Source organism: Nelumbo lutea, chromosome 3 (genome assembly GCF_056320005.1).
Source record: "Nelumbo lutea isolate HS-2025 chromosome 3, American lotus-T2T, whole genome shotgun sequence".
NCBI lineage: Eukaryota > Viridiplantae > Streptophyta > Magnoliopsida > Proteales > Nelumbonaceae > Nelumbo > Nelumbo lutea.
In genome coordinates this window covers 19,718,956-19,863,134 of record NC_142686.1, presented here as the reverse complement: position 1 = coordinate 19,863,134, position 144,179 = coordinate 19,718,956, and the positions used below count along the sequence as shown (strand labels likewise).

At 40.0% G+C, this 144,179-nt stretch overlaps 3 protein-coding genes and 3 pseudogenes across 6 annotated transcripts; 1 reads left to right on the top strand and 5 right to left on the bottom strand.

Annotated features, from left to right (window-relative positions):
- Positions 1-7,713: 7,713 nt before the first annotated feature.
- LOC148863403 (flavonol 3-O-glucosyltransferase UGT89B1 pseudogene) lies at positions 7,714-9,823 on the bottom strand (annotated as a pseudogene). The gene has a single exon (XR_016110788.1). The product of XR_016110788.1 is annotated as a flavonol 3-O-glucosyltransferase UGT89B1 pseudogene (transcript).
- Positions 9,824-16,359: 6,536 nt separating this feature from the next.
- On the bottom strand, positions 16,360-35,277 carry LOC148863402 (GDSL esterase/lipase 7-like; annotated as a pseudogene).
- Positions 35,278-39,132: 3,855 nt separating this feature from the next.
- LOC148863401 (GDSL esterase/lipase 7-like) lies at positions 39,133-42,366 on the bottom strand. The gene is made up of 5 exons (XM_088975323.1): positions 41,995-42,366; positions 41,767-41,888; positions 41,418-41,666; positions 39,770-40,022; positions 39,133-39,650 (listed from the first exon to the last, which is right to left on the bottom strand). Exons 1-5 carry the CDS (start codon positions 42,236-42,238, stop codon positions 39,439-39,441), a joined length of 1,080 nt encoding a protein of 359 aa, XP_088831449.1. The 5' UTR covers positions 42,239-42,366; the 3' UTR covers positions 39,133-39,438.
- A 13,000-nt stretch (positions 42,367-55,366) lies between these two features.
- On the bottom strand, positions 55,367-59,038 carry LOC148863400 (putative pentatricopeptide repeat-containing protein At1g13630). Its single transcript, XM_088975372.1, has 3 exons — positions 57,535-59,038; positions 55,567-57,167; positions 55,367-55,412 (listed from the first exon to the last, which is right to left on the bottom strand). The coding sequence occupies exons 1-2, from the start codon at positions 57,548-57,550 to the stop codon at positions 56,629-56,631; spliced, it is 555 nt and encodes a 184-aa protein (XP_088831498.1). The 5' UTR covers positions 57,551-59,038; the 3' UTR covers positions 55,367-55,412; positions 55,567-56,628.
- A 6,835-nt stretch (positions 59,039-65,873) lies between these two features.
- On the top strand, positions 65,874-108,470 carry LOC148863399 (calcium/calmodulin-regulated receptor-like kinase 2). Its single transcript, XM_088976006.1, has 8 exons — positions 65,874-66,216; positions 85,500-85,921; positions 96,100-96,253; positions 98,294-98,420; positions 101,877-101,962; positions 102,071-102,142; positions 107,583-107,786; positions 107,861-108,470. The coding sequence occupies exons 2-8, from the start codon at positions 85,599-85,601 to the stop codon at positions 108,161-108,163; spliced, it is 1,269 nt and encodes a 422-aa protein (XP_088832132.1). The 5' UTR covers positions 65,874-66,216; positions 85,500-85,598; the 3' UTR covers positions 108,164-108,470.
- Positions 108,471-112,883: 4,413 nt separating this feature from the next.
- On the bottom strand, positions 112,884-116,868 carry LOC148863398 (phosphatidylinositol 4-kinase gamma 7 pseudogene; annotated as a pseudogene). Of its 2 annotated transcripts, none has more exons than XR_016109496.1 (2): positions 116,482-116,868; positions 112,884-115,480 (listed from the first exon to the last, which is right to left on the bottom strand). The product of XR_016109496.1 is annotated as a phosphatidylinositol 4-kinase gamma 7 pseudogene, transcript variant X1 (transcript). The 2 variants fall into 2 exon arrangements; XR_016109497.1 differs by lacking the exon at positions 116,482-116,868 and adding an exon at positions 116,276-116,458.
- Positions 116,869-144,179: the final 27,311 nt, after the last annotated feature.

Here is a 144,179-nt window from a genome sequence, read left to right as displayed (position 1 = left end):
TCAGAAAATGGTACTTCCAACCCACACATCAGCAGCAATCTGCAGCATCAATGCCAAATATATACTAAAGCTTCATCAGAGCTAATCATGGCAATATGGAATTGAAGTTTGGGTACTTTGATCATAGAAATGTGCTTCCCTTCACCAATGCTCTTTTGGCCTTTGAGGTTGTAGTAGTGTGGCTCTGAAACGTTGATAGTATAGGAAAAATTGAAGCGCTTTTGGATTTCAAACAACGAATTTACCATGTTAGTTTTGCCAAGTGACGCTAGTGCAACCTCTTATTTCTTTCTTCTAAGTTATCACATAAAAGAGTGTTCTAAATATGAATATTACACATCTAATAGATAGGCAAGAGTTATTTGTAGAGAGAGAGAGAGAGAGAGAGAGCGAGGAGAACAAAGGATCAAGGCATATGTTTAAAAATTGAAATATGGAACTAAGTTACTCCATTATCTTTTAGAGTTGGAAAAGTAATAATAATACATGGCTATTACTTTCAAGTCAATAAAAACGCAAATTGATTGATATGAACTCTCAAATTGTGCTTGTGCTTTACTGCTTTAGCCTATTTAGTCTGTAGAAGAGAAGAAACTATTTATGGTGGGCATGACCTCAGGTAGACGCGTATAGAAGAACTTGCGGAGTCCGTGTTCCACATATTTCTCTCCTTCCTCAGTGTTGTTGTAATCAAGTGTGAGTGAGTACGGATTCAACTAGTTAGTCGTTGGGTGAGACCATTGTTAGCAAGGAGATACGGCAGTTAGGCAATTAAAACTAAAATATGCAAACCTGGCAAGACAGCTGTACAAGATTTAAGATTGCAACTAACCTGTCTCTCAGTCACTTATAAATATTTAAAACTTTCTTGTATTTAATATATGGAAACAGAGAAGTACATTTGACAAGTCTGTTTTCTTCTATTGAGGAAGGAGAGAAAATGAGGAAGTACATTTGTTACCCGTGTTTACTCAACCCAGGAGAGTAAAGCAAATGCAAAGAGAAATAGGACAGTATGGACAAGGCAGAGGAAATGAGGATGTAGATTTGTTCTCTCGGCAAAGGAGTTCAAGAGGAAGCTTACAGACATTAATGGCATTTATAATGGCAGAGAGACGACATGCAAGTTTTTTCTTTTTGGGCTGAGACAAGCCAACAAGGAAGTGTTTGGGTTTTCCGGCTGGTCCGGTGAGGAAGAAACATATCTAGGTCTGAGTAAAGCCTGGCCAAGCCAATGAGAAGGAATAAGGCGAAGACCTGCCTTGATCTTGGCAGAAGCGGTGAAGCCAATGCTTTTGCCGCACGGGTGGTTAGTGACATTTTCCATTTGGGATAGTAATAAAAGGGTAAAATCAGTATTTTAAAAAGTTATGCATCAAATAACATTTTCTATCTAGGTCAATGACGAAAGTGAGGTTTTTGTCGAGTTTCTTAAAAGTTGAGAGAAGATATTTATTACAATGAAATTATTGTGGAGGTTATAATTGTCAGAAACCACAAGGGAAGCTTTTGTATTTTGCCCTAATTAATCTAATGTCAATGTAGGTGCCTCTCCAAAAGTTCGATTGCATTGATTGATTGGAGCAAGCAAAGATGAAGGAGATGCTACAACTCCTCCAATGTCTGAACCACAAACAGTAGCACTAGGGGTGATCATTTCAGCCCGGCTCGGAAATTCCGAGCTTGGGCCTGGGTTTTGTGTTCAGGCACGGCCCAGGCCCGGGCCCACATCGGGCCCGCAATTTTAGGTCCGGGCTTGGTCTTAATACTTCAAGCCCAGCCCGCATATATTTAAACTTGCACATTTTGTGTATAATGTATACATATGTATACATGTTATTTTATATATAAATATTATAACATGACATGTATAATTTATATTATATGTAATATTTTATATTATATAATGTATAAAATAAATTTATATGCATATTATGTCATTTAATATATAGATGTTTAATGTTTTATATATGAGAGACATTGGCTCAAAATCAGGCCCGACCCGGCCCGGACCCGTATAAACTAGGGCTAAGGCTTATGTTTCAGGCCTGGAACCCCGGGTCGAGCCAGGCCCGGGCTTAAGCTATAGCCCTTATCATAAGTGCAAAGCCTGGCCCAACCCATGATCACCCCTAAGTTGCATCGGAAATCGCACCGTTCACCCTAGTTGGCTAATCCACCCGACCTATCGTCCATCTTCAAGCCATTGTACCCAAACCCTAGGCCTACAATATCCATAATTCTGCCTTCTCGATAAGGAATACGAGCTAAACTTCCCACTTTTCCATGCTAGCCCTAGTAGTCATGGAAAATGGGAGGTACCACACTCCTAAAGCACCTATGAGCAAGACTGAGCTCCATGAATATGTCCAAACCTTGATAGAGGCTAGCCAGAGCAAGACCCATGCCTCTATTGCCCTCAAAAAGCCTTATTCCAGGAGAATCCTTCATAGACCTTACCTGATCTACCTGCCCCAGCAATGGCCCCTATACAATGGGCAAAAAAGGAGCCCTCAAGAGCATGTTTGAAGATTCTCTGGGTCCCTTCATCCTCGATTAGAACCTTAATGTCCAAGAACTCTCAGTCTCTGACTAGGCCAGCACACTCTTGATTTGTGAGTCTGATGCCAAATTCTAGACTCGTGGGAGGAGCTGGCCAAGAAACTTCTGCCCAAATGGCTCACACTAGTGTGACGTCTCATCATGACCAAATGGTTCATCATGTTCGACGAACACACCATGGAGAAAGACTTCGTGGAATAATATATCTGAGGGGTGCAACTTGCCTACCGAATCGGGATAGAGAACATTAAGCTAGCCAACTTTGACCAGCTATGGAGGTGTGCGGAAAGGACAACGAGAATTGTCGCAGCCCTAACCTCTCAACAACACAAACCTTCCCCGCAATAGCAGAAGTTGTGGTAGGAAGCATATGGAGTAGATAGAAGGCAACACACCTACCGCGAGCCCAAGAGGGGCACTTACACTAGACTTGGAGATTAGTGCATGCACGCGTGATAGATGATCCATCTTCACCCCCACCACCTCCTTTTGAATGCAATAAAAACAAGATGATCTTGATCATGAATCTTTGCTCAAAAAAGTGAAATTAGATGAGCAACCAAGTACCCTAGTCGTGTGATTCGAACAATCATCAATATTGGAGATAATCATCTTGGAGATTATCCTAACAGATACAGAACTCCTAACCAATCCAAAACCAGTATGGACTTTGAGAAAGATAAGGATAAGGAATATAACTTAGGATCAAGATGATCCATCTTGTACTCTATCTAGTTTTCTATTGTTATCTTGTACATGTCACTGTATGATCCAAACTCTTCATTGAAGCTCATAAATACCATTAACTTCAATGCTCCAACACACTAAAGTCAATTCCCCTCATATCTATTTTCTCTATTCTTCTTGTTGTTTCTTTAGTTTAAACTTGGTATCAGAGCCAAAGGATTTCTCTCAAGGAATCAATGGCAGCCGAACCAATGTGGATGCTGGTTTGAATATTTCAGGATCGACATCTTTGATTCCATCTCTTTAGAATGTGACGCACTATCTCCCCATCAAGCTAGGCAATGACAACTACCTGTTGTGGCGTATGTAGTTTCTTCCTATACTTTGACATCACCATCTGATGGATCTTGTTGAAGGGAAAAATCAATCTCCACTAGAGATGATACCTGATCCAACAAGCAAAGGGTGTATATTGAATCCAGAATATGTCAAATGGTATGATACTGATCAACTTGGTCTGAGGTGGTTAATCTCTTCTCTTACTGAGGGCGTCATGGCCCAAGTTGTAGAATTTTTTACTTCGGCAAAGATATGGTGCTCTCTTGCTATTTCTTATTCAACACATGCTAGATCTTGTATTCTACAACTTAGGAAGCAGTTGCATAGTTTAAAGAAGGGGTATCTATCTATTTCTGCTTACATTCAAAAAGCAAAATCCATAGTAGACAGTTTGTCTATTGTTGCTGAACTTGTTCATAAATCTGATTTGGTTTTGTATAATCTAGTTAGGTTAGGGAATGAATATGAGTCTATTGTGACTACTATAACCAACAAGTCAGATGAGCATACCCTAGGTGTGCATGATATTATTAGCTCTCTTCTGAACCATGAGAGTTGGGTCGAAGAGCAAGGACTCATCTTGTCCAACTTGGGTACTTCATCGGCTGCTAATGTAGCTGGAGTGAAACCGAAAAATAATACAAGTTTCCAAAATTAGCAAAAACAATATCAGAATATGTACGACTGCGGTAAAGGTCGAGGGAGAGGTCAACAACAAAATTTTCAAAACTTTAATCCACAACATAATCACAACCGGAATCAACTCTTTAATGGTGGACGAGGTAAGGCACCCCCGATTATCTATCAGGTCTGCAACAAACCAGGACATGGTGCACTCACCTGTAGGAAGGCGAAATATAATTTCACCAATAACAATGATCAAAATTATGAACCCACTGCCTACAATAGTCTTACTACGCCTTCCTACAACAATGGTAACTCTTCGTTTGATCCAACATGGTATCCGGATTATGGCGCAACACATCATATAACATTCGGTGTTGATAACATCCAAAATCGGTCAGAATATCTGGGTTCAAATCAGGTCAGATGGGTAGCGGCCAAGGTTTGGAAATAAAACACACTAGTTCTTCATCTCTTCTCTATAATCAACATGCTTTCACATTGAATGATATATGTCACATTCTTGCAATCTACAAAAATTTATTGTCCGTTAGCAAGTTTACAAAGCACAATGATATATTTTTTGAGTTTTACCATGACTGTTGTTTTGTCAAGGACTATACGAGAAAAATCTTGATTCAAGGAGTCAGAAGAGGAGGGTTGTATTGCTTCCCATCAACAACAACCATTTCACACAACTCGACAATTGCATTGTCTGCTCTTGTTGGCGAATGGACAAACCTTCAAGGTTGGCATTGGCGTCTTGGTCATGCAACACTTCATATCATCCAACAAGTCATTTCTCAGTATGGCCTACCATATACTGGTCAAAATTCTAGTTTGTTTGTTTGTAAATCTTGTCAAATGGGTAAGAGTCATCGATTCTCTTTGCCTTTGTCTTCGTCTAGGTCTCAGAGTCCATTGAAATTAATTTTTTCTGATGTGTGAGGTCCTTCCCCAATTAAGTCTAATAAAGGGTATTCTTATTATATGTTATTTCTTGATGATTATTCCAAATTCTCTTGGATATATCCCTTAGCACAAAAATCTGGTGTTTTTGAGGTCTTTTTAAAAGTCAAGCGACATGTTGAATTGTTTTTCAACAGCAAAATTTGTGTTTTTCAATCTGATTAGGGAGGGGGAGTATCACAAGCTCTCTTCTATCTTGATTCACAGGGTATCTCTCATTGGGTGTCCTGTCCACACACACATGAGCAAAATGGTACAATTGAGAGAAAGCATCGCCGCATAATTGAATCCACTCTCGCTCTACTGGCTACCTCCAAGCTCCCCTTCTCCTTCTAGGCTGATGCAGCTGAGACAGTCGTATACTTGATTAATCGACTTTCATCTCCCACTTTGCAAGGTTCATCTCCTTTTCAGATGTTGTTTCAGAAAAACCCTGACTATTCTATGCTATGGTGTTTCGGATGCGCTTGTTATCCTCTCCTACAACCATATAATGCCCACAAATTTCAGTACCGCTCTTTGCAGTGCATCTTTCTTGGCTATAGTCACTCTCATAAAGGGTACAGATGCCTTCACCCATCGACAGGTCGAGACTTCATTGCCCACCATGTGGTATTCGATGAAGGATTATTTCTTAGAATTCCTCCAGCTCCGTCGTCCACTAGTACAGATCAATCGGGATTCTATCTACATGTACCTTCACATATTCCGACATCTCCCCAACAGGTATCTCCTCCCTCAGTTTCGCCGCCAACCGCAGCACCATTACCTGAAAACACCACTTCCAGTTCAGTTGAGAACTCTTCTCCCATCCAAGCTCCTGTCCATAGGCAGCCCCACTTTCATACGATGGAGGACTTGTTGGTTCACACACCAACTGTACCACCACCCATCCGACAGCATTCCATGACTACACATTCTATGGATGGCACTCTACCTGCTCGATCTCATCTAACCACACAATATCTCATTCCAATCGCTTTACTCAACTCAATCTCTTTCGACACGGAGCCCCACTCCTATAAAGAAGCAACCAGATCTCCCCAATGGAGATCGGCTATGCAACTAGAGTTCGATGCTCTTTTGAGGAATCAAACATGGGATCTTGTGCCTTATCATCATTCCATGAACGTAGTTGGTACTAAATGGGTATATAAAATTAAGAGGAAATCAGATGGTTCTCTGGAGCGGTACAAGGCCAGTCCGGTAGTCAAACCCGTCACAGTTCATACCATTTTAGCTCTTGCTATTACTCATCGGTGATATGTTCGGTAACTAGACATCAACAATGCCTTTCTCCATGGTCTTATAGTAGAGGACATCTATGTTCGACAACCCAAGGGGTTCAAACACCCTGACTACCCAGATTATGTCTACAAGCTGAAGAAGGTCTTGTATGGGTTCAAGTAGGCCCCTCGTGCTTGGCACTCTCGTCTGACTTCCACTCTTCTTCAATTGGGTTTTCACAATTCTGTGGCTGATCATTCCTTATTTATTTACAAGAATACGTTTATTATTGTGTACACCTTGGTGTATGTCAATGATATCATTGTTACTGGCAATTCTCCGTCTACTATTTTTTCTCTACTTCAGCAGATTTTTGTAGTGTTTCCTGTCAAGGACCTTGGCACATTGCATTATTTTCTTGGGATCGAGGCGCAATGGACCTCTGATTGTCTTGATCTCTCGTAGAAATGGAACATTCTAGATTTGTTGCATCGTACCAAACTTGATAGAGCAAAACCCTGTAGCTCTCCAATGGTAGCATCTACTTGGCTAAGCAGGACATCTGGCACACCTCTCTTAAATCCATCTGAGTACCAGAGTATAGTTGGTGCACTGCAGTACACCCTCACTAGGTCGGATATCTCCTTTTCAGTTAACAAGGTCTGTCAGTTTTTTCAAACCCTGACTGATGAACATTGATTTACTGTCAAACACATCTTGTGTTATTTTAAGGGAACTCTAGATCATAGCCTGCATTTTGCTTCATCCTCTACTTCCCTTCTGCTGAATGCCTTCACGGATGTTGACTGGGCAAGCTGTCCAGATGATCGCCGGTTTACAGGTGGCTTTGCAATCTATTTGGGTCGCCACGTCATAAGTTGGAGCTCTAAGAAGCTACATACTGTGGCTCTCTCCAATACAGAATCTGAATTTTGGTAAGCTTATAAATACCATTAACTTCAGTGCTCCAATACACTGAAGTCGACTCCCCTCATATCTATTTTCTCTATTCTTCTTGTTGTTTCTTTAATTTAAACTATCAACCATAAAAAGGCCTTCGAACAGATAAAACAGGCCCTAAGAGAATTCCTACTATACATTGCATCAAACCATGAAGGCGTAGGTTGTCTCATCGCACAACACAACGAAGGAAGAATACCTCCGGCCTGACTCCTGAGTGAACAATGAAACTCACACAATTTTTATCTTTCATTCAATAAAATTTCTCATGGGTTGGGCCGGCCTGAGAATTTTTATTGAATATACCACAATACCAGTGTGGTATAATGGTTGCCACTTCTGAAATAACGATCAATCTGGTTCCCTTTCTAGATAGACGAAGACCATATATATGGTCATACAGCAAAAAACAGATAACGATCACTCATACACCATGTCATTCACCACCCAAGATAATTCCTAACTAATTTATTCCTTTTACCTCTCTGATATTAATACCAGAAGCACTAGCTGAGGCCTGTAGTCCTCCGCTGAAGTTGACGTAATTCCTCCATTAACCCATTCAACGCCCTTGAAGAACTCCCACCTTCCTTGACTGCAGCAAAAGCCTCGGAGCACAGCTCCCTAGCTCGGACTCTCTCGGGCCGGTTCACGCTCAATGAATCGGATATGATTTTAGCGAGTTGATCCGGGTCAGGGACGGCATCAATGCCCACCTCATGGACCACCCTCACTGCCGCACCCATGTCCTCAACCATCAACTTGGCATTCACGAACTGGTCAGCTTCTCTCGGCCAGGTTAGCAACAGCACCCCTGCCGTAATCCCTTCCATCACCGAGTTCCACCCGCAGTGGGTCAGGAACCCGCCCATGGCTCGATGGTTCAGTATTGGGACTTGTGAGGCCCATCCCCTTATAATCAAACCTCTCTCCGCCACCCGATCTTCGATCTCCTTAAGGATAACCTCGCGATCGTCTGCTTCCTGTCCCGACATCGTCATCTTAACGGTCCAAATAAATCTGACCCCACTTCGTTCTAACCCGGCTCCCAAAACCTCCAGCTGTCGTTTCGGCAGCAGCACCTGACTACCAAAACAAACGTAAAGCACGGACTCGTTCGGGCAACGGTCGAGCCATTCCAGCACATCAGCAAGTGGCACCGAACTGGGCCCACCTCGTTCGTCAGGTCCAGCACCAGCACCTTCCATCATAGCCAGAGGGCCCACACCCCAAACACGGTGGTGACCCATTGCCTTCTTCAGGTGATCTAGATGTACGCCCTCCAGCGCATCGAACGTGTTCAAAATGCAACCCCAGCTCGAGGAATTTGCGATCATGCCATCCTTGACGATCTGCCAGTCGGGATCCGATTCCCTGTAGAGACGGATTATAGAGGGAAGGTGGTTGTAAGGCAAGGAAGGGGAATGTGGGAGGATGGGGAAGGAGATGGGAGATGAGGAGGGATATATAGTTCCGAGTTTCGGGCAGAGAACGTCGAGAATAGAGGCTAAAAATGCGCCGGAGGAGTAGAAGGCAATCCGAGGTACACCCAGGCGACAAGCGAGGTGCTGGGTCCAACCGAGGAAGAAATCAGAGAGGATGGCTACGGGTGGGGAAGGGTGAGTGTTGAACCACTGGGTGATGGGATCGGAAAGTGCAGAAAGGGCGCTTATGATGTGAGTATTGCCGCGGTTTCCGATGTCCTTGACGTTCTCGACGCCGGGGGGAAGAGATGGGTGATGGGGGAAAGGGATGACGAGGGTTTGGATGGATGGGTGTTTGGAGAGAAGAGGATGTAGAAAGGGGAGGTTGTTGGCTGTGACGAGTATGGTGATGGTTAAGCTACGAATGGCCAACTGGTGGGTGAGATCCAAAAGCGGTAGCATGTGACCCTGCGCAGGAAAAGGAAATACTAGTATGTGTGCTCCACTCCCGGAGGGATTCGTCGACATCTTGTCGGTGAAGAGAGACAGAGGGGCGTAAGGAACAGAAAGAGGGAAAATAATTATTGTCCAGTTGTCCTGTAGGCTATAGGACTTGGGCATTGACTCGTAATAAATCAGAGCCTTTGATTTATGGGTGTGGCTTCAGCCGCTCCACGCCTCCACCTTGTCCTGTAGCCCTTGATTTATTGACATCTTGACGGGGCCACAGCAATAAATCGGGGGCTCAAATCAAAGGCCTTGATTTTTTTTAGCGCAAAGCAAATGGTGCTATAGGAGACCGGATCTGCTCTCAAATCTGGCGCCTTATAGGAACATCTTCCGCACGGTGGATGTGCATGTGAGGCGCCCATTTGTGAGGAACAGATCCCGTCTCGTGCTATGGTAGGCGCTAGATGTTAACAGCCTCACAAACTTATCGATTAGCTCCTAGCGGGTCATCTTATTCGACTTCGGCGGTTCGGCCACATATGTTGGAATTCGGATTTGATCCTCGTAGAACCGAATCGGGAATGTGTGCGAGAAGTTTCACGTGTAGAAAGAAACAATATGTGAAATGGAATCTTATAATTTTTTGGGATATATTATTTAAAATTCACTACGGTAAAGAGAGTTTTATTTATCTAGGTAAAATTGTATTTATGTTATAGAAAAAATTATAACATATAATGTGATAAATTTGTTCATTTTAACAATACCTTTTATAAATAAAAAAATAATTATATTATTTATCTAAAAGTAAAAAGAACATGAATCAAAATGTTACTTAGAAACCATTTACATGAGTAAGTGTACATATCCGAATAAATTATAAAATTGTAAATGAACAAGACCCAAAACCAACATAGAAATGATGTCCATGTAAGCATTTAGGTATTTTACATAACTAAACTATCCCTAAAATGGTTGGTCAACCTTATAAAATATTTTTATGACAAAATTACTTCAAGCCTACGCCCAACATTTCTACCAAAAAAAGAGACTTAGGCCCAACTTGAAGTTCAGGCCTAGGCCCAACTCTAAATTTTGTGGGCCTAGTGTGGACCTGGGTGCGGGTCAGCGGTAATTTTGTCACAAAAACATTTGATAAATTTGATTGGTCATTCAAAGGTATTTTGGTCATGTAAAATACTTATATGCTTACATGGACAAATTCTATTAATGGTCACTAATGGTGATTTAATGGAAATCTTAAGAAAATGTAAATTTTGGGCATCAAAACTCAATGATAGGGGACTCTTTGGATATTTTGAAAACATGGTAAATTTAGGAGAAACTTAAAAAAATTTATGATGAGTTTTAGATAATATCCCTACATTTTTTTTTTTATAAAGCACATATTATTACACTGTAGTGGCAATTACCCCCTAAACTTTTAAGGATTCCTATGTTAGCATTCCATTAATTTTCCATGTGATTGTTTAAACTATTCTAATTTTCCAAATTACCCTTTTTCAACGATTTTTTAGCATTTTTCAATTTTCATTTGTTATTGATTTACTTGATAAAATTATTTGCATGTTGTGTTTGTTGCAATTCCATGATTTTATATAAGTTTCTTGTTTCTTGTTGCAATTTCAATTTTATAGAAGTTTCTCGAATGGGTGTTTTGGTAAATTAACTTCTTTCATCACTAACTTAGAGGACGTTTGGGACCGGTGCATTTCACAACCGTTCTTTTTCATAAGTGGGTCCTAATTTACATGTGATTCATTTCATTTGTTTTTTTTTTTTTATAAGAAATACAAAAAAAAAGGATATAAACTGACTAGACATTTAAAGTGATTTTTGCTTAATATTATAATATATTTATAATGAGAACTATGTAAAACAACTCGTGTCGCCCTCCCTTGGGATAACTTGGGGGGTTGGCTCAACACGGCCCAAGCCCATGCGGGCCCGTATTGTGCCGTGGGCCAAGCTTTGGGCCAAATCAGGCCATGGACCGGGCCAAATCTATTTTTGCCTATTTAAAAATGAAAAAAATTAAAACTTTAATTTTATATGAATTTTGATGTATACAATTGCTTATATATACAATAATTAAATAAATTAGTATAATAAAATTGAAAACAATTGTTTATTTTATTAATATATTATATACTATATATTATTATATAATTATAATTTATATAATATAATATATTATATAAAAATATATAAATGATATGTATGAGTCGTGCCGGGCTAGGCCGCAGGCTAGGCCATGTTGGCACATGGGCTACGGGTGACACGGCCCAGACCATCGTGTCGGGCCACAGGTGGCATGGCCTGATTTACACCTCTATGTTTGACATCTCAAAAAGTGGTCAGCTTTTTCAAATTCCAATGCACCATGTCACTAATGTGATTCAAGAAACAAAAATTTAGCATTTCAAGAAACCCTTTCTTTCTCAAATCCCAGAGCTAATTATTACAAAACGTTTTCTTAAAAAACAAGACTACTAATTGTCGTTTTTTACCGATTATGTTTATTTAATGATGTGGCAGGCATGACACATCAACAAAAACGGAACAGTCATGAAACGCATTGATCCCAAGCAACCTCTTAACAGAGAGGGGTCTTTGTTAAAATCTGAAAGTTCAAGAGGGTCTTTGTTGCAAATGAAAGTTTAGGGAGGTAATTATTTCTACCCCTAAAGTACAAAGTAGGAAGTAATTTGTAATTTACCCTTTTTGGTAGAGTATAAAAGAGGCTCTCAAAAAGGCAGCCCAGCCCACCTCCCACATCCATAACTAGACCTGTTCATGGGTGGGGGAGCCCAATGGATCAGCCTAGCCCAGCCCATTCTTTGCCGGGCTTGGGCATGATTTTAGGCCTGTGGGCTTCGGCAAAGCCACATAATATGATAAAAATATATATTTTATATAATAAATTCTTTGTTCCCCTTCTCATTTCCCAACAATATATAGTGAGATCTTTTTGTGTTTTTGGGTTTTGAGGTTGTTTAACATAATTAAATTAGTGTTGTTAACTAAAAAATCTTCTTGCCTAAAAGCTTTATATGATGGTCAGATTTATAACCAAGATCTAGGACCGATGGTCAAGTCAAGCTCAGGTTCGCGCCAGATCATGTTCTATTAATATAGAGGCAAAACCTGACCTGAACTTAGGGGTGTTCACGGGTCGGTTCAGTTTGGTTCCAAACTGTTTATCCAACCAAACTGACCTGGTTAGGTTAGAGAGTTGGTCACCCAAAATCGACCAACCAGTGGTGAAAACTAGCCAACTCTGGTTGTATTGGTTTGGTCGGTCATTTTAAAATATTTAAATTTAAATTTAAACAATTGTAAGGGTATTATTAAAAACAGAAATTAAAAAAACTACAATATAAAATACTTTAAACTAGTAAATATGGGAATTTTCCCACTTTCTCATATTAAAAAATATAAATTTAAAACATAAAATATTAATATGTATCTATGATTGGGTTGGGTCAGTTTTGGTTAGTCTACAAATGGCCAAACTAAAACCAACACAACCTTTCAAGTTAGCATAAGAGCTGAACTGAAATCGACCAAAATAATTAGAAAACCAACCAACTTGGGTCGAATTGGGTGGTTTCATCAGTTTGATGAACAACCCTACCTGAACTTGACTTGACCTGGCCTATGAGCAAGTCTATCCATAAGCCCCCAAACTTGGTGTTAACAAAATTTAAGTCGGGATCTACTCCTCATAGAGCACTCCTCACACCGACCTCACAGCATGTACTAACTGCGCTTCAGGAACATCTTCCATACTTGTATTTATTATTCAGGGGGAGATATTCCCAATATATGGTGGGATGTGGCTATGAAGAGCAGATCCCAATTCATCCTGAATCACCGCTACAACTAGCAAATGATCCCACCAACTAAGCCACCATCAATCTCAGTTGGTGTAAAGGCAAGGTTTAGAGGCTTATAGCATCCTTGTATTTCCACAAGCCTTTCCTAAATTGATGCCTTCATGTGGTAAAATGGATCTTCCACACCAAGCCAAGTGCAAAGTTCAAAACAATGGTATCTAATATGGAGTATCTTACCCACACAAATATAGGTACACTTTGGAAATGTATGGATGGGTGAAAAGATATGAATACACTTAGATACATTATAAAAACTCCTATAAGTCCTACAAATATTTTATCACAATAAAATTAAGGTTGAGATAGTCACAAATTTTATATAAAATATATATTTTAATAATATATATGGAAAAAAAGATTACAATCAATATGCATGCGCGATACTTAGATATAAAATTGTATCATATAACTTTACTCATATTATTTAGAAGAATAACTTTTTCTTTGTCTTAAATCAATTCAATTTTGATTTAGTGCTATGATACTATGTGGAAACCGTTGTCTCCGTTTTTCTCTCCACGTCCCCCAAAACTTGAACCTTTAGAGCCTAGCCAAGCTTAACATTTTCTATATGAATGTGCCATTTGGCTTGCTAGTAAAGTCCCTTGCTGGTTTAGCTAGCCATGTTGGGTTTCTCTCCTCATCAATGGGACTTGTATTTCCTTGTTGGGCATGTAATGTTTTGGGCAGCACAATGTAATGCATGACTCTTTTTGTCTTGACTTTTTATTGGGGTTACCTTGAGAGGTATAGTAAGAAATCTTGTTAATTATCGATGGGTCTGGGAAAGATAGGGTATGTCCTCCCTTCCTCCACCCAAAGTAAATTTTGGGGTTAAAAAAGAATTTATATTAGTGGTCAATGGATCCCACAATTCATAATTTCTTTTAGCTTCTTTTACTAGCCTCTTTTTGTTGGAAGAACATTCTACACGCATGTTATTCCTCTTAGTATTAAAAGCAAAAGGAAAAAATAAAATAAGGCGTATTTTCTACAAGACATTACCTGTTGAAATCCACAATTCATCTAGTTCTCAATTTCATGTAATGAAATTTGATACACCCAATACCGACCACTAGTCAGAAACTGCCAAGTGGCAGCATGTCGGGGGCAAAAATGTTAATTGACCATGCTCACCTAGGGCAAACTGACTTGACTTGGCCAATATGACCTAGCACCGGCTCATAATATGCACAAACAACACGTGGTCAAGCTGATAAGAACATCAACACTAACACATTCCACGCAAGCCTATTGCCTACCATGTGCATACAACGTGCATGCAACGTGTCAATCAAGAGCACGACAAATAGACTGAGCTCCGACCACATGTGAGAGATGTGTTGGTTCTTGGATGATGCTCCTCTCTTATAAATAGATGAGCCCAACATTCATTTGAACATAACATAACACAACATTATGCTATTATGCATTAGACTTGTCAGACACCTAGGCACACGTGTCACATCTCATCTCTCCCAGAGATCTCTCCAACTCTCTCACCAAGCTCTCACCTCATCTCATTAAGCTCTCCAGCTCACCTTCTCTTCCCTTCACATTATTGACTTAACCATCGGAGTCCACTCCCTTGAGATATTTCATCGGGGCCCTTGATGCCTCTTTTGGTTGTAAGTCTCCCTTACCGACCAAGGTGCCGAACCGAGATGACACCCTACTTTAGCAACTTTCCATCTCAACCATCGTAGCCAATTTCAATGCCAACAAAATGGTGTCAGCTATGGGAACCTAAGCAGAAAGCCCATTTCATCACCTCAACTAGTAAACTCCCTTGCTAAGCCAAAGATGTGGTTAAAGTGACTTGGGGCAGTGGCCAAACCATGCTAACTCGGGGGGGGCGGGGGGCAATCAGAAACCACCAAGTGGCAACATGCAAGGGGCAAAGTTGTTGATTGACCAAGCTCACATACAGTAAACTGACCTGAATTGGCTGAACTGACCTAACCTAGAGGAGCTGACTTAATCTTGTCGAACTGACTGGCACCAGCTCATAACATGTGGCCAAGCTAATTAGAACATCAACACTAGCATATTCCATGTAGGCCTACTGCCTACCACGTGCATACAACATGCACGCAACATATCAACCAAGGGTGTGACTAGCGGACTGAGCTCCAATCACATTTGAGAGATGTGCCATTTCTTAGATGAAGCCCCCTCTCCTATAAATAGATGAACCCCTCATTCATTCGGACACAACATAACGTGGCATTACGCTACTATGCACAAGACACAACAGACACCTCAGCATATGTCTTACATCTCATCTCTCCCACGGAGCTCTTCAAGTCTCTCGTTGATCTCTCCAAATCATCTCACCAACCTCTCTAGCTCGCCTTCTCTTCCCTTGTCATTATTGACTTAATCGTCAGAATCCACACCCCTGGGTCATATCACCTCGAGGCTTCTGAGTTCTCTTCTAGTTGCAGGTGCCCCTTAGCATCCGAGGTGTCAAATGGAGGTGAGACTCTAAATTGAAATGACACCCTACTCAAGCAACTTCCAATCTCATCCGTTATGGCCAATTTCAATGTCAACACTTTTTATCTCTTGTAATCCACTTAGAGAATGTATTATGTTTTGACTATTTGGTTCCCCATCTTATTTAGTGGACTGTGGACCCTATTATTATTATACCTTCGGCATCCAAAACTGCTCAACTCGGGTTCTTTGGCTGCATATCGAGATGGTCTTCACATACCACTCTATAAGATCATCATGTGAAAAAACGTTGGTTCCACAGGTTTTGATCAGAAAGATCCAACAGTTAAAACCAAAATAGAAAGATAGATAGAAGAGAGAGAGAGGGGGGATCGTCCCTTATTGTTGCTTTCCAAACTTGCACGAGCTGCTGGATGGTTGGTGAGCAGACAGGAAAAGAATCATTAAAGCAATGGGTCCCGATGGTTGAATATATAGCTTCAGTGAGGTGAAAACCATCCCAGAAGGCATGTTTGCCCATGTCGAAGCACGAAACTGAACCTGGAATGCAGCTCAAAGTTCCACTGTTCCCCGCAATGCAGCATGGGTCTGTTGCATCTGTTAGCCCTGATGAAGAAAATCCACAGATGTAAGTAAAACCTTACATTCGTTGAGCAGTAGCTAGGTATATATCAGAGAATATATATATATACATATATAGAAGGGATTACTAATTCAAGGTACAATTAGTTATGATATCAATGCTCACCATATTTTGAAGGATTAGTGATCATATCATATCCAAGTTTCGAACCATGTCCCACTGCAAAGGTGGAGCCTTGGAGCGAAGTTGTCAGTTGTTTCAGCATTGCAGGAAGCCCATCGTTGAAAAGTGATACAAGCTGATTTAGTTCTTCAACACATGGTCCTTCGTGTTGTAGTGTCCTTGTAAATATTGGCATGCACCCAATCGTACCAATCTCAAACAGTAGAAACTTCCTGGCCCCCAATTTGTAAAGACTCTCCATTTATTTCTCAATAAATCAAAGGATAAATGTACCATGCATATTGCTGTTATTGCGGTCAAGTTTCCAATATTTAACATTCATAAATCAATTATATGATACTAATTTTAAGATAGCTGATAGAGGGTGATTTGGTCCGAATTTGTAGTCCATATATACGTGGGTGTGACTCTACTCAAACAGTGACTCAGCATGACAATATAACGGACGTGAACACAATTCGGAGGGAAAATCTCGCCGAATTCAGCACGGCAACTCGGCAGGAAAACTACTTACCGAAAGCCGCCTTGCCCGCACCTCCTCCCCGGGGTTAAGGCACTTCACGGGGTCCCAAGTTCGGGGCACCCTGACCCCTTTTGAGGCCCAAGCTCCTCCCAATGGACCTCGGACCACTCCCAAGCAAGAACGCACTGATTCTTCTCCAAACGCCTCGAGGCACAAAGACCTCGGGTCGACTAGCTCGGCATAACCGGCTACAGGCAGCCCATCACTTAAAGGACAGCCTAGTTTAGGGTAATTCGTAGGGGAACAATTCGGTATACCATAGGGGGGCTTTCTGCTCGACCGACGTACCCAACAAACCTGTGGACAGCAGGCATGTCCCCCTCGCCGCGCCTGCCACCTTTAGAAAGGCATCCCATACCTGACAGGCACGTACCTTGCACGACGGCTCCGCACGTGCCACCTCAGCCCTGCCTATAACGACTGTGGCAGACTGACAGTGGTGGTTATACCTGCCCTGTCAGAGGTCAGAGGGCCTAAAGCAACGGAATTCAATTATAAGGGGTTTATTCTCAAGGAACGAGGTATCTTTGAATCACCTACGTAACCTGCACACTTAGCCTTTGTTCTCCTTTCGCCTCTTGCATTCAATACTAACTTAAGCATCGGAGCGTTCCCGCCGGGAAACCCCCCGGGAGTTCTTCCTTTTTTCACTCGTCTCAGGTACCTCTCAGGAGCCACGCGAGCACCAGCTAGGAGTGACCGGATTGCACTACATCATTTGGCGTCGTCTATGGGAAATGCTTCAAAAAACCTTTCTCTCTAAACTTTTTGAGTTCTTTTCTTCCTCAAAACAAGCCAATGCTCATGGCTTCCTCCAGCAACGTCGGACGAAGCACGAAGATGAATAACTCTAGGGAACAACCCTAGCTTCCTACTATCTGCATCAGACAGTTCACCGTTCCCCTTTCAACGGATAGGATCCCTAGTTGGAATGCACCTCTTGCAGGGGCACCCGTCATTGCTCCTCTCCCTACCACAGTTGGAACAACCTTCATTGAACCTTCGATTGTGCCCCCAGCAGCCAGCCCGAATCAGCTAGAAGATTTGGTGCAGTGCATGCAGATCATGCAAGCTCAAATGCAGTAGTTTCAACAGTTTCAGATCTATCAACAGCACGTGCTACACCAGGTCTCCCAGTACCAGTATCAGCAACAATTCCCTCAGCTGCCCCAACCTCAGCATCAGCAGCCACAACTCCCCCCTCGGCACCCGGCCCCACAGCAAGCTAGGTCTCGCCACCAGGAAGAGCACCTTTCTCACCAAGGAGAGGCCCCCTAGAACCCTCCTAGAAGCCAGGCCTCCTCCTCGCCGTAGGCAGTTAGGTCGGGAGGACCCCAGCCTTGCCAGGAGCCCGTCTCTTCAGTCCTCAAAGCCTGATACCCCATTCCTAGAGAACCGGTTCGATATCCTGGCTACAAACTCCAAGTAGGATCCCTTTGTCCACAGTCAACACCAGCTGCCTGAGCTACTTCCGGCACACACCATCCCTGACAGCATGGAGGTGAGCAGCACCAACGCCGAGCCCGCCAAGAAGCAGAGACGCCGTTGCCGAGCTCGCCAATCTGCCACCCGCGATTTGCCTGAGCTCATGGGCAAAGAAGAGATAAGTTCAGGCAAAGCCAAGGCACCCCTTCTTTCAGTCCAGTCTCCCCTATCTCCCGAGCTCCTAGCAGTCCCAATGCCAAAAGACTTCAAGCTCCCTCCTCTTGACAATTATGACGGTTGTTTGACCCAAATGATCACGTAGATGCCTTTTAGTCACAGATGCACCTGACGCGAGCTAGTGAGTCGTGCATGTGCATGGCCTTCTCCATTAATTTTAGGGGAGCAGCCTGTACGTGGTACCGGAACTTGGCACCCGGGTCGATAAGAAGTTGGGCGCAGTTCGCACAAACCTTCACGTCCCACTTCGTTACTAGCAAGCGGTGTTCGTGAATTGAAGATAATCTCCTCAGCATAGTACAGAGAGAGGGAGAATCCATCCAAAGCTATATCAAGTGGTTTAACGATGCCTGTATGCAGATTCCGTGCCTAGACCCCGCCGTATGCCTTGCAACAGCAAAGAAGGGCGTGACGCACAAAGAGTTTAAATGGCACATGGTCGTCAACCAACCGGCGACCATAACCGAGTTCCTGAAGCTTGTAGACAAGTTCATAGCCACCGAATAGAAGATCAACCAAAAGGGCAAGGGCGCGCCCAAAAAAAGAAAAAGGGAAGGAGAGCTTTCCAGTCAAGGGGACAGCCGAAAGAAAAAGAACACAGCTCGGGGGGCAAAGCCGGGTCAGTTTTTCCAACCTCCTGTAGCAGACCGAGCTGATTACACCCCACTGAACGCGAAGCTGGCTGAAATCCTGATGGCGATCAAAGATGCCCCGTACATGAAGTGGCCACCCCATCTGAGAGGTAGTCCCAATGAAAGAAATAAGAATCTGTATTGCAGTTTTCACAAAGATCACGGTCACAGTACTGAGAGTTGTAAAAACCTCCGCAACGAGATAGAGGAGCTTATCCGTCGCTGATATCTAAGAAACTTTGTACAGAATAATAATAAAAGTAATAAAACAGGTCAGCAAGGGGAGCACGGTAAGGATGCCCCCGAGTCCAACACCAGGCCCACCGAGCAACCGCAGAGGCAGCCTCCGGAGGAGAGGCCAGATCGGGGAACCATCCACATGATAGTGGGAGGATCGATTGTTGTGGGTTGCACTTCAGTGGCAGCTCAGACGTCAGTTCGTGAGGCCACCCGGGAGGAGCAGAACCCCCCAAAGCGGCCGAGAATAGAAGAGCCAATTTTCTTCACAGAAGATGATGCGCGAGGAGTCCACTACCCCCACGATGACGCGCTTGTAATAAAGCTAAGAATCAACGACTTAGAGATCAAGCGCGTACTCGTCGACTCAGGTAGCTCAGCCAACATCCTCTTCAAAGTTGTGTTTGAATAGCTCCAATTGTAGACAGGCGACCTAAATCCCGCAGACACTCCTTTAGTAAGCTTCAACGGAGAAGAAGTTCGGCCCCTTGGGAAAATAACAGTACCTGTGGAAGTTGGCACGTGGCCTTGTGTGGTTAGATTCAAGCACGACTTCCTGGTGTTCGCGACCCCCTCCCCCTACAATGCCATAATAGATCGGCCAATCACCCATGTCCTACGGGCAGTGGTCTCCACTTACCATTTGGCTATGAAGTTTCCAACAAACTTCATTGTGGGGGTAACGCAGGGCGACCAGCTCGAATCTCGTAAGTGCTACGTCGCCGCCCTGAAGGGAAAAACCAAGGTAGCCGATGACCTCGAGCTGGAGCAGCCTATGGAGCAAGACGAAGAATGAGCTGTGCCAATAGAAGAAACAGTCACGGTTCCGACCTCAGCAGCGGACCCATCTTGAACGCTTCAGATGGGTGCTTCCATCCAGGAACCTCTACGATCAGAACTGGTCCATTAGATAGAAGAAACACAACCTAGCCCTGGAGCGGTGGAAAGCGGTCGACGAGGAGGTCGAAAAGCTCCTCGCAACGGACTTCATAAGAGAAGTCCACTACCTGAGCTGGGTAGCCAACCCCGCCCTAGTAAAGAAGACCAACGGCAAGTGGTGCATGTGCGTCGACTACACTGACCTGAACCGGGCTTGCCCAAAAGACTACTTCCCGCTCCCCAGAATCGACCGCTTGGTAGACGCGACCTCAGGGCATGAGTTGCTAAGTTTTTTGGACGCCTATTCGGGCTATAACCAAATCAAGATAGACCCGGCGGACGAAGAAAAGACTGTCTTCATCATGGAATTCGGCCTATACTGTTACAAGGTTATGCCCTTCGGGTTGAAAAACGTAGGGGCAACCTTCCAAAGGCTTGTAAATAAATTGTTTGCGCCATTAATCGGTAGAAAAGTAGAATGCTATGTAGACGACATGGTTGTCAAAACTCAACTCTCACAAGAATTAATACAAGATTTGCATTTTGTTTTTGAAATTCTGCGTAAGTTTAATATGAGACTGAACCCAAACAAGTGTGTGTTCGGTGTGACCTCGGGCAAGTTTCTAGGATACATCGTTAACCAGCGTGACATCGAGGCCAACCCGGATAAGATTAAGGCCATTTTAGATATGAGACCGCATCGAAAGTTGAAGGAGGTTCAGAGATTGAATGGCCGCATAGCTACCCTGAGCCGCTTCATGTCTAAATCGGTGGACCACTGTTTACCGTTCTTTAAGGTAATTAAGAGCAAAGGGTTCAAATGGACCCAAGATTGCCAGCTTGCGTTCGACGAACTCAAGAAATACCTCGCTAGTGTGCTGACCTTAACCCGGCCTGAGGAGGGCGATGTCTTAGAACTGTACCTCTTGGCAAGCAACGAAGTGGTCAGTTCAATACTAATAAAGGAAGTAGATCGGATCCAACGACCCATCTATTATGTTAGTAAAGTATTGCAGGGAGCAGAAACGAGATACTTGGAGATGGAAAAGCTAGCATACGCACTGATAATCACAGCTCGGAAGCTCCGCCCATACTTCCTAGCTCATACTGTTATCGTCCTCACTGAAAAACCTCTAAGGCAAGTATTGCTTAAGCTCGAGGTCTCTGGTCGGTTGACGAAGTGGGCCATTGAGCTCAGCGAATATGACCTCCAGTACAAGCCGCGAACTGCGATTAAGGCCCAAGCTTTAGCAAATTTTATAGCTGAATGTACATTCAACTCTGAAGTTCCGAGGCCGGTTGAGCACGAGGCTCCCAACTCAGATGAGCCTGAAGCTCCCAGGCCAATCGACTCCGAACCCCGTGAAGTAGCAGCCAGTGTGGCATCCCTCCTAGCTCGGCCAATCACGAGCTGGGATGAGGAGCCCTGGATCCTTCACGTAGATGGCTCCTCGAACCAATAGGGCAGCGGAGCTGGAATAGTTCTACACGGCCCAAGCGGCATGAAACTGGAATACGCGCTACGCTTCGAGTTCGCGACATCTAACAATGAAGCAGAGTATGAGGCGTTGATAGCTGGACTAGCCCTAGCCAGAGAAGTAAAAGCAAAGCACATTGTTATCTGCAATGACTCCCAGCTTGTGGTTAACCAGGTCACCGATGAGTATGAAGCTCGCGAGCCAACCATGATTGTCTATTTGACCAAGGTTAGAGAGGCCCTGCTCGACTTCCAGTCATACTTCATCAGACAGATCCCTAGGTCGGAGAACGTTGAGGTCGATGCCTTGTCCAAGTTAGCCAGCACTAGCGATATCACCATGAGAACCGTGTACATAGAGGACCTATCTCGGCCTAGCATTCTTAGGGGGGGCAAAGGAGGTCGCTTTCGTCGTTCAAGCAGAGCCGAGCTGGATCGAACAACTCGCGAGCTTCTTGCAAAACGGGACCTTCCCTGCATATCGCAATGCAGCTAGAAGGATGTAGCGCCAAGCAGCCAAATATGTCATGATAGATGAGCGGTTGTGTAGGAGATCCTACACGCTCCCCTATCTGCATTGCTTGCAGCTTGTCGAAGCCGAACTCGTACTCCGTGTCACTCATGTGGGGTTGTACGGTGGGCACTTGGGGGGCAGAGCTCTCGCCCAGAAAGCGCTTCAACAAGGGTATTATTGGCCAATAATGAAGGCAGATGCCATTGAACTCGTTAGAAAATGTGACAAATGCCAGAGACATGCCAATATTCACCACCAACCCGCTGCCGACCTCAAGTATCTCACCAGTCCGTGGCCCTTTGCACAATGGGAGATCGATCTACTCGGGCCATTCCCACCAGCAACGGGTGGAAGGAAGTTCTTAGTAGTGGCAATGGACTATTTCACCAAGTGGGTAGAAGCCGAACCCCTCATGACGATCACAGCCCGAAATGTCCAAAACTTCTTTTGGAAGAACATCGTGTGCCACTTCGGATTACCTCGGGTATTGATTTTCGACAACGACAAACAGTTCGAAGACATCAAATTCCAAGACTGGTGCCAAGACATGGGAATCTGACAAAACTTTACTTCAGTCGCACACCCTCAGGCAAACGGTCACGCAAAAGTAACAAACAGAGCCATCATCCACGGATTAAAGGCACGGTTGGACCAAGCTAAAGGATTATGGGCAAATGAACTACCCAGTGTTCTATGGGCATACCAGACCACGGAGAAGACCGCTACGGGAGAAACACCCTTCAATCTCACCTATGGCACCGAAGCAGTAATCCCTGCAGAGATCGAAGTGCCTACACTGCGACTAGAAGCATACAGTGATCAAACAAAAGAATATGAGTTGTGCACCAACCTCGATCTACTCGATGAAGTAAGGGACCTCGCGTACATCAGGACTACAGCCTACCAATAGAGAGTAACTCGGTACTATAATGCCAGGGTCAAGAGGCGGAACCTCCGCATCAGCGACCTGGTCCTTCGTAAAGTTATGGTACCCGAGCCCAGTGCTAACAAGCTCGGGTCCAAATGGGAAGGTCCTTACCGAGTGAAGCGAGTGCTCGGGTAAGGAACATACGAGCTCGAGACCCTCGAAAGGGAAACAAGTACCTCGGGTATGGAATATTGTCAACTTAAGATAATACTATCTGTAGCAACCGAGTAGGCCACGAGCCGCTCCCAAAGCCCAAGGATAAAAATGTCGAGCAAACATGACCTCGGCACAATAAGACACGATCGCCTTTGAGGCACGGGAAAACCTAAAAAATAAACTATAAGTCACCCCCAGAGCCTAAGGGCAAAGAATGCCAAGCTGACATGACCTCGGCACAACAAGACCCAGCTACCTCTATGGCATGGGCAAACTCCGAGAGTGGGCCACGATCCACTCCTCTAGCCTAAGGATTAGAATGCTGAGATAAACAAAAGACCTTAGCAGCATACAATATCTAGTTCTCATCGGCATAGGCTAAATGCTTGCAAAACCTAAGGCACAGACACTTTGGCCAGGAACCCTGTGACGAATAGCCCGTCCTGGAATGCGGCAAGTTAAACCCGTAAGAGACAACCAAATGCCAACTTAACCCGGGTGCAAACAGGTCAGGCATGTACCCTACTATGTCACTCACCTCGATGTACACCAGGCTACCCCTACTAAGTGTCGGAATACAGTTCGGGACCACGATGGTTGAGGAACCCACACCCGGGTAATCAGCCTAGTAGCCTAATAGTTCAGAGTAAGACAACCGCTATGGCAAGTAAAAAAAAAAAATTACGCAAGTATTTGGCAAAAAATGTTCTTCATTATATAGGCTCCATTACACTACATAAATACATTCAGTACATAGGAGAGGGAAATCGAGCTCGCAGGCCCAGAATACAAGGAGCGCCTGACTACTTGGGAGGCTCATCGGCCTTACTCGGGGTTTGATCGGAGGTTTCCTCAGAAGAATCAGTCAGATCGGTGGCGTCAGCCTCCCCATTGCCGCCGTCATCTTCAGAGTCTGGGTCATCCGCGGCCTGGCATGCCATGTCATCCGTGATGTTGAAATAAGTAAAAGCACTTATATCCAGATCGGGGTAGGTATGCCTTATCCACCATCGGCCAAGCTTGAACCCCCTGCGGTAGGCCTTTCACATTACGTTGTCGAACCTCGAGGACTTGACATAGTCGACGACGGACTGAACCTTGGTCTGTTCCAGAGCATCGTGAAAATTTCCGTCTTCTCCTCGACATCGGCCTTGAGAGACTCCACCTCGTGCTCTAGGGCCTCCTTGGTTCCCTTGAGGGCCTACATCTCGAGCTGCGAAGCCTTCTGGGCCATTTTGAGGCTTTCCACCTCGAGCTTTAGGGCTTCTTGACCAACTTGGAACCCATTCACCTCTGCCTTCAGCCTGTCTCGTTCCCGGGCCAGCTCCTCCCTCTCTAGTGCCAAGGTGTCATTTAAATCTTTTTGGGAGGCGGCAACACTCTCCAATTGATGGACCTTGTCCTGTGTTGCCTTCAGCTCGGCATGGGCCACGCGGGATGACTCCCCAGCAGCCAAAGCGTGCCTCAGGTGTTTATCAGATTGGAAAGTTAAGGCATGCACAACAGTGTTTGCCTAACAAAAGGAAACTAGTCAGCCAAAAAAAAAAAAGAAAAAAAATGAACTTACCACCATGATGTGGGTTGCCGCGCGACCTCTGAGCTGACCTGGGGAGAGTTCGGCCCAGCACATGACTTCTGCATTGATGACACCCCTCTTGCTTCGGTCGAGGATGACCTCGGGATCCAAGATGGACTCCTCCTCTTTGGTCCCCGAGCTAGACACCGCCGCGTCTGTAGTATGCTGAGCCGACCCCTCTATAGCCTCAGCGGCCGCCCTAGCTGGGCTCGGAGCCTCAGCGGTAACCCATGCTGGCTCGTTCTCCAACCCCCTCGCAGCCTCAGGCCTTAGGGGTGGAAAGTCATCCACTGGATCTATTACCGGAGGGGCACTGTTGAGTCCGGTCTCAGGGGCAAAAGCCCGGGAATGATCGGGTTCAGGGGAGGGAGCCCTTGGTGACTCCACACGAGCCCTTTTGGCGACCTTCTTCGCGGTCTGCTTCTTCCTCCTCTTCATTTGGTTAAGGAGCCGGGTGGTTGTGATTCTCTGTTTTTCGTCCATTGGGGCCTAAAACAAAGTTGGCATCAGTAAATCCAAAAACGACAAGTAGATAAAAACAAAGAGCCAAAAGACAGAAATAGACCTACTCGAGCTCAAACCGGCCTGAGCGAGCTTCTCTTCGGTGATGTATTCCCGTTGATCGAGCTCAGCCTGAGCCTACGAGTGGAAGGCCTCCCACGTCTGCTGGTTGAGGGCGATGCTGGTCGCCTAGGTAGCCACCCTTCAGCTGGTAAGGAAGGGCCATCTTGTGCTGGCCCAGACCACAAAGTAGTCCCGCTTCCAAGTTGGGACCTTGCTTGGGAACTTATGCAGTAACTTAAAACCTGGGTGAGGAGATAAGTAGTAGACATGCCCGTGTTCAGGGGGAGTACTAGATGCACTCTTTTTTATCAGCAGTATGGAACAGAGTATGTCCGCGTCCAAAGAGAACTGCTTTTCATGGCAAAGAGAAATGGTCCCCACTAAATTCCTTATGGAGTTGGGGTGGAGCTAATCCAGCGTGATATTGAAACTCCTTAACACCTCAGGGATAAGGGGGTGAAGAGGGAGACAAAGCTCGCCGACGAGCTGTTCCTTGAAAATCACGACCTCATCCGCACCGTGCTCCCAGGGGAAGTTATCGGTGGGAAGGTTGTAGTTGTACTCAGAATGAAGGATGAACTACTGGATGAAGTCTCGAAGCCTCTCCGGTGTCAGAGTAGAGGGACCGAACTAGTCCAGCACCCAACCTCGATGGGAGGTGGACGCAAACTTACTTGAAGTTGCTCGTGCTTCGCGGGCAGGTCCGGCCGGGGAAGGGTCACCATGACCCGAGGTACCTACCTCGGGCTCATCGATGAGACTGTCCACACTAGACGACATACCGAACTAAAAGAAAGCAACAAACTAGAAGGGAAAAGGAAGCTCGGGAGGACTCACCAAAGAAACGCAACCGAACTGGAAGAACAAAATGAACTGGAGGACCCGAGCTAAGAGACCCCTGGCGCGAGCTCAAACGCTAACGACGACAGCTTTGTGGTGAAGAAAATGGCCAAGGGACCCCCTATTTATAGCCGCAACCATGGGTTCTTCAAGGCGAAAACGATTTAGTGCGTTTTTTACGTCCGCGAAGTCCAAGTCGCGTGAAGTCCGCGCGTAATATGGACGCAACTCGAATCTCTTTTCGGTCAAGCTGGGCATTAGACCGGTACAGCTAGACGAAACGCACGACAACGCAGCTTAAACACCGATGCCAAATCCACCCGGCATGTCATGACCTCCCCACGCTGGGTCACCGCCGCCAACGCAAGGAGTGGGGGGCAATTGATGGAGGGTGATTTGACTTGACCTTGTAGTTCAGGTACACGTGGGCGTGACCCTACTCAAAAAGTGACTCAGCATGACAGCGCAACGGACGTGAGCACAACTTGGAGGGAAAATCCCACCGAGTTCAGCACGGCAACTCGACAGGCAAACTACTCTCCGAAAGCCGCCTTGCCCGCACCTCCTCCTCGGGGTTAAGGCACTTCAGGGGGTCCTGAGTTCGGGGCACCCTAACCCCTTTTGAGGCCCGAGCTCCTCCCAATGGACCTTGGGCCACTCCCAAGCAAGAACGCACCAATTCTTCTCCAGACGCTCCGAGGCACAAAGACCTCGGGTTAGCTAGCTCGGCATAACCAGCTACAGGCAGCCCATCACTTAAAGGACAGCCTAGTTCAGGGTAATTCGCAAGGGAACAGTTCGGTATACCATAGGGGGCTTCTTGCCCGACTGCCGTACCCGACAAACCTGTGGACAACAAGCATGTCCCTCTCGCCGCACCTGCCACCTTTAGAAAGGCGTCCCATACCTGATAGGCACGTACCTTGCATGACGGCCCTGCGCATGCCACCTCGGCCTTGCCTGTAACGGGTGTGGCAGACTGACAATGGCGGTTATACCTGCCCTATCAGAGGTCAGAGGGCCTGAAGCAATGGAATTTAGTTATAAGGGGTTTATTCTCAAGGAACGAGGTATCTTCGAATCACCTGTGTAACCTGCACTTTTAGCCTCCGTTCTCCTTTCGCTTCTTACACTCAATACTAACTTAAGCATCGGAACGTTCCCGCCGGAAAACCCCTCGGGAGTTCTTCCTCTTTCCTCTCATCTCAGGTACCTCTCAGGAGCCACGCGAGCGGATTGCGCTACATCAATACCCATTCGACTTATCTTTTCATTGCACAGTTTGCAGTGTAGTAAAACCCAAATTGAACCGTCCGGCCGGTTGGACCATGAATATTAGGAACCAGTGATCTATTTCTCAATCTGGTCATATTGTTCCATTGAAATTCCTATGAGAATGAACCATCCACATCTTGCAACAAAAAACCATCAAAACCAGATGGATGTGCCACAATCTGATAAAACTTGAACCATATCTCTTAACCAAACCTCTCAATTTGGTTTAGAACTGGCTTATTTTTAAACCCCGATTCTAATTAAGCAAAGAGTTTCTGGGTCTTTGGAAGCAGCATAAAAAAAATATGGAGAAATAAAGGTGCTTATTTGGTTGAGCTGGTAAAGCCAATATAAATTCCACGATAGGCCGTATAATATAATAATACAATTTCTCTAAAAAAGTGCATGGATCATGAAACACCACGTCAACCAGATGATACGTAGACCCCACACGTACAGGAACAGAGGAACTGATGTATGATATATCGTAATGTACTTCAGAGTAAAGTAGATTATAACTCCAACTCCTCTGCTACCTGCTAGAAGAGCCTAGAGGGGAATATGAGGCAAGATAGAACCGTCCCCACAAGTTGTTCCGCGTAATTAATCATGAGGCATCATTCCCCTTCCCACCCCCGAGTTTACTGTTGCTACGATAGTGTCTTGATAAAGGGTTAAAACCGAGAATCATGGCCTTAATAAGTTTTGCTAATTCAAGATCATACATCAAAGGCTTTGATGTTGTTATTTCAGACTCCAGAGCAGGGCTATCGTAGCAAAAGTGGCTAAACTCTTACATCCGCTCAGAATTCCCTTGTGACACTTGAAAAGAAAAATGGTCAAAATGATTTTTATGCTACGTAGTCTGGTTGTATTAGGATTACTACTCATACTCAGGTTTAGAGATCAAATTGAAGGTTATATATACAAAGAAAACAATGTGAATACTGGGCATGTGTTTGATTGCTGAGAAAATTGGACTGAAAAAGGATGGGATGAGAAAACTAAAATTTATTTTCTCAGTTATTTACAATGTGTTTGTTTGTTGAGAAAATTTTTGTAAGAAAATCCACTTTTTAGTGTTTGTTTTGTAAGAAAAATTTTTTGAGTTGATTGTCACCAGTAAGATTGGATCCAGAAATCCGAAGTTGCTAGAGATTTCAACTGTCCTGAGATAGCCAACAACCATTGAGGCACGAAATTGTCGTGAGGTAGAGATCGTCGGATTCGTCGTTGGCGTCAGTGTCGGGTATCCCCTGAAATGGTTTTTCAACGCCAATAGAGCCACCGAGTTCTCTGGATTGCTCAGCACGAGGATTGCAGTCTACTTCACTATGATCTTTGGCGTGTTCAACTGTTCCATGCTGGGATGGCGCATCTTCAGAATTCTTGGCGATGGTTGGCTGGGATTGGGGCTCAGAAGCGAGACAAAGCTTTCTCTCGTTTTGTTTGGAACAATCACTGTCTCCAACGCCTTCCTCTTGTTTGAAATCAGGGTTAGGGTTGGGATTTAAGCTAGTGGGGGCGGTGGTGCTGGAGATGCGTGACAAAGCTTTTTCCCGTTTGCGGAGGAGAATCCTGAAATCTTTGAGGGAAATGCGAGGGATTGGCATGAGCCATCGCCGAGGGACGTCGGGCACCCTGTGCAGGTTCCCTCTGTACAGTGAGATCGCCACCATCTCGTTACTCAAATATCGATTGATCAAAAACGACGATGATCGCCCTTCTGTTCCATTTCCTATCGCTTCCTTCTATTCGGAATTTGGACTCTCGAGTTCCGATCTCGGATTTCGCCCCTTTTCCTCCTCTTTTGATGTTTCTCGGCCGCCTGAAGGCGAAGGGCACCACCTTAGTGAGGGAATGCCTTTTTTCTTCGTCCGATTGGAATCTATTTTACACCGCATCCCACCTTGTATTAGATTGCTCAGCTTGCATTTTCTTAACGTTTTCTTTTCTCACCGGGGTCGCATTGTTCTGATGCGGCCCCAACTCACTTAATTTTGGGATCCCGTATCCCTCTTGTTTCTCATCCCAAAATACTGTTTACCAGTAAACAAACACAAAAAAGGAAGAATAATTCGGGAATATTCATTTTTCTCATTCCTTTCTCAAGAATCAAACAGACCCTAAGTGTCTACTTAGGAATGTGGACACTAAACAGTGAATGATGAATATTGCCTTGAGAAAATCTGCCTCCGAGTAGTTGAGCAAATGCTTGAGGAGTGTACGTTTTGCTGGTATTCAAAAGATTAGGTTCAAGGTAGTCGGAGATGTAGTCGTTGTTTCCAATACAGATAACAAAGATGGACTTGGAAAGGTGGTCTGAAAGCTCTACAGAGCTGCCCAAGTGTGGTTGCAGTTCCATCTCTAGTCTTTTGGAACAAGTCGATCTGATCATCTAGGTTGAGGCACTTACCCTGCACAAAACCCATTTGTCCAAACTGGAGAAAACAAAAGTAACTGAGGGAGAAGCCATTAATATCTAATGACTAGTAGTAGCTAGACATGATTCCTTACGAATAGGCTTCCAGTCTCCGGGAGAATGCCACATGATCCCAACGCATAATTCCGGCCAGTTATGGTATCAGACTTGAACAGGCTCAAGGATGGAGGAGAAAATGGTAGCCCAAGTTGTTCAGCTGTGGAAGAATATATAACAAGTAGCATTGAGATGAATACAACAGAAGAAAATATTCTGATAGTTTTGGGCTATTTTCAATGTTTTACGTTTGATACCATGACTCACCAATGTAATCTGCGATTGTTTTGCCACTTGTGAATCTCCCCGTGACCCCACCGGCGAAGTCTATCCCATATGGAAGATAATTGGCTTTGGCAATTGTTGGTAGAAGATTATCGTTGCCACTGTCAAGCAGAGAGTCTCCAAATACGTACAATGCTGGTGCCAGAATTCTTTCCAGCAGGAGTTGCAGCCTGTGAAGTAAATTAGTTGCAGGAAGTTTAGTTTTGGGGGGCTTTAATTAAAATATTTTCTGTTCACCCCACTGTAATACCTCTGATCTGGGACAAGTTGGGCGTTACAGGAACGAATCAACAATATTCTCTGATTCAAACAAAGAGAATTCAGTTTTCAGTGGTTATGAGTAATTAACTATTTTAGTTGGACGATTGAATGAACTCAACCAATAGAATTCGGTTTTCACTGCTATGGCTACCAAGACAACTGATTTGTCTTGTTGTTTACAAATTTTGTAATCAAAACACAATATCTGTATATAAATACTCACACGAACACATCAAATGACATGAGATATTCAGACTCCGAATTATTCTCCAATCATTTATGTTTCAAGTTCAGGCTACCGTTTTCTCTCTTTATCTCTCAAGGCATCTCCTTCCTTATTAATGGCGTCGTCAACGACACAAGGCTTGATTACACATGAATCATCTGCAACAGCAACGCAACCACGGCACCATCTTTGATTTAAATCAACGGTATAATCGATCTGATATCAATAAAGCTGACCAAGGATAACTATATCCTTTTGGACTGCTCAGTTCGTTCCAGCAGCCTTGCAAGAATAAGGTGATAACCAGATCGTCAACCTAGCTTATACTGCATGGATTGACCAAATCTCGCCCATGTAAAGAAAGGAAATTTCACCATTGCCAGTTCCTGTTTGGGCAAGTATTGAATTGGGCGATTTACCAAAAATCTTGTTTGATCCTACTAAGGAAAGAAACTCAAGTGAACGCCTTCAATTGCACAAGGACAAGAATACAGTAACCCAACATTAGATAGCCTCTGTTGTCGGTTGCCATTTTGCAAGATTTGTTGTTGAATATGGAGGTGTTGGCAATTCTTCTGGTAGGGTTTTGGGCTTTTCAAAGCTCGGAAAATCAAAATTTTTTGTTTCTCTTTTTGGCAACAAATAACAGGAAACCATAATAGACCTATATCCTAAAAGACTCAAAATGGTCTTTCTATTTAACAGCACTATCCTGTCATTCTATTTAACATCTCTATATATAGATGATGGTAGATTAGGATACTTATCAAGCGATCGTACATCTTTAAACATAAATATAGACTTGTCAAACAGCACCTATATCTTTCTTTTTTATGTATCTTACTAAATATAAATTATCAAACTTTATTATTTAATTTGTTGGCGCCAAACCAATTGGTGACAAGCTCTGTCTCAATTCTTGTGTCTCACAAACCTATAACTGCGGATTATCTCGTTCTAGAGTAGATTTTATTCACTATATTTGCTTGGTGGTGGTTTAGGACCTGATTATGGTGCTTTTTGTTGTCTCAGACTCTCAGTTGCTAATAAGTGCGCGTAAGGCCAGAGACCGTCACTTTCTCCCCATCGGGCAGGCAGGCACCAGCTCGGTACTTGCATTTGACATCCTGCATTGAGCAACGTCCATGGTTTATCCACCCGATCACCATTCACCGGTCCAACCAGCCAGATTCTCCATTCGGGTGCTAACAATTTCCAGAATCCATGATGAGTTGGATCAGAATGACCTTTTAACTCTACCACTAAGGGGACGACGTTCTATACCATGAATTATTTTTTCTTGTTGCCGGTTCTAAAAAGAAATTAAAACCATTTAGTTTGAAAATAGATCATTTCTTAAAACAAAAATACAAAAACATGTTCTTAATCGTGTGTATTTGTTTTTTCAAAACTGAAACTAAAAACATGTTCCTGAATTTGGTTTTAAAAACAAATTTTCATTTGATTATTTAACATCATATTCCATAAATTATATTATTTTCATATTAAAAATTTTATTTTTGCTTAAAAACTCATTGTTTTGTTGGTTTAAAAAATATGTATTGTTTTTTAAAACAAAACCAACCCGTTTTTTTCCTTTGAAAACAAAAACAGAGTTCAAGAACATTTTTTATTGATGTGGTGATTCAAAAAATAAATGAAAGCAAAAACATTCAAGTTGTAAAACACCCCCTAAGTATGTAATTGTATCATGGTTCACAACTCCAGCAACGCTCCTACACATACTCTGCCTTCACATCTCAGCTCGAAATTGGTCATCATCATCATTACTTATATAACTGTTACGACATACTTACAATCAATGGAACTCGGCTCTCCTACCCACAAGTTCTTCCACATCCCTACCCTGGGACATTACAGGCATGCATTGGACGAGTTCAGATCTGCACCCCACATTGTCCCACGGCACATCCCCATTGTGTGTTGGGAACATCTCCTGATGATGTCATCATCAAGACTGATACTATCATCGAGAGGTATTTCCAATGCACGGTAGGGATGTACTGTGGTACGTTGTGAGGCGTAGATGTGAACTTGCATTGGACATATCACTTTGTCATTCACGGGAAATGTCCCCAATATACATACGGTGGTATAGCATCTTGTGGATAGGAACGTGGGAAGATTTTGTGGGTAGAAGATCCGGAGTGACGTCCAGTGAACCTTTTTTATGCAATCATGTTGCAAGGTTGAGAAGGCTATAAAAATTGTATTAAAAAATGTTCATTTTGCTGGATTTAAAACCATTTAAGATCCATTTGATTCACAGCCGGATTCAAAATCAGAATGATTTTTTCTGATAGTCTATTTGATTTAGACAGAAATGAGATTTCATTCCTAAAGAAGAGGTAAGAAATGGCCATACCTCTTTTTTTTTTTTGGTGCCTATCAATATGGGCATACCTCTTTTTTTTATGCCTATCAATATTGAGATTTCAAAACATCAATATACTCGATATATACCCTCAACTGGGTTTTGGTGCCTATCAATATGGGCATACCTTTTTTTTTCTTTTTTTTTTATAGGTATTAAGAGGGATGCATTTTAATCCTCCAAATTTTTAAAACCCCAAAGGCTTTTTTTTTATTATTATCATTATCGTTGTATCCATGCATTTCCGAATCCACCAATATGTTATTACCAACAACGATATTAGTTGTTGGTTTTAAAATTCCTTCTATATATAAATCCTCCTCAGAATTCTGACTCAAAGGTCTAATAATTACCAACAATTCCATGTCTTCCTTTATGTACAGAGAGTCAGAAGTGATATTCTCCCTTCCTCGCCTATAGCAGATTTCGAAATCATAGCCCACCAATTTCCCATAAGTCTCTATTGGATAGAAGTGTCTAACTTCTGCTAGGAATCCGAGGCTTCATGGTCAGTTCTGATCTAGAGTAAGCAATGGGCTTTCCACCTTAGAAGAAGGCAGCCCCAATGCATGTACCACTTGCGTCTATCTCCACTACAAATGGCTATGAGAAATCCGGGAAGGCAAGCACTGGAGTTGTAGCTATGGCCTTCTTGAGTCATTTGAATGTCGTTTCTACTAATTCATTCCACTCCTTGTTGCATTTTTTCAATAATACATCTTTTGACCTTATATTAAAGGGTTTTATGAACTTCATATAATACCCTATTAGGCCCAGAAACCCATACAGCATGCATTAAATCTATTTCAGCTCAGTTTGGAAAGAATATATGTAGAGTGCAAAACCTTGTATTTTGTATATATTTGCACTGTACATATATGTATTTGTACTCTTGCCAAACTAAGCCTTCATGGCAAATTCACATTTACTCCTTTTTCACATACAATTGATGGAAGCTTAATATCTTTAGAAATGTTCTCAAATGATCCACATGCTCTTGAAGGTTGTTGCTATATACCAGTATATCGTCAAAGAACACCAATATATATTTACACGAATGTTCCTTGAATATATCATTCATTAGTGCTTAAAAAAGGGGGACCATTTGTCAGTCCAAACTGCATAACTAAGAATTCATAGTGACCCTCATGGGTCCTAAATGCCATTTTGTGTTCATCCCTTGCTTTAATCTAGATTTGATGATAACTGGACCTGAGGACCAACATAGGAAGAATGAAAGCTCCATGAAGTTCATCAAACAATAGGCATTAGAAATCTATCTCATACTATCTACATACATCATCCATCCCCCATCTTTCTTTTTCACTAATACTTTAATTTCCTTCTTTTGGTATTGTGGGTACCTATATGGTCTGACATTGATGGGTCTGCCTTCCTCTAGTAATGGAATTTCATGGTCATAATTTTGGATGGGGGCAGCGCAATGAGCTTCTCAGGCACTCCCTTAATTTCCTCCACAATGGCTTAAATTGCTGGGTCAGGTTGGTCTTGAACAATCTCAATACAACTTACTAGTTGGATCAAGTAAGCTTGATAGACTTTACCCAAAGGCTTCAAGGTCTTGGTTGGGTCTATTATTTTGGCCTCCTTGTCTCTCAATCCCCTGAAAGTACATTCACCCTTATGGTTTGAATATTTAAGGCATAGGGTGGAGAAGTCCCACACTATTCGACCCAAAGGCTTTAACCAATTAATCCCCAAAACCAAATCATAATCAAGAAAGGGTAGCAAATAGAAATCTGGGGTGATCGTGGTCCCTCAAATGGAAAGGGGAACCTTGGTACATTTACCAGTTCCCTACAACTTCTCTCCACTAACCACCATAACCTCAAAAGATGTGTTCTCAGTTGGGTATATTTGGGTCTTCTCGTCCACTCTTGGCTCCAAAAAATTATGAGTAGACTCATTGTCAATCAATATAACCAAGGGGTGGTTTAGAATTCTACCAACTAATCGCATAGCATAAGATGGTGTGGTACCCAAGAGCGCTTGTAGTGAGATCTTTAGTGTTGTTTCTTCTTCCTACTAATTATCTTTGTCCTCCAGTGGGAAACTAGCTAGATCTAATTCTTGTTCTAGTCCAACGATCCAAAAAAAAAAATTCTGGATCTTGCACTTATGTTGATGTTAACTTCTTCACTTCTAATAGTCGTGTTGATGGCTGGGTTGGCTGAACTGGTTTAACCTTATAAGTCTAGCCGAGTCAGCTACCTCTAGGCATTCCATTCATCTTCGTCTAATAATGCTAACCGAATGGCCCTGGTCACCATAGGAGGTTCCAACTTTCCTACCCTTGCACACAGCTCTGGATTAAGGCTAGCCACGAAATGCTCCTCTGACCACCCCTTCACCCAGATCGACGAGCATTGGAAAGTATCCAAATAGTTTGTACTGTTGTGGTTCAAACTAGCTTTGTCAGCCTTCCCGTATGGTTACCTCCTAAGGGCCTATTGAACCGACTATCCACTGCCTCTACGAATTGGTCCCATGTCAGTGTTGGCCAGTTATCCTTAAGCCAGTAGAACCATTTCATTGCCCTTCCTTCAAACTCCATACTCACCACCATCAACCTCTGCTTTGTCAACACTTCTTGAAGCTCAAAGTACTAATGGATCAATATTTATAAGTTCTAGAAAGCTCATGGTCAATTCAAAGAAATTGAATTGCCACCCATTTTTTTAAAGGAAATGGGCCCTCATTCTTAGATCCGAATTGATTTACTTGCTTTGATAGTGATTCTGTTCTTTGCCAAGAAGTGCACATAACCGAGAGATTTTAGATCCTAAGGATTGGGAGAGGGAAGGTGTTAGGCACCATTTTCTCCAAATTGCTATAGAAGTCCAATACGGAAGTTGGATAGGCTCTACATCTAACAAAACGCCAATAAAAGGGTTGCTTAGAGCTCCAAAAATCAGGCGAAAATGCTCCCAACCTTATCCATAATTGATTTGAGGTGATGTTATCGGGTCTTAGGTACTGATTTACCTAAGACCCTCGCCTCTCTTCTTCTTTTTGTCAACCTGGATGAAACCGGGGATGCAAGTTTCCCATGGTTTTTGGACCTCAAGCAACCTAGAACTAAGCTAAAAACAGAGATTTACGAATTCAAACTTAGAAAAAACGATGAAATGAGAGACTTACATCTCGTGTACAACCTTGACGGGAGTTTTCTAACAGTGGGAACAAGTTCAAAGAAGTGTGAATGATATATTGGGATGGATGGTGCACTTTTGGTTTCAAATTTTGCAGCTGAAAACAGATGAGTGGATTTGAAGTTTGATCTTCAAGGACTTTGGGATATCAGGTAAAATGGAAACATTACAGAGGTTGGAAAAATTGCCATCTTTCTCTTCTTCTCTTTTAGATCTCTCTCTTTCTATGTTTTCTCCTCCCCTCTAGTTTTCTCCCCTCTCTAAAGCTTGAGTTGGGTTTGTATTTATAGATGAAGGAAGAGGAAGAGGTTTGAAACTCGTTCAGCTATAGTGTTTGGGATTCGATAGAGATTTTTTTACATAAATAGTAAAATAGGTAAAGTTTTTTCAAAAAAAATTGTGTCCGATCAAGCCTTCCTCTTTGGTGAAAGGTTTTTTTCAATTTAGGGGTGGTTTTCATGGGTTTTGTGCGTCTAATGGGAGCTTGGGGTGTGTCTGTCATGGCAGTCTCGTATTTGGGGTTGGTTGTGCGTCTAATGTAAATTTAATGAACTTTTAAATATGATGTTGTCTTTTATCAATTTTAAGTGGGAGTATCTTTAGGTTTTTAGGCTTTTTGGGTCTATTAGGCTCAATTTCATTGGCCCAAGTGTTTGAACAAGTCAAGAATGGGTTTGACATCAGTCATTTCCCTTTTGAGGCTTCAAGTTGGGATAAATGAGGTGGCAATTCGATCTGGCACATCGAAATGACATCTTCCTAGTTTAATGGTCAAATAGGTGAATTAGGATGTGGAAATTGATGTGCCAGTTTTTTGAGTCTCTAAAAACAATGGTGAGATTTGATTGTCCAAATAGGATCGGGATGATGGAGATCTATGGCTGACAACTTCAGATCAATAGGCTTTGTTAAAATAGAGTCTTTATTTGATGAAGGATCAAAAATGGGAATTTTGGGATGAAATTTGGTGGGTAAGCATTGTTTAACGTTCTGAATCTTATGGAAGTGATGGATCTTTGATCAGAGGTTTGGTTTAGGTCAATGGTTTATCAGTTAACAAGATTGTCCGAAATGGAATCTCATTTTTTAACGGTTAAATGGAGAAGTTTAGTTATGAAATTTAACGTGCTGGGGTTTTTTGGGCCTCTAAACACAATGGTAAGGTATGACCAGTCAAATGAAATTGGGATGGTGGACGATAAGCTCTAATCGATGAGATTTGTTGAAATATGATCTAAGCTTGATGGTGTGTTAAATGCGGGAGTTTTAGAATGAAATTTAGCGGATAGGCACAGATTAATATGATGAGTCAAGTGGATGGTTCTAATTTAAAAGATGTTAATATAGGTTTTCTAAATCAAGACATCAGAATGGAATTTTAGGGCTTTCAAGGTTTATCATTGTAGACTTTAGTGGGATTCGCTAACTAATTGTGTCCTAATAATCTTGAGGCAATGGATGCATTGGATTTGGACCATGAGAAATGAATTTAGCATGATGACTAGTGAATGTGTGACTAATTTATAGTTTCCTAAGTCTGTAGGTCATATTCGATTGGACGTCGATGTTGATCTTGAGGTTTTCATTTGTCTTGTGAATTGTGTCAAAAGAGGGATTTTTGGTTTTGTAAAGTCTTAATTTGATCTAGTTGTGTTTCTAAGTTTTGGGGTCTAAGAGTAGAGTATAAAGAGGTATGGTGAAGGAATCGAGCAAAAATTGTGTGCTGACAACATCAGCCCAACTATCCATATTAGTTCCATCAAATTTTGGTAACTCCACCTTCAATCTGGATAGAGATTGTATCTAAACTCCAATTTCATGAGTTGAGTTCTCCCTCCTTTGCTGCAACCCTCCTACTCCTAGCCACTGCCAAGTTCCCTCCAACGTCAGCCTTGCCTCAAGTCTCCTTAGGATTTCATTCAGTCTCTTCTAGAGAAACTCATGACTTCTCCCCATGTTGCTAACCCAACGTTCCAGGTCCTCCATCTTTCCTCACCTAGATCACTAGGCTCTTATACCAATCCGGTACCTAACTCTTCCTAGTGATGAGAAGAGTGCTTCCTGCCCCTCCAAGCTATGGTGCTTGATAAAACCTCTCAAGAGAAACCTAGAAGGCTCAAGAGTTATTAGGGAAAATTGACAAAATATTTGTGTATTATTCTCATATGCAAGGCTTATATATAGGCTATCCTTGCCGTTACAACCACTGTGGGCTACTACCATGTCACTACTAGCAATCATTCGACATCACTCAATGATTGGATACCTCATAACTGTCATAAAGAAAATAAGAAAATAAAAAGGAAATAAAGGATGTGACATCCTCATGCAACGATCGCTTAGGCTCTAAGCAGAAGAGCTAGTGGGTTGGGCCTTCTGATTCATCAGCTAATGGGAGAACCCGTATTAGGGATGTTGGTGGTTTGGGGGAGGGCTAACCACTAACCCCAGTTGTATAGCCCAGTCACATAGCAAATCTATACTATTTATAAAATAGAGAATGCCCCTTTTTTCTAAAATTTTTATTGGACATTTTCTACCCCTTGTCTAAGCATATATTGGGCATAAAAGAGGGCATATATGTCATTAACTCTCACTCCAGAAACTAATCACTTATAACCATTCAGAAACTGTCCACTTATAACCATTCAAAAATTGCTCATGGATTATAAATAATTAAAGATACTGTCACATACAAATGCACGTACACATTACTAGTCAAACAAAAAAGAGAAGCATTCTCTGTACTTATGAACCATGGTTTTAAAAACCGATCAAAAACAGAATCACTTTGAGCACATGTTCCTGAGTCAAACGATTCTAATCCCGATCAGACAATTTTGGGTCCAAAACCAAACCCAGAACCATAACCGGTTCCCAGATCAATCGGTCCATTTCGATTTTCAAAACCATGCACGGTGTGATGGTTGGAGAACAGACAGAAGAATCCTCCTTTAATTGTTGCATTTCAAACTTGCACGACCTGCTGGATGGTTGGAGAACAGACAGAAGAATCATTAAAGCAACGGGTCCCGATGGTTGAATATATAATTTCAGTAAGGTGAAAAGCATCCCAGAAGGCATGTTTGCGCACGTCGAAGCACGAAACGAAACCTGGAATGCAGGGCCAAGTTCCATCGCTCCCCGCAATGCAGCATGGGTCTGTTACATCTGTCAGCCCTGATGAAGAAAATATAATCCACAATTAATGTAAAGTAAATCCTTAAATTTGTTGTAAATATAGGAGGCCTGGAAGGGATTATTCAGGGTGGAATTAGTTCTGATCAATGCTAGCTCACCATATCTTGAAGGATTTGAGATCATTTCATATCCAAGCTTCGAACTTTGTCCCACTGTAAAGGTGGAGCCTTGAAGCGAAGTTGTCAATTGTTTCAGCATTGCAGGAAGCCCATCATTGAAAAGTGATACAAGCTGGTTTAGTTCTTCAACACATGGTCCTTCGTGTTGTTGTTTCCTTGCAAATGTTGGCATGCACCCAATCGTACCAATCTCAAACACTAAAATCTTTCTGGCCCCCAATTTGTAAAGCCTCTGTCCATTTATTTGTCAATAAATCAAAGGATAAGTGTACCATATGCTGTTATTGCCATTAAGATTCCAATATTTAACATTCATAAATCGATATGATCCTTTTATTTGTCAATAAATCAAAGGATAAGTGTATGTTATTGCCATTAAGATTCCAATATTTAACATTCATAAATCAATATGATCCTAAGATACCCATTTGAATTATCTTTTTGGCCCCGTTCGTTTTTCTGTAAGTTGCTTATTCCGATAAATGTAATTATCTGGATAAGTATTTTCAGAGAAACATTTATTCAGGTAAGTGTCTTTATCTATGTTCTTTTATTTCACAAGTAGATAAGGCAATGACTATTTTAGCCACAAAAATTCATTATTAAAAAGGATATTTTTGTCTCATTTAAGTATTGGCAACTTTCCCCCCAAAGTGTGAATGTTATTTAGTAAATAATACCCAAGAAAATAAACATTCCCTGATCCTCACATAAATATGAAAAAGGAACATGAGATTGTTGGTCAATAGGAACCAAAATCCCATTAATCAATTTTCTCCCCTCTTAAAATCCCAAAAAAGAATGCCCCCTTCATTGCACAGATTGCAGTGTAATAAGACCCAAAATTGAACCGGCTGGATGGTCAGACCATGAAAATCAGGAACCAGTGAACATTTCACGAGTTCGAATGGAAATAAATCCATGACCCATAGGGTTTCATTGTAAATCCACCAAATGAAAAGGAACGGGGCCTAAATTTATTGTTCTGATCCTACCAAGACGTAACTTCATCTAATATCAAGGTGGGTCATTAACAATTTAACATACATCAATTAAAGGCTTTGATCCATGTTATTTCAGCCAGGGATATCGTGACAAAAGTGGCTGCCGCTTAAAATACTTTCACCCCACCCTTAAAAAAGATTAATATCTGATTTTGATAGTTGTCAAAATATTTATAAGTGTTCATTTAATATGCTTACTTTGATGTGCCTATTAGATTCGGTGTTGATCGATACACCAGCGGTTAAAATAAAAAATGAATGCACATATTGTAGCTTAATTGTTTTAACATGCTGATATTGAGATGGTTAAAATGATTTAGGGAGAATGACCAATCAACCCAGATCAAAATTTTATAGCCCCAAAGTACAGGGAGACTGGCCGTGAATTGATGTTAAATTCACGGGCAGGATGTGGTTTATAGGGGGGAGAGGGCTAGTAGTAGGGGGTTGGAATTCAGAATTCTGCATGTATGTATCCGTACTTGTCCGAATGATTTATGCTACGTATTCTGGTTGTATTAGATAGGATTACTACTCAGGTAGATGGATGTATAAAGATATAAAGAAAACAATGTGCTTTAGAAAACTGGCCGGACATTGAAGAGTGAATGGTGAATATTTACCTCCATGCCTTGAGAAAATCTGCCTCCGAGTAGTTGAGCAAATGCTTGAGGAGTGTACGTTTTGCTGGTATTAAAAAGATTAGGTTCAAGGTAGTTGGAGATGTAGTCATTGTTTCCAATAGCGATAACAAAGATGGACTTGGAAAGGTAATCTGAAAGCTCCTTGGAACTGCCCAAGTGTGGTTGCAGCTCCATCTCTATAGTATTTTGGAACAAGTCGATCTGATCATCTAGGTTGAGGCACTTACCCTGCACAAAACCCATTAGTCCAAACTGGAGAAAATAAAAGTAACTGAGAAAGAAGCCATTAATATCTAATGAATAGCAGTAGACATGATCAATTCCTTACAAATTGGCTTCCAGTCTCCGGGAGAATGCCACATGATCCAGACGCATAATTCCGGCCAGTTATGATATCAGACTTGAACAGGCTCAAGGCTGGAGGAGCAAATGGTAGCCCAAGTTGTTCAGCTGTGGAAGAATATATAACAAGTAGCATTGAGACGAATACACAGCACCCAGAAACAAATTAGTTTTGGGTTAATTTCAATGTTTCACATTTGACACCATGACTCACCAATGTAATCTGCGACTGTTTTGCCATTGGTGAATCTCCCCGTGACCCCACTGGCGAAGTCTATCCCATATGGCAGGTAATTCGCTTTGGCAATCGTTGGTAGAAGATTATTGTTGCCACTGTCGAGAAGAGAGTCTCCGAACACGTACAACGCTGGTGCCAGAGGATTTTCTGCTTTAACTACCAACGCATGAAAGAAAATAGTGAAACAAATGAAAACGAGGGAATTAGGAGACCATCTCATTCTGCTCAAAATTCTTTCCAGAAGGAGTTGCAGCCTGTGAAGGAAATGAGTTGCAGGAAGTTTAGTTTTGGGGTGTTTTAAAAGATTTAATTTCTCTTCACACCCCACGCACTGTAATACATCTGATGACCTGGGACAAGCTGGGAGTTACAGGTATATATAAATCGATATGTTCAGATTAAGACAAAGAGAAGGTAGTTTTCACTGGTTATGGGTAATTAACTATGTAGTTGGACCATTAAATGAATTCAACCAATACAAGCTCCAACAGTTACAAGTCAAGTCAAGACTGATGCATAACCATGCAAAAAAAGTCATTAATTAATTAGATTGTTTTTGTCTTGTTTACAAATTCTGTAATCAACACAATCTGTATATAAATACTCGCACCGACAACACATCCAATGACATTCAGACTCTGAATTACTCTCCAATCATTTGTGGTATCAAGCTCGCTCAGGCTACCGTTTTTTCTCTCTTAATCTCTCAAGGCATCTCCGTATGCATCTCTTCATTAATGGCGTCGTCAACGACACAATGCCTGGCTACACCTGAATCATCTGCAGCAATGCAATCATCGAAACCATCTTTGATTCGAATCAACGGTTTATTTAATCTAATATCAATAAAGCTGAACAGAGATAATTATATCGATTCTTTTGAACTGCTCAGTTCGTTCCAGCAGCCTTGCAAGGCCTCAGATCTTTGGGTAGGTAGGTGGATCTTTTCCATGCCCATCTAAATTCTTTAATTGATCAGAAGCAGAGTAAGGTGATGATCAGATTGCCAACCCAGCTTGTACTGTCTCGCGCATGTACAAAAGAAATTTCACCATTGCCTGTTAGGCCAAGTACTGATTTGGACGATTAACCAAAGATAAAAGGCCGCGATTGGCAAGTCTTTCCATGTGTGTTTTGCATTATTAGAAGCTTGAAAGTCTGAATTATAGGCTTTTTCCCTTTGGCAATAGAAAGATCTATTGAGAAAAAGCTCTAACCCATAAAAGACGCTAACGACCCTAATTTGGGTATTTTTAGGAAGCTTCAAATGAACCTTTTACAATCTTTTAGCGCCTCCCATCTTCTTCGAACATGTGGCAAGATACACACTCTTGGGAGAAAACGGGTTATCTTTTTACAAAAAATCTATTTAAATGTGTAAGTAGGACCTACTAATGGTATGTGGGGCCCACCTTTAAAAATGTATGTAGGCTCACATTAAGTATTATATGGGGTAACTTTGAAAAATATATATAGGCCCCACATACATGTCCACACATGGACTCCACATGCATGTCCACTAATAGTATATGAGGCTCACCTTGTAAAATGTATATAAGCCCCATACATGACCCTACATACATATCCACCAATAGTATGTGGGGTCCACCTTGTAAAATGCATGTGGGCCCCATATACATGTCCACAGATAAACCCCACATGCATGTCCACCAATGGTATGTCGAGCCCACCTTATAAAATGTACATGAGCCCCACATACATATCCACACATGGACCCCACATGCATGTCCACCAATGGTATGTGGGGTCTATCTTAAAAAATGCATGTGAATCCCATGTGTTAAATGAAAGATTCATTGGCCCATTCACAAGACATTCTTATATATATAAATATATATATATATATAATACATATTTTTATCACATTACCAAACGGTCTTCTAATTTTTATAGTCTTTCATGAAATATATGAAAAATATTTCAACCAAAGAGTCTTTGGTCTTCTAAGATCCATTTGCAAAAGCTTATCCTGTCTTTTAACTATCATATCTTATAGCAGATCTTCTGGAAAAAACTTGTCAAACAAGCACAAAGATATTTAGGGGTGCTCATCCAAGGCTTATTGTTTAGGGACTTTTAGACTGCACTTCACCTCAGAATTCAGATTTGAACTAGACCTACAACAATTCAAATTTATGATCACCTCCACTTATAACACCCATACCTGCCTGTAAATTGGCATCAATTCCAAACTGACACCTAACCCCAATTGTATGATAGAACTAAAAATTCAGATATAGACTGAACGGTAAAACCCCTATTTTTTAAATGGAACCGATACTATTGATTTTTGGAATCAAAGGCCCACACCTTTCAGAGCCCATAAATTTATTACTAGCGTAAAACCTATCATTGGATCCACAGTCCACTAATCCAAATTCGTTTTAACCTTGCCACTAAGAGTATGAATGTGTAATGGTTCACAACTCCAGCAACGCTCATACATCCCTGCCTTTGATATCTCAGCTGCTCCAAATTGGTTATCATATTATTACTCTTATAACTGTTACGTCAGGGTTACATCAGCCCATTGGGACAGTTCGTGTTCACAATCTTGTTACTCTTGTAGCTCTGCATTCCCAATATAAAATTATAAGGGACTATATAAACGGGGTGAGGACCAAATCTGATTTCCATTAGACATGTCATTGGGACAGTTGGTATTCACAGTCTTCTAGCCCTGCATTCCTAATATAAAACTACAAGGTATTATACAAACGGTGTGAACATAGTCTTCTGAGGACTAAATCCGATTTCCATTAGACATGTCTCATAAAGGAGGAGATGTTCCTAATTTAAAGGCGGAGTAGTGTCCTGTGGATTAAAGGAAACATATAAAAACTTTTCCTAAAGTTTGTGGCAATCATAAAAATCTCCCCTATAATTTCATTATAACAAATACCTCCCTAAACTTTTAAAAAACTCGACAAAAACTTCCCTAGCTTCTGTCACTCACCAAGACAGAAAACGTTAACTAATGCATAACTTTTTGAATACTAATTTTTACCCTTTTGTTATTGGCCCAAATGGAAAACGTCACTAACGACTCATGCGGCAATAGCATTGACACCAGTGCTTCTGCCGAGATCAAGGCAAGTCTTTGCGTTATTCCTTCCCATTGGTCAGGCTAGACTCAGACCTAGATATGTGTCTTCCTCACCAGACCAGCCAGAAAACCCAACTGAGTCATCATCGGCTTGTCCAAGCCCAAAAAGAAAAAGTTCGCCTGTCGTCTCTCTGCCATTATAAATGTCATCAATGACTGCAAGCTTCCTCTTGAATTCCGTTGCCGAGAAAACAAACTCACATCCTTGTTTCCCCTGCCACGTCCATACTACCTTGTTTCTCTTTGCATTTGTTTTATTCTCCTAGGCTGAGTAAACACGGGAACTGATGTCTCACCCAACAAATAACTAGTTGAATCCATACCCACCCACACTTGATTATGGAAGGAGAGAAATATGTGGAACACGGACTCCACAAGTTCCTCTGTACACATCTGCTTGAGGTCATACCCACCATAAATAGTTTCTTCTCTTCTAAAGACTAAATAGATTAAAACAGTAAAGCACAAGCACAATTTGAGAGTTCATATCAACCAATTTGCACTTTTATTGGCTTAAAAGTAATGGCCATGTATTATAATTGTTTTTCCAACTCTAAAAGATAATGGAATAACTTAATTCAATATTTCAATTTTTAAATATATGCCATGATCCTTGTTCATCTCTTTCTCTACAAATAATTCTTGCCTATCTATTAGATGTGTAATAGCCACATTTAGAACTCTCTTTGATGTGATAACTGAGAAAGAAAGAAATGAGAGGTTGCACCAGCGTCACTTGGAAAAACTAACATGGTGATGACCCAAGAACCCATGCAGCTCTAAATTCGTTGTTTGAAATTCAAAAGCGCTTCAATTTTTAAAATTTTCCCATATTATCAGCATTCCAGAGCCACACTGCTGCAACCTCAAAGGCCAAAAGAGCATTGGTGAAGGGAAGCACATTTCTATGATCAAAGTACCCAAATTTCAATTCCATATTGCAACGAGTAGTTCTTATGAAGCTTTAGCTAAGGAAGACACTAAAACTGCAACTATGGCTTCAAAGTCTAAACAATATCATTTTTTCTTAGCCACTATCTCAGTTCCTATGAACACTAAAGTGAATTTTGAATGTTTATGCAACACTTAGGTAAGCAACTTCCTAGCGTCCAAACAGTTTATACAACTACATCAGAACCATTGTTTGGTAAGTGCCGGCCTCTTTGTTCCTGATACAAGTTTTAGATTTGAAGTCCAGAGTAAAGACAATGCTTTTGTTATAACTTTGCTCATAAAATCTCCTTTGCACAGAAAACTAGTCAAATTAGCCATTGGGTTTAGTATTGATTACAATGACTAACTGATCAATTCCCATTGACTTTATCAATTACCATTAGAGCCCTAATCGTCTTTTTGAAGTTCCAAAAAGAAAACAATACAAAGCAAAATTGTTGAGTAGCAGTTAGCCCTGAAGAAAGCACATGCTAACAGATTAAATGGAGATGATGCCAAATGGATTGAAGATTCTAAAATTCTAAAAGTGCAGATGTGTGGCATCAATGATAAAGGTATTCTGATATACCTTTTGAACAGCAAATGTTTGGGCTTAAGTGAGATAAAGAATTTGTTCAAATGAAAATGAACGAATTCAGCTGAGGATCCCCTCTTTCATTAGAATGAGAGTGGTTTGATGGCCATGGTTGTAGCTAGTTCGTGTTTATTTGTTAGGTCAAATATGATATTTTATGATATGATATTTTATGATTTCCTTAAATGATGCCTTAGGGATAATTTTTTTTAATGTATACATTTCCATCTAGGTCAATAACGGAAGGGGGGGTTTTGTTGAGTTTCACAAAAGGTCAAGGGAGCTATTTATTATAACGAAACTATAAGAAAGGCTTTTATGATCGTCAAATATTCAGGGGAGGTTTTTGTATTTTACCCTAAATAAAAATGTGAAAAGAATATATGGGGAGGAGATCATGAGTAACGTCAATGAGCCTTTTTTCATGCAATCATTTTTTTTTCTCAAAGATCAACTAGACTTCATTAAAGGGGAAGGTTAAGAAAACATTTGGATCCCTTTACATGGTTCCACAAAAAAATGAATTAAGTTTACAGAGCTGATATAACTATTTACAAAAGAGTTCATATGCCGAGTCCTCCTTGTTAATTCATGGGCTGGCAAAACAACATCCCTGCTTACATACAAGATCTTTATATTTTCAAAAGATGATAGAAATTCAAAAATATGATCATATAATGCTTGCTGGTCCCACGGTATGAAAAGATATAAAAGTTGTATTCAAAAATACTCAGATGTGTATTTGTGTCTATTAAATATTAATATGGGTGACACCTCTTTTTTTAGTTTATAGGTATTAGAAGGATGTTGTTAAAGCATTATTCTGGTTTTAGCCAGCAACAGCATAAGTAACGCCCGTTTCCATCGTGGTGTGTTTGTAAATAAGACAAAACGCAAACACAACTACAAACCAATAAAAACATTTTAATTTTTTTTTTTTGATTTTTCATAGGCTCTGGAAGGAGTAAAAATACAAATATATAAAATGCAAAACCTTGTATTTTATATGTATATATACTGTACATAATTGTACCTACATGACTCAATTTGGAAATACAAATACAAATATGTTAGATTCAATTTAGAAGTATAAATACAAATATATAAAGTGTAAAATTTTGTATAAAGTGTAAAATCTGAATTATAAAACCTTGTATTTTGTACGTATTTACATTATACATACTTTATATTCTTTTCAAACCGAGTCTAAGATATCTTTTATAATTAATTGTAGGTGGTGTGTTTGATAAATAGGACAAATTTATTAAAGTACCCTTACTATTTCCGAGAATCATTGTCGTTAAATCGGAGAGACACAAAAAGTTGTTATTGCCCTTACGTCAAGACGGAAGAAAGGGCGCCAAATAGCGACAAGGAACTAAATCAAGGCCGAGTTGATCTCTCGCTCGCTTGCTCGCTCTAGTTGTGAAACCCCTACTAATCTGATCGGTCTCCTCTCTCTCTCTCTCCCTCTCTCTGATACGTGCATGCATGCAGCAGCTGATGACCCGGTCAAAGTGGATAGCAGCAGAAGACCCAGTCATATTAGCTCTTAGTTGGGATAAGCCTTATCCATTCAGTTTTAATTCTGTTAGAATAGATAAGTCTTCAATTCTGTTCCTAGATAAGTGCATTCTGTTTTCTAGATAAGTGCATTAGATAAGTCTTCAATTTCTGTTCCTAGATAAGTGCATTCTATTTTTTTTTTTGTTGATAAACTCCTAAGATTAAGGGGCAGTAGTTCCTATTTCTACTCCCAGTTTGTAGCACCATAAGGCTATAAATATAGCCTGAATGAATGGAGTTGGCATTGGCTTTTCTACAAACAAACTCTCTCTCTCTCTCTTCTCCTTATTCTAGATCCTTCTCCCTCTTGTTAGATAACTTGAGCGTATCATTGGTATCAGAGCCGGTTCGACCATGGACACCCGTGGAAAGACTAACGCAGAGTTCCGCAATGAGGTCAATGAAACCTTAGCACGACATGAGTCGAGCTTCGACCAAATGAACACTGTCTTGCAAGCAGTGTTAACTGAACTCCAAGCCCTTCGAGCCTCACGAACCACTCCCAATACCACTCCCGACACCAACCCCTTCGCCCATGAAGAATCCTCACAGCCCCATACTTCCCGTTCAAGCTCCACCCATGACCACCCTCATCAACACGTCAAGCTGTCATTCCCAAAATTTAATGGGGATGATCCGAGCGGTTCGATTTACAAGGCGGAGCAGTATTTTGAATTTCAAAATATTGTTCCGGACCAACAGGTGCAGCTAGCTTCCTTCCATTTGGAAGGCATCGCCTTACAGTGGCACAGGTGGTTGACCAAGCATCGCGGACCGCTCACATGGGAAGAACTCTCCAAAGCGGTGTTACAACGGTTCGGCCCCACCGACTACGAGGACCCATCAGAGGCATTAACCCGCCTAAAGCAAACCACCACTGTGACGGCTTATCAAGAAGCCTTCGAGAGGCTCTCTCACCAAGTTGACGGCCTGCCCGAGAGCTTTCTCATTGGCTGTTTCATTGCAGGACTTCGTGATGACGTTCGTTTAGATGTGAAGATCAAGCAGCCTCGAACTTTGATAGAGGCGATTGGAGTGGCCCGGTTAATTGAGGAACGAAATCACTTACAACGGAGAGCTAGCCAACCGATTCGATCCCCATCAGCCATGACAACCCAGAAGGCGTCGCCCAACCCCATGGCCAGTGTACTTGGGCCTCCACCAAGCTCGCGCGCGAACCAGGTTTCCAGTGCTCCTTCCTCAACATTCTGGTGACTCACCAACCAGGAGGCGCGAGAACGTCGTGAGAAGGGGTTGTGTTACTACTGTGATGAGAAGTTCACCTCCGACCACCGTTGTGCACGTCCACAACTGTTCATTATTGAGGATCCGGAACCGGCGGACGCGGAGACTGTCGAATCAGAGGAGGAAAACCAAGAAGCCATCCCTGAAATCTCCTTCCACGCTATTGCAGGAGCTGAGCACCCGCAAACCATACGTGTTCTTGGGAAACTGAAAAACAAGAACGTGACCGTATTAATTGATGGCGGCAGCACCCACAACTTCATTGACCAAGCCATCGTCTCCAAGCTCGGGTTGCCAGTGAACCGACACAAGAAATTTCAAGTTATGGTGGCCAACCGTGAAAAGATCGAGTGTATGGGGCAGTGCCGATCTCTCACCCTCGCATTCAAGGACACCCCGTTACCGCTGACTATTATGTTCTTCCCGTCGCAGCATGCCAGTTGGTGTTGGGAGTACAATGACTAGAGACGCTTGGACCCGTCGAGATGGATTACAAACAACTAACCTTGACGTTCAAAAAGGAGGGACTCTCTTGCACCTTCCAAGGATTGGGACGAGCCAGCATCGAAGCCTTAACCAACAAGGAATGCAATGGGTTACAAGGTACGGGATTTTTTTTTCAAATAGTTCCTTCACATAGCAGCGGCCAACCAGGTTTTCTTCCACCCGAGATGGACCACCTTCTCACCGAATTTTCCCATGTGTTTGAGCCGCCCACAAGCCTGCCTCCTAAACGACCACATGACCACCGGATTGCACTGTTTCCCGACAAAGGACCGGTGAGTGTGAGGCCATATCGATACCCGTATTACCAGAAGACCGAAATAGAGAAGATGGTGAAGGAGCTTTTGCAGACAGGGCTGATAAGACCAAGCAATAGCCCATTCTCATCACCGGTTTTGCTAGTGAAGAAGGCTGATGGAGCTTGGCGGTTTTGCGTGGATTACCGAGCACTGAACGAAATCACTACTAAAAACAAATATCCCATTCCCGTGATTGATGAATTATTAGATGAGCTCTACGGCACCAAATTTTACTCCAAACTAGATCTACAGTCGGGATACCATCAGATTCGAGTGCAAGAAGAAGACGTTCCTAAAACGGCTTTCCGAACACATGAAGGGCATTACGAGTTCTTAGTGATGCCGTTCGGCTTGACGAATGCACCTGCAACTTTTCAAAGCCTCATGAACGACCTCTTCCGCCCATACCTCCGGAAATTTATTTTGGTCTTCTTCGACGACATTCTGGTTTATTCTAAATCATGGGAAGACCACCTATCTCATTTGAGAGTTGTTCTAACTGTATTATCCTCTAACAAATTATTTGCAAAAATGTCAAAATGTCAATTTGGGGTTTCGCAGGTCGAGTACTTGGGTCATGTGATTTCAGAACAAGGCGTGTCCGTTGATCCATCCAAAATACAAGTTGTTCTCGCATGGCCTACACCGACATCAGCAAAGGGGGTCCGTGGCTTCCTCGGGTTAGCAGGATATTACCGGAAGTTCATCCGCGACTTCGGAAGCATTGCAGCTCCCTTAACCCAACTATTGACCAAAGGGGGATTTCAATGGAACGAGGCAGCAGAGCTGGCCTTTCAGCAATTGAAGAAGGCACTCACTTCACCGCCAATCCTACATCTACCAGATTTCTCCCAACGGTTTGTAATTGAATGCGATGCAAGTGGAACCGGGATTGGCGCCATCCTCATCCAGCAAAACCGACCGGTGGCCTACTTCAGTGAAGCATTGAAAGGTTCAGCCTTGGCATTATCCACCTATGAGAAGGAGATGTTAGCTATTGTCAAAGCCGTTAAGAAATGGCACCCATATCTGCTTGGGAAACCATTCACAGTCCGCACCGACCAAAAAAGTCTTAAATATTTACTCGAGCAGAGGATAACCACACCGGCACAAACGCGGTGGCTGCCAAAGATACTGGGCTACGACTATGAGATCGAGTATAAAAAAGGGGCTGAGAACCAAGGTGCGGATTCCTTGTCACGTATGGCTGAATTTCAGTTTCTTTCCATCTCTATACCACACGCAGACTGGTGGCCGATGCTACAAGAAGAGGTCAAACAAGACACCTTTTTATGGGGAATTGATGAAAAAGCGACCCTCCCACAAGTTGCTTCAACGGGATGGGGTATGGTTCAAGGGGGACAAGATTTATTTGAGCCCCGCCTCCACCTTGATTTCAAAGGTGGTGGCGGACTGCCACTCATCCCCTGTAGGGGGACACTTTGGGTTTCATAAGACCCTCTCTCGCATCAAGCACAGCTTCCTTTGGCCCCACATGCGTCGGACGGTGAAGGAGTTCTTGCAACAATGTGACGTATGTCAGCGCTTCAAAACAGATTGCATGAGACCAACGGGATTGCTTCAGCCATTACCAATTCCTACTCAAATGTGGACAGACATCTCCATGGACTTCATCGAATGATTGCCTTCCTCCAATGGGTACACGGTTATCATGGTAATTGTGGATCGGTTGACAAAATATGCCCACTTCATTCCCTTAAAACACCCATTCACTGCCACCACAGTCGCGAAGGCATTTGTTGCCAACGTTGTCCGCCTACACGAAATACCAACATCCATTGTTAGCGACCGTGACAAGGTATTCATCAGCTCATTCTGGCAGACACTTTTTCAGATGCATGGGACGAAATTGTGTATGAGCTCCAGTTACCACCCCCAAACCGATGGGCAAACCGAAGTTGTTAACCGGACGTTGGAGCAATATCTACGGTGCTTTGCAGGTGACCAGCCGCGAAAATGGGTAGAGTGGGTTCCTTGGGCAGAATACAGCTACAACACCTCCACTCACTCTTCCACCAAAATGACACCCTTCGAAGCAGTCTACGGAATCCCACCCCGTAGTCTCCTGACCTATGTATCGGGTACAGCTCGAGTAGGGGCAGTTGACGAATACTTGCGTGACCGGGACATCATCCTACGCGAGCTACAACATAACCTCCAGGTAGCCCGGAACCGGATGAAATGTCAAGCGGACCAGCACCGACGAGAAGTCTCGTTCGTAGCAGGTGACTTCATGTATGTGAAGCTACAACCTTACCAGCAGACCTCGGTGGCGTTTCGGCATTCCATGAAGCTCGCCCCACGTTATTTTGGGCCGTACCCAATCATTGAGAAGATTGGTCCAGTAGCCTACCGCTTAGCCTTGCCCCCCGGCTCTCAAATCCACAATGTGTTTCATGTCAGTTTGTTGCGGAAGCACTTGGGACCCATCACCCCTACTTCCACTCAGCTTCCTCCAATCTCGGATACTTCGACCATCCTACTCCAACCGGAAGCAATCCTGGATCGCCGTATTATTTACAAGGGCAAATACCGCCCAAAATCCGAAGTCTTGGTCAAATGGATTGGGGCGCCAGCTGAGGATGCAACCTGGGAGAATGAATGGCGCTTCAGAAAAGCTTATCCCGACTTCCTTGCGGACAAGGGTCCTTCAGGGGGGGAAGAGAATGATACATGCATGCATGCAGCAGCCAACGACCCGGTCAAAGTGGATAGCAGCAGAAGACCCAGTCATGTTAGCTCTTAGTTGGGATAAGCCTTATCCATTCAGTTTTAATTCTGTTAGAATAGATAAGTCTTCAATTCTGTTCCTAGATAAGTGCATTCTTTTTCCTAGATAAGTGCATTAGATAAGTCTTCAATTTCTGTTCCTAAATAAGTGCATTCTGTTTCCTAGATAAGTGCATTCTGTTTTTTTTTTTTTTTTTTTTTGATAAGCTCCTAAGATTAAAGGGCAGTAGTTCCTATTTCTACTCCCAGTTTGTAGCACCATAAGGCTATAAATATAGCCTGAATGAATGGAGTTGGCATTGGCTTTTCTACAAACAAACTCTCTCTCTCTCTCTTCTCCTTATTCTAGATCCTTCTCCCTCTTGTTAGATAACTTGAGCGTATCGCTCTCCTACTCCTACCTGTGAAAACTCAACCAGTTTTACTTTGGGAACCACGGCCCAGTTTAATTTTGAAATCCTGCTGCTTCATCTTCATTGGCTAAAACCCCACCATGTTTAACTTTGGGAATCACAACTGAAATGATTAAAAATCTAAGTCTCGAACAAATCAGTTCCCCGCCCCTAAATCCTTCTACTTGGAGGACTCCTGGGTTGAATTATCCGTGAAAAATTGGGTCTCGTACTGGCAACAACAACTCGAAGCCATGGCCCCGACGAGAAGCTGCAATAAAGACCGACAGTCTGACTCAGGATCGTTTTCAGAGAATAAATTATTGACGAGCGTCATAGAATCAGGGCTGGTGCCAGCTCCACCAGTGGAAGAGCTCGACCGAGGAGCTTTTCCCCTTTGGCACGAACGGTTGTCATTGACAGCAGAGACCGGCAGAGAGAAAGAGCAGCAATGGCACGAGCACTGCGGAGCTCAACATCAACATATGGCCATTCTCCAGGAGCCATTCGATTGGAAATCGCGGCAATAGGCCAAAAATGGCAGCCAATGGGGCGGCTACCAGGAAGGTGAGTAGTTCCCCTTGTTCACGCAATAACTCGACGGGCGAGTCCAACTAACATTCTTGGCTCTCCGCCTCTTCCCGTCTCTTTTCCCTCTTTCTCCCTTGGGCTAGAGCTCACCTGAATCTCACTGCTCAAGCTCTCATCATCTCTACGTGTTATATTATTCACCAGTTCACCCACCTTTTATTCCTCACCATTGATAATTTTTGTTCTCTGTTCCCTAACGGAACTATTTACTTTGATAACAGTGATTTATAGTTGCAGGCAAGATTGTTTTGGCCACTGCAAGGAGGAACTCATTCAAGGATTTCCAGGTTTGGGTTGAAACCAATCTAAACCAAAATGAATTTAAACAGATTGGGCGGTCCAGACATTGAATTGGATCGGTCCAAATTGGTCCAAAATATTCATTGGATTGGATTGGACCTGGTCCATTTAGAATGGACTCACATTGGATTGGATCGGATTGGACCAAATCCAGTCCAATTGACACCCCTACTGGGGATCAAAAGACTAAAGAAAGTCAAGACTGCCTTGCAAGGAAAGTGGCTGTGGAGGTTCAGTAAGTAGCTGAAACAGTCTATGGATAAGGCTAATCATTGCCAAGTATGACTTTAGTAGCAGAGAATGGGAGAGAGAGAATATAAGATCTTCCCATGGCTGTTCAATCTGGAAGGCGATTAAAAAAATTCACCCACACTCCGTTAGGGGAATAAAGTATGAAATTGGTAATGGCCAAAGATGGCCCCCTTATGGACAGGTATCCTGATCTCTTTGAGATTGTTGTGGACAAGAGTGTAACAGTGCCAGACTATATGAATAGACAGAACGGGAGTTGTGTATGGAATCCCCAATTCCAGAGGAACCTAAACGACTGGGAGGTGAATTCTTTAATCAGTCTGTTACAGACTCTGTATATGTTAGGATTCATGGAGCACAGGAAGACAAGACTCTGTATATGTTAGGATTCATGGAGCACAGGAACACAACAGTGCCAGAACGGGGGGGCTTCCCATTTGGTTTCTTATTCTTAATCTTATGTTGTGTTTTGAAATCTTTTTTTGATAGATATTGTGCTTTGAAATCTTTCATCTATAAAAACAGAGCAAATAGCGTTAAAAAAGGATCATCTACCATATGATGAATAAAAGAATAAGAAAAGGAAAAGGAAAAGAACATAGCCATTTACCTGTAGTTGTTTCAGTCAGTCTGCTACGTCATCCATGAACAAGAACATATGTGTGTCGGTGTTTGGTTGGAATGCCAGTGGAGTGTGAGACACTGCAGTGGAGAAAAATCTAGGTTGGGGTAGGGTTTTTACACTTAAGTGAAAAATGAAAGGAAAAAAAAAAACAAGGAGGATGGTTAATGCCTGATGCTTTTATGTGACTAGCGCAATGCTACCAGCAGATTCAAATCTGCACTCAAGGATCCGGTACAAGTCAAGTGCCAGACGGAGAGTGAAGAGGATGTTAGTCAAAATTATGGTAGAAGACCTGGTCACTCACAATTTAATAGAAAATATGGCTTTTTGATAAAATAGAAGCAAATAGTGAGATTCATTTAGCTTACCAGGCTCTGTTTGGATGAGGCTTTGTCAAGTTAAGCCTGCAGTCAAAGGTGAAAATGCAGGGAAACTCCAGGGTAACTTAATTCCTAGTCCACCAAACTGCTATATAGGATCAAGCAATGGAAGACCATTACTTCTCTCTGTCTCTCAGAGTTAATCAATGACCAAACCACTTCTTTTCACCTTAGCTTGCAGTTCAGATGCTGAACTAAGATCACCTTCCAGGTGAAAAGCATTGAGCATCATCCAATGATCAGGAGAAATACCATCAAATAGCATGATGCAGAGAATTTTTTTTGCTTCATTTATCAAACTCCTTTTGCACAGTCTATTAATCACAGCACTATAATCTCTCAAATATATCTCAAAGCCCATCTCTGCCATTTGATTGAATAGAAAAGCTGTCTTATATGCATCACCCTTTGCACAATGTGTTCTTGCCTCTGATATCCAAAAATCATTATATTATACAAAATAATGTCTATATGCAAGTCTCTCTGAATTTGGATATGGAAATGTGTTCTTGCCTCTGATATCAATCCCTTCTGGCACAGGCCAGATAGAATAGCACCATGAGCAAAGGAGTTGGCAATCATGTTCTTCAATCTCATTTCTCAACACAACTGAATGGCCTTCCCTATGTCCCCTTTCTTGCAGAAACCATGGATTAAAATTGAATAAGTAATAACATCTGGCTCAAGTCCAGTAGCTTCCATTTCATAAAGAAGTTTTATGGCCTCATCAACCTGTCCTTTTTTACAAAGACAACTAAGAAGAACACTGTATGTAATGTTATTTAACTGGAGACCCCTTAAAACCATCTCTTCCCGCAACTTCAAGCCTTCCTCAACACTGCCTATCTGGCAGTGTCCACAGATCAGTATCGTGTATGTAACAATATCTGGGTTTAGCCCTTTGTGTAGCATCTTCTGAATGACCATCTGAGCCCCAGTCATTTCACCAAGTAAATGGAATCCATTAACAAGAATATTATAGGTTACTACATCAGGCTCAATACCACGTCTCTCCATGTCCTCAGAGAACTCCAAAGCTTCCTCCACTGATCATGCAACACATAGCCCATGAATAAGAATACTATAACTGTATGCATCAGGACTCACTCCATACTTTAGCATCATGCAAAGAAATGACTTGGCAAAATCTACAAAACCCAGTTTACAGAACCCTGACATGAGGGTATTCAGAGAGACAATATAAGATCTAGATTCCTTTTCCTTAGTCTCCCAAAATAACTTCATTGCATCTCGTAATCTCAAATGCTTGCATAAACCATCTATAAATATGGCATAGGTATATTCATTCTGAGGCACCTCACTGGCTTTGATTTTATGGTATATATCCCATATGATATCCATGTCCCATACGATATCTGTGTGCTTCAGGTTGTACATCAAACTGTTATAGGTTGATGTTGAAACTCTAAAGTTCAAGTTCTTCATCTTACCGAGAACAATGAGTGCATCGTTAATCATCTCACATCTTGAATAACCATCAGCCAACACATCCCATACCAGACTAGTGGATTCCCAGCCCCTGAAATTATTACTCAGAAGCTCACAGAGAGAAGGCGCCGAATCGCATCCTATATTAAATAATAGCAAACCAATACATGACTGATGAATATTCTACTGCAACTTTCTGATAAAAAAAAAAAAAAAAAATCTACTAAAGCTAGCAATCTGATTATATAGACTATATGGGTTTCACCAAAAATAAGATTCAACGTGAAAAAAGCAAGCAAACTACAACGATACGACAAAAAAAAAATATTCTACTGCAGCTTTCTGATCAAGAAAAAAATTCTACTACAGCTAGCAATTTGATCATAGAGACTATATGGGTTTCACCAATAATAAGATTCAACGTGAAAAAGCAAGCAAACTGCAACGATACGACAAAAAAAAAATTAATCATTTTTAACACTAAAAAAAAATAGCAAAAGAATATACCTTCTTCCTCCAGCATCCACCTTAAAAACCGACGCAACTCCTCCAAAGCTTTTTAAACCATTAAGAATTTATGGAACGAGGTCACTATCGTGGGATATGGATAAATAGATGGAATCGTCTCCAGGGCTTGAGGCGGAGAGATAGAGGGAATAGTCATCGCAACTCAGAACAACTAGGTGACACCTCGGATCCCTTTGACAATAACTTGTCTTTGTTAGGTTAATGGTGTCCCATCAGGCGGCCTGGCACAAGCGCGACCTAGCCCCTGGCACGAGTTGATAGCCTGGCCCTGGCACAAGCTAGTAGTCTGGCCTTGGCATTGACCTAGTGGCCTAACACAGGTGTCAACCTAACAACCTCGAGGAGCTCACCACCGTACCCCATATTTTACGGGATTGTGACTTGTAACAACTATATTATCTCATCTACTCCCCACTTTTGACGGAAGTGACAGTATTACCGTTTGATGACATTTTATCCATCTAACACGAAAGTAGGTCCCATCACAGTGGGAATCTAAAAACTGCTCCACCAAGCCCACTAAGACTCCAGAATATAAATACTTCACCCCCAGGGGCAGAAGGAGGCCAAAATGTTGAAAGAAGAGGTGGTAACTTAGCCATCGGAGTAATCTCGTCGGATAAACACCCCCGGGTTTTAAGACGACGGGTGGTAACTTAAACATCTGATTCCTTACAAGCCCCTAAAAAAGCTGACGAGATAGATAGCCAAAAAATTAATACATCACAAAAAAAAATTATAGAAACGGTTACATTAGGAGGGTTTTAAGACGACGAAATGAATGAAATGGGTAATATTTTGGCTTGTACGAAGGCAACGAAGCGACGACGTCCATTGACGGAGGAGATTAAGCATGGACGTGCTCTCCAAGAGTTTTTCTGTGTTCTGCGAAAGGCGGAAAGCCGTTAGTTTCCCGGCAATTTTGAAACGAGAAGAAAAGGAGTTCGGCTTCAAGGCACTCTCGATCTCGGTCAGAGCACCGCTTGTGCAGCGAGCGTGTCACGCGTCCTACAAACGTGTGCATGCTTGAAAAATGCGACCTCGACAAGCAGATGAGCAGCAACCTCGACCTCCCATCTCGACGAGTCCCTTACCTTAACTGCTTCATCGAACTGTCGTGCAACATCCTCCCTCTGCTTTAGAAATTCATTTTTAAGTCTCAAAGCCTCCGCCAATTCCCCTGAAATTCCTTCATTGGATCTCAAAAGTTCTTCCTTCTCACGCAACGCTTCCTCCCTTTGCCTCCCACTCTCGTCGCGCTTCTTGATTGCCTCATTCGCGAGCACCTTCAAGCAATTGAACGAGGTCTGAAGCTCGGATTTTGCACTCTCCACAGATTCTCTACCCTTTCGCTCGTGCTCAAGCTCCAAAAGGATCTCCCTAAATCTCTCCACGGATATGTCTTCTTGAGATGGGTCGTTGAGGACAATCGGAATCGCATCGTCCATTCGTCCCCTTCAACATCACTGAGAGCTGCGTCGGCGTCTGTGCTGGCCATTTCATTGAACAAATAAGTACTGGTGGCCGACCAGATCGAATTCAAATCTAGCCCCACAACGCCCCATAACACATCCCGACCGTGTACTGTGAACATCGGATCGGGGAGCAATCTTGTGAGGGCAGATATCCTCTTCCATCTCGCGAAATGAAATTCCCCAATTAAAAAAAATAACAGATATATTCTTCTTTTTTCTTATACTAGTGGGGTGCACGTGCGTTGCACTCGTATGTTTCATTTTCTAAAGAAAATCTCATATCAAACCGGTAAATTATGGTTTGAAAATTTTCTAAATCGAATTAAACCGTTTTGATATGAAAAACAAATCAAATCAAATCGTTTTATTACAGTTTCTAATAGGGTTTAGGGACTTTGGACCATTCTATATTCTTTTGGACTTAACCCAAATAGAAAGCCCAAATACCTCCCCTAAAAATTAAAACTTAAAAATTTTTAATTATTATTTATTATAAAATAAAGCATACATTATATATTTATGATTTTACATATTCCATTTAAATATATTATATATAATATTTATATATCATATGTTCATATTATATATATAATTTCAGTTTACAGTTTATGGTTTAGTTCAGTTTATAAAATTAAATAAACCAAACCAAACAGTAAACTTGATTTGGTTCGGTTCAGTTTTGCAATTTGAACCATATAATGAATACCCCTAACTAGTCAAAATAGCATATTTGAATTGAAGTGAATTGAGTTTCAAGTACCAAAAAAATAATACACAAAATAACCCGACAACGATAAAAAATGACTAAATTCACTATGAATTTATAATCCAACTTTAGCGTTATAATCATTATTTGAACATTAATCAATCAAAGGTACTAAGCTACCAAGTGAACATAACGAGAATGACTCATTGGCACCACCTAACAATTGAGCATGAAAAAATAACACAAATGGAAAATGTAAGTTCAAATATTTTCGATCATTCTCTGATTTAAACTCCTCTTCATTACAAAAAAAAAATATTCAAACTCCTCTTCTTGTTTTCTTGTTTGATCTATAAATTTAATAGCAATGTTCCTTCCATCCGAAAGCATTCCTTATAGACTAGCCCAAAACGACCATGTCAAACAGAAACAAGTCTTTACAAAGCTGTTTCAAAGTGAAGAGTCAACCCGCTATCTCAGTTGCAAGTTATAGGGTTGTATAATCACCTTTCTCTTCATATAAACTGCTATACACCTCAAACAAATTAACCAAAAAAAATAAGCATAAAAGAGAAACCAAAAGTGAGTGCAAGTTAAATCAAAATTTAGAATTTTAGGCAAAATAAAAAATAATAATAATAATAAACTAACTACTTTGTCGAGTGAACTCTTATTTTGGATTTTGAATTGATTATGTATCCAAATAAAACGAAATAGCATTCAAATCCTATAAAATACTATAATACTACACCCCTATTTAGGTTCAAATTTGGAGGATTTTTATAAATATGATCACATTTTTATTAAAAATGGGGAGATACATCCATTCAACCTATCAATTAAGTTTATCATTGAAGGAGAAATTTTGAACTTATCATGATGATTTAATTCCATTTAATATCATGAAAACAATCCAGAGTAATGTGAGAGTTGTTCAGCCTAAGGTTTTTAAAACCGACCTGGACAACAAATCGGTCAGGGGTCCGGTTCCTTGTCGAATGGTCTGACCATTCAAAACGAACGAAAGACCCATTCTAACAAAAAATTAAAATAATAATAATAAAAACTAGCTAAACCGTTGAACATTTCGATTGCACGGGTCAACAGTTTGCTGACCAAATCTATGGTTTTGGGGGAAATAAAGGTTCTGGGGTAAAACGAAACTGGTAACTTGACTGATTCCTGGTTTTTTCAGTCCGGTAACCATGGTTCAACCACATTGATATTTGATAAAAATTTAACCAACATTATGACTACCTTAATAGGGTAACCATTACGTGGAGAATTTGGATGTCCACGTATTCATCTTTTTAGGACACTTGTCTCTCTTGTATATAAGGGTAAAATAGAAACTTATGAATTTGCTAAATTGGTTGTCGACCCATTCAAATTTGTATTATTAATAGGGGTAGATTTGTAAATAAAAATCAGGGTGTTCTATCAAAAAAATTGATCATTTTCTTATTTTTAAAATCTTTAAATATTAGGGTATATGTTAGTTTGGCTATTTTGTATTATTAATAGGGGTAAATTTGGAAATGAAATTTTGGATGTTCAATGAAGAGCCATTGATCATCCTCATTTTTAATAATGAGAGATCTATGTCGAGTTCGTATTTTTTGAATTAGAAAGATGCAAAAAAACTATTGTGATGGGAATCCAAGAAAACGAAAGCAAAAAAGCGACAAGTTAAACACAGATTGCTGAAGCGACTAGACAAGAGAGCCAATTGAGTCTAAAATTCTAAGGGTCCATTTGGTTTGTAGAATAGGGTCTGGAATTGGAATTGGAATAGGCTCTAACTATTTGGTTGAGAGAAATCGGAATCCCATTTCCATTTCTACTGGAAAGGCATTCCCCCATTTGAGGGAATGGCCATTCTCTACCTCTCTCTTGGGAATGAAATCCCATTCCTACTGATTTTAATTTCAATTCTCATTCCTGTCTGAACCAAACTAACTATGGGAATTGATCATTCTGATTCCAATTCCAAAGGATTTTGAATCCGATTTCGACTATGAACCAAATGGACACTAAATTTTTAGTGTGTCGTAGCCCGTAGATGTAGAGGGAAAAGGTTGGAGTGGGAAGAGAGCACAACGGAGAAGAATAGCGAGCAATAGTCACCGCCAACTTCGCACATTTCAAGTATGCACATGTTTCTAGGACGCGTGGCACGCTTTTTATGCTGCGTGAATGATGCTCTGACTAAAAGTTCTTGGACTAAAGCCGAACTTGTCGGGGAGGGGCGGGGGAAGCAACCGAGCGAGTGAGCGAGGAAAGCCATAAACCACAGTTGCCTCTCTCGGAGGTTCGATCTTTGGCAAGTTTGCTTGGTTCGAACTCCAAACTCCGATTCATAGCTCATTATTTTAGGCTTCGTTTGTACATCACATCGGTTCAGTTTTGTATGCGTTTGAAAAGATATAATTATTATCAACATAAAACTATAATTCGGTACAGTTTTCGTGCATTTGGATGGAGTATAATTTTATATTAATCGATGTAAAACCTCATCAATTCTAAAGTTTTACATCGAAAATCGATGTTAAACAACGGCCATTTCTGGTCAATGTAAAATGTTATTAGTGTATTTTACACTGGTAACATTTTACATTGATTCCAAACGTAGCCAATAAACACAAAGTCATTTCACAGTTGTAAACTCATATTGTTGTTGTTCCATATGTGTACAAACTTGCATGGGAGGAAACATTAACTGCTTCAACTACCCATGTTCCATTTACGATGAATTTTGGTCAAACACTCGATTGATGCATTTAGTATGACTGTTTACATCGATTTTTCCATATAGTACAAGTTTGTATAAAAAAATGGATACATTGATGTGCTTTTTACAATATGAATAAGTCGAAAATACATCCCCCACCTCCTTTAAATGATTTGTTTATGTTTAGTAACCAAACGCCCACAAACTCGAATTCTACACTTGTATCTCAAATAAACACAGCCTTAATGTTTCCTTATTTTATTCGCCTCACATTTTTCTCTTAAACCCCAATTGATACACAAAAAAAAAAAAAGTTTCATTTCAATAACATGAATGTTTCTCATTATATTGGAATAAAAAAACCATTCACTCCTTTTCTCCAATAAGCCAGGGGAAATTATTCACTCCATCCTCCAATTAACTTGGAAAACCAAATGAAACCTTAAATTTGGGCATATCAAAAAGAAACTTCCACCATTTCACTTTAATATTAAATCCACCAAAAATTTGCGAAGGAGAAGACTTCAATATTATATTTAAAAAACTAATTAAATAATAATTTGTTAAAATAGATAAGGAAAAAATAGTTTAGAGATTTAGAAAAGAAAATTAAACAACTGAATGGCGTTACATTGTTTAGATATTTAAATTGAAGTGGGCTATTTATCATAAAGTGAAACTTCAGGGGAATATGTCGCAAAATGAAAATTTAGGAGGCAATTGTCACTAACCCCATAGTCCAAGGGATCAATGTAACTTATCTTTAATTCAACAATAGGTTCGTAAGGTTGCAAATGAATTGAATCAAATTCAATTTTATCCATATTTGATTCGATAAAGAATTTGAGATACCTGCATTCAAATTTGTGAGTGTGGTGGTAAGGTTATGCACAGGGATCTCATTGAAAGACGAGTGAAGGTTAAGGGTAAAAGATAGGCTTAAAGGTTATGAGTGGCAGAATGGTAGAATGATGGAATGATAGAATGATATTTTCATTATGAATTAGACCTCTATTTATAGGGAGAAATTCCGATGCCCCAAAGTGAAGGAGTTAAAAGTGTTTTATTACCATTATGAAAGGGAATCTTAGATTCGGTGTCAGTTGTCAAAGAACACTGCTAGGGTTTCTTCATGTATCTTATGAGATATCCTAAGGATGAGGTTTCCTTTCGTCTGAGGATTCTCATAATATATGTTTGCTACTTCCTTTTGTGGATCTCTTAGGATGACATGACACGTATGATGTTGATACTAATATCATGTGTATTTTCTAATCATACTGGGCATTTTGTCACGTGTGACGTCGATGAAGTATGCATTTCTTTGTTTGTCTCTAGCTTGCAATGTACTTGAGCTCATCGCATGTTTGTGATGGCTCTAAGTTCATTGCAGACTCACAGTGGCTCGTGCTCATCGCGCATATGCAATGAATCTAAATTCATCGCAGCCTCGCAATGGCTTTATGCTCATCGTAGGTATGCGATGGCTTAGAGATTGTCTTTGGTATTACGACTTTGGATTTGTTACAGGCCTGCGGTGGCCTTGAACAGACTCAGAGCTCATCGCATGTTTGTGCCGAGTCCTAAACTTGTCACAGGTACCTTTGTGGCATTGGTTTAGCACATCATGTGTTAATATAGTTGTGGTAATCAACATGTGCCTACACATTTATATGTTTGGATATTCAATTCAAATCCAAACTGATTTAAAACCAGTAAATATGTATGTAGTATAAAATATCCTATATTTTGACATTGCAATTTCGGTAATTTGTTTTTTTTCTTAAATCCCCCTACATTATTGTATATTTGAGGTTGATTGTTCCAAAGTGGAATTAGATGTAAAAGTTGGCCATTTGGCCTAAACTGTATTTTCCCTTTTGTGTTATTAAAAAAATGAAAGTTGGGATCCTTTTTTTTTTTGCAATATAAATTTCATTTGCATTGGTATAAATGTGTGAGAATACTAGTGGGCTGGGTGTAAATCTTGATTCATTTTTATTTTATATATGACTTTGTTTTATTTGTATTAAAAAAAGTAAAGCAATGTAGCCCCAATTTATATGAAAGAGAAATGAATCGGGAAGAAGGTTATTTAGTGAGAGTGGTCTATGTGCTTTATATGAGAGAAAAATAAAGTGTAATGAAGTGGTGCTAATTTTGCATAAAAAAGTTCAGATACAAAGTCTGCACTCTAATGGATGTCAAATTTGCATTGCAAACGAAGAAAGCCTTAAGAACACCAATAGAATCCTGCTATGTCTTCATTTATTATCTCCTTCACTTGAAAGTTAAAACTTTATGAGCGTGGCACCTAAAGAGAAGCCATGAACCATAATCATTAGCTTTTCATTTAAATGTAAGATGAATAGGAGTGCAACTTTTTTTTTTTTTAAATTCGAGCTACACTAATTGTTCTTTTATTTTTTTGGGGTAAGACACAAATTGTTCTCAAATCATATAAATTTCACTCCTCATATCAATACCCTATTTACTTGAAACGAGAAAAGGCACTCCGTACTGTGAATAGGAGTGCAAAATCAGGTGCCCATGGCTACTTTGAAGATTCTACAGACTAGGAGCAGACCGCCAGTCAAAGTTGTGGATTTCTTGTTGAGCTGAGAAATTGATTTTCCCGTGAAATTAGTTTCAGTAACTTCTTTGAACCCACGCAGTCAATACGGTTCAATCAACATCCCAAATGGGATGATTCAGGTTTCTTGTTTATACATTAAACGCCTTGCATGAATTTGGGCTTTTTTTTTTTTTTTTCTTTAGAGAAGATACATGTGTGGAAAGACCCAAAAAGATAAAAAATTATGAATTTTGGGAATATTCAAATAAAGCTTTATGATTTATATATATATGATATATAACCTTCTAAACAAGTTTTTAAAAGTTCAATAAAAAACTCTGAATTTTGACCATCTAGACAGTCTAAAAGAACTTTCTAAAAAAACTTACCAAACAACATTTTAATAAAACGCCACCTGGGCCATGATAATCTGTCCCAAGTCCAAGTCCAAGTCCAGATTTTAAAGCACTGGCGTAACTAGAGAATTTCTGAGCAGGTGCAGAACATAATAGCTACAAGTTTCGGCAGTAAAAGCCCATTAATTCAAATTAGCCCATATATAAATTCAAATTAGCCCATATTCACCTTATATATGGGCTGGTCTGGACCATTAATTCAAATTAGCCCAACCAGTCCCTATCGAGTTTCGATTTCGAAGATCAATTTAAGCAAGACGGCAAGACCAGAATACTGGTAAAGGCGGATATGTTTAGGTGGATGAGTGTCCATGCCTAATGTCTTGGTGTTAATCGTCTACCAGTTTCAACCATTAATATTTTAACTGACGGAGAATCTTGTGTTTTTACAGATCACATCAGCGCCCCCACAGCAGGCGCCCCACACACATCTTAACGTGCACAGGGAGCATCTTCCGTACTTACCATCGGAAGATGCTCTCTATACACAGTTGGGATGTCCTGTGGGTTGTTGGCGCGATTTGTGGGGCGCTGATAAGAACTCGTGTTTTTATATTCCCAAGTTTTCTTATTTGGACATGTTTTTTTTTCCCCGCTCTCTTTCGTTACTTTTGACTTCTCGTTTTTCTCAAGTCCACCACCCTTCTGTTAAGGGCCCTCTCTCTCCGGTCTTCCCAGACGAAGCAGAGCGCAGTCTTGAGATGAAATCAAGAACTGACCATCTAACTCGGATTTCTCATGTTTCATCAGCTCCCAAGGTAGGATGGCTTCATTTATCTTGATGGGTCTTTACTGGTTTTGCGGAATATTGCTGAAATGGCTCTTATTTTGGCGGTCAATTTCTCTTCTTTCATTCTTTTTTTTTGTTCTATTTTGTGTCTCCAGCTAGTTTCGCTTCCTGGGTCTTCGTATTTTTGAGTTTCAGGAGAACCCATTTAAAGTTACTGGCTAACATGTCGATCGAGGACCGGATTTGCAGTAGTAGATCATAAGGAATAAACTAGGGGATTCAGGGGTTAGCGGCTTGTCGAGAAATTTAATGAATTTGATTGAAGTATTCATGTAGTCTCTATCTCCATAGCAATGAAATACTTAAGATATGTTCTTTCATCAGATGAAGAACATTCAGGGTTTAGCGGCTTGTCGAGAAATTTAACGAATTTGATTGAAGTATTCATGTAGTCTCTATCTCCATAGCAATGAAATATTTAAGATATGTTCTTTCATCAGATGAAGAACATTAATTGAATTCAAATGTTGTCTTGATGCTTTCTTCATGATCTTAAGGCTTTTTTATTAACATCCCACTAACAAGTTAAGTTGGTCTCATTGGAATTCTGTTTCTAGAGAATGATTTGTCTGATCGGCTATTCTCTTTTTGTGAAGACTAATAAGATAAAACTAGACAATAATAAACTATTTATTGATTAAAAAAAGAAAAAATGATAAGTACTACTAATCCATTTGAGAATCAATAAAAGACATAAGGTGGACTAATTTGCAACCCATTCTATCATATTGGTTGGAGATAGGACAATATCCAGCCTATAGAATATACGTGGTACAATCTCTAGTAGATAAAACGAAACAGGCATGCCATATATGTACGTTTGATGAGAAAGCAACCATTCATTTATGTAAATCTTAATTTTGCCTTTTGATGTGCTACTAGGATTCCATTTACAAGTGTTTGGTCATGTCTTATGTGCTAATTGTGTGATTTTGATAGCTTTCCGTTTACCTATATAATATATATTTTATACCATGAAATACACTTTGGCCATAGCATTTACAACGTTGTCACACAAGTTGTGCAAGTAACTGTCATACATTCCAGGTTTCCAATATCTGTTTTTGTTTTGATAATATCTTGATTATTTTACTAGAACTTTTCTAGGCCAATTCATATCAACATACTTTCCATCTTTATCTTTATTATCATGTTTGTTATCTGGTTTTGATAGCAATGCCATGTTTATCACATTTTTTCCTTTCCTTTTAAAGTTGTATTTTTGGGTAATAAAAGAAAACTTTTATTAAAATTAAAAAGAGAGAATACAGAGGAAGGTGACCAGCAGTGAACACCTTACAACAAAAGAACAAAAAAACCCCTCTCTCCATAAGATTAATTAGAGACCTATTTGCTTCTCCTGATAATTTTCTTCAACCTTTTCACCTTCTTAGCAGGACCAATTACAAACAAGCCTCCTTTCAGTCTTTTAGACACTTTAGGCTTCTTATTCACAAGTGTCTTTTAACTATCATTAGTTCTTTCCAGTTCCAGCACTATGCTTCTCTCAAAAAACTAATCCTGTGCCAACTCTCCTCTACAACCTGCCCCATCTCCTTTAATCTGAACTAACTTTTTTGGTCAAGCTTTGATCTTGAGTTGACATCAATCTCTTTGGCACCCAAGCTAAGATCTCCTTTATCCCGCAAAGGCATCAGATGTCTTACTGATAAAAAAAAGGCATCAGATGTCTTTCTTCCAAATCTTTAAACATTTTCCTAGTAAAATCCTTCCCTCCAAGAATAAGTAACCCCAAGACTTTACTTACTTCTACTTCTGTTTCCACCACCTTTTCCAGATCGACTGTCACTTCAATTTCATGAGTCTTGTCCATTGTAACCTCATCTCCATGTGAAATGTCTTCTCTCTTTTCTCCCCTTAAATTTACTAATTCATCATTATCTTGTAATGGTCTTGTGTGATAATTCCTCTTCCTTTTGTACATTCTAGAATAAGCTAAACCTGTATCTTGCCTACTATCTTCAGTCCTTACTTCTCTATCATAGTATCATGCCCTTGAGAAACCACACCTTCATCTTCAGCCCCTTTATTAAAGTTTGTTAACTCTCCTTCATTTGTTTTGACTGCAATTCCCTCACCCTTACTCTTTTCTTTTGGAGACGTTTTTTCTTCTCCAACCACATCACAACAATTCTATGCTAGATCAGCAATATTTAATCCCTCCATGGTTTTGGATCAACAAGTTCCCAACTATCTCCTCCCCCTCTCTCTTTCCTCCTTACTCCCTTTCTTAGAACTCCAACAAAATTGACAGATTGGACATTTTTGGTTCTAGGGTCCAGAGAATTTACCATGTCCTTCACTCCGTTTTTTTTTTTTTTATTCTATTAATACGGACCTCTTTAATACCTTGACATTCCTTTCCTTTTCCACATCCTTTTGTTTATCTCCTTCTTCACACCCCTCATCCTTTGACATGATTTGACTCTCTTCGCTTAACTTCCCTTGATCAGATGGTCCGCCGATCCAACTTACAGGAGGAGGAGCACAATCAACTTTCTCATTCACTGAATAAAACCTTTTTTTTTTTTGATAAATATGAATAAAACCTTTCTCTGGCTGGCCTTCTTGTCTCGAACTTGAACTCTGCTCCCCAATTTGAGTGTTGCTTTCAGACCTGAAAACAGCTTGCTTCTTCACTAAAGATTGAGATGATGTCATACCAAATTTGACCATAATGACCACCACCTTCTCCCCTTGTCTTGCCTCGAAAACTATAGTACCATGGTGATCGGTCTTCCTCTTCCCAACTTCCTTTCCATCTCTGAAGACTTCCTCAACAGACTCCGGATCAGCATTCTTGCTTTTCTTTTCGTTGCCTCTTTCACCGTATATATGCCTTGTAACATGCCAAAGAAACTCCTCCTTAAAGGGAGCCCTAACATTTTTTTTTTGAAAGGTAAGGTAAGAATTTATTGAAATAAAGAGAAGGGTACAACAACTCCCCAAAAAAGAGGAGAAAACTCATTAAAGACTCCAGACAGACTGAGAGTGAAGCATCTGAAATACATTTTGATGCTTAAACTCAGGTCTAACTGACAACCAAGATGCAATCTTACAAACAGAAATCTGTATCAAGTCATCTATATTTTTTGATCTGTTACAGAAAATGTGACTTCCTCTCAGACCAAATGGTCACAATAATAGCCGTAGGTATAGTTCTCTAGATCAGCTTCCCTTTTCTCTTAAGGCCCTTCAATTTCCAGCAGTAGAGCAAGTCCTTGGTGGAACTAGGCATGACCCAGACAACCCCAGCAGCTTTAAGAAAATGAGCCCAAATCTTCGTAGCAAAGTGCCAGTGGAGAAAGAGGTGGTCACTTGTCTCTGGTGCTAATCCGCACATCCCACAATTCATATCAGGGATCTGCAGCCCTCTCCTATCCAGATTGACTCTTGAAAGACCTTTGTTAAGGGTCAAAACCCACACTAGAAAGTTTGCCTTGGAAGGGAAGATTGGGTTCCAACCTGTTTTCTTGGGAAGTCAGCCGCCCCAATCTGACTAAGTTTAGAGGCCATAGACTTAACAGAAAAATGCCATCCTTACTCCACTTCCAGATCCACTCATCCTCCAAATTGACTGAAATGCTTTGTCTTTGTAGAACTTGCATGAACTCCACAAACGGTTCCAGCTCCCAGTCAAAAAGATTTCTCCTAAATAGAGGACTCCAGGAGATAGAATTACCACTCAACTCATAGGAATCAGCAACTGAGATATCTTGGTCTGCAGCACACTGATAAAGCAGGGGAAAGGCTTCTGCAAGAGGGGTATCCATGCACCAAGGGTCCTTCCAGAACTTTAGTCTGTTCCCTCTACCAACTTTGAAACCTAAACTGAAAGAGAACACTGAGGCCCCGTTCGTTTTTTGGTAAGTTACTTACCCGGGTAAATGCAGTTACCTGGGTAAGTTTTTCTTGGGAAACACTTACCCGGGTAAGTGCATTTACCCACGTTCTTTTATTTCTTATGTAAATAAGGCAATGACCATTTTAGCCATAAAAATTCAATATTAAAAAGGGCATTTGTGTCCCATTCAATAAATGGGACCCTCCATCAATAAAGCAAAGAATGTTATTGGCAAACTGAAGCATATGAACCTTTTCCCCTCCCGGACAAATTTCAAAACCATCCCAAAAACCTTCAGAGGAAGCTAGCTTACTGAATTGAGTGAGCACTTCCATTTGACAAATGAAAAGTAAGGGAGAGAGAGGATCTCCTTGTCTAATTCCTCTAGAGCTCTCAAAGAAGCCCATCGTTTATCCATTAATGAGGACAGAAAATTTTGGAGAGGTAACACATACCTTTATCCAGTTCCTCCACTTCTAACCAAAATTCATCCTTTCCAAGACAAAATCCAAACATCTCCAGTTGACATGGTCATAAGCCTTCTCAATATCCAGTTTACATTTCAGACCAGGTTTTCCATCCCTCCTTCTAGAGTCAATCAAATTGTTTGCAATCAAGACACTGTCCAACATTTGTCTGCCAGGGATAACAGCACACTGATTCTCAGAAATTACACTTGATAGAACTTTTGTCATCCTCTCTGCCAACACCTTTGAAAGAATCTTGAATCTTGTAGAAGCTATTAAGGAGACTAATGGGCCTGAAGTCTTTTAAGTTTGTAGCTCCAGCAACCTTAGGAATGAGAGAAATAAAAGTATTATTTAGGCTTCTCTGTAGGGATGCCGATCTGTGAAAATTCTGAAACACATTCAGCAGGTCTTGCTTTATAAAATCTCAGCATTTCAAGTAGAACATATTAGTCAAACCATCTGGTCCAGGAGACTTCTCTGTCTCCAGACTTGAGATTGCTTCCTTAATCTCCTCCTCAGTGAAAGGTCTTTCTAAGAAGGAACTTTGCTCATCTGACAACCTCTTGAAAGGAGTATGCAAAGGAAGAGGTCTAAAAGTCCAAGGCTCTTTATAGACGTTTTTATAAAAAGCTGTAGCAATGGCCTTGATACCTGCATCTGTTTCATCTATTTTTCCTTCACATTCCAATTTGCTGATCTCCTTGAATCTAGATCAAACATTTGCCATTTTATGAAAAAAACTTGTGTTCCCGTCCCCTACCTTCAGCCATGCGGTTTTGGCCCTCTGCCTCCAACTTATCTCATCCTTGTAGGCAATTTTATCATAGGTTGCCTTTGCCATCTCTCTCTTCAGCCTCGGATCTTGAGAAATGGGACCCACCTCTTCTGCTCTATCAATTTCCTCAATTAAGCTTAAACAGGCCTTTTTTTTCCCCTGTTTCTAGAGACAGCTTGTTTTCCATCTTCCATACTTTGACCTTCTCTTTAATCGCCCTCAGTTTTTTTGCCAATCTATGGGAACTCGACCCAATCACTGGACACTCATTCCAGGCCCCTTTTAGCAATGGAATGAAACCCTCTTCCGGGCATTTTCAAATTTAAAGGGAACCTTTTTCTTTTCTCGAGGGCCACAGATCAGTTGAATAGGATAGTGGTCTGAAACAAGCCTAACAAGCCTTGCAAGAACAACTTGTCTGAATTCTGGGAAAATGTCATCCCATCCTGATGTGTAAAGAGACTGGGCTGAATGGGCCCTAGTATCTTTTCTTGTAGTATCTTTTTGCTAGTTCTCTTTATGTTACTGCCTAGCTGGCCGCCCACTTAAGGGTATACTTGTAATTATGCCAAGACTGAAGTTTAGTAAAAAGGGATAGAGAAGGGAGGGAAGAGATATTCGAACTCTTCTTCTTTCTCCTCTTTTCTCCATCTTCTGTCTTTTGTGCTGCTATTTTCTTCTTTCTTCCTCTTTTCTCTCTATTTTTTCCAAGTTTACAGTAGCTTTAGAGGGCTGATTTACATCTTGGTATCAAAGTGGGTCTCTTTCTTTCTTCTTTTCCCATACACCCTTTGATTAAGAGAGTGTATGGAGAGATATGTTCTCTATAGTTCAGAGGATCTTTTGCCTAGTTGGTAGAGGGTTTAGAGAGTTTAAATATGGCTGGAAATTGCTAAGAAGTGGTGCTGTTCTGTTTTTGCCCAAAACCCTAGCCGATTAGAGATTTCTGAAGTTACAAGTAAAAGTGAAGCTTTGGGTGTGGCGCTCTGTGCTTGGGAGGTGCCCTTTGACTTCTAAAAGAGGGCGGTTTAGTTTTGGAAGAGGTTGGGAAGCTTTGGTAGGAGCGGTTGCATCTTCTCTCTTTCTCCCCAATAACCGGACGCAGTGAAATCCTAGTTTTCAAGCTTTTGGGTATTGGTTCAACTTCAAGTAAGTTTATAAAGACCAAAATTCTGGTTTTTTTTTTTATTTTTGTTTGATTAATGGAAGTGAGTTCAAGTAGGTGCCAGTTTCCGGGCTTGGCTCGGTAGATTCCGTTTTGATTGGTGTGACCACAATTAAGTTGGATGGGATAAATTATCTTGCTTGGGTACAATCTATAAGGATTTATATTTGTAGTAGAGGAAAATTAGGGTACCTCACAGGCAATAAAGTGAAACCCGAAGAGACAGACCCTGAATTTGAAAAATGGATGCAAAACTATACAGTCATAGGATGGTTAGTCAACTCTATGCAACCTCATATCAGTCAACACTATCTCTGGATGTCCTTGGCCAAGGAGATCTGGGACAGTGTTACTGAAACCTATTCACAAAAGTTGAATGTGGCTAGAGTCTACAAACTGAAAAGTGATGTGAAGAACCTAAGACAGGGGAAGAAGAGTGTGGCAATCTACTATTTTATACTGAAATCCCTATGGCAGGAGATTGATGTTATGGAGACAGTTGGTGGAAAGAAACAGGGTTTTTGAATTTCTTACTAGACTCAACCCTGAGTTTGACATAATTAGCCAGAATATTCTGGCCAAAGATGAGGTTACTCTCGCCTAGGCATATGCTATGGTAAGAAGTGAAGAGAGTAGGTGGCAGGTTCAGTTATAGAGTCCACCTACAGAACACTTTGCACATGCTGGGATAAAGCCGAAGGGTCCAACTGAGAAGAATGAGCATGTATGTGAATATTGCAAGAAACCGAGGCATACGACACTTGCTGGAAGCTTCATCCTGATCTTCTTCTTGACCGATTTAAGAATAACAACAATTTTAAGAAGGGCAGTCAGACAGGAAAGCCCAAGACAGCTAATGTTGCCACAATACTGGAAGGAGTAAGTAAGGAGAGTGAAGAGAAGTCAACCATTGAACAGTTGGCAGCAACGAAGGCGAAATTTGGAAAATATGGGAGGCTGTTAAATCACTTGGAGGCTACTATTTCTTCATCTCACTCTCAAGGCAACACATCATCATCATCAGCATTTGCTCACTCAGGTATTCTTGCTTCTGCAAACCATGCTTCAGTTTTAGGTAATCATAAAACCCCTTGGATCATTGATTCTGGTGCATCAGACCATATGACCAGTTTGTCTAATCTTTTCTGTTTATACCACATTCTCTCTGGTAAAGAGAAAATACCCTTTATTTATTCTCTGTCCTTCTTGTCCCTAAACTTAATACAAACATTTTATCTCTCAGCAGCTTAACTAAATCTATGAATTGTAGCATAACCTTCTTTCCCACTCATTGTGTTTTCAGGACCTACAATCTCAGAGGATGATTGGGAGTGGTCATGAGGCGAACGGAATATACTTGTTGGATAGACCTAATAGAGCTCTTGGACCACCTCATGGAGTTGCCTTGGAGTTAGTCTCGTTAGAGTCTGTTGACAAAGTTATGCTATGTCACTTTCGGTTTGGTCATTTGTTTTTTTTTTGCTTTGAGTCATTTGTTTTCAGATATGTTTAAGTGAGTGCCTTTATCAAATCTTCATTGTGAGTCGTGTAAACTGGCAAAGCATTGTAGACAATCTTACTCAATAAGCATTAAAAGATCTATTTCTCTTTTTCATATTGTTCACTCTGATGTGTAGGGGTCATATTATTTGCCTACTATGAGGGGTTATAGGTACTTTATCTTTTTTATTGATGATTTCTCTCGTTACACTTGGATTTATTTCATGGGATCCTAGAATGAAGTACCAATCATTGTGCAAAAATTTTATGAACTCATTCTTACCCAATTTAATACCCGAATCAAAATATTCCGTTTTGATAATGCTAAGGAATATTTTGAGAAAACCCTCTCAGCCTATCTTGAAACTTTTAGGATTATTCATCAAAGTTCTTATTCCTACACTCCACAACAAAATAGAGTGGCAGAAAGGAAGAAAGAGATTGGCCGAATGGGCCCTAGTATTTTTTCTTGTAATATGTTTCTTATTTATCTGTTAACTAATGGGCCTATGTTAGGGGGCCTGCTATTTCTTTTTGCTAGTTAACTTTATGCTAATGCTTAGCTGGCCGCCCACTTAAGGGTATACCTACTCTTCTTTTCTTCCTCTTTTCTCTCTATTTTTTCTTGTAGAATGTTTCTTATTTATCTGTTAACTAATGGGCCTGTCTTAGGGAGGGGAGAGATATTCAAACTCTTCTTATTCCTCCTCTTCTTTTCTTCCTCTTTTCTCTCTATTTTTTCCAAGTTTACAGTAGTTTTAGAGGGCTGATTTACATCTTGATACAAGAAATCTGTCAAGTCTAACACGAACAGGAATCTCCTGATTATTAGTCCAAGTAAACTGAGCACCAATCAAAGGTAAGTCCATCAGATCAAAACTGTTAATGAACTCAGCAAACATATTCATCGATCTTGATTTTCTACCCCTTGTGTTCTTCTCTTCAGCTGAAAGTCTCGCATTAAAATCACCCCCTATCGCATATTCATCAACCTTGAGAAACATAAAAGGTTGCGAACTGCCCTACTTCTTGTGGTGCTATTTGGCACATCCATGGTCATAGGTGATGGTGTACTCACTCCAGCAGTTTCAGGCTTTACAGGTAAAGGAGATTTGGATTTCAGCAACAAGAGTAGAAGAAGAGAAGGAGATGGAGGAGGTTTCTGAACAGCAGTCGACATGGAGGAGGTCTTTGAAGGCTGAAGCAAAGAATTTATTTTTCGAAAGAACTAGAGTGCAAGGAAAGGTCACTCTGAAGGTGAGAGAATTGAAGAAGGCCATGATTCTACTGGTAGGGACTGATGTGGTTGAATGGCTCCAACGATTTGTAGAGGGAGCTCTTTCTACTAGCAGAGAGATAGATTGGAAAAGTTCGAAGGAAGGAGAAAAGAGGAAATGTTTAGCTGAGAGAAAAGTGTAATATCAAAGGCAGGTTTTTGGTTGTGATGGAGTTCTTTGGAGAAAAGAAAAGACATTTTATCTGCATTCCTGAAGGAAGAAAAGGATTAATCTGGGCAGAGATTAATAGTCTGTTGCAGGAGTTCCTGAACTTGAAGAGTGAAGAGAGGGGCTCAAAACAATCCTTGGTAGAAATGGAGGGTTCTTTCTCTGAAAAAGAACCGGGAGCAACAGGTTTTCTGATGAGTGCTTTGGGTGCTAGAAAATTAGTCTATAGAGAGGAGAAGGCAAATTAGGGAAAGAAGCTAATAGCAGTACTGAAAAAGGAACCAAGGGATTGGGGGAAAATAGCTGTAGACTTAAAAAATTTAAAACTGAAGGGTCCTATCTTGATCACTCCATTTGAAGAGTGTAAAGCATTGATTGACTTGTTGGAAGGTGAAGTCGAAATCAATGCTTTGAATGTGCAGACAGCTGAAGGAAATGCTACAGTCATGAACTCGTCCCCTGGCTCAAACTCAAAGGACTTGGCGGTGGTAGATGGAGTCACAGTGAGGATTGCTGGCTTGCCGTTCCATCTGTGGAATAAGGAGGTTTTTGAGTCCATTGCTTCTCTATGTAAGGCAAAACTGGTTAGTGTATTCCTGCTAGATCAACAGCCATTAGATTGAGTGGAGTTAAACCATAAGAAATCCCTAGGAAGATTGAAATTTTCTCTGATAACTGTTTTTACTCAGCTTGGCTTCTCTCTTCCATTGAAGCTTCACTATGGAGGAAGTCCAGAAGGGAGGAGGAAGAGGACGTGGTAGAAGAATACTTACCTGGAAATCAGGGATTGGCGGATTTGAAAATAGCTGAGGTTTACACAGTTTTGGAAGGTCTAGGAAAGAAGAATGCGAAAGGTGAGATTGCAGGGAAGTGCCTTGAGCGTGCAAGACAAGTTAAAGGCACAGATAGGGGCAGGTCCTATGCCCAAGCTTTGACAGGTGGAGCATTAAATGAGCCATCTGTTAGAGGGGCTCACTTTTTGAGCAAAACCAGGCCAAGTGTTGAACTGGGTAACTCGAAGAGATTCAAACCAGGTTCACAGAATTTCAGTAATGGGCTAAATCGAGTGACACTTGGCTTTGGGACTCTAGACAGGGGGGGGGGGTGTTCGAACACAATAGCGGTGGAGAAGTTCAGCTGGAGACCAAGACTACTCTACTATTCCACGACCCCGGAACGTACAAACCCGAAGTTTGATCGGCGGAGGTCTGATGACGATGGTTTTGCCTCACAGTGGGTAAACTGTGAAGAAGAAAAGGAAGATGATGAGCTTCTCCTCGAGGGTTCCAGCATAGGAAGTGTGAGAAGTAGGTACTCGAAAAGCTCATCTATAGCGGGTGTAGACCTTGGAACAATACTTCTTTTTGGAGAAGGTTTTACCCTTGAGCCTGCAAACTCTTTGGAGTTGTCAAAGAGCTTGGGAATGGGAGGCGGTACTTCAAGGGAGGTGAATGTCTTGGCCAAATTCAGAGAAGAACTTGTTCCGCATCTAGATCAAGGTCAAGGTGTCAATAGTTCGAGTATGTTTTCTCCCAAGTCAAATGTTAAAGAAACAGGCAATCCCTACTTCCCTGTTAGTGCAACACGGGTTGATCCTGAGGAGACTTCTCCTAGCAAACTCCCTCAAAACCTAGGCAGAATTGGTGATATTTCAGGTTTTGATGTTTCTAGTTTGTTTTACCTTGATTCTTGTATTCCTCGAGTTTTTTATACTAATCTGCCCCCTTCCCCAGTTGTTGTTTTGTCTTGGCCCGTAGGTGAAGTGGACACTCATCCAAAAGCTGCCTATCCTAGTGACACTCTTCCAAAAGTTGACTGTCCTAGTGATTCAATTGAAGTAACAGAGACGTTAGAGGATGTGGAGGCCCTGAATGATATTGCGGATGAAGGGGAAAGGATTTGGGGATTAATTTTGCATACCTTTAGACTCTTGATAGAGGAGGAATTAGGGGAGAATTTTGAAAAGGAACAAGAGGGTGACACTCCAGTTCCTAGTTCCTAGGTAAGGGGAAGGGAGGGAGAAAGGGTAAAAATGGGTGAAAAAACAACAAAGAGAAGAAATAGGAAGACAAGCCAAAAAAGAAAAGAGTGGAGGAACAAGATAAATCGAAGAAAAAGCTTGAAGGAGGGACACCTAAAAAGAGGAAGAAGAAATTGAGTGAAGTGGAGAGATTGAGATGTGAAGTGGACTACGATAAGGGGTGTTTCGGGAGAAAAGGAAAGTAGTCAGGTTAGCAAAAGGTGGTTTCTAGGGTTGCTCATAAGTTTGGTTCTCAATGAAGATTATTAGTTGGAATGTAAGGGGATTGCAGAGTTCTAGGAAGAGAAGAGTGATAAGGGAAATGCTCAGAAAAGAAAGGCCAGATATTGTGTTGATTCAGGAATCAAATGTTTAGTCGGCTAGAGGATTGAGTTGGGCTTTTGCATAGTCTTGGGGGGCCTCAGGGGGTATTCTGACAATTTGGAAAAACGAGGATTTGGACTGTACAGAAGAATTAATTGGTAACTATACGATTATAGTGAAATTAAGAAGAAGAATTGATGGACTGGAATGGGCTTTAATAAATGTTTATGGGCCAAATTCGTATAGAGAAAGGGAGGAATTAGCAGCTATAAGGGGATTGTGGGAGGGTCCGTGGTGATGCATTTTGAGAGAGTCTCCAATATGGAAATCAATTGGAACAAGAGTTGTGTAGAAGGGGTGAATTTACGGGATAATGAAGTGGAGTTGGTGGCTAGGGCTTTAGGTTGTGAGGTAAGTGGTTGGCTTTTGGTATATTTAGGTCTGCCCCTGGGGGGTAGAATCACTTTAATCCAGTCCACTCTGGCCAACCTTTTGGTGTATTTTCTGTCTACCTTTAAGCTTCCTGCCAAGGTCGCCAATAAGTTAGAAAAGCTCATGAGAGATTTTATGTGGGAACCGGGTGACTCAAAAAAGGACCATTTAGTGAAGTGGGAAGTAGTTTCTAGGAAAAAGGAAGCAGGGGGTCTAGGCATTGGCAATATCAGATTAGGAAATGTAGCTTTGTTAGGAAAGTGGTTGTGGAGATTTCCTTTGGATCAGGACAGTTTGTGGAACTTGGTGGTAGCTAATGGATGGGGATGCTGGCGTCAACCCTAGGACTTCTCATTTCTCCCCTTGAAAGCAATTGTTGGAGTCTTTCCTTCCTTTTAGCCTTTCATCAAATTTGATGTGTGCTCAGGTAATAAAATTCTGTTTTGGGAGGACCTTTGGCATGGGAACACCCCCCTTAAGGATAGATTCCCGGTAATGTATTCTCTTTCCCTAAATAAATTCAAAACTATCTCCTCACTTTGTGTGTCTGAGGGGACTTGGGATTTGGGTTTGAGAAGAGGGTTGAGGGATTCAAAATTGGCTTTTGCAGATGACTTATTCACTGTGTTGAATTCAATTTTCCTAGATCTTTCCTGCCTAGATAGTAGAATTTAGAAAGAATCCTCTTCAAGGTCTTTCTCTTGTTCATTTTTTTCAACACCTTAGTTCAGTTTTCTTTTGTGTTTGTCTCTTTTCCTGCTAAAGAAATATGGTATTCTCCTGTGCTAGTGGCTCTTCAAAAGATCAATACTATGGATGTACTTCAAAGAAAAAGGCCAAACTGGAGCCTTTCCCCATGTCTTACCTTTGCTTAAGAAATGGTGAGATAGCGACTCATCTTTTGATTTCTTGTCCTTTTGCTTATTATTTGTGGGATTGGTTCTCTTCTTTGTTTGGTTACAGATGGAAACACCCCCCCTCGCGCGCACGCGGGTATGCTGAACCTTTTTGACTCTAGCTTCTTTCGACAACCAAGGAAAAGGGGCAGGGTAATGTGGAGAATAACAAGAGCAGCCATCCTATGGTCAATTTGGGAAGAGAGAAATAATAGGATCTTCCTAGGGCAAGAAAAATCCAAGGAAGCACTTGTGGAGGTTGTCACCATCAAGGTTATGCATTGGCTGAAAGTACATCATCTCTTCAAGGACTTCTCCTTAGTTGACTTAATTAGAAATTGGAGTGCTATAGCTCTTTCATCACCTTCCTCCCATGTGGTACAAGAATGTTGGGTACCTTCGCCTCATTTCAGGGTGAAGCTAAACTTTGATGGAAGCTCCTTGGGTAATCCAGGTCAGTCGGGAGTTGGGGGTGTGTACAGAAATCAGGAAGGAAAGGTCTTGGCCCATTACTCGGGCCCAATTGGGGTGGGAGATTCATTAAGGGCAGAAGTAATGGCCTTACTTCAAGGTTTGAAACTGGCGAAACAATGGGGAATGCAGCAATTAGAAGTGGAAGGAGACTCCAAGCTGGTAATAGGGTGGATGCAATATGGAAACCTGGGAGTGTGGTCTCTTAGACAGCCTCTAAGAGAGATTATTAGCTTAGCAAGGGAGATTGGGATGCATTTTAAATGGGTAAGAAGGTCAGCAAATGGAATGGCTGACACTTTAGCTAAACAAGGAGTTACTAGGGAGGCTTTGTTTTGGGCCTATTTGTATGTTCTTTATTTTCTTTTTCCATCCATTTTGTGGGTGGTAAGCTTGTTGTAATCTTTTCAATTTTCTAATGAAAGTTACCATTTCCTATAAAAAAAAAATCATCCCCTATTGCCCACAGGCAATCAAACACTCCTCTAGCCCTGGCTAAGTCCTACCAAAACTCACTCCTCTGGCTGTTATTAGCAGGGCCATACACATTTGTGATTTGGCACTTCACTCCTCCTTCCAACTCCACCATTATTGAAATAGAGAAAAGTTCCAATCATTTGCGAGGAAATTTTGCACTTCGTCGGATCCCACATAATGACTAGGCCCCAACACTACCCACTGTCGGCTTCGAGAGCCATTTCACCTGACCATCTCCCCATACACTCCTGATTATGGTGGCATCCATAAACACCAACTTAGTTTCCTGTAGAAGAATTATTTGACATCTGGACCTTTTAAGAACATTGCACACCAACACCCTTCTCCTTCCCAAGCCTAAGCCCCTAACATTCCATGAAAGTAAATTCAACTCCATTTAAAACAAAACAAGAGTTATTCACCGTACTCACACCCCCTATTTATGCATTTTTTTACTCCCTCTTGAAGATCCTTCCCCACTTCTAGCCTTGTCATCCAACCCCCATGTTAGTCTTAGGATTTCTCGGCTTTTTTTTTTTTTTTATGCGGCTCCTCCCTTCTTAGCTGCAAGCTTTCCTCTCTCCAATAAAACTCTTTGTTCAATACCCTCTAGATACTTTATTGTCTCTTCTTCCAGACCTTCCATCGATACCCCCAAGTACTTTCCCAACCCCAGAAGTTTTGAGTTTACCCAAGAAGACAAAGAGGAGACACAATTCGTTATGGTCTTACCTCTTCTAGTCCCTTCCACAGTTTTCTTTCCGCTCTCTTTCTCCACTGTGACAACCTTCCCCGCCAACGATGGGTTCCCTGCCTCTATCATTTTGTCTCTGCCTTCAAACTCCCCTTGAGCCCCAAATGGATTCTCATTGCTTACCTCACTAGTAGCCACCACCAGTGGCACAACTTCCAATAACAACTTCCATTGACTCGAGGTTGGTGGAGAGATTCAACATTTCCGATGGGTGATCAACAACCAGAGATTGCACTTCGAGAGGGGCACTAGATGCTTTCTTATCTCCTCCCTGTGATTATCCTTGATTTGCTTGGAATGGAATAGCATCAGAGTTTGACCAAGTCTTTTCTTCTTAGGTCTAGGATCCGGTTGGCTGAGCCAATTTGGTCCAACAAAAATCAAGGTGGAAGAGTCCAAGAAGTGGGTCTGAGGCCTGGGTTTACTACTTGCCTTTTTAGCTTGGTCTGAGTAGTGCCCAGATGTTGGACTCATGTTTGGAGTCTTTATGGTTAAAGGTGATCTTATATAGGTCTGATCGCACCGCCCCAATAATTTCGGGTCTTTAGGATCTCCAGATAAAAACCCCACGTTGTGGACCACCCTTGTACGTGTCTCCCTCTCCACATTTCGCACCATGTGGAATTCTAACATGCACTCTTTAATTAGTTCTTTCAAATTCTCAATGCTAAGAATATTAGCATCTTGATTTAAAATTACAGCCTGGGAGCCTGCCATTAACTTCCCCTTAATTCCCACATCATGGTCGTCCAACAATAAAGAGATCGAATGGTCACCCTTTTTCCTCCCCTTTTCTCCTCCCTCATCTCTTCCGGTAACCCTAGCCGCCATCTTCCCCACCTCCCTACCCTGAGAAGCCTATCAGACCGGCACCAAACTCCCCTCCTCACTTTTCAAACAGTTACTCTCCCCTTCCTCCTCTAAGATTAAAATTGTTTTTGACAAACCCGGCTGCTGCCCTTTCTCTTTCTGGCTTTTTTCACTGATTTTCTCTCCTGTGTCCCTTCTTCTGACCGTTGGAAAATTTTCAAGCCACACCCACACCGTGAAGATGGATTCAACAGCGACGATTTCCACCTTCTCAGGGAAATCGTTCGCATGTCTCACTTTCATTCATACCCACTCGTAGGTCGCTAGTTCCTGAGGGGAGTTATCAGGGAAATGATTTACATGTTTTCCATCTTCAAAAGAATTTCTAGGTATCTTATTTGATGACCTCAGAAGGATTTTGTAATCTACACTACTCTTCACCTTCTAACTACACTATGAAGGTGCCTACCCCTTTATCACAAGGGGGCATCGGGCTCCAATTTGATGAAAGATCCCAAGGAAAAGCATGCCCTTGAGGTATTGGAGGAGTGATTTTATCAGTGTTTTAACTTTTAAAATGTGGAGGTTTAATGCTAGGTGTTCTACCATCCTGCGTGAGGTGTAAACCAGAATGCAAGACTCATAAGCCTCCTAAGCATGAATTTTTTAATTAATAAATAATTAAAAATAGGGTAAAACAAATAGAAATATGGTAAATATCCCATAAAGGTAAGAAAAATTATGAGAGATTAAAAAGTTTTATATGTGCAATTTCTAATAATAAAACCATCACATTTAAGTATAGAATTGAAATATAATCGCATCAAGTATCATCATCCATAATTATATAAGTATCATCAATCATCAATATATCACTTACAAAGTTGCAAATAAAAATTTCAAATCAACAATTCACATAAATTGCACGATATTAACATAAACAAGTGTATGGTCTCATCTTCAAATGAATGTAATGCATTAAAAGAAATCAAAGCTATGATGTTCTCAAATTATCAAAAAAAAGCTATGATGTTCTCACTTCTATTTATAACATTTTATTATAATATCATGATATACAAATTTGGAGGGTTTTTATCCTGTCTTATGTTAATGTATAATGGGGAACATGATAAAATGGTTGCCTCACTTTTATTTATGACATTTTTATTATAAAAACTAGATTTAAAGGTAAGAGCATATGAGACATACACCTCAAGCATCTCTTAATGCCTTGCCCCTGGGGGTGCAGCTCCAGGTGTACATCTAAGGTACCTTTTAAAACATACCAGATATCACTACTTTTTGGGCAGAAAGTTGGACCATTGGAGATACTGACTCCAGAAAAGCTTGACTCCTAACCCTTAGGATTGGAAAACAAGGCATCAGGCCACTAGTGATGGAAGGTGACTCTACAAATGCTATTAGGTGGAGCCAAGATGCTGGCAGAGGCCCTTGGTGCCTGGTCTATCGCCTCGGAAGACTATAAATAAAATCTCAACAGAGAACCAAAACTCAGATGGCTTAGATAGGTCTGGGGTGGAAACATCCTTTGCCCATAGTAACAACTTTTACCTACCTAGTCTTTTTTACTTTGATGGGGGAGGGCTGTTAATGCATATTTTGTGCATCAATGTACTTCTCATCTGCACCTTCTTTTTCCATATATTAATACAAATACAGCTTACCCTTTATTAAAGTGATCTATATGTTTTTCATTAAGTTCTTGGACTTCCTGTTGCCATCTTATTCTTGTTTCCTATCTTGAACACAGATAACTATGGATAGAAAAGATGTGAAATTAGGTGTTTTATTGCATCTGTCGTGTTGTATTCTGCATTATTTCTTCCTTCTGGGAACTGTGTTCTGAATATATGAAAGGAATAATATCACCAGTAGGTAAATATTTGAACAAATGCACATGGTGACAAGGTGAGATGCATCTTGATGGGTCATAACAAGGAATTATTATCGTCCAAAAGCTGTAGAGTTAGGTTACTTGCGACCATCTAAGCCTTAGACCTTTTCTCACCATCTAAATAGACTTTTCTCAACCTCCCAAAAGAACATAAGAAATACCTATCGAAAAAAAAGAACATAAGAAATGAATTAAGAGATCATATCTAAGGTGGAGCCTCTAGAGTATGTCACATGTGTTATGATATTATTGTTATGATGGATATTTCCATTCATGGGTCTCTATGTTAACCGCTCCCTGTATATCAATCAAGAGGGAGAAAAAGAACCCCTTTTAAATGGCAACTGTTTGCAGTTGTTCTTCACAGTGCAATTGATCTTAAACTATTGGGATTAATTTTTTTATTGTAAGCATGGTTTTAATCAGTCTTATCATACTGTTGTATCTAGAAGAGATACAACAGTATTACAAGGTTCTAGACTTGTATTCCTATTATTCACAATTTTACATCTACTTTCAAGAAGTTTTTTTAAGGGCAAATTTCTTAAACTACCCTTATGGTTTAGTTAATTGACTAACTCTACCCTTACTGTTTAACAATTGTCTTGCACCATCCCTACTGTTTCTGACAATTGACATCGTTGTTAAGTGCTAATGGAAAAACAAAATGTCAAATTTGCCCTCCACTATTCCTCAAATTTTCAAAATAAAACCCAACTGTTGAAAAAACTCAGGAATATAGGACGCAAATCGCTGCTCCGTCTCCGTTTCCATCTCCACCTCCATCTCTGTCTCCATTTTCCGTCCCTGTCTCTATTTTCCGTCTCCGTTTCCATTTGCACTTTGCAGGACCAATGCGATGACTCATGATGGAGAAAACCATCATTGTTTTGTCTTCATCTGCGGTGATGGTGATTTTGACTCAAGACGAGCTGAAAAAGATTGCTGCTTATAAAGTCATCGAGTATGTGAGTCCGGGATGGTTTTGGGGCTGGGAATCGGTTCAATGGCGTGGTTTGCAGTATCTTTGAAAAGGATGGGTGAGAGGAAATCTAAAAGGGATGAAGTATTCATAGTTCTATCCCTCGACTACCGTTAAAAGAACACTCCATCCTTTTCAAAGAAGGGATGGGTGAGAGGAAATCTAAAGGGGAGGTAGTTGATGACCTGTTCACTAATCCAGTTCCCAGCCCCAAAACCATGCCGATATCTTCCATTTTGCTCCTGTTCACCAATCCAGTTCACCAGATGGTAGAATTCGGCTCTGTTCACCAATCTGGTTTCCAGCCCCAAAACCATGACTGTTCACCAACCACTTAGGGGCCCTGGCGTTTTGGAATGATCGGCATCAGCAAGAGAGAATTCGAAAATAGCTAAGTCAGTTCAGTTGGTTAAATGGGAATCCAAGTGGAATAGAGATGGTGATATCATTGCAGAAGGGATGGGTGAGAGGAAATCTCAAGGGGAGGTGGTAGATGACTTGTTCTCCGCATACATGAATCTTGATAACATGGATACGTTGAACTCATTTGGGACTGGAGTTGCAGCAGCAGTTTTGCAGGGGGAAGATAAAAACAGTGAAAGAAAAAGTATAAAAAGAAGAGAAAGAGGAGAATCGTCTTGTCCAAACTGAAAAGGGCATTTTCAAGTTAAACAGTAAGAATAAAGTTAGTCAATTAGGTAAACCATAAGGGTAGTTTAAGGAATTTGCCCTTTTTTAATCATTTCACTATTGATGAAGCTATTTCTGAATGGATTTTTTTTTCTAACTTTTATTAGGTTACAGTTGTTGCATGTTCTTTCCTTTCCTTATTATAATATTTAATTTCTGGAGGAAAAACAAGCAAAATCTCTGAAAAAGAACGTTTGAATTCTTTTTTCTTAATTTAATTGTCATTATTTTTTTTTTCTTTTATGGATGATGTTATGCAGGTTCACCGCTTATATATATCTACGCTGTGAATGATGAACTTGAGGCCATCTCAGTGGCAAGATGCTCTTACATTCTGAGTGTCAGAGCGGAACAAAAAAATGAGTCAAGCTGATTTGGTTATCATCGGTGTCTCAGTTGGTGTGGCCGTTGGCATCTTGATAGCATTATGTGCTTTTGTTGGTATAAAGTGGTACAGAAAGCGGTTTCATCCCCAACGATGTGCAAGTGAGCCTAGTGTAACGACTCTCCCTATTCGTACAAATGGCATAGGTACTAGTATTGACTCTAGTGCGTCTATCTCAAGTTCCATAACTACTAATGGGTTACAACACCCTGCCAAAAGTACTCAGCGCTCTTGGTGGAACCAACACAACAAGGACCTGTTTGCTTCAGCATCTGGCATCCCAAGATACTATTACAAGTGTGTGCTTTATTATAATTTTCACAAACTCATTTTTATTGGTTAATATGTTAAAAGAAAGATTTATTTTCATAGAGAACTTCATCTAGTTGTTTCTAAGTATTAGAGATGTGTGGGGTAAACTGGCAAGTACTCTGTTATTCGATGTCATTTAACTTTGGAAAGTACAATGGTGCAAATGTAACCAGTAACACTTAGGCATTGTCTCCCTTTGCTGTTTGCATTTTCCACCAACAATATCTTTTCTGTTTATATAATCATAGTCATGATAGCAATGTAATATTATCATTATCATCTTCTTATGATGATGGATCTTTCATTGAGTGTGAGATACACACAAGAATTTGTTTCAGGGGGGCCTTATTAGTTGATCCAGATTCCAGAATGGAAGGATATCTGAAGAGCCAGATTACAAACTCTTCGTAAAACCATTTTAGTCATGTATTTCACCTACCAAGTTTGATTTATTATCTCAATATCTCTATGCTCTCCTCTTTTGATGGGTAAGAATCAAATTTTATTATTTTTTTAAGAAGAATTGTGTACAAAAGTGCAAGTATAGGATGTCTCTAGCACCCTTAATAAGTCCTGCTCTGACAACCATTTTAAATGGATATTTCTTCTCAGTACAATCAATCTATTTGCAGCTCTTCTCTAGACAAAAAGTATTGGCTAGACTATTTTCCCTCACAATGCCAATCATGATTATTTCCCACCACCACCTTAGAATTTCCTTGCACCACAATGTTTCTTTAGTTGAGGGTGTTCCCCAGTCTTAATCCTTGCAGCAGTGCTAACAGTTCTGTGGCTTCTGCCCACATGGAACTCCCTATGACCAATTGGCCCCAAGAATAAAGTCATGAAATATCCTTGATCGTTGCAGAAGATTCCCTATATTCTTGATTCCCTGGGTTTCTATCAAAGTTGAGCTTGACAAAAATAATGGGTTGGTGAGGGAAACCAATCCATGTTAATGGTGTTTCTTTCCATGGATGCTGCTGCAATACTCTTGAAATCAGCAACAGTTAAAAGAGGTGTATAATCTTGAGTAAAGGATAATTATTCTTTTGGGCCATTTTCTCTAAAGGATTTCAAGGGGATACCTTTATCTTCTTTTGTGGTTGAATGGGGCATTTTGGTCTTTGGATCCCTTTGAGTCCCATCACCTATGTAATCATTAATATTAGAATAATATTTATGGTCCTTCAGGTCTTGTTTCTCACCACTCTGGATTCACTTTGTCCCAATGATTTAGCACATGGGCCAGGGCATGTGACTTTTTAAAAAACAAAAACTTTTCAAATGCCCAAAGCCTTAGTTAGCAATTTATTATATTTTAGGAATAGTTGTTAAGATGCCTAGGTGATTCCAGGCAATAGTGGGGCACCTAGGCAATAAGAATTTCATAAAATAAAAACCTTAGTTTTTCCTAGTTCTCTAGTTTTATATACACTTCAGCATGCATATTAATTGGAAAAATAGAAATTTTCTTTATTAATAACATTAATTTCCTCTCAAAACATGTCAAATCAACATATCTAGGACAACAATATTTTGATTATATTTCAATACTTACAAAAATGATACTAATATTTTTTTCCGACAAGGAAAGAATTGTTAGATCGAATCCTTTTAAGGATCAAATCCTTTTAAGGGTTGTCCACTGGCTAAAATCTTTGGAGTTGTTTTCAGATTTTCCTGTTGATGACTTGCTAAGAAACTGGAAAGAGATTGCTTCCATTGCTAGATGCAAGAGGACTCTTTGTCCGCTTTGGTCCCCTCCCCCTCGGGCTTTATAAAGCTGAATTTTGATGGCAGCAGTGTAAGGAATCCATGGTCCTCTGGGATTGGAGGAGTCTTCAGGAATGAGGAAGGGATTGTTATTGCTTTATTCTCTGGCCCTAATTGGAGAAGGTGACTCTCTTAGGGCTGAGATCCTTGCAGCGCTTGAAGCAATTCGAAGAGCAAAGGAATTAAATATCAGTCGTTTGATTCTGGAAGGTGATTTGAAGGTGGTGGTTAGTTGGTTGAAGACAGAGGACAGTGGTTTGTGGAACTTTAACAATGAAAAAAAAAAAACAGTTCTTATGGCTGGGTAGGGACATTGAGATTCAGTACAGCTGGGTGAAGAGAAGTGCCAACTCATTTGCGGATGGGTTGGCCAAGCAAGGAGTGAATAGGGAGTCTGTTTTTTGGGCTAGTTTTTAATCTTCTCTTTGCATTCCCTTTGTTTTCTGTTTTTGGGGAGCTAAGATATTTTATCTCCCCTTTTGTATCCATATTCCCTCTTTTCTTTTAATTTAATGAAGCTGGTGTTATTGATAAAAAAAAAAATATAGTAAGTATTTAATAAAGCAATTTCACATCAAATTAGCAACTAAGGTTATACTTTTATATGAAAAAATTTAAGACGAAAAGTAAGTAAAAGAGAAAAAGAACAAGGGTAGAGATGCTGTTTTATTTAATGTAAGAGAGAGAGACTAGAAAAAAAAGAAACTTGTTTATATTTCTTTTCTTTTCTTTTTTCTTTTTCTCTTCTCAAAACCTTTGGATCTTCTAAATTTCAATAGTAAAACTTTTTTTTGGAGAGAAGGCAAAGTATAAATGTATTAACATGAACAGAAAGTGCAGCAAGATGATATACTCAGTGACCCAAAAAACCTGCCCCCTCTGACCTTGACCCCCCACCCTGCTTTACAAAATGATTGTCATATACAAAAAGGGACTCAAACTATTCATAAAAAAGGACTCAAAATTACACCCTTAAACAACCTATGACCAGCCAACCATGAGAACATCTTTCCCAAAATTCTGATAAATAGCAGCAGCAGAACTAGACTTGTTTTTCAAGACCCTTGCATTCCTCTATTGCCAAAGACACCAAAATGCCACCACTGGGGTTATATCCCAGATCAGCTTTCCTCTTTTACTCAGCCCTTCCACCCTCCGACCTAAAACTTCAAGATGCAGCATAAATGATATATATAGTATATAATAGGATGTAGTAACATATATATTAGTAAGATGTAACAATATAAATGATATTGTAACAAGGTGCCTGCCTTGTCATTTTAGTTGCGTAGTTGCTATAAAAAAGGCATTTAGGTGAGGCACCCAACCAAGAGTGCCTAGTTGATGCCTTGACAACTATAATTTTAGGATTAGGAATTGTTGACAACTTGGCTGACCTTTATTGCGGCTTTTTTAGTTTTGTCATTGAGTTGGGTTGTTGGCTTGCTGGAGGCTTACTTTTTCTTTTCTTATTGCTGCCACTTAGTAGGGGCAGATTCGTAATTCCCTTTTATTCTTTATTGGGTGAGTTATATTAGAAGTGGGGGGTCACTCCAAACCTCACAATTGATTCCCTTTCTCTCCCACTCTCTCTTCTTGTAGAGGAGATGGGCCGAATGGCCCATAGACTGTCATTTCATGTTATGTTATGTTTCTCTCTGTTATGGGCTTTATTCTGGGCCCATACTCTGTAATGTTTTGTTCTTGTATTTTCCTGCCCACTCAAGGGCTTCCTTGTAATTTGTCAAAGATTAACTTCTTAATAAGATGTTTAGAGTGTTAGAGAGAGGTTATGTTCGAACCTCTTACTCTCTAACAATCATTGCCGCCAACTCTCTCTTCTCTTCCTCTCTTGTTTGTTTATTTTCTTGTTTGCATCTAATCTCAAACAGTTCTAGACACCAAGTGGACTGTTTTTCAACTTGGTATCAGAGCGGGCCATTGCTTGGCGTGTCCCTCATGTGGTTCTAGTTCAGCCAACTGCATGAGGAGGTTCTAGGGCTGAAAGTTTACAGTCATCCGCCTGGTTCTTGGAGGTCGTTGGAGGGTGCCCAAGTTTCTACACACTTGGAGAAGGGTTCGGTGACCAGGAAGAATCAGAGAGTAAGGTGTTCGGCCTGATTTGAAATCAGAGAAAAGGATTTCGAAGTTATCTCAGAGAACAAGTGTTCGGCCTGGTTTGAAGTTCAAACCAGAGACTCTTATTGTAAGTTTTTTCTTAGTCCTTTGCTGGGTTATTTTTTGTTGTTTGGGAGGATTGTTAAAGCATTCAAAGCCCACCTCCATTCGGCCCACTGTTGCTGGACTGATTCTACTCGGAAATTTCTGGGTTATTTTGGAAGTGCTATTCAGCTAATTATTGGACTGCCTCTTCTTGGACCTATACTGATCTAAACCAAGTGGTACTAGTCTCATCTTCATCCCAGCCTCTTCTTGGACCTATACTGAACACTTTGAAGTGGTTTCTTGTAGTTAACAGTAGGCTGTTAACTGCACACTGAGTGTTCGACAAAAAGTCTCTTAAGGACTGTGGCCTCTTTTTCTTCTCTTTGGGACAATGGTTGTTGGGAACCTGAAATACCTAGTGATTGGAGGTTTGTTGGGTGTCTTTTGAAGACTGAAACAGTATAGAAAGAGCTACCACCGAGCTGGACTGTCACAGTTATCAAGATTGAACTGATTCTGTGAGCTAATTGTTGTTGCCTATTCAGTTCAAACTAAGCTCATCATGACCCCCAGTACTTTGGGAAACCTATTAAAATCCTAATTGGAGCCTTTACATGATGGATTTCTCAAGCCTTGAAAACAAGAATGCTGTTGAATATGGACAGATTTTGGGAACCCCAGCCGATTCTATGCTGGCTGTAACTACAGTTAAACTTGATGGGACCAACTACTTGGCTTGGTCACAATCACATGACCCCTAGTACTTTGGGAAACCTATTAAAATCCTAATTGGAGCCTTTACATGATGGATTTCTCAAGCCTTGAAAACAAGAATGTTGTTGAATATGGACAGATTTTGGGAACCCCAGCCGATTCTATGCTGGCTGTAACTACAGTTAAACTTGATGGGACCAACTACTTTGCTTGGTTACAATCAGTGAAAATCCATATTTGTAGCAAATGAAAATGGGGTTTTATTTCTGGGAGCAAGAAAGATCCTCCAGAGGATGATCCATCTTATGAGAGATGGGTGCAAGAAAACTACATAGTGATTGGGTGGCTTGTGAACTCAATGCAGCCACAGATTAGTCAGCATTATCTGTGGATGAACTCGGCTAAAGAAATCTAGGATAGTGTTGCAGAAACTTACTCCCAAAAGTTGAATGTTGCCAGAGCCTACAAACTGAGAAGTGATGTGAAGAATCTAAGACAGGGGGAGAAGTCACTTGCAACATACTTCTCAGCCCTAAAATCTCTATGGCAAGAGATTGATTTGATAGAGGCTGTGACATGGGATACCCCTAAGGATGCTGAAACATACAGGAAATTGGTTGAAAGGAATAGGGTCTTTGAGTTCTTGACAGGGCTGAATTCTGAATATGACATTACAAAGTAAAACATCTTGTCCAAGGAAGATGTTTCATTGTCTCAAGCATATGCTTTGCTCAATAGTGAAGAAAGTAGGAGGCAAGTCCAGGTTCAAGGAGTCAGTATCAATGATCATTTTGCAAATATGAGAATTAAATCCAAAGGGGTTACAGGAGCTCCCAGTGGCACAGGAAAGAAGGAAGTGGTGTGTGAATATTGCAGGAAGCCGAAACACACCAAGGACAAGTGCTGGAAATTGCATCCCAGTCTTGTCCCAATCCGATTCCAGAAGAAGAATGATAGTAGAAAGACAGGAAGTGCACATGCAGCCACAAGTACAGATACAGAGGTTGAGTCTGCCAGTGCACAATTGGCAGCCATGAAAGCTGAATATGAGAAGTCTGGAAAGATGATCAGCCAGCTTGAAGGTGTAACTTCATCATCCAACCCTTCTAGAAGTCCAGCCACCACCGCATTTGCTCACTCAGGTATAAGGGCTTCTGCTAATCATGCATCCACCTCAGGTAATCCCAAGACCCCTTGGATTATAGACTCAGGTGCTTCTGATCACATGACCAATCTTTCCATTTTGTTTGTTTCATATGATTTGCTTCCTGGTCATGACAAAATCACCTTAGCTGATGGTTCTCTTGCCCCTATTTCTGGCAAGGGAACTATCAAGCTTACAAACTCCTTACTCTTATTTTCCACTCTTCATGTACCTAAATTAAATACCAACTTATTATCTGTAAGTAGCTTGACCAAGTCATTGAATTGTTGTGTAACATTTTTCCCTTCTCACTGTGTGTTTCAGGACCTGAAGTCTCAGAAGGTGATTGGGAGTGGCCATGAAGTGAATGGAATATACTTGCTCGACACCCCTGGCCAATGCTTTGATCATCCCAAGAATGTTGCTTTTAGTTCTACTTCTTCAGAGGCTGTCAATCAAATTATGTTGAGTCATTGTCAGTTGGGTCATTTACCTTTTTCTGCTTTAAGTCATTTGCTTCCCAAACTGTTTAAGGGAGTCAGTGTGTCTAGTCTCAATTGTGAGTTATGTCAGTTGTCAAAGCATTGTAGAAACAATTACCCTATGAGCAATAAAAGATCTTATTTTCCTTTTCATATTGCACACTCTGATGTGTGGGGGCCTTACCACTTATCCTCTATGGGGGGTTATAGATATTTTATCCTGATTATTGATGACTTTTCTAGATTCACTTGGATATACTTAATGAAATCCCGGGATGAAGTCCCGAGACTTGTGAGACAATTTCATGAGCTTGTTTTAACTCAATTTGATACCAGAATTAAGGTTTTCAGATCTGACAATGCAAAAGAGTATTTTGAGAAGAGTTTATCCTTATATCTCTCTGACATGGGGGTTATTCACCAAAGCACCTGTGTTAGAACCCTTGAATAAAATGGAGTTGTTGAGAGGAAAAATAGACATATTGTTGAAGTTGCAAGGAGCCTTTTGTTTGTCTCACATGTTCCCATAAGATTTTGGGGTGATGTTGTACTTACTGCTACCTATCTCACAAACCGTATGCCATCCAGGGTTTTAGGGTTTAAATCCCCCTTCAGTCTTCTTCATCCAAACAAGGATCTCTTTCCACTTCCTCTTCGTGTGTTTGGTTGCACTTGTTATGTTCACATTCCAAGTGTGCAGAGACATAAGTTTGAACCAAAAGCCTACAAATGCATCTTCCTTGGTTACTCTCCCACACAAAAGGGTTATTGTTGTTTTGATCCAAAGACTGGCACCCGACATGTCTCTATGGATGTTACCTTTGATGAACTTTCTCCTTTTTATGGTTCCTCTCAGGAAAGAGATTGTCAACAGGGGGAGAGTCTATCACAAGTTTTTGCTCTTCCTCTTCCTGTCCCAGTTGAGTCTCTTGACAAACCTGTATCCTCACTAAATGAATCAAAGGAGGATCAGCCACTTCATTCCTCTTGTCCTAGTGCCCCTATTTCTTTACCTCCTCGTCCTACCCATAATCCCAAAGTGTATCAAAGGCAGAGATCCAGGAATGAGCAAGTAGTTTCCCTTACAATAGATGAGGCTCATACATTTCCAATCACAGATGAGATAACAGGTACTGCTTCAACTCCCTTGGAATCATCCTTCCCAGATCTTGATGTCCCCATTGCTGTTAGGAAAGGAAAGCGGAAGTGTACTGCACACTGCATTTCCAAACACCTTTCTTATGACCTACTTTCTCCTTCATACTGTGCCTACCTCTCTTCAGTTGCTTCTAACCCCATTCCTAGGTCTGTATCAGAAGCTCTTGGAATTCCAGAATGGAGAGATGCCATGCAGACTTAAATGGATGCTCTACATGAAAATGGTACTTGGGAGGTGGTGGATTTGCCTGAAGGGAAGAATCCAGTTGGGTGCAAGTGGGTTTTTACCATTAAATACAGGGCTGATGGGACTATTGAGAGGTACAAGGCCAAACTTGTTGCAAAAGGCTACACACAAACATATGGGATTGACTACCTGGAGACTTTTGCCCTTGTTGCTAAGATGACATCTGTGAGGGTTCTTTTATCTCTGGCAGTTCACTTTGATTGGCCTCTCTATCATTTAGATGTAAAGAATGCATTTCTAAATGGTGACTTACATGAGGAGGTCTACATGTGTCTTCCTCCAGGAATGTATGGGAAAGATATGCAAAGAAAGGTATGTAAACTGAAGAAATCTCTTTATGGCCTCAAACAATCTCCTAGAGCCTGGTTTGAGAGATTTAGAGCTGCACTTGTTAAATTCGGCTATGTTCAGACACAATCAGATCATAATCTTTTTGTGAAGAAAAGTGGATCTCTAGCAGTGTATCTCATTGTGTATGTTGATGACATTATAGTGACTGGTGATGATGCCTCAGGCATTCTGGCCCTTAAGTCATTCCTTCGTACAGAATTTGAGATTAAGGATCTAGGGGAGTTGAGATACTTCCTTGGCATAGAAGTTGCCAGATCCAAGGATGGGATTCTTATTTCCCAGAGGAAATATGTCCTTGATTTGTTGTCTGAAACTGGAAAAATGGGTGAAAGACCAGTTGCAACTCCTATTGATATGAGTCACAAACCTTCAGCGTCGGATGGAACTTTGTTGGAAGGCAAAGGGGTCTTTCAGAGACTTCTTGGGAAGCTTCTGTGCCTGTGCATGACTAGGCCAAATATTGCGTATATTGTCAGTTGCATTAGCCAGTTCATGCATGCTCCTAGAGATACCCATATGGCAGCAGCAGAACGGATTTTGTGCTATCTGAAAGGCTCTCCAGGAAAAGGAATTCTATTTACCAAGCATGGTCATCTGAAACTTGAAGTCTATACTGATGCTGATTGAGCTGGAAATATTGATGATAGAAGATCTACTTCAGGGTATTGCAGTCTGGTGGCTGGTAATGTTGTCTCTTGGAGGAGTAAGAAACAATCAGTTGTGGCCCGATCCTCCGCAGAAGCAGAATATAGAGCCATGGCACATGGAGTCTCGGAATTGTTGTGGTTAAGGTCCTTAATGGAAGAACTTGGGATTGATCATGACAAACCCATGATGTTGTACTGTGATAATCAGGCTGCCATCAACATTGCTCACAACTCGGTACAATATGATAGAAACAAAACATATTGAGGTTGATAGACACTTTATTCGAGAAAGAGTTTCCTCCATTCATTACTTCTGAAGGACAATTGGCAGATTTCCTCACCAAGGGCATTTCCAAGGCAAGGCTTCAACATGACACTAGCAAGCTAGGCATGATTAACATCTATGCTCAGCTTGAGGGGGTGTGTAGAGGAGATGGGCCGAATGGCCCATGGACTGTCATTTCATGTTATGTTATGTTTCTCTCTATTATGGGCCTTATTCTGGGCCCATTCTCTGTAATGTTCTGTTTTTGTATTTTCCTACCCACTCAAGGGCCTCTCTGTAATTTGTCAAAGATTAACTTCTTAGTAAGATGTTTAGAGTGTTAGAGAGAGGTTATGTTTGAACCTCTTACTCTTTAACACTCATTGCCGCCAGCTCTCTCTTCTCTTCCTCTCTTGTTTGTTTATTTTCTGATTTGCATCTAATCTCAAACAGTTCCAGACATCAAGTGGACTGCTTTTCAACTCTTCTCTTCTTCTCCCCTTCTCCTTTCTACCTCTGTTTTCTTCTCCTTTTCTGCATACTTTTGCTAGTTTTTCTTCACTTAATTACTGCTGAAAACTCAAGTAAAATAAAATGGTATCCTTGGCACTTGAATTTCACACAAAAGGAATTGTGCCTAGAGACTGAAGGTAGTTGGCTAGTTGCATCCAAGAGAGAAGGATCTCAAGGATCAATTCTTTGGATGGATTCTCAGAAGTGCCAATTCTTTGGCTGACATGTTGGCTAGAGTGGGGGTTGCCCAGGGCCGGGTTGTAATTTTTAACTTGTTAGTCTTAGTCTTCTTTTTCTTTTTTGTTTAGCTTCCTTTTCAGCTCCTTTTTTGAATGAATTTTACTTGTTACTTATTAAAAAAGAAGGATGGTAAGGGCACAGAAGGAACTAACCCAGGGAATGTACTTAATCGGGCTTGTATAAATATGAGAATCTGTCTTTAACTCCTTATTGAGCTCAATCATTCTCCTTTATTGATTTTATGTTTCTAGAATTGACTGGAAACATCTCTCAATAAGTTCCCTCCAAAAGATCTTCTTTTAAAAAAAAAAAACTTTAAACATTGCTAATGGGTGCTGATAAAGCAAATAGAAATTAGCCCTGCTCTTTTAGCTCTTCCAAAATTTCATTGTCAGACTGGTGTAGAATTGAGTTAATTATGCCAATGCAAGTACTTACCTAGTTTGTTAATTCTGTGCAGGGATATTCAGAAAGCCACACATAACTTTACAACCATCTTGGGACAAGGATCATTTGGCCCAGTCTATAAAGCTACAATTCCTACAAGTGAAGTGGTAGCTGTAAAGGTGCTCGCTTCTAATTCTAGACAGGGCGAAAAAGAGTTCCAAACGGAGGTCAGTGCTATTTAGAATGCTGTTGCTAGGTAGGATAGAACTTTCCTAGTCTGTCATCTTCTTGTTTCCCATAAAAGGATCCACTGCTATCTGCATGACAACATGTGTTTACCTTAGCCAATGCAAGTCTTAGCAACTAGATGATTGTTTCCCTGAGAGTCCCTTGCTTTGCCAAGTTGTCAGCCACAGAATTGGCTGATCTCCTTATACATTTGAAGATTACTCCCACTTCTCTTGCTAGAGAAAGTATTTCCCCCATCTGTTGTCTAAGGATCCATACACCCAAGCTTTTTGTCTGCAGCCATCCTATTAGAAGTTTAGAGTTTCCCTTTACCTCAAGGTTTTGATATCCCTATTTGCTTGGCCAATCTCAGACCTTGAAGTAGAGACATAACTTAAGCCCTTAAGGAGTCTTCCACACCTATTGGGCCAGAATAAAGTGCTTGCATTCTGCCCTCCCCATCCCTGAAAACTCCCCCAGCAACTAGATGAAATTTCACTGCAAAATTTGAGGACAAATAATATGTCTAAATAATACTTATCTGTTAAACAAACAATTTCATGACCAACTTGTATTTTCTAACCATCTCTTCAAAGTTATGCTAAAGAGACTGCATTTTAGTTTTGATTGGATTTGTTGAGTTTTGCTTATGGGTCCTAGGGTTAAAAATGCATTTTAACTAACTTTAGCTTTAAATTCACCCAAGCCTGACCAGAGCACAGTCATAGCCCAACCTGAGGTGCTCATTTTTCAATATAAACTCATGGCTTGGTCCAGATTGGTTGAATGCAGGTTGGGTTAGTCTAGAGATGATCATGAGCTGGGCATCTGGGCTATTCCCGTATAAATTAATAAATTACATATTTTTTAAAAATTAAAATGTTAATTTAATTTTAGAATTGAAATGACAAAAAATATAAAAAAATTATTTGTGTATATATTAATATATTATACCTTATATATAAGATACTATATCACATTTATTTATGAGATATTATAAGAATTAAGATATTATACTATATATATATAACTTCCTGGCTAGGCCGGGCCAACCAGGCCTAGGGTTTTGCTTGACCTGGGCCTGGTGCTGCTGCACTGCTGTGGAGTATGGAGATTGTCACCGGCATCCATCGAGGCAGCAATGTAGTGCTGTACTGCTGTGGTGGAAATTAGAGGAGCCAAAGAGAGAGGTCAGAGAAAAGGAGGAATGGAGATGGAGGTGTTCCATTTTGTTCTGAGGAATGGAGATGGAGGGTTTTGGCTGGAGAATAAAGGAAAAGGAAAAAAATAAGAGTGACGATTGAGATTTGGCCTTTGGGATGATGGAGGTTTGGGGAGGGAAAGACAGGTTCGGTAGCTTGGGTAGGGAATTTGGGAATCTCAAGTAGAGAAGGGTGCCACTTATCACAAAAAGGTCAAAAATAATGATTAGGGTAGCTCATAGCTGGGCGGGTAGGTTAGGTAGGTAAATTAAAATATGTATAATTAATAATTAATAATAGTTGGATGGGGAGATTGGGGTGGGAATCTTTAGTAGAAAAGTAATCAAGTACAAGTAGGATAGCTGCGGGTAGCCTGGGTAGGTGAATTAATTATAGGATATAATTAATGAAATCTATAATATTCAATGATACTATATGTAAATATAAGTACAGTCGGCTCAGTTAACTGCCAGTTTTCTTATAGGATAACTGAAACTGAACTGATCAGTTTGGTTAACCAGTATTTTCTTAGTGTGTGGCTTGGCTCGGTTTTTTGGTTTTTCATGAGCACCCCTAGCAGAGGTTGGCCCATCTATACTATGGTTGAGCTGGATTGGCCATCAAGCCAATGCATCACACCTTACTTCCCATTTCTTAGCAACAATACATCATTATCCAATCAATTTCAAAAGCTAAAGCCAATAGTATTGGCTTATTGCATCTTAAAAATTAATTGAAATTGGGCTTTCTAACGGCTATTGGTTCCTTTACTAAAATTTACCTTCCATTTTATAGAGAGATTGTTATGTATCTGTTTGTTGGCCAATCTTCGCACAGGTACTTCTGTTAGGCAGGCTGCATCACCGTAATCTTGTGAATTTGGTTGGTTATTGTGTGGATAAAGGGCAACACATGTTGGTATATCAATATATGAGTAACGGGAGTTTGGCAAACCTTCTATATTGTAAGTACATATCTCTTTCTTTTTATCTGTCCTGAGACACTGATGTTCCTTTAAATGCAACTATAATAGTGTAGGTTAAATGCCATTTTCTTAATCAGATAAGGAAAGGAAAATGATACTTTTAGATTGAAATTGCATTGATTTTACTCTTGCATCTTAGATACAGAGACAAGCTTCTACCAGTATTTCAAAATTACACTTTGCAAGAACATAACTAGATTACTAGCATTTCATGTTGCAAGTAGGGCTGCAACTTGGGCAGTCTTGGCTTGAAATTTTATTAAAATCTGAATGAGCCTGGCCTGCAAGCCCGAGCCCAGTGCAGTGTAAATTCTTCAGATCAGGTACCTGACTTGCATCCCTAGTTGCCAGATGTGGTCCAGACCAAGGTTCAAAATATCAATACGCCCTAGTGTATCGGTACTTAAAATAACACACTTTTATGTTTTTTAGTTTTTTTTTTCAAATTTTGGTTTTTGGGCCTATTTAAACCATATTTTTCATTAAAAAGAGGTCGGTTTCCGAAACACCTGTAAATAGGCGTATCGTGAAGCCACCAATACGATATGCCCGATACAGGGCGCATCATATCAAAATTTTGAAACTTGGTCCAGACTCCAGAAATGTTCCTTTTTTTTTAATTTTAATAAGTGAAGGAAATTATTATTATTATTATTATTATTATTATTATTATTATTATTATTATTATTATTATTATTATTATTATTATTTCAATCCATTAACCAGATACATGGAGGATTTTTTCCAACAAAGATATCTTACTAAGGTTTCTTGCTTTGGGGTTAAGGAATTCTATTTTTGATGGTGGCTTTCTGGAAGCCATGAAAACTGCCTTTCTAAGGAGGGTTATGCTGGAACTGAGCTAAAATTTATCACTGGAATGAAGCTTATACTCGTAAAAAGTAAGGGAAGCAGCTTCACAATATGGTGAAGCTCACATTCATGCTTTGTGCTCCTTCCAGCTCCGCCATAACTTCTGCACATGGTCATCAATCCAGAACTTGGGTTTATAAACAACCTATTTGATGGGCCATCAACCAGAACCTACATGGAGTGCATTTGGATTTTATAAACCCCCTCATTATCTTTCTCTTTTGCTCACTTCCCATCCTTACCACAAGTAACCACACCTCTCCTATCACTCTCTATCTCTTTAAAAGCCACATTGAGCAAAACCTTATACATCCCAAAAGAACAAAGCCTGGATTTTTGGTTGTACTTTTTTCTCCACCACCTTCTCTAAGCCATATCTTCTACTGAGATGTGTTTCATGCTATTTGCACATCATCTTCTCCAGATGATTGTTCTACTTGTTCATTGTCCTGTGAATCATTTGTCTTGATACTGTTTGTCTTCTCCTATTGGTATTGTCCTATAATTTCCCCCTCTTTTTTGTACTCTCCAAAGTTTGATTTTCACTGCCTCTCTACATTCAGCTCCGAACACCCAGCTTGATTCCCACTTTCTGGTAGGAAAACAATTAAGAATTCTCTTTTCCAATTATGTGTCTTTCTTCATTTTTGAATTATAATGACTTGGTAAATGAATCAAATTTATACTAGTAAGCCCAGTGATTTAAAAGGCATGCCTAGGCGCACAGGCATGGCGCATTTTGGGGTATGTGCCTTGCCTAGGTCCTAGGCGCACCTTTTTCAAAAGGCACGCGCCTGGTGTGCCTAGGCGTGCGCCTTTTTAAAATTTTTCATTTCTTCACTGGTAGCAGTATTGATTGTGTCAATGACAAGACTGGTCTATTTTCGGGGATGTGGAATTTGTGTTACGATGGGTCGTGGCGTGTGGTGATCAAGTTGGTCAAGACAATGCACTCAGATCATCAAAAGAAAGTGTGGAGAAGAAACTGTCGCTACTGATGAGGGACACGCCATTGGAGAAGGATTCGTCTCTGTAGTTGAGCTTTCATCTGTTTCTCCAGCTTGCTTCAAGGAGGTTGTGGTTGGTAAGCTAGGTGTTGATCTGGGTCGCAGGAGGAAGATTGAGGAAAAGAATGAAACAAAGGAAGCTGGTTCAGTTCCAAAGAAGACTTGCTCTTCTAGTAAGATGCATATTGTCCATGTTATGAAAGTTTTCTCTAGACTAAAGCTCAGCTTGGTGAGAGCAGGTCCTACAAAAAATTTTAAGAAAGTTTGCAAGAGAATGAGTGCAGCCATTGCATGCGGGGGGTTAGCAGTAGGGCTGCCACTTGGGCCATGTTAGCCTGAATCCAACCCGAAAAGGTTGGGTTTAAGTTTGGGTTAGGGTTGAAAAACTTGAGCACAACTTGAATTTAGGTTCTGTTAGGGTTGAGAGGCCATAGGCAACCCGATCCAACCTGAACCCAACATGTCTTCATATTTGTATATGTATATAAATTTGTATATATTTATGTATGTATGCATTCATGTTTATATGTATATATCTATGCATATGCAACTACGTACCTGACTTAAGCCAATCATCCAATCATATGATCCCAATTTGTTCTTTTGGGAAAAGATTTTAAAAATTTTTTGATGATTTTAATGATATATCAGAAAGCTTCAATGGTATTCTAAAATTCTGAATCTTAGATGTTTAATTTATTAACAAGATTCAAAATATCCTAGATATATCAACAAAATTGGAGATACAAGGGGAAGAATTCTTAGAGTTTTTTTGTGTTGCCCCCATCTAAATGGTAGATATTGCCAAATCTTAGTGGTATTGTGAGCCATGGTAATCTTCCATTTTTATCTCCATCAGTGATGTTAAGTAAATCCATATGACAGCTCATGTAATATTTGATATTTTGATATATCTATTTATGGTGCCAATGGTTGGTATTGTGATTCATGTACTATCATTAACAAGTATTTTTCTGATTTGTTCTTATAGTAGATGCTCATGCAGTTCTCTGTGGACATATTTTGCTCTGCAGACTCTGCTGAACCCTAGACAAGTGAGTCAGATCTCAGTATCTCACCTGAGACCTTTCAGGTGGGATGGTGGGACCAAAATGAATTTTCAGCTATAACTCATCAATCTTAAACAAGATTCTGACAACAGCAACAAAAGTGGCCTTTTATCAGCTATGAGTCTCAAGCATATAAACCAAAAAAGGGGAAAATATCTGAAGCATAGTTTCCCAGTTTGCTAGTCATATACCAATTTGCAAGTTGGTTCATAATAATTCAGGAAACATGTAATATGCCAAAGGACCATATTAAACATAAGTTCTAAATTAAATAGGAAATTACACCATATGACTAATGATATTAAGCAGAAAAACATAACTTAATTAGGAAACTACAAATTAATATAGACTTTGTTTTTAGCTAGAATCAGGAGTTGGTTTGATAAATATATAACTTAGTTTTTGGCAACGTTTGGCAGAATCTGACTTTGTTGGATTGTTATTGAACCCTGATAATTGAAGTTCTCTGGTGTGCATGCACATAGGTGAAGGAGAACGGATTTTGAGTTGGGAAGAAAGACTTCAAATTGTTCTAGATGTCTCTCATGGGATTGAGTATCTTCATGAAGGGGTATGTTGGGTGATATTGGTTTTTTTTTTAATTTCCAGGTGAAAAGCATCACATTATTTGCAAACAAAACCATCCTAGTGAGATTAAAACATACAATTCTTTGAACAGGCAGTCCCACCTGTCATACACCGGGATCTTAAGTCTGCTAATATATTGTTGGACCAATCAATGAGAGCTAAGGTAAGGATACTACATACACATGCTAGTTCTAGTCCATTTTCTTACTGAATGTAACTAATGATGATAAGATTATAGAATCATCTCTCTTGTGTAGATATTTGTGATCTTTTGACATCTAAATCCAAGTACTATACGGAACTGAATATGGTATTAATTATTTCCTTTATATGATATTTCTGCCTTCTACACTTTGCATCCACCCATTTTCAGTTCTGTGCTCCATCTTCAATTATGTTATAACCATCTCTTTGTTTCTGGGCTAGATGTTACCTGATAGATGACAAACATGCATGGAGATGCCTTACATTAGGGATATCTATGCACCTTTCTAGACACAAAGTACATGCAGATATGCTTGAATTGGGATCTTTCTTTCCCTTTTCTTGATTAGCAACACAGTCTCTCTCCTTTAGTTAAACCACCTTATAGATTGGCATTACTAAAACTGAAACTTTCAGGTATGGCTTTGGCCAACAAGCATAGCTATAAAGGTGGCAAGGCAAGTGACAGGGTACTGTCTAGGGCACCACTTAAACAGTGGTTTTTACAAATATGTCCTATAATTTATTGGATATGCTCTATCATTAATTTTATTTGAAAAATTGACTACAACTTTTAATCATAAAATTTAACATTCTATATACAATTCCATTCAGCAAAGCAGTTAGATATGTAAAATCATGAATCATAGTTGTCAAGGTGATAACACCTTGGTAACAGGGGGTTTACAAGGAAGTCTGCTTCTGGGCTCAGTTGTAACTGCAAAAGTAAAGTCCCCTCAGGGATTTCAATCTTTAACTTTCAGGGGTAACCGAGGCTACCCTTGGTGTAACTACTTACTCTTAAATCTTAATAAAATTTATGTTATTCATAAAAATAAAAAAAAAAAAAAATAAAAAAAAAAACTAAGCACTTCCTTGTAATTGCCTTGCCTAATTGCTATGAACAATTTACAAAGGTGCTTTCCAACTGCTTAAACAACTGTCTAGGCAAGTATTTCTTCTGTTTTGGCACTAAAACAGGGTCTTGTCCCTTTCATTTTGCCTAATTTCTGCCATGTTTTGGTGCTAAAGCAGGGTTTCTTTTTTCTTCATTTTCCACCACTAAAACAGGGGGATTTGGTGCAAAAACAGGGGCTCCATAACTTCTTGTTCTTTTTTTTTTTTAAATAGGAAAGGGTAACTTTCATTAATTTTAAGGAAAATTATTTCAACTATCACCTTCAAAAAGGTGACCCCTCAAATTACAACAGCCTTACAAACATGCCCGGAAAGTAGTTTCCCTATTTAACTCCTTGCACTGCTAATGCCACTAAAACGGTGAATCTGTTTTATTTACTCTCTGCTACTGAAACAGTGTCTCTGCCCCTTTATTTCTTTCCTTTTTCTTTTTCATTTTCTTCAACTAAAACAGCAAGAATTTTTGTTCTAAAACAGGAACTTTGCACCTTTCTTTTCAATGCAAATGAACTTTTGAGGAATTCCTATGTAGTCAATGTTATGTCCATCCTTTGGAAAAGAAAAAGTATGCTTCTCAAATATCATATGTTACTCCCCCATCAAGGCTTTCCACAAAAAGGGTGCACTGTTCATTTCAGTTGTAACACAACAAGCTTCATTGCTTTCAAGTTTTCCAATACCTTACAAGAAGTTGGCAATCTAAGGTTCTATTAGCTTCCATTCCTCTCTTGATTTAATTAATTCCCTGGCTTCTCATTCCAGAATGAGATTTTTTTGCCATTACCATCACATACGAAGTTGACAAGTCTTCTCAAGATAGTACACCTTAAGAAACCAGAATAATAATCATTTCTCATGAACTCACAAATTGTATCTGGTTCCACCTGATATAGTAAAAAATTCCTTGGCTGCTTATTAATTAGATTGTGTTAACATTACATTACTGTGTCAAATACAAGTTGACAAATGACGAGTCTTATCTACAGTATTACACCTGATCAAAACTAGCACAATCATTTGCTAGTCAAACTCACAAATTTGATTTCTACCATGAAGCTAAATGCTAACAAAATATACCTTTATTTGCAGTTGAAGCCTAAGTTTCTAGGCAAATTTAAGGGGAAAAAGAACCCATCTTGCATGTGATTTATTTGCTTATTTATTTATAAGAAATGTGGTTTTATGTTTGCAATCCTAAGAATTCTCAGTTGAGGGTGCCAATTATTTCAGGTCCAAGCATACTTGTACCTTGGGCCCAATCCAGTACACCAAATCCAAGTCAGTGTTTTAAAAGCAAGAAACACAAGTACAGAGCATGAGGTACCCAGGTGCTGAGGCACAAAGGCAAGGTCCATGCATGAACAACATGAAGTGCCACATTTAAAAAAGAAAACTAAAAAAAAAACTAATATCCAAGAATAACAAATCTAAATTCAGAATAAATAAAATATTCCAGAAGGCCTATTTGCTCAATTGATTAGAGTATTATGTAAGTCCTGCATTGATTAAACCATTTAAACTCTAAGCATCATAGGAATGCCATAAATTCCATATTCAATTTCAAATTCCAGGTTAATTCATCACAATATAGCAAGCTAGGGTAGGTACACACCACAAAAGGATCCTTACTTATGAGCCTAAGTGTGCCTGAGCATGCCTTTAAAATACTGATTCAGGTCTTGTTGGGTAGACATGTGCACTGGCTATTGCATTACCTGACCCGCCTATACAAAAGTAATGCTTGATCATTTAAAATAGGGCTGCCAATGGTCCAGGTAACCTGACATGTTAGCACATGATAGAAATTCCTCCTGAGGCATGCCTTTGAAATACTGATCCAGGTCTTGTTGGGTAGACGTGCACTGGCTATTGCATTACCTGACCCGCCTATACAAAACTAATGCTTGATCATTTAAAATAGGGCTGCCAATGGTCCAGGTCAACCTGACAGACTTGAACTGTTCTGATCCTATTATACAGGGTTTGGATTTACATTGTGTCCCAATTGTCAATAGCATTGGTTTTACCTATTCTGACCCGATTAAAACTGAATCAATTATATATGCATATGTTTGGACATGATAGAAATACCTCCTGATGTTTTATGATGTTTCACATGGTTTACCTGTAGTTTCATTTAATGCAAAAAATGATCATTTTATAGGAAATAATAAAAGATACTTTGAGAACAGGGATCAAGAGAGTTAGCAACCAAAGTCATGTCAATTATAATCAGGTCCGACCCAATAAGCCCAATTAATAACAAGATTGGTTCTCGGTCTATTACATACAGGCACTGGGTTGTAACTGGGTATGGATGTTTTCTTCTCAGTTTGGGACCAGGTCTACTATGACCCATACCGGGCCCAACCTATTGACTGCCCCACTTTTAGGGTTTCAAGTCAGGTTGCCCAATTTAAAGAGTTTCGACTGCATCTGGCTTGGGCACATTCAAATTTTAACAAATTCTCAACCCATCCCAACCCAAGTTGCATCCCTACCTACATTTAAAACAGAAAAGCACAAAATGGAATGAAAAGTAGAATAGAAATGTCATGTATTTATAATTTTATATATGCCTCTTGGGTGCCAAGGTTCTAAACCAGATATATTTTATGAATCTAAATCCTACCCATTCATTTCAGATGCTACTAACTGAGCTAATAGGGCATTGGTCAAATATCCATTGACACCACTAGCCACTAGTTCTCAAAAGAATTAAGAATAAATTAAGAGGCACACATTTTATTCATAATTAAAAATAAACCCAACATCTATGATTTTCTAGTCTCTATCCATAAAAAAATTGTAAAATTTAAATCTAACTTAAGACCTAAGTAGCTATATCAGTGATTTACCTAATATGACTTTTGCAAGTGATTGAAATTGTGAACCGGATGAAGAATGCCAATTAAATGTACTGTACTTTTCTTTTTAATTTCTTTATTGCTGTGCAGTCCCTTGTATCTATTATATTTAATCTTTAATTCCTAACAGTTTGTAGGGGCTCTCATGTAATTGTAAAAGATGAAAGGAACTGCACAGCAATAAGAAAAAGAAAAACTATGGTAAACTGGCAGCGTTGCCCATCTGATTCACACCCAAATAGCCCCCATCTTGCCATAAATAAAAATTAGGAATAAATGGTTATGGAAGGTCTGGCAATGAGCCTCAATCATGAACCAAGCATTTGTATAAGGTGCACAGTTGGTAATCTTGTCCAATCACAAGAGCCTTACGAGTCTAGTAACATGGGATTTTGAAACATTTTGCTGATTTGAGAGTTACATCTCCTTAATTGTGAGTAGAGGTAATTGGGCTTGGCTTTCAGAAGATTGATGTTGGAATAAGTTTCCTTGTGATGATTTTCTAGTCATGTATAACATGTCAGTTGATGGAATGGGTCTCAGCGCCGGATTTATGATGAAGTGGCTAGTGAAGTTGTCTGGGTGTCTGGGTTCAAGACCCCAGTGGCTTTTTGTTTTTTCAATTTAGCTGTTTTACATGTCCATTGGGCGGTGAGTCTTCCTTCCCATGGTGAGATTTAAGGCCCAAATAATTCCTCCAAAGATTTTTCCTTTTCTGTGAAAGATATACATCAATAAAATCCTCACCGTGTATCATTTAAGATCTCAATGGAGAAATTTATAGAACCTTTGTTCATTGTGCCATGCCAAAAGGGAGTCAGTGTTGCAGATTTTGCTTCATCACGACTACTCTATTTTGGTGTCATCCCATTTTAGGAATCAATGGATTATTCCAGATATCACGTCTTCTTTAATTGATTCAGGGATAGTAAAAGGGGTTTTGTGTGAGAGAGAAATTATTAAAATTGACTGCATGTGCTATTAATTGGTGCTAATGCAAAGAATAAAAAAGTGAGGTCTTTGAAGAACGAAGAATCTGGAAAGGTAGGCTGCTCATCTATGTTGGCAGATTTAGGTATCTGCAAAATAGATTAAGGGACATATCTTTGTATCTGCAAAATAGATGAATATGTAGTATGTGTCATAGATCATTGGCTATGTAATTTTTTTCCATGTAGGGTGTAACCCAAGTTACAATTGTTGGGAGATGACTAAATCAAATTATTATTATTATTTTTTTTTTGTTAGGGAGCATTCCCCACATAGATATTGACTAGCTAATGACCCTCTCCTCACTATGGAGCAACTATAAATGTGTTTTGTTTGGGATCCACTAGCTGCACGGCAATCCTTACCACTTAACTCGACCCACTGGAATCCCTACTCTGTGTTTTTCATTTAATTTAGACTTATTTGGTCCCTTTCTTTGAGAGGGAAGCCCAGCCATGTTTCTGAAGGAGAAGCCTCCCATTTTTTAGGGTTTCATTGTGTGTGTGTGTGTTTACTTTTCGTTTTCTTATCTTTAGCCTCCTTCCAATTGTTCCTCTTCACTTCTCTCTTATTGTTTGCATGTTTTTCACGTGTTTAATCTGTCACAAATTAAAATCGAATTAGGTTGCTGATTTTGGTCTGTCCAAGGAAGAGATCTTTGATGGTAGGAAGTCAGGACTGAAGGGTACCTATGGCTACATAGATCCTGAGTACATGTCCACAAACAGGTTCACAAAGAAGAGCGACATCTATAGCTTTGGAATTATAATCTTTGAACTCATTACAGCCATCCACCCTCAGCAAAACCTAATGGAATATGTCAATCTCGTAAGTTTCTCACTGCCCCTTAATCTACATTATAGAAATTCTCAGCATTCATCTCTCTCTCTCTCTCTCTCTAGGCGGCAATGGATTCAGATGGTGTAGATGAAATACTTGATAAGAAACTTGTTGGGAAGTGCAACCTTGAAGAAGTGAGGCTCCTTGCAAACATTGCTTACAAGTGCCTGCACAAAATCCCAAAAAAGCGACCATCAATTGGAGATATCTCACAAGCTATATCAAGGATAAGAAAGAGGCGGCTTACCAAGGAAGACACCATGTCTTTTGCGGGAGATGTTTCACAAGTTGTAAGGCGGATAGAGCATCAACAAGTAGAGCTGAGTAAGATCACCAGCATGAGAGATAATGCAGGAATAACATGAAGTAGTAATTTTGTTTCAAGATCTTTGCCCGGTTTTCTGATGATGAGAGATAATCTACAAGTTAAAGGCTGAAAGTAAAATCAAGGGACCTGAATTTGGGTGTCGACGAGATTCTACCGTGCTTTCTCGGCTCCCAAAGGAAAGGCAACAGCCTTTGTTGTATAGTCGGATTCTGACAGTTTGTGAGCTCTCGTATGAAGGTTCAAAATCTTGTACATAGATACTCTTCTTGATCATATTACTCGACCAAGAGCATTTTGGTGATTTTCCATCTAAGGATCAATATATAAGGAACATTTTCTCTAAAGAGGATCTTACTTTTCGTACATTAAAGGAAGTATATAGAGGACCTTTTTTATCATTTTTTTTTTTTAAGTCAGAATTTAAACAAGGGATTTTGTAAAAGGATGGTGGGGGGCTGCAACCTCTTGGAAAGGCGAAAACTTGTGCATTCACAAATTTGTATGTATCAATCACTCCAACATGCGCACCATGTTGCAGAATAAATCACAGCAGAAAAACCAGAAACATAAGCTGGGCGGCGGGGATGATCAAGAACACCCAAGAAATGATCCTACGGGTTGGTGATCTCTTTGCTGCATAATCTGTGAAAGCGATGACAATGAGGTGACACTAGATATCGGGGATTAGCTGGATCGCTGGCTTGAGGGTGGAAATGGAATAGGCTCATATTATTTCAACTAAATGCTAATTCAGATGACCAACCCCAACTCTAATATCTGGCTTGCCATAAATGAGTTATTTTTAGCAGGCTTCAAAATATCAATAGTTTCGGTTCAAAGGGGTTGATTTAAAGTCCATCCACCTTTGAATCGGTCGAAATTCTAAAACACCCCCTAGAACGGCATATCGGAAAGCCCCTGATACGATACATATTGGTTGATTCGGTTTGATTTAATGCCGATACTGGAGATGGTTTTTATGCAGCGCCTTTTTGGCGTTCCATGAGCTGATAAATCTGGAATGCCGTGAAACTAAGATGGTAAAAACCTGGAAAGTCGAAAATAGGTTTATTGAATTAAATGACTTTCCAGTGGAGCTGTCAGGTAGCTTCTCCCAATTAACTCAGTTAACACAGCTCAGTCAACGCAGAAGTTTTCCTTAATGGATTCTTATCATGCTAAGGTAACATGATTATAATTTCTCTCTCTCTTTCCTAATTTTATTTATCAAAATCTCCACGTATGATACAGTATTCCGCATTGCGTTTTGATAGATTTCAAAACTAATTATTTGCTCATACAATAAGGTTCATTTCATCTTTGATTTTCGCTCCTTATAATGAAAAATCTCTCGTAAAATTGAATTATTTGGGCATCAGTCATTTGTGTGGGTGCTGAAAGAAAATTTTCTTGTTGTGAGGGTTATCGAGATTCTTCTACAATCTCCTGGAGTCATTTTGGAGAATTTCAAATTTTCAATTGTTCAGTCTTGGTTCAATGAATTTGATTTTTGAGGAAACCCATTTGAAGTCATGTTGGACTTCTTTCTTCACCGACGCCGATATAGAAAATTAATAAAGCTTCAATAACCCATTTTATCTCGAGACAATTTTCGCTTGGCCTTTGCTGCTTACTGGTCCATTGATACGCCACTTTTCTTCAATTTCATGCCTTGTGAATTTTAAACCCATAGCCTAATGGCGATAAAACACTAAACACCTGATAAAACCTACTACAGATTTGGAGGCCACCTCAGGCAAAGGCTATTTCATTCACAGAGAGAGAGATTGTTTATTAACAAACAAGCCTATTGATGAGGACCTTCACCAACCATTTCCATTATCGCTGGAGATAACTCCAAGAGGAATTGAAGATGTCCCTCACTAACAAAGGCTTGACAAACGACAAGGACACCCGACATTTAGGACTTCACAGTCAGTCTGGATCGAGTACAGTTCTGGGTGTGTGGATGAAATGGATCCAATATAGGGTCATATTATAAGCGGATTAGATCTGTTATTCGAGATCCATGTCCACCTTCACCAGTTTATGTTTGGGTAAGGCAACTTATCCTAAACAAAAAAGTACTTCAGAGTTTCACATCAGTGATTAAAGCAACAAAGGAAATGGATTTGGGGAAGGCAAGTAATCCCCACAAGAAGCACTAATATGAATGATTAAAGTAACAATGGAATTTGCTCTATTTTGATAAGAAAAGCAGAAAAAATTGAGATGGAGTTGATTTTGCTTTTGGGGTTTCCGAGACACCAAGTGCCCATGAAAATTGAAAAGGAAGATCTCCAAGATCAAGGAAGGGTCCTGTCTGTGTCCCAAAGACCACCACTAGATATGCGACAAAGAGGGTTGTGGGTTGTGACCGCCCTCGATTGTTGTTTTTGCTTATTTCTCTCGCGGTCATACTCATGGTCATGGGCATCTTTCTTGTTCAGTGTTTGTCAAGGGGTCTAATGGCCTGGGCGTGAGCATCCATGAAATGTCCTTGTAGTTTTCAGTCGTATATTCTAGACAAAACATCGCTTGTTGGCATCAGAGGACTAAGGACTCTTGTCTGCACAGTAAGTACAAGGTGAAATTAACAGCACATCAAAGCTCAAAGGATCAGAGGAATTAACGGGTTACCTGCCAAGAGGAAGAAAAAGTAAAATGAGAGCATGCCTGTGGAATCATGGCAATGCTGTCAATACAGAAACGACATGTTCATGTCTTCCACCCGTCAGGAGCTCAGTACATAGATTGGGACTTTGAATCCAATGGCCCCAACTTGCTTCTTGTTGGACACTACCCAGCTTTTAACAACACTAAAAAAGCAGGTGTAATGTCGGTCGGACCTTGCTAAAGGCCATGAGAGCTCCATCAACATCTCCAGCAATTTACTGAGATAAATTTGTTATTTTGTTCTACTTCTACACAAGTTTCCTGTACCACACACCAATGACCACAGGATTTGATAATTGCACCCATAAATAAACACGTAGAGAAGTACAAAGTTAGAGTTCACAATACTTTTTGATATTTTTATTGGTAGCTTGAAATTTTATCAAGGGTTATTATGACAAACTCCCCTTCAGTTTTCTTACGTTTCAGACGCTTTTGTTTATGACATTGCGACCATCATAACGAAAGTAGTCCAAATGCACCACTATTATTATTGTTTTTTAATACAAAACTAAGCCTGATTAATTGATTAAATTTCATATGACAAAAATACCCCTATCTCTGGGACGCTAATGTAAACTCCCCTCCAACAGTTCAACTGAGCAGATTGACGAGTCTATTTTCAATAGTTTTGTTCAAAGTATGGAATTGATAAAGGGGCATCATAGTAATCTTGCAAATTCCATTCGTTTTCTAATGGCAAATGTATGATCTCTGGAGGCATGGAAAAATCGAGACAGGTTTAACAGAAAGTCAGAGAAGTGGAATTTCCAGATAATAACCCTTTTATTTGTTTATTTTGGTGGGCAATTAGGCTGCATATTAGAGTTTTTTTTTTCAGATAATAAAGGTTTCTCTATCTTTCTTTTTCCTTCAAACCGAACATAGCCTTATTGATATATAAATGACGGGGGACCGGGGAAAAACCCCAATTCATATCTACTACCCACAAGTCGACAACCCACAAGAAATCCTGCCCACACTTACCCAATTTATATCTCCTATCCACACTTAATCCTTTGCATAAGGACTCACTACAGCTGTACATGGGGAACATTTTCCCATGAATAATAGCACACAGATATGGAAGATGTAGATGTTCTCAATATATAGCATACAAATATAAAAGATGTAGATGTTCTCAATATACAACCATAATGAGACGTGGATAAGATTCTTGTGAGAAGTAGATCCGAACAGGAGGAATCCAACCCACACTTGCGAATTGGGAATCTGTGATAGACTTCTTACAATAGCTATAAATGTACACAATAACGCTGTCACAAGTATGGACATGTGGCAAAATGAAACCATTTCATTTTATCTACTTACTTCCGCTATTAGCTTTGAAAGCACACTGTCGTCTTCATCTAGAGAATGGATTCGTAATTGTAAACTGGCATTGGAAAACTAATGATTGGATCTTTGCCCCAAGTGGCATCCAATGATCCGAATATGTAGTTAACTAAACAAAGCCCTTTCATTCGCACACAAGGCAAGAGGAAGAGGACAGTGAAACAATGAGAAATAAACTAGAAACAACTAAAACAAGGCACAGATGCGAAAACCTACAAAAAAAAAATGAAATTTACCATTCCACCATATTAACTAAACAACAAAACGAATCAAGTATCTAACCACGTTCCTTGGTCTTAAGAATATGTTTGGTTTTGAAGAAAAAGGTAGGAAAAGAAAGAGAAACTTATAGAAGGTTTGTATAGGCCTCCGTATCTTTCCCTTCCTTTCCCTACTTTTTCCTTCAAACCAAACACAGCCTAAATGTTCTTTCTTGGCATGAGAAGAAATGTGCACCTTCTATTTCTCTTCCTCCTAAATACTAATTCCGACCAGCAGCAGCCCTCGAGTGCACAACACTATTATACAGAACCACCACCAACATCTGAGCGCGCATGCTTAAACAGACAAATCATCAAACAACTGAGTTCCCTAAATCACTTGTCTGCCACTACAAACAATATGTCCACGAAGAGAGACCGGAAAAACCGATGCTGCTTAATACACCAACCTCATTCGAAACAAGTCCACAACATAAAATAACAAATAGCTCTAACATCACAATGTACAATAACATTTTTCTTTTTTTTTTCTTTTGGGATTTTATTCTACCAAGTTATTTATCTAACCAGTGAACATGGAGTGAAAAGATTAAAAGAGAAAATAAAAGTGAAAAAGGAACAAGGAACAATCACCCTTGCCTCTTTCACTTGAAGCTGATGACCGATACCCTCATCTCATCCTCAGATTCTAAGAATATTTACAACACTTCCTCCTACGACTACCACTACCAACTCCCAAATACAATACCTTCGTTCGGGAGGAAAAACCAAAATCAGACCTATCTACGGACCCTCACCCCCACACAGCTCCAAGTCTTATTCTTCTTCTTCTTCTTCTTCTTCTTCTTCTTCTTCTTCTTCTTCTTGTTCAGTCGTCTCTTTTTACATTGGCAGATATGCAACTGTCTCAAAACTGGCATGATGTTCCAAGCCTCTGTCTCTGCCTCTGCCCAAGGCTCACAGATTTTCGGTTGTCAAATGCTGGGTGCAGCAGCTCCTGGAACTTGTCAAGGAACAGCGTCCACTCCTCTTCGTTCATGTCAGCCAGTTTCACAAAGCTCACGCTTGCAGGCAATTGCTCGTTTGCACTCCTATTCCCTGAAGACGTGCCTTCAGCCTTCGAATTCCGGTAGCACAAGTTCTTCTCACCTAGGCCAATGCTCTTCAGAGACATAGAGAGCTTAGAAATGGTTGGTGCCCGATTAAGAGCTAGTGGGTTTGCAAAATCCTGTAACCTTTCTGGCTCCTTTTCCCCATCGCTCTCTTCCTCCTCGATGCTCTCCTCTAGTTTAGAAAGTGGATTTCGGCCATTCCCAGCTCTGAACCCAAAATTGAACGGTGTTTTAGCCATGAAATCGTATGCCATTTTGGGTGTCGAGTCCACCATTGCTTCATCACAGTCTATATCAAACTGGAATTCCTCTTCCTCTCCTGCTTCAGATTGGGATGAAGCTTCCCTTTCTGCAGCTATCAATCTCCTCGCCTCAATGCATACCACCTCGAGCTCACTTGGCTCCTCATCACGGCTCCGAAACTCTCTACTCATCATCTCACCTATCTCAGCAAGACACAGACCAAAAGCCGCTGCTTCCTTGAGAAAAATAGTACAAAGAATCAAAACTCGAAGGCACGCCTCTCGTATCATGGGCAGCTCCATCCGTAGCATCTCAGAATCTTTAAATGGATCAAGCTTTTTAATGTACTCAAGCTCATCCTCAGTGAATGGAATTGATGCTTGAGGCCAATGGATCCACTCGAAGTATGGGTCCTCAAGGCTCTCTGGAAGGCAGAGGCCATGATCAATTGGAATGAGCTCAACCTGACCAAAGCTCCCAATCCCATCAAGATTCCTAACCAGAAGGTTTCCAGCATGTCTGTCCGTATTCAAGATCCTTATATCTAAAATCCCTATTCTATGCACAGCAGCAACTGGGAAGCTTGATGTCCCATGGTCACTGGCATCGAAGTCATGAGGAATGAACTGCTGGAAAGATGCAATTTTGCTAACCTGCTTCCTGTCATGAGTCTTGCTTCCATTTACCCCATCATTGACATTGAAGATTGAGTGTGTGATCTTCACAAGTGCCGTAGGGGGAACATTGGCAAAATGATCATAGTCAAGAAGGTAAGCTGCAACTTCTCTGAAACCAGTCTCCCCAACCCGCACAGAACGTTTCAACCCTGGCTGCCCAAGGGCCTTTCCAACAAAGCCCTTTGGGTTGTTTGGCGCAAAAGGTTCTTCATCTGTTGGCTTTACTATTGCAACACTCTCACCTTGAACGTTTCTAAAATAGTAAGCACCACCAAGGCCATTATGAACAGGGATTGGATCAGTACCATTCTTTATTGCCTTCACAATGTCCTTCACCAGTTGTTTTGTTCTAGCAAATTTGCTCGAGTACCCTAATATTTCAATCAGAGCACTTTGATCCCTTTGCTGGAGATCCTTACCGGTTGGCGAGAGGCATGGAGTTGATGAGCTCCTGTGCAGGAGGTTACGCTTCAGCAAAAGAGGTGAATCGTTTCGAACAGCGCTGAGGTCATTCTTCAGCACCAGATCCCCAAATGTCAGCGAGCTCTCCTCTGTTGGAACATTAAGGGCAAGCTGCAACCTTCTCTTCACAGTATGGACATTATCACTACGGTCCAACTCCAGCCCCAAAACACAGCCAGTATCAGTTTGCACAAAGACACGTCTCCTCCCAACTGGTTTTCCCTCCAATCTCTTGCTCCCATGGTATTCTGCACTGATGGGGCCGTTAAAGACTGCTACTGCCATCTGAGTCTGAACAGGGCTGTCCAAGTTAGGAGACATGGAAGGGAGAAGAGAAGTGCTTGCTTTCAAGGCCAGCGACAGAGGTGGCGTCAGCAGAGAGCTTCCTCTCCCTCAAACAGGCGCCAAACTCAAACGCTGACACAAGATGAATGAGAGAGATGTCTATTTTCCAAACAATCATTAATCGACTACTAGAATTTGAACTGCCTCTGTTAATTTTCACATCAGATTGAAAGGCACTGTACACAGGTACAGAGAAAGAGATCTAATGAAGTTGCTACATTGGGGAAGCCATTGGATGCCGAGTGAGGCAGAAGAGGGAAATCTGTAAAGAAAATTAATAATCACCGTTAACTCACAAAAGAAAAATATGTACCTTCTCCAAACAAATCCAGCTAAAATAACAAGAATCATTTCACAAAAGAAGTATCTTAAAATTCTTGACCGCTAATTAATATATTTTGAGGGAAGGGGTAGGGGCGTAAGTTCGGTAACACAATATATTTTTAACACTTTAATATTGGATACGAGTAAAATAAACAAACGCTAAAGAAGTGGGAAAAAGATTGACAGGTTGAGATATTTTTCCCTGATCATGAACTGTCTCGCTGTTTTAATACTTGCAGCACAAGCAGAATAAACGCTAAAGAAAGGGGGGGGGGGGGGGGGGGGGGGTGGAATTGGTAGATGGACATATTTTTCCTTAAACTGGACAACCGAGCAAAGATGAGTGAAGGATATAGTGTTACAGGGATCTTCCTGCATTAAGCGTCCTTCATTATTACTTTATTTTCAAAGATAGAGTCTTTGTTTTTCATAAAGAAAGATAGAGAAATTTTCTAGAAGAATCTCACAAGATAGGGCGAAAAATGCACTTTGAATACGTTTATCCACTAAAACCCTTAAAAACTCAAGTTCATTCGTTCATTTCATGAAATTGCAACGGTAATTTCGGCTCGGAGTTCATCGTAATTCAAAAATCAAACAAAAGCAATGCACTCGTACTTCAAATGATTCTTCATCTTAAAATATAGTAATTATTCACTCCTTTCTCCGATAAACCAGAAAAAAAAAAATGAACGAAATTTTAAATCTCTATTGGCGAGAAAGAAACCTCTACCATTTCGTCTGAACATTGAATCCAACCAGAAATCCGCAAGGATATATTAGAACAACCGAGAGGACTTCAATGATCAACTTTCAAATGTAATCTACGGAAATTAAGAAAACATATGACAAAAAAAAAAAAAAAAGAAAGGCGAGACTGATCTCTCTCCCAAAATCTGATCAAGCATACAATTCGAAAAATCCAAGAGAGCAACTGACCAGATTGCGAGACTTAGAAGCAAAACGCGTTGAGTTCGTACGCGGAGAACACCAGAGCCTCGATTCCGTGTCAAGGACGAAGGAAATCGGAGACGAACGGCTTGGATCCGAGACACAAACAGCGTAAGGGTTAAATTTGATCGAACTGCCTCAGATACCTCTTCTCCAAGCCAAAGCCCTCTCTTCGAATCTTCCTCTTCTCCCTTTTAACTCCGGTCTCGTCTCGCAGTCTCGAGTGAAGAAGGAAAGGGTGGATAGAGTCAAGGCCAAGGGCGCAGAGGGGGTTAAAAAACTAACCGTAGTTAGAGAACTGGGGTTTCCGTTTTGCTTCTCCTTCGAAGAAGACTCTAGAAACCGAAACCAGGATCGTCGATTGCGAAGGAATATGTCATCTTCACCGCTTGATGTTAGCCCAATGGGATTTTGTAAGTAGGGCCCATAGGGTTAATTACGTGGAAAAAGGTGACTGGGCAGTGACGTGTTAATATCTCCGTCAAACAGGTACTGCTTTTGTTGCCGGTAATCCGGTTGAATTTGACCATTTTTTCCATGAAAATATCAGAGTTACCATTCTGTCCATTCTAAATCAGGAAACGTCGATGGACCGAAATACCCTCCAAGTATATAATAAGTTATAGAGACAACATGGACCACCACCACCCACTTGGCGGGCCTAGGTGGGGGCATCTTCTTTTGACAACTGCTGAACTGATCAGCTTTTCCATTCGTGCCCGGTCCCGTTATCAGGATCATTCGATGAGTATCAGATGGATGATTTGACTGAAAGGTTCATGACATGAATGGTGGGGCCCTTAAGATTTCTCTTCGTACCACCATACGATCATCCCCTTTAAGTTATCATAAATCTGGATCATTGATACCGTGTAAAATTTGTATTTTAAAGGGTCATTTTCAGTTTTCTAAAACTAGGATTTTCTTGGAAACAAGAAGGTGAAGATGAGTAAAGTGACGAATTTACCCTTACACATTTGGGGATCACGGAAAGCATACAAGAGGGATGTTAATGTAATTTGAGGGGGAATTCTTCCAGACGTTACGGGATCTGCGGGAAGTTCGTGGGGTAGCCCGAGAAAGTTTCAGCACTCCCTACGTTTAGTCGTTTACTAGGCAATTTTAAACAGTTATGATGAATCAATTTTAGAAAAATAATAAATTAAGACCTATACTCTTTACGAAGTGAGGGACAGATCCTCCGGTTGTAGTACGGACAGAAAAGACACGTTGCGACGATGCAATGGGCGTGGTGTCTCAGAAATGTGCTAACTTGTTACTCAATGCGATGACTCTACCCTTAGTGCCAAGGGTGTGTCAGAACTGTGTAGTTGTCTTGTGGGAGTATCGCTCAACACGTGTAATTTGGATAAAAGATTGGGACCCGCTAGGTGGATCCCACCCTCCGATATGGGTTTTACCTTTTTTAATTATATACCCTTTGAGTGGCGACCCTGTCCTACAAGAGGCACATGGCAATATCTGATCTCATATATTCCTTTGTTCAGTTCATGTATCGGTTGAAGGAGTTCAAATCAAATGATGTGGTTGCCGATTTATAAGAAAGATAAATGAGGCAAGAGGAAAGTTATTTATTTGGGGGAAATGGGGGAAATAAGGTAGGAAGTAAATTGATGCTGTCATTTTATATAGGAGAAATTATGGTAGGAGGAAATGGTGTAAAGTTTGCATCAAAATTTCAGATGCAAAATCTGCATTGTTAATAGATGCAAATGAGACAAAATAAAAATGTAAATTTGGTATTAGATAAGAGTGAATCAGGTATTTGATATTCTCATCATACTTATACAAAAGGGAAGGAAAGAATTAGGTGGGTCACTAAATTAATTGTGGATGGTGCTTGTCGTGGGTAAGGGTGTCAATGGGCCGGTTTCGGATTGGACCCCGTCCAGTTTAAAATTAATTTGGATGGATTGGACTGACCAATAAAATAAATTGGATTGGATCAATCCGGTTCAAAATATTTATTAGATTGGATTGGATTTGGTCCGTCCATAATAAATTTATATTAGATTGAGTTTGATTAAGCCAATATCTAGTCTATTGATATAAGATAAGAATATATGTGTCAATGAATCGGGTTTGGGTTGAAATCAATCTAAATCAAAATGAATTTGAATAGATTGGACAGTCCAAACATTGAATTGACTAATCCAAATTGATCCAAAACATTTATTGGATTGGATTGGACCTGGTTCATTTATAATGGACATATATTGAATTGGACACCCCCAGTCATGGGAACCCCGATAATAGTAGAGGAGGTGGTGTAGTGAGAAACTTTATAGGGGTTTTTTGCTTTGCCTTGTACAATTTTAAGGAAAGAGCACCTCTATTAGAGCTGAATTTAATGCTCTCTATGATGGCCTTCAAATTTGCCTATCTTGCAACATTTTGGAAGTCGAGATTTAAAGTGACAATCAATGCTTAACTGATATTCTCCTTGAAAAAATTCCCCACCCTTGGCATCTAACTTATATCCTTCCGAAAATTAAGAAAACATGTGCTGTTATGCACCTTTCTTTCTCTCATACATTAAGGGAAGGGAACAAATGTGCCAACTTTTTTGTTAATGAGGGTATTAATAAAGGAAACTACTATGCTTACAATTCCATCAATGAGGTTCCAAGAGAGGTAAGATTACTTTTTCAAGAAGATTATTTTGGGATTCCATCACTCCGTATAGGTTAATGGTCTTGTTTAGTTTTGATTGTCTTTTAATTATTTGTTTCTTAAACCTTATGTTGGGTTTTGGGGCAAGGTGGAGTATGTCCTCCCCTGTTTCGATTTACCTCCCTTTTAATAATGGTTAATAAAATTTTTAGGTGGCCACCCCTCCAACTGAAGTAAACTTAGGGAAATAAAAAATATATATATACATACATATATATATATATATATATATATATATATAAATGTAAAACTAACCTGGGGATGCAAGATTTGTATCTGTGTTAGATTTGCATTGCAACCAAATGCAGCGTAAATTTCACAAAGGATTGCACCAGTGAAAATAGCCTTTATTGTTAGTTTGATAACCAGTTCAATGACCTCAGGGTTGTATAACATAGCTGAAGGAAGCCTCATTGAGTCCAATTTGTATTAGGCTTATGTGACTGGGCACGTTGAAAACATTCCCTACCCATAAGATGTTACCCACACTCTTCCCAGGCACGTTGAAAACATTCCCATAAAGGGGCACTCTTTTTTGGATTTTGAGAGGGGGGAAACTTGGTCAATGGGTTTTGGTTCCCATTGACCAAGAATCCTATGTTCTTTTTTCAGATTAATGTGGGGACCAGGTAAGCCATATCCATCTCCCAGGTGGGAAAAAAGTTTATAACACTTGGATGGAACAAAAATACTCATTTTAATAATGAATTTTTATGGTTGAAATAGTCATTTCCTTTTCTACTTGGGAAATAAAAGAACATGGGTAAATACATTTAACTGAGTAAGTGTTTCCCAAAAAAACTTACCTAGGTAATTGCATTTACGTAGATAAATAACTTACCAAAAAAACGAATAGAACCTAAATGACAACATAAAAGTGGGAATTGAAGATGTTTCCAATATATGGCTATGTTGTCTTGTGGGTAGTGTGTGGGCAACATCTTGCGGGTAATAATAGATCCAATCTCAAAGAATAGAAGGTCTACTTCACTATTTTTGTGATCTGATGAAATTCCACTTGGACTGTGTTTGGATTGATAGAAAGTAAGAGAAAACAAAGAAATTGATGAAAGTTCTTATGAAATCTTACCAAACTTTCCATCAACTTTCTATTGCTCTCTTATTTTCTGTCAAACCAAACACAACTTTAAAGATTTAAGGATCAATTGGTATCATAATTAGTTTCTACTTTTATGATACCAGTTGATTGGTTATAATCTTTTTGAGTACCATGCCTTTCCGGTAATATAGCCGAATCCAACAATATATGATATATGAAAGAAAGAAGTTTCTTTCATGTTAGGCAAACTACTTTAACCATGAAAATGACTTCCAATCTTTCTTAATAAGTAAGCTGATTAGGCGTGCAAATGAGGCACAAATACAATGGTGGACAAAGGTTAGGCTCATGGGTCTCAAATCTTTGCTCATCACATGAAAAGATTCCCAACAAGCCTACTGAACTGACATTTTTTATATGACATATACCATATCGTGAGTTCATATATATTATACTTTTATATAGTTCTTTAATCAAGACGTAGCAGTAGTCCATGTGGCATGGATCTTTTGCTAAAAAGCTTGATTCTTCTTGGCAAAGCCAAAGCCTTAACACTAATTACATGGCAAAAAGAGTGCAATTAATATGAGAAAAAGAAGATAAACAACAGCTTCTTTAGAATTGACATTGCTTAATTAATCTGCAGATCAACTTAGCTCCTGTGTTAAGTTTCACTCTGATCACTTAATTTAACCATGATTGAAGGTCCACCATGGGACCTTGCAAAAATTATTAAAAACCAGAATTAATAAGAATTCTTGTAAACAATAAATAGTCAATTTATGCAACTCTTTTAAACGTTAAGGCTTAACATAAGTCCCACAACTATGGTGGGAGCCATGAAAAGACACTACAAGACAAGTATATATATGTCTTATCATTTTCCTTAAAAAAATCTGCGAAACTCCAACAGCGGGCCTTATAGAGCAAGAGACTGCTATAGGGTGTTATTAAACACGGGAGAGCTCATTTTGTAAGCAGGACTTAACCTAAAAGTTTAAGCCATTTGGTCAATTCTTATAAATCACTCGTTTCTTTTATTTCTTTTCAATGTAAGAAATTTTTTGCTCATATGCTCACACTTGAATCCTAACTTGAATTTGCCATAAATCAAAGATTTTATAAACTCAGTCGATCGAGCTTATTTAGAATATACAAAGATATATATATATATATATATATATATATATTAATACGCCCTCAGTATTCTAAGTGTAATATTTATGTATTGGGTTCAGGAAAGGAAAAAGGGAGATGAAAACAATTAATAAATGGTAGACATGCCAACAAGCAACTGGAAATTGAAAAAAAAATTATTTAATCATTTATCAACTTGGATGCACGGTCCAAGACGTCCCAACATATAAAAAATTAAAAAGGACTTCATGAGAGTAGGTCGAGGGTATTCTTGTAATCTTGTATATACGCGTATATTAATATGTTATTCTTGGGTTAAAATTTTAAAAAGGCGTATTATTTAAGGTATTAAAATCTTGGTGGCACGAGGGGCTGAGTCACACCCGAGTTGGGATCTTTTGGAATTTCTTGTGTAAAGTGTAAACACTAAAACATTTCATTGAAGTCAAGCCCAAGGAAAATTTGAAACTGACACTTGCCATTGACGGTGGGTAGTTATGCAGCGGAAGAAACTCATGCGGCGCTTAAGCCAAGGCAGGATAAGCCTTTTGTGTGCTTAAGGCTAAGAGTTGTCCGATGTGATGCTTTCACCAAGTTCAGTAGCACTGGATCATGATCTCAGTTCTCATGGTTAGGGCATTGTGTTGGTTCCTTTTGGTCCATAGGAGGCACTGTTTACGTATTAAAGGGGGATGACCATGATGAGAGGCGACTTGATGCTGATGAGAGGGATTCCTGTATGTTGATGATGCTAGACACCTATGTGCCAATGAAGATTGGCAATTGCTGGGTTGGAAAGCACCCGTGCACTATGGGCAACGTGATAGCTCATTCAGCTTAGGCAAGGGGCCGGCATGGTGAAGGGTCATGCTTGCCAGTCCCGCATGCCAAGCCTCCCTTGAGTGGCGGTCCATGCACTGTCCCCATGAGCATGTGTGCGCCCATGAGGAACCCTGATAGCCATTGTTAGCCATTAACCAAGGCCGCCCCGCAAGGGATGTTAATCTAAGAGTGCCAAGGTCAAGCACCCAAGGAGGTCGACCACCCCTCCTCAAATAATACGTTAAGCTTTCAAAGGTCTACCTGAAGATAACATCAATTCTCCTGGTAAAAATGATGATGATGTCCCTTAATATAAGCCCACCAAGCATAATCAGGACTAAACCTGTGTTTTACCATGAGAACGTGGCCTCGTGTGTGCGAGCGGTCTTATTCCCCTTTTTGGCTTGGTGTGATTCGTTTGTTTCTCATGATTGTGTTAAAATAATAACAGTCAAACATAATAGGGAAGATGGCCCCAAGCTTTTGTTTTTTTATTGTTTATTTTTTTTTTCGATTCTCATTCAATTGTGATTAACTGATTACTATGGTCCATGTTTCCTTCCTTTTCCCATGTCTATTCAGAAGCTGAAGCATTGAATTGAGTTTGGTGGAAGGTGGAAAGCAGCGTTGGTATTTGGGGATTATTGGTCGGGATTCCAGGAGTTCCCGTGGGCGGTCGATACGACCTGGTTTGGGCTATATTATTTCGCGCCTGCTGTTTTTTCATTCTCTCTTGATGTTGAGGGTTAACCCACTAGCCAGCCAGGCCTAGCCAATGACTGAAAGCTTGAAAGTGGGAACGAGTCAGCTCTGATCTGAACGTCCCACGGTCCCAGTAATTTGGACAAAGCTTTATCAAACGGTTGAACCAGCTAAAGAGCTAAAAGGTGAAGCTGGTCCCTGTTTGGGAGGGCTGCTGCTTTGGTTCAACTGCTCTAATTAAGCCCTTTAAAAATCTACTAAAAGAAAGGTCCTGTTTTTTGTTGAATCACTGTATATTTGGGCTTTCCCGATTTATTTTATCCAACATTGCTTATAGGTTTGTCTGGGGGCGACCAACCTCACAAGGCCCAAAACCTAGGAAAGCCCAAAAATTATATTACATCCAATGGTATGCCTTTCGGCTGAAGTTTCATTGAGTGGCTTCACCAAAGCAGCTCAAATCAAAGCCTAACCCTCTCAAACAGGCCCTTTAGAGGGTCGGGCTGACCTAAAGATTCAGTGCTAAGCTAATTCAGATGTTTTCAAGCACTCTAAAGATCTAGGCTGAAGCAGATAATCATCCAAATGGTTAATTAACAATCTATAAATGCTTTTGGAAGACGTTCATGGTGAAATTACAAAGTTGCAAAGCTGGGCTAAACTATTTGTTCAAGTGAAACCCTTAATTTTATATATTGAGACCTTGATTTTATATATTGGGGTTAATTACTTGGGCAGGTTCATTCAATTGATGGTGGTCCAGAACTCCAGATTCTTTCAAAAGCAAAGCAAGAGAACAAGTTGTTCAGTTGTATAGGACCAAAATCATGAAAAACACTATATATCTTGTCAGCTGCTAGCTAGGCTTCAGAAGGCGACACAACCAATTCAAACGGTAGCGAGCTATCTATCTTCTCGAGCCCATCGTATTAAATTGTCCCATGAGCACTACAAGTCCAAAACAAATGGGTCCTTAACGTATGAACATGAATAGCATAAGAAACGTAATTAATTTCATCATATCTATCTTTTTCGGCCATGTACAAATATGATCATTGGACACAACTGAGTACTCCTTCCTCCCTTCCAAACGCAAAGTCTCATCGTTGAATCCGTCTAGTCCAGCTTATTTATCAAGCAGTTGATTCATCTTTCTATTTAAAGATTAAAATATAGATATTCATTATTATTTAAATTTGATACCGATGTATGTCGATATAACCAATATTCACTTTTTTTTTAATTTAACTTTTTTCTATTTAATAATAAAAATTAGAGGGATGACATCTATTTATGAAATGTTTTAAAAGTCTTAAAATAGCTCTGCATTGGTGTATCTAAACGTATCTCGATATACCGAAACATTTTTAATCCTTATTTCCATCTAACAGTGGGCTTGGAAGCATAGGGAACACCCTAAGCCAATAAAGGGATCTTCTTTTTCATTGAAAATGTTTAAGTAATTTGTCAATAGAAGTTAGTTGCTAGTTTTATAATTAGTTAATACGTGTCTTCACTCTCCAAGCTTCTATTGCTTGGCAGAGCCTTAGATTCATTCGTTGGCGGTTGGGCCATTGACCAAAGGAACCCTGTTCCACCTCATGAATCCAAAAAGCAAGGAATCGACGAGGGTGTTTTAGTAATTGGGCACATTATACACCCCTTAATGCCCTTTTTCAAAAAGGCTAGAGTAAAAGTTGGTTACCCTAGTGTGGTCGATGGCCTAATTAAAGGGGCCAATTTGGACCTATTTTCTACCTACTTTTGACTTCACTTGTGTAGTAACAATTGAAGTAATAGTTTATGTAAATGAGCTTTATAAAATAGGTACTCTTCCAGTTAATGGGGAGGATTTGATTCATTGGATTGGACGGAAAGTCCGGTAAATATTAACAATTCCCTTCTTATTCTTTTTACGCCAAGGACAAATAAGTAAATATAAACAAACGATGGTTAGTATGACTTTTCCTTTTCAACATCAACTTTCGTTTGATTGCATTTGGAAATTAAGGAAAAAAGCAATGAATTTCTGAAATTTCCTATTTATAGTGTTTGGTTCTAAATAGCAAGTATTTATTGCAGGAGAATGACATTGCTTTTAATTTTTCTTGCCTTATTATTATTTTTCTTTTTAACCTTATTGCACCAAATCTTCTTCCTGTACAAGAATAAGAAAGTCCAGAGATAAGGACCAAGTAATGATCATACACACATGACAAACAAATTTTGCAATTACATGGACAGCCCTATTTCTTGTACGATGGATAAAGGAGATTAAAACATAATGAAATTCTTGTAAAAAATTCTGGAATTAGCAATAACTGCATGAAGTCGCCAAGGGACGTCTTGAGAGGCATCCAACAGGATATCTGTTATCTTTTGCGCATCTCCTTCAATGTGAATATGAGGGAGGTGGAGTTCCTTCACCATTTGGAGTCCAGCTCTGAAAGCTCATGCCCCAGTAATGTCAGGAGCCGTCCTTTCCATGCAAATTGCTTTACTAAACACAAAACTTCCAGTGTGATCTCTCAAGATAATGTAAAGCCTAGAAAAAGAATCTGTATTTGCACCATCGACATTAATATTTAAGAATGGGTGAGAGGGAGAAGACCATCTACAACGGTTGTTGGTAATTTGGTTATTTTGAGAGGTGAGAATGCTCCCCCTCCTTTTTCGTGAAGCCAGCTCCTCAATCTGTGCATGGACTGATGAAATAGTTTCAACTCGGTTGAAAGCTTTATTCTCTATTGCCTTCTTGCATGATTGCATCTACTCTTCCAACAATGCCAGAGGATTATAGCAAATTTACTGAAAAGATTAAGATCATCCATTGGATTATTTCTACTCTATTCCCACCAAAAGGACATCCAATCGAGAAGAGACTAATCCGATTTTTCCTCCATACGCAGGGCTAAGCAAGATCCAAACTAAACTGGTCTTACAGCTTGGCAATAGATGAATAAATGATCTGCATCCTCTCCCACAGAAAAAACACAAAGGACAAGATTTGTCAATTTTTTTAGATATTTTGGCCAAGGACTCTTTTAAAGGTAAAGTGCATGCCTTTACCTTAAGCAGATGCACTAGTCATGGAAATCCAATCCTCCTTGTTTCTTTGCTATCAAGAATTTACTCCAGCTTTGTAAATAAATATAAGATCCATTTGAATTAAACCCCCACCAAAAATCACGTGCCATAGCATTTAATTGGATGCAGATTCCTTAGGGGAGGGGGTTAGTCAGCATGAAATAAGTGGGGATAGCATTTATAGTAGATTTGATCAAAACTTCCCTATCAGCATGAGATAAGCAATTTGATTTCCAAGATTTCAAATCTCAGTCTTCTATGGACATTGGAGCTGAAGTGAATTGAGGACTTACTCAAATTACTTGTTGACACGAGCAACTATTGAACTCAACAATGGTGTTTTTGGTTGCATTGATCTCATTGCTAGAACTTCTACTCATAATACTAATATCATCTGCAAAGAGTAAGTGGTTAATTCTTAGGCAGTTCTTGTCAACTTTGAAGCCATGCAGAATTCCAGTCTCTATCTTGTAAAGGAGAAGTCTTGAAAATAGGTCCATATAGAGAATAAAAAGATACGATAAGAGCGGACATCCTTGCCGAAGACCTCTTTCTGGCTTGAATCTGCTCCCTAAATTTCCATTCAAAAGAATTGAGTATGTAGCTGTAGTGATGCAGGCTCAGACTAAATCACAGAATCTATTGGAAAAGCCACGCTTCTGCAAATTCCACAAGAGAAAATCTCATTCGACCCTGTCATAAGCTTTAGTGAAATCAAGCTTTCTTCCTTTCATTTTCCTCATAGAGTGAACAATTTCAGTAGCAAGGACTCTATTGTCATGTATCTGTCTCCCTAGAGAGAAAGCACTCTTCTGGAAAGGTATAATCAGTGGATCAAAGATGGTCTTGATTCGAAGTACAAGGATCTTAGTGATGGTTTAATTTGTAGGGAACATTGGTAAGACCGATGGGCCGAAGATCATTGATATATTCTACTCCTCCTTTCTTTGGTATGAGTACCAAACTAGTATCATTAATTTCCTCAATTAACTTAGGATCAATGAAATCAACTTTTACAAAGGAGACCAGGTCAGCACCCACTTCATTCCAATAATTTTGTTAGAAGAGAGCGTGCACCCCATATGGACCTGGAGCTTTCAACGGCCCAATAGTGAATAAGGCCTTTTTAACCTCTTTGGTTGTAGGAATTCTATAGAGATTTTGGTTCATCTCCTCTGTAACTTGAGTGGGAATTAGGGAGCATCGAATTGGGAAATATGAGGATTAGTATATTTAAATAAATCCACAAAGAAATTACGTACCAAAGAGTAAATGGTATTTTCATTTGATGTCCAGTTACTGTTGTTGTCTCGGAGCCAATAGATCCCATTTTTTCTCCTTCTATCTATTAGACGCAGGATACGGAAAAATCTAGTTTGTTCGTCCCCTTCCTTTAACCAATCAATTCGAGCTCTTTGTTTCCAAAAAATTTCTTCAAGCTCTAAAAGTTGATCGAGCTCCTTTCTCAGTTGAGTTTCTTCCGCAACATTACACAGAGCCCTTCAATTTATTTTCAATAATTCTAATTTGTTGTTTGAAATTACCCATATTTGCACGAGAGCCCAAGAGAATAAATTCTTTTTGCAAGAAGTGCACCTCTTTCTAAAAGTTCCTTCAGACTTGTCCCATAAATCTTGAACCATGGTTTTAAAATTGTGTAGCTTTGTCCAGTAGGCTTCAAACCGGATTAATTTTTTTACAATAACGTCGTCTGGGATTATTATAAGAGCTATGGGGTAGTGATCACTCCTTCCAACAATTAAATGCTTTACATGGGAATGTGGGAATCTATCAAGCCAATCTTCTGAAACAAGCGCCCTATCTAGGCGTTCCAACACCAGTTCATTTTGTCTACGGTTGGACCAAGTATAAGGGTTCCAGTGAAACCTAAGTCCACTAGTCCACAGTCCTTTGCCATTTAGTTAAATAAACGAATTTGATGCTTATCAATTCTGTGTCCTCTGTGTTTTTCTCCATCATTAGAGATAGCATTGAGATCTCTGATTAAAACAAATTGGATTAGCAACATGAGAGCAAATATTTTGGACATCTTCCCAAACTTCACCTTATGTTCTTTTTGTAGATGGCCATACACACATATAAGTTCCCCCGCGAAGTGAGCTGGAGTATTGGAAACTTGAGCGTGAATAACATTATGGGAGTGGTACAGAATTGATAAACTTAAATTCTTATTCCATCCGAGCCCCAATCCACCAGATTTACCAATTATCTCAACCACAAAGCTGTTATAGTGATAGAAGCTATTCATAATCCTTAGAGATTTAACAAAAGACTAATCATCTCAATTCATATATGAAATGGTTCCCATAGTTTGTTTTTCAAGTTAGGTGAAATATAGTTTGATTTGTTTTCCTATTCAATATCATTTCCAAAGGCTGTTTTTGTTGTAGTGCAAAGCAAATTTATTTGTAGTACAAAATGCATGGGAATGTAAATACTGATTGTTGTAATGGGTTGTGAGAATACAGACAAAGAATGCAAATTCTGGTTTAATTTTATTTTAGCGGCGTTTGAATGTAGTGGAAAAATCCACCGTGTAAAAGTTAGTTGATGAAAAAATACATCATGTAGAAGTCCATCATTTTAAAACTGCTTGAATTATTGGGTATTTTTAAGTGAGAATGAATGCAAAAGTGATTATTTACATCGATTAATGATAATCAGCCAAAAAACATGATTACCGATTTTCATGAAAAACAAACATCTGCAAAAGTGGATTGGTGTAAAACTTGAAAACAAACGGGTGTAAATGCGAACTGATGGTTGAGTTTTATGTCAATTCACATTTACACCTCAATCAAACATAGCCTTTGGGTTTTACTTTATTCTTCTTGAGGTCTTATTTTACTTCATTTTTACGATAATTAAACAAAATAAGTTAAAATTTAAAATAAAATTAAACCAGAATTTGCACTATCATAATTTTGCATCTACGCACATAAATTTGTGCTGAAAACAAATGCAACCAAAGAAATAATTCATTTTCCTTCATTTTATGTACAACCAAACACAACTAAGTAGATTGTACAACTTTCCGATGATCTATGTGAATGATAAAAGAGTCAGGATTGCCAATAAATCTATAAGCAAGCAAGATATTCTTGTGCAAGGCATTTTGGTCATAAAAATATTACTGATGATTGTTATAAAGCCAATCACCCACACACATGAGGTGGGCTATATGAATCCTGTTTCTCCATCCCATTTTCTTTGTCTTGCCCCTTGTTAAATTATGAACACTTAAATCATTTATTACTATTCATATCCATGTCCTTTTGGTCTACCTTCAGTCCTTTTAGCTTATTAAATTTTCAATAAATCATTGAAAAAGGTGTATTACCAAAATATTCTTTTTAATGCTAGGAGTGCAACTTGGGTTGGTCTGAGTTGATGCAAGATTATCAAAATAAAGAAAAAGAAATGACTGGAATATTTTGTTATTCACAAATCACAATCTCCACTACAGCTTTATTTGTGGAAACATTTTTGTGCATTCAGAAATTCCAACCTTATGGTTTTAATTTGAGGACCTCCTAGTTAGAACCCTCGCTTCCAAAGTTCCAAGAGAAAACGTCTTAGTCATATCCTTGTGTGAAATGCCAAATTACTTCCTCGTAGTTGTGTTGTCAATTTCATGAACGCTAAGTGATGAAGTTTGGGATAAGTCCTACATGAATAATTTCATTTCCACAGTTATTTCTAATGGCTGATGTATCACAAGAAGTCAAGAAATCCTTGACATGGTGGTAAAGTAATGAGAAATCAATTTGACAATCAAAGCCTATATAGAAAGTAATCTCCTCCTTAAATCTTCATATCCATGACCCATCTCTCACATTTCAGTAGTTCTTTGTTCATTTTCAAATGGGCTCTTCCAAAGAGATTTTTTCAGGAATAAAACTCAAAGTGGTTTACCTTTTCAATCATTTTAGGGGCTATTTGACAACAACTGAAATGGCTGAGATGAATTGTTTTATCTTTAGGTGAATAAGTTTTTAAGGAGGTTGTGAGCTCCTTAATGGCTGAAACTGAAGTTCAGTAGAGTACTATACCCTTGAATATTTTATTAATAAATTATTTTAACCACTGAAGGAGCAAAACAATAAGGCATTCAGTTCAGAAATTTCAGCTGTTATCAAATGGTCCATTAGGCTCAGTTTATGAATATAAATATGTACAATGCAAATACAAGGTTTAGAAATACTATATACAAAGGTTTTGCACCAAACACATTTATATTTGGATTCTAAGCCTTGAAAACTTTCTATCTATGGTGAACATTTATGAGAGTATTTTGCTATTAACTAGATAATAAAATTCAATATACAATATGCCTTTCGAGATTAATCATTTTAACTCTTAAGTAATTCTTAGGGGGGCATTCTTTTTTTGCATTTTGAGAGAGAGGAAAGTTGGTTAGTGGGATTTTGGTTCCCATTGACCAAGAATCCTATGTTCTTTTTTCAGCTTTATGTGAGGACTAGGGAAAGTTTATTTTACTAGGTATCGCCCTTTTTAATAATAGATTTTTATAACTAAAATGGTAATTACCTTATTTACATAAAAAATAAAATAACATGGAGAAATACATTTACCTGGATAAATATTTTTCAAAAAAAAATTACCCAAAAAAATTATTTATCAAAAAATGAACGGAGCCTTGTAGATTTTTATTTAAGGTGTACTATAAATCTATAATGAGGGTGCCCTCACATAAGATGATGTGCGTAAGTTAAGAGATTAATGAAACCCACCATCCGATATGTTCACACTCCAAACAATAGTTAGATAAAGAAAGAGTCACAATCAAATAATTCCAATCAGACATTTACTTTAGACTCTGAAAGTGAATGCTGATCCGGAAATAATTCAAAAATCAATCAAATGACTTGATTTTATTTTATCTTTTTTGACCTTTTTAGATATATGATCATTTAGGTAAGATGTACTCAACGGTTCAGTCCCAATCCACTATACATGATTGAAGGGAGACACCTCATCGCAGTTATGATGACAAAATCCTCTTTAATGTAGCCTGGTTAATTTCTTTTTTGCATTTCTTCTTAGTACTGTTTTTTGTGTGTAGATTTGTATTTTTTTCTTAGAACTTAAGCTTGTAGCCTTGTAAGTGAATAAGAATTACCATTTAAATGCTAAGCTTTCTTCTCCTGTTATCAGGTTTCTATTAACTACTAGATTGGATGTTTAAGGGAACAGTCTCATATTCAGGTTGCTTTTTAACAGCCAAATAATCTTACACGTGGCAATTCATGTTGGGCCCAAAAGAAGACCCCCTGTCTTCTCTTTACCATGTTCACGGGGCAAGCATTAGCTCAGATAGTGTGGTTACATGACCAAACATTGTAAGGGAGTGATTACATGGTCAATCCTAATGGCGCCTATATGGTTGATTGTTTGGACTTTGGATTGACCAAGGCTCATTTATATAGTAAAAATAGGAGGGATCATGGTTTTCAAAATCAGACCGGACCAGAAAAATCAGGAATCGGTCACTTGACCGGTTCTATTTTTCCTCAAAATCATTTTTTTTCTAAAACCGTTGATTTTGGTTAGCAAACCGCTGAACCAGTTAATTAATTGTTCGAATGGTTTTGACCTTTTTTCAAAATGTTAATTTTTTTTTTTTTAATTAGAATGGGCCAATCATTCAAATCGAACAGTTGAACTGTTCAAACCGATAACCAGACCCCTGACCAATTCGATCACCGGTTCAATTTTAAAAACCATGGGTGGGACTATCTCATTTATCTACCTTAATTAGCTTCATCAGGAAATCTCCTCTCTAGAATAAAGTGATGTGTGGCCGTATGAGGATACAGGACCCATAGGTGGATTTGGTTCCTCATAAATTGCAACTTATCCGTATTTTGAGTATTGGAACCTAGAATCAGTAGGGGTACAGCTTTGGCCAAGTTAATCCAAACCCAATTCAACAAAGTCAGCCTGGGTTGGGCCAGTTTGGAATTCAGTTAGGAGTTAGGATTAAGGTTGAAAAATTATAAACCTAATTTAACTTTGGATTGGGTTAGGGTTGAAGCATAACCTAAATTTCCCATGTCTTCATATTTATTTATATAAATGCCACATAAATATGTGCAAATGTATGTATTTATGCATGTAGGTAAACATGATTAATGTAAAAAATCAAGCCAACCTGAGCCCAGTTGATCCTAAGGGTTAGGAACTTAGAATTGAGGTTCAACAATTCGGGCTGAATTAGGACTGACCTCAACCTAACCTAACCAGCCCGACTTAGTATCCCTAAACATCAGAGAGTCCTATCTAGACTCCAGATCTGTTACAAGAAGGTATTAAAACAGGATACCTAACCCAATAAGAACAGATAGCTGACATGTTTGCTGGTTGGATTACTTTGCCTGTATTACACAAATTGTTTGTAGCAGGTCTTGTCTTTCCTATATAATAGATAAGATCAACAAGGCCAAACATTATCATATACAGAAGATTATCATGATGTAATTTTTATGCATTCTAGACGGTGAAAAAAACTCAAAAGAAAGCTCTTCTAGTTCTGATTTTTGGCAAAGTCAATGCTTTATTTAGGACCTATTCTATGATGGGTCTTAATTATTATTAAAACCTTGCGGGGGCCTCTAAGCCCACTTATGGGTTCTGTCTCCATAAATCAAACAAGCTTTTACAGTTTATGAACAGATAGGAATTCCCAACCCATCTTAGTTGCATGGGTGATTGGCCTGGCCCAATCCATGCTGTGCATGTATTTGTTCGTAGTCCAATCCATTCTCTGTGTGAGAGTGGTGTGCGTGTTTTGTGGTGTTTACATGGTACACATTAGGGGACTTAGATTGTGTTTGGCAGGGCTTTTCTTCCCTAAACGGGCTTCCTAACAAGCACTTTTCTTATAAGTGTGGGTGATTGGCCTAGCCCAATCCATGCTTTGCTTCAATGCGTGTATTTGTTCCTAGCCTAATCCATCCTCTGTGTGTGTGCTTGTGATATTTACATAACATATTAGCTGGTTTGGACTGTGTTTGGCATGGTTTTTCCTCTCTAAAAAACGATTGATCGGGTGCTTTTCTCTGTTTACTGCATTTTTCACCCAGTGGTTTTTTGGGGGTGCTCTTGGCTTTTGGAATGCAAAAAACCCCAAAAGTGCTTCTGGGAAGCCCCGCCAAACGCAGTGGGGTACAAAATTGTTTGTTGGTAGCACTGTATCATGTAAGGTTTTTAAAACCAAACTGGTCAGGGGTTCAGTTTTTGGGTCGAATGTTCTGACCATTTGAATCAAATGAACAGTCCGTTCTGACAAAAAATAAAAGAACGGTCAAAATCATCGAATGATTCGAACAGTTCAACCATCCGAGTCAATAGTTTGCTGACTAAATCAATATTTTTTAGCAAAATTCCGGTTTTAAAGAAAAATGAAACCTATCATCTAACTGATTTCCAGTTTTCGATCCAACCTTCCAATCCGATCCGATTTTGAAAATCATGATACCACGATTTTTTTTTCCAACTCAGACCTAACTGTGCTGAGACCAATTTCTTGGGCTATAATCAGTTCCTGAGCTCCAATGGTCAATAAAGTGTGTCATTTGTTCCCTATCTAAGGAATTCTTGGTATAATACTCATGAGAAGGCATTATAAATACAAAATTAGGCATGTATTAGGAGGGTGAGAGGTCGTACTAACATTTCTGGATTACCTCCCTTTATTTTTCTTTGCACAGCCTTTCTAAATATCTCATTTAAATATTGTTAAAATGTGAAGATAATGGACAAAGGCTGTCTCAAGATGTGGATTTTTTGAAAGTAAAAATCATGCAAATATTTGGAGAGCTTAATATTTTAACATACGAGTATAGGAGACATTATGACATTACTTCTTGCAAGTAAAATCTCTACACACACTCTTAAGGTAGCAACATTCATAGTAGAGATATTCCTATGTGCAGTAAGATGTAATTTGCATAGAATTTTTGCCTGCAGGAAATCTATTCTATGCTCGAAGATATCTCCTTATGTTATCGTAAATATGGGAGATATTCTTAATGTATGACTGGATGCTATGCCCTCGCGGTATTTTTTTTACTACCCATTAATGATTTCAATCCACTTTTGCTGAGTGTATTTTTATGCCTAAAACTGTGAAATGACAGCCTTTGATATATTGTCATGGCCTCATCTTGAATCGGATGGAGTGACATCAAATTGGGGCCACAACAATGCATCAGAAGCCGTGATGTGATTTGTGCTAAAACCACGTTGTAGCAAAAGCAAACTCTTTTTTGTTTTTTTGGTAAAATTAGAGAGGTGCTACAGAAGAGCTCTCCCTCTCTGCCATGTTCATTTTCTGAAATATTGTTCCAGTTTGAAGATTATTTTATAATTTGCTTAAATTTCAATCCCGGAGAAAACTAGCAAGGGTCTTCTCGAAATTCACTAAAGAAATGTCTCAGCTACTAGAAGGGCAAAACAAGGTTTTTAAAATTTAAAACCAGTTATGTGATGCCACATGCCAACAGTATATAAGGTCTCATTAGGGAGGATATGTCTAAGTGCAGTGGGGCTACTCAATAAGATATTTAAGTCTATATAAAAACTTCATGATATATTTAAGGGTTGGTTTGATTCACAGTTTGAATTAGAATTGGAATGGGCTATTCGTATAATCTATTTGAGTTAGATAGGAATTAGAATGAAAACTGGAATCATATGGAATGGGACTTCATTCCAACGGAGGGGAAGGGAATGTGAACGGAATTCCGATTCCACCCAATCAAACCGATTTCAAACCCCGATTCCTATCAACCAAACAGGCCCTAAATCTTCTACCCATCTTTCGTTCTTAAGGAATCCAAGAGAGGGTACTCAAACTCAAAAGATAGCATAGTCTTAATTAAACCCTCAGTTAAACTAAGCCTAAACTTACCACTCGAACTTTCTATGTTTTCATATTGTGGTAGCTTGGAAGAACAGAAATCAATGCATGTTTAACAACACTTCAATTTCCCCCCATTTGGTCATTGAAAAGGCCCTAAACTCCTTTGTGGGGGGAGATTGAAAGAGTAACAATACTAAGACTTGAAAGCATATTATTTGAAAATTACCTGAGGTTGGGATGATTAAGATTAATTTTGATGCCTCTTGTTCAGATGGTGGTATTTGTTCGATAGCTAGTATAACTTGAATCATTTGGGGGAAGTCATTGATGTAATAATCTTTGAGTTAAAACTATCAATATAGCAGTGGCTTGGGCTGCTTGGAAAGACCACAACCTGACCTGTAATTTCAAATGCGAGATTCAAAGCTTGTGATCACTTGCCGGAAGACGAAGGAGTTGTTCATGAATGGAATGGTCTACAGATATGTCTAATGTGAAGCGAATCAAGTTGTTGACCAAGCTTGATTGTTGGAAACATAAAGAATTGGATCCACTTTGGCCTGGCCCACAGCAGGTCATGGTTAGAATTAAGTTTCATAAAAATAATTGAATCTTGACATTCTGTTTCGATTTTATAATTTACCATTACACCAAACAACGCCCAGTGGGGTTCCAACCTAGGTCAACAAAGCAAAAGAAGGCCAAAACGGACTAAAGGTTCATTTTCCAAAGCCCAAATCCAATATTGGATCCAATATGAGTTTAAGCTGTTTGAATGTGGTAAATTGGAGGTTAAGTTTGTTTTTGTATGTCGGGCAACAATATAGTTGCCCATGCAACTGCAAGTCGTGGGATTTTAGCAATCAGGATTTCCTACCCACACCTATCGTACCCACAAGAATCCTACCATAGGGCACTACAGATGTATTTTAGGAATATCTCTGTATGAATGGGGACATGTAAAAACATGTAAAAACGAAAGACTTTTCCTATTTACATTGTTGGTAGGAGACCTGAACTCTGTTCTGTTTTTAGAAGACAGGAAATTTGTTTCTAATCTTTCGAGTTGGTTAATTGTTCGTGGGTAGTGTGTCCGTTAGTTGTACTTGTTTGGCTTCTCTTTGTATTCTCTTTTTTCTTTGTTACTAACCGTTTTACAATCTCGTCTTTAACAAATCTGAAATTACACATAATTGTGTTCGGATCTCTTACCCACAAGAGCCCTGCCCATACCCATCCATATATCACTATAGTTCCATATTGGGAACATTTCCTATTTTTATATGTTATCATTCATGGGGAGATATTTGTAATATACAACTGCATTACTCTTGTGGGTAGGATTCTTGTGAACAGGAGATCCCGATTGCCCATAATCTCCCCTTAGACAATAATTTAGGCATAATATTGCATTTGTTTTTATGCATAAACTCATTTGTTCATGCTAAAATATATGATGTGAAAATCTTTCTGGAGAATTCTGTTGTCTTTATTATGCAAGATTACATCGTATATATATACAATAGGAGATTCAGTTGTAGTTGTAGTGGGAAATTATCGCTGGCCAGGCCAAATAAATCTAGAGAACTCCTAATTACGGCCAGAGAACTCCTAAATGCATTCCTAAAACCACGCTTCCCAATACTCCCCCTCAAATCGGCGCATGAAGATTTTGAATGCCCAATTTTCCAAGGAAATATGCAAAATTCTCTTTTCCAAGTGCCTTCGTCAAGACGTCAGCCAACTGTTCTGTGGTCCAAACATGGCGAGTAACAATGTTCCCATGCCATAACTCATCCCGAACAAAATGACAGTCGACTTTAATATGCTTCATTCTCTCGTGAAACATTAGATTTGCAGCTATATGCAGAGCTGCCTGATTATCACAATACAATTGCGCAGGTTTATTATGCGCCACTCCCAAGGACAACAGAAGTTTGCTCATCCACTTCAACTCACAGCTTGTCGCAGCCATCGAACGATATTCTGCTTCTGCAAAGGAACGCGACACAATGTGTTGTTTTTTCGTTTTCCAAGAAATCGATGACTGTCCCAACAGGACAAAATACCCAGTCAACGAACGTCACGTTAACGGGCAACTTGCCCAATCAGAGTCGCAATAAGCATACAAACGCAGATCGCTATCGGAATGCAACAATATACCTTATCCAAGATATCCTTTCATATATCGCACTACACGCAGAGCTGCCTCCCAATGTTCTTACCGTGGACTTTGCATGAACTGGGCCAGGACATGAACACAATAACACAGCTCAGGTTGTGTGATGGTTAAGTATATCAACCATCCTACTAGTCTTTGATACTGATTCAGATTGTCCATTAGAGTGCCATTGTCCAACGCAAGATGATGATTCTATTCAATGGGCATGGACGTTGGTTTGGCTCCTAATAGTCCACATTCTGAGATAATGTCCAGAGTATAATTCCGTTGAGATAAAAATATTCCCTTAGGACCACGAGCTACTTCAATACTTAGGAAATATTTAAGTGGACCCAGATCTTTCATATGGAAGCATCGACTGAGATACTCTTTGAATTTCATAATGGCTATAGTATTATTTCCCCCAACAATCAAATCATCAACGTATATCAGCACGTGCAAACGAACATTGTGTCTGAAATAAGTGAACAAAGAGTAGTTAGGATATGATTGAACAAACCCGAACTGTATTAAGGTCGCTGCCAATTTCGAGAACCAACATCTGGGAGCTTGACGTAATCTATAGAGAGACTTCTTCAGTTTGCACACTTTTGTTCGATCCTTAGATGCGAAACCTGGCAGCAACTGCATGTATACCTCCTCACTCAAATCCCCATGTAAGAATGCATTATGTACATCCATCTGATGCAACTCCCAGTTCTTAGCGGCTGCCATGGATAAGAAAGTGCGAACTGACGTTATTTTGGTCACAGGAGCAAAAGTCTCATTGTAATCTAACCCCTCAACCTGTCTATTCCCGAGAATAACTAGGCGTGCCATATGCCGTTCAACCGTCCCATCTGAATTATATTTGATCTTATAAACCCATTTACTCCCTATTGCCTTTTTCCCGGGAGGTAGAGTTTCCAATGTCCAAGTACCATTATCCTCCAGAGCCTGGATTTTCTTCCTCATAACTTCTCTCCATTTCTCAGTTTTCATTGCCTTAGAAAAGCTGGTGGGCTCAGCTCCTGTAGTGACTACAGTTAAGAAAGCTTGATGTTTAGCAGAGAAGTTAGCACATGTCACATAATTCGCTATGGGATAGGGAGTCGTACCTGATGACTCTGATTCAGGGTTGGCTTGAGTGTGAATGGGGTCTTTCAAACATCAAGCAGTGTAGGTCACGTAGGGCTTTAACAAAACAGACGGCTTGCGATGCCGATGTCCGCAACCGAGTTGCTCCTCTGGTGCCATTTGTGATGTTGGATCCACCCTAATTCTGTCCTCACTGCCATTAGTTCCCACTTCTTGCACACTCTCTTCATCTCCGTGCTCCTCCTCTCTTTCATCATCATTACTTTCAAGGCTCCTCCTATCACAGATGTCGGCTGCATCACTCCCCCTGTTTTTATTTCCTCTGTGGCTGTGAAAAACATCATCATCAACCACAGTATCAGTTGGTGCAATGGATGGGCCAGGGTTGTCTTCCAAAGTTGCTTTTAGATTAGTGGCATATGGAAATACATTCTCATGGAAGACTACATCACGGGAGACAAAATATTCACCTCTTTCAACATCATATATGCGTCAACCTTTCTTTCCGTAGGGATAACCTACAAAAACACACTTCCTACTCCTTTTGCCAAACTTATCCTTGTCTCGAGGACTCCAATGAGCATAGTAGAGACAACCAAATACTCTCATATGCTCGTATCGATGTGGCATCCCGAACAGTACCTCATACAGAGTCTTCCCACCAAGTACAAAAGAAGGTGTCTTGTTTATCAAGTACCTGGCGGTTAAGGCACACTCCCCCCAAAAACCAATAGGCAAGCCTGCTTGAAATCTCAATGCTCTTGTAACATTCAAGATATGCTTGTGTTTTCTCTCCACCTGACTGTTTTGTTGCGGTGTCCCAACACACGAAGTTTGATGTAGAATGTCATGAGTCTCAAAATATGATTTCAAGCTTTTAAATTCAGTTCCATTATCACTTCAAATAGTCCTGACTTGCTTGTCAAACTAGCGTTCTGCCATGGCACAAAATTTCTCAATAATATGTACTACTTCACTTTTTTCTAGTAACAAGCAAACCCACACAGCACGAGAATAATCATCAACAATGGTTAGAAAGTAAACTGCACCACAAGAGGCAGGTACTTTATAGGCGCCCCATGTATCACAATGAATTAGAGAGAAACAATCATCAGCTTTATGTTTACTTTCAGGAAAGATTTCCCATGTTTTTTTGCTCTGTAACAAACATCACATGGCTTATCTCCTTCAGTTCTATTTAATTTATCTACTTTAGGAAGAAAAGATAATATCTGTTTAGACGGATGCCCTAATCTGCAATGCCATAACTCTCATTCATTCATACCTCTTGTTCTATTCGCCCGAACCGGTGCTGCTCACCCATTCCAATCAGAATCCTCCAGGTTTGGTCTTGTATCACACATAGCTTGTCAGTAAAAGTGACAGTACAATTTATCGCTTGCAATAATTTTGCTACAGAAATAAGGGTGCAGTTCATTTTTGGTACAAAAAGCGCATGATGTAAATAAATATTTCCACCCAAATGTAAAGTCCCTTCCTTCATTGCAGTGGTTTGCTTCCCATTGGGAAGTCCCACCGGACACGATGTAATATTCCATACATCCATCAATAAATCAATTTCTTCAGTCATATGGTGTGACGCCCCAGAATCAATTATCCAATCAGTAGAATTTTTCTTACCAGAGAGCTTTCCATTAGTCCTGGTTTTGTAAGCATCAAGCATGCTTACAAGAGTCTGCCATTGCTCGTCATTAAGCCTGTTTAGTCCGATCCTGTCTCCGTTAGTTAGGGCTACATTAGCAGCCACCTCACACTCTGCCGATGCTGAGCAGTATGAGTTTTTGCTGAACCTCGATCACGTCCACCAGAGGGTCCACTCCCTTTTCCTCGATTTGCTCCACGCCCGATCGATGTACCGCGGGGTCTGTCTCCCCACCATTATGACTTATTTGAACTGTCACCGTTCATTCCGTTATTGGTAGCCATGGTAACCGATCAACAAGACTTATCAGCAATAATATCGAAAAGAAACAGTAAGAGACACGGCAATCTTTGATTATCCTCCCAATCGTCGATTGCGGTGTCACCCCTATCCTGGTGGCAACAGATGTGGCAGAACGTGGTCTAGATATACCTCATGTCGCACAAAAACAGAAGACAACCGTGGGTGTCCAAGAGGGTCTATTGAGACTCCTATCACACCCAGTTAGAGCAGCTTCTCCACGTGTATGAATCAGAGATGGCACCCGAAGCCTGCAAAGAGAATGCAAGGCAGCATCCACGAGCGAACCTTGTGATTTCCGACAAGCATATTTTGGTGACGAGTGTCGTTCACCGTAGTGACCAAGACAATCAAAAGATGGAAAGCAAACCCGTTGCCGCCGATAGCAATCCTGTTTCCGCTGATAGCAAACCTGTTGCTGCCGATAGCAAACTTGTTGCCGCCTATAGCGAACCTGTTGCTGCCTATAGCAATCCTATTGCTGCCGATAGCAAACCTGTTGCCGCCAATGGCGAACCCGTCGCCGCCAAGGTTGCTGCTTCATCGCCGACAGAGAAGAAGCTGCCTCAACAGAAAGCGCAGCAGGCTTTGTCAAGTTCCCTTCGAAGCCTCTTCCGCCTGCCGAATCTGTGAGAGTAGAGAGAGGCAGGGGAGGAAGAGGCGGCCGTGTGTGGGCTAGGAAGTAGATGAGTAGAGAGAGGTAGTATGGGAACAGCCGTGCCAATGGTTACCACCCGGAACAGGAAGACATTCACCGCTGCTCTTCTGGGTTGGGTTCGATCGCTGTGCCAATGGTTACCACCCGGAGGTCGCCACTGTCACTCGATTTTGGAACCTCTGATCGCAGCCGCCGTCTCAACAAGGAAGATGAGCAAACGCTGGTTTGATCCAGTTGGATTTTGCCCTGAATTCGATCGTCGAAACAGGGGTGTCGTTTCTTATCTTCTTGCTTCAAACTGACATGGTGTTCGGCACCTGCAATCAGGAATCTCGAAGAGGTAAAAACGGAGGGTAGATGGGATGGTTGTTGCTGCCTCTGCTGGATGTCCAAAAATAGAAGGCGATCAACAGTTTCAGCCAGACGGAACTCAGAACGGAACCTCTGTAAAAGAAGAAGAAGACCGAAGAATTCTGCAGAGTTTTTGTCTGATTTGCGAAAAACGGAACTTAGAACGGAACCGCCGGTTGCAGCTTGGGAGGACGAAGGCGAAAATTGGAACTCTGCGAAAGACAGAGTGCCGAACTAAATCTAGAGCTGTCCTTTGCCGGCGCCGAGCAACGTCGCTGCCGCTACTGATCTCCAGAGGTCTTAGAAGACAGACCTCTCGCTCCCGTTTCCCGCTCTAATACCATGTGAAAATCTTTCTGAGATTTCTGTTGTCTTTATTATGCATGATTACATCGTATATATATATAACAGGAGATTCAGTTGCAGTTCTAGTGGGAAATTACCGCTGGCCAGGCCAAATAAATCTAGAGAACTCCTAATTACGTTTAGAGAACTCCTAAATACATTCCTAAAACCACACTTCCCAATATATGACAAATTATTTAAATGCAATAATAAAAGAGAGCAGTCGTACCAAAGAGTGGAGATCTGCTATGAAACTTCTGTAGCAAAACACTGCTGAAATGCTGTAGTTCTATGAAGCAACATTTCTAATGCATTTTGGTAATCAAAGTATATGCAGTACACCGTATGCATCTAGAGATACTCCCTTAGCCAAATCAAAGTACTTTCTTTGTTATTTTGGTAAATAACTCATAGTGCTTTCTACACTCAAAGTTAGAAAATAGAGTCAATCAACAGCTCCATTAGATGCAATTTAGGGCTCGTTTGGCAAATCTTTTTGAGAAGATTTTCTCGTAGCTCTGACAGCTAATAGATGCATTGAGCTTTTGACATAAAATCTAGGCAGCCCGAAGATTGTTTGGCAGATGCACATCTTTCCATGCATTGTTTTGGGTCTTTCCGCACGAGATTAAAATGCGGAAAACACAGGAAGCTTCATTTGGAGCATCCTGAAATCAGCCCAAAATGGGCTTCCCGCATCTTTTCAGCGCCCCATCTTTTGGCGGTCGAGATCTTCCGCGTGCCAAACGGGAATAGACCGATTTTCGATCTTCTCGATTTGTAAGCAGTCGAAAGATCGCATGGAAAGACGTGCCAAACGGGGCCTTAATTAAAAAGATTATCAAACTGTATAAAAAAGTTGGGCAACTGCATTAGAAAAGATAGATGAAAAGAAAGATTTTCTAACCTCCGTTGACTCGGACGGTTGAACCGTTAAACCTGGGAACCGTCTAGGGAATTGGTTTCGTTTTACCCAAACCAGTCTCTGGCCAAAAAACGTTGAATTGGTCAATGATCCATTGATATGGGCAATCGAATCATTCATCCATTCAACGGTTTTGACCATTTTTATTTTAACTTTTTTTAATTTTTTTGTCAAAACGGATCATCCACTCAAATTGGATGGTCGAACCATCAACCCAGAAACCGGTGGTCAGAGCGGTTCTAATTCTAAATCGGTTTTTAAAACATTGAAGAAAAGAAAAGATCTATATTGTTGCATCAATTATGCTCTTAATCTTGATAAATTGACTAGCATTTTATTAAGACTTGGTTAGCTCATTTTGGAAGGAGTACGAATACAAACATGTACCATGCAAATACATATAAAATACAAGGTTTTGCACTCCATACGTACTCCTTTCAAACCGATCCTTAGCATTAGGGGTGCAAAATGGATAAGATAATGATTCTATCTGACTCAAGATCTGATCCTATTTGGTAGAATTCGGATCACCCCTATCCCATCCAAAAAGATCATATCCAATGTGTTATATATTTATAAATATAAATAGATACAAATATATAATACATATATATATATATATATGTTATTTATTTATTTATAAATATATTATTTATATTGTATTTTTATAAAATTATTATATTATTTATTTTTTATAAAAACTTGTATATATATGATGAAAATAATTAAAAAAATATTAATATTTGTTGTTTTTTCTTTATTTAAATTAGTATATTTTATTTTTTCTTTTAATAATTTATTAATTTTTAAAGAAAATAAACCAGATCAAATCAAATCTAAAGATCCGATAGAATTTAAATTCAGATTGAATACTATCGGATCTGATCAAATTAGACATAAACAGTATCTAATCGAAATCGAATATACCGCTGATTGGAATCCCATCCCATCCGTTTGCATCTCTACCTAACATTTTTATGATTCCGCTTCATGGGTTTATAAGTATGTTCTGGTATCATATTCGAACACCCACTAAAAAAAGTAAGTACATTTGATTGGCCTTCAGAAAACGTGTGGGTCCATAAAATCCTTCTTGATTCTACTGAAATTTCTTAGATTCAGCGGTTCTTTTTTTGTTTTCATTTTTGTTCCCCTTTTTAACATGAAAGAGCAATTAAAGTGGGATCCACCTTTTTAATAAGCATCAGCCCATGAAATTGTGACAGGAAACCAGGAGAACTTGCAAAACCGTATAATTGATTAATTTCTCCCCTATGCTACGGTTACAAGGCGTTAAAGGGGCCCACAGTGGTAAAAATAATTCAAATCAAATTGACAAATTTAGACTTTTTTTAATTAAAATTTGAAACCAAAGGGCTTTAAGCAAAACTCACATTTAGGGGTGTAAATAGATCGGAATCCGATCCTAGGTCCGGTCCTATTTTGTTGAATTCGGATATTTTTATTTTAGAATTTTGGATCAGTTTGGATCTAAAAAACAGATTTGGTTAAAATGAATCAGATTTGTATCCAATTTGAAAGGATCCGATCTGATAATATTTATATTGCATTTTTATAATTTTTTTTATAAAAAATATGTGTATATGATAAAATAATTGAAAAATATTTATATTTTTTTGTTTTTGTATTATTTTTTTAAATTAATTTGGATTGGATCATATTTGGGTATCCGACATCCTTAGTGGATTCGAATCCGGATCAATATTTGTGACTCTTCCATAAATAAAACCATATTCACATGGCCTGCATTGACA

Bases quoted from the DNA above. Each gene is read 5' to 3' on its own strand.
- LOC148863401 (XM_088975323.1), bottom strand. From the start codon at position 42,238: ATGAGATGGTCTCCTAATTCCCTCGTTTTCATTTGTTTCACTATTTTC. The intron at 40,023-41,417 runs GTAAATATTCAC...ATAAATGGACAG, and splicing joins GATTTTCTCAAGGCATGGAG to AGGCTTTACAAATTGGGGGC. The intron at 39,651-39,769 runs GTGAGCTAGCAT...TTTCTTCATCAG, and splicing joins CTCAAATCCTTCAAGATATG to GGCTGACAGATGTAACAGAC.
- LOC148863399 (XM_088976006.1), top strand. From the start codon at position 85,599: ATGAGTCAAGCTGATTTGGTTATCATCGGTGTCTCAGTTGGTGTGGCC. The intron at 85,922-96,099 runs GTGTGTGCTTTA...AATTCTGTGCAG, and splicing joins ATCCCAAGATACTATTACAA to GGATATTCAGAAAGCCACAC. The intron at 102,143-107,582 runs GTAAGGATACTA...AAATCGAATTAG, and splicing joins ACCAATCAATGAGAGCTAAG to GTTGCTGATTTTGGTCTGTC.